The sequence below is a fragment of the Melopsittacus undulatus genome, chromosome 4 (genome assembly GCF_012275295.1).
Source record: "Melopsittacus undulatus isolate bMelUnd1 chromosome 4, bMelUnd1.mat.Z, whole genome shotgun sequence".
NCBI classification, from domain to species: domain Eukaryota; kingdom Metazoa; phylum Chordata; class Aves; order Psittaciformes; family Psittaculidae; genus Melopsittacus; species Melopsittacus undulatus.
The window spans coordinates 15,123,940-15,242,979 of record NC_047530.1 but is presented as its reverse complement, the minus strand read 5'-3'; the positions used below and the strand labels follow the sequence as shown (position 1 = coordinate 15,242,979).

The 119,040-nt window shown below is 43.1% G+C and overlaps 1 protein-coding gene across 3 annotated transcripts; it reads right to left on the bottom strand.

Moving 5' to 3' along the window:
* Positions 1-22,548: 22,548 nt before the first annotated feature.
* Positions 22,549-99,640, bottom strand: DDHD1 (DDHD domain containing 1). Of its 3 annotated transcripts, none has more exons than XM_034062546.1 (13): positions 98,947-99,640; positions 75,315-75,491; positions 71,494-71,592; positions 63,708-63,836; positions 61,805-61,952; positions 50,414-50,520; positions 50,171-50,277; positions 39,055-39,317; positions 35,552-35,627; positions 29,214-29,363; positions 27,791-28,043; positions 26,350-26,535; positions 22,549-23,574 (listed from the first exon to the last, which is right to left on the bottom strand). In XM_034062546.1, exons 1-13 carry the CDS (start codon positions 99,638-99,640, stop codon positions 23,393-23,395), a joined length of 2,571 nt encoding a protein of 856 aa, XP_033918437.1. In that variant the 3' UTR covers positions 22,549-23,392. The 3 variants fall into 3 exon arrangements, with proteins under 3 accessions (XP_033918437.1, XP_033918438.1, XP_033918439.1); XM_034062547.1 differs by having other exon boundaries at positions 27,800-28,043; XM_034062548.1 differs by lacking the exon at positions 71,494-71,592.
* Positions 99,641-119,040: the final 19,400 nt, after the last annotated feature.

The window sequence follows — 119,040 nt, the reverse complement described above, 5'->3', positions numbered from 1 at the left end:
ACTGCTCAGCGGTGGGTGTGCAGAGAGGTGGGCAGCGTGATCTCCAGTTGTCAGCTGAGAGGCAAAGCAAGGTCAAAAATGCACCGGCGAAGCTCTTGCGTCAGAGGCAGCCAAGCATCCCCAGGGCTCTTCCCACTGTTTGCAAAAAGTCCTCACTCTGTACAGGCAGCAATAGCCAAATAAGGAGCCGAAATGCATGGATGCTTCCACCAGGACAGGGATGATACCTACCAGACCTGCTCACAGCTCAGCTCTCGGCATACTGCTCCTTTCTTCTGCCTCTGCTCTGCAGAAACCAGGATGCTTTTCTGATGAAGGGATCAGTGGGCATGTTCAAGAAATCAGTGATGAAGCTGAGCGGTTCCTTTCCCATTGTGGGTTGATTTGGCTTGTTTTGCCCTTTTTTATTAGGTTTCTTTTTGTCCGTTTTTAAACTGTTATGTGCAATTGTTGGAACCAGTTGGCTTTCCTGCTTGGCTGCTCCGGTGCTGCGGACAAGCTGGTCAGACTGGCTCTTTCCAAGGTGACCATCCATGGAAATCTGCCCTGTGCATTTGGGTGACTGGAGCAGGAAAAGCAGCACGACTGAGCACCCAGCCTGTCTCCATATACAGAGGCAGAGAGATTCCCCAAGCCTCCATGTAAACAAAAGCTCCGTTTCCTCAAATGCTCCAGCGTGGTGAGCACAGTGTGCTCTGACCTGGTGGTGAGCATCCCCTGCTCGGCCCCCAGCACCCCTCCAGTTCTCTCTTTTCCCTGTCTGCAGCTTCTTCCTTAACAAGGGCGACGTTTCAAAAGAAAACCCAAAAAAGGAGAAATGCAGACTCCTGTTTTCCCCCAGCACTTTTTGTTTCTCTAACACCCCCCAGCCTGGGTGCTCCCTTACAGCCCACTGCCACCGGTACTGCTCCTCTTCACATGGGGTTTACAAACTCTTTACTTCTCCCTGAGTTTTACTCTGAGCTCATACACCCCTTTAGTGATCGGGGAGTTGGAGCATTACATGATCCCTTTGGAAAAATGCACCACTAGAAATAAACTTGGGCAGCAATGGAGCAACAGCACAAACCTCTTATTGCCTGCTCCCTCATCTCCAGCACCACGTAACAGCAGGTGAGAGAGGTTCAAACCACCTGGGTGGCTTTCCTCATGTGTTTCCATTCCCTTCCACCTCTAAGTGTCTTTTGGACATAGCCAAGTTTCGCTTTTCACAAATGACCATTTCCTCCTAGTAGAGAGAAGGCTGTGCCCCAGGCAAAGGAAATGTGCTGGGAAATTCTGCTTACTTGTTTATTCCTGGCCACATTCGTTTTTCCCTGATTTTGTCATTTTGGAAATGTTCACGTGACTTGCTTTTTTATTTTTCTGAATGTATATTCAGAGTAATGAAGCTACCACGGCTTGATTTGTGCTGTACGAATGGGCAATCACCTGGTATATGAATAGAATTATTCAGTATCATTGTAATGAAACAATGAATTATATTTGTGATTAAGATCTTGAAGAGGCACTTGAGATGTGGAGGTTTAGTCCTTGTAGACTGTAATAATTCCCTCTTGTGATCTTGCGGAGATGATTTAGTATCTCTGATACCTTGTTGCCCAGCAGTAAAATAATACTTGCTTACGTCCCTTAGGACGCAACTCCACTGATGCTATCCTGCTGCTTCACTCGTGTAGCCTTTACCAGGCCCATCATCTCGGCAGGGCACAATGTTTGCTCCTGATGAATGAGGTCAGAAGAATTCCCAAGGTTTTGTCTTATCCTTGGGCCCATCCATAATGGAGCCTCAGCACCTTTTCTGGGTGGGTTTGTAGCTGGTATGGTATCTTTGTATTTGTAGGTCTGTAGATTCAAGACCTCACGCCTTCAGGATGTGATGTGAGGTAACTTCCTAGTTACCCCAAGGGGAGTTCAGGCAATTTGATGTGGAAATGCAGCTGGGTGCTCTCAGCAAGGAATGCTGGCGTCAAGATAGCTATCCTGAACAAATGCAGGGGCCATCAACCTTAGGAGGCCCATGTGGGCCTCCAACTCTCTCCTCCAAGGACACATGTGATGAAGCCAGGAACCAAAATTTGAGACTGACAGTCATCCAGCTTGGTCCTTCATGCCCAAAGGTTACAAACTACATCCCTGCAGCTAGAATAAGCCCTAGTTTGCGAGAGAGACCTACACTCAGGTAAGAGACATGAAGCCAGAGCGAGCTATCTACTTCCTTGGTAAGTCAAGCCAAGGTTTCATTGCCCTACAGCTACAAAATTGCATCCTATTTCCATGCTGCATGTGGCCAACATCAGCTGTGGTGCGCTGGAGCCTGCTCAGCTTGTGCTGCAGTACAAACCCTGCTGCAGGGCTCTTCTCTGTCCCCTCTTCACCTTCTTTCCAGGAATTGGGGTCAATTAAGCTCTTGAAGCCTCAGGCTGAGGGTTTGTTTCCCAGCCTCTGCCTCCGCAATCCACTCTTCATAACAAATAACACTGCTGACTCTCCTGACTCGGCGTGTGTCAGGCATTAGTTTCCTGTTGACATTAATCCCTGTGTCATTGTTTATCCTTTATCCTTTTTCTATCATGCGGTTGTGTCCTTCTGATGTTTCCAGCTGCCAGGAATGACGTCCACCGAGCCTGACTCCTGGCTTGGCCCAGAAAGGAGGCAACGTGCCCCATATCACTCTCCAGCCATTCCCAGGGTCAGAAGGGTCCTTGAACTTTGTGGCTCCCTGAAAGGGCTGGTGGGTCCTAGAGCACTGTCTTGGCACCTGTTTTAGCCAGAGGCAGTTGTTAGCTGAATACTTGAATCCATCTAATGGACAATTTGGAAAAATCCCAGGTAAATTCTCCTGAAGGTTGATTCATTTCCAGGGCTGAAAATGTCTTTTCAGCTCCCTGCCTGGTGCTTTGGTGTCTCACAACAGCTATGCCCAGGAGCCTGGTCCTGTTGCTGATCTTCCTCTGCATCACGTGTGTGTGGCTTATGGGTTCGGTACCTTGTCATTCTCACTTTGGAGTCTTTATGTCACCTTGCAGCAACAAATCACACTGCTCTGTGTAGGTCATGTTTTAGTAAAGGACAGGGCAGATACGTTGCACAGAGATGCAGGAACATGTTCCCCTTAGCTGCTGTCACCCCCATCAGTCTTTCAAACAGCCCCAGGACCCCCAGGGATGTTGGAGCATTGCCTCCATCCTTTCCAAAATCTTTTGGCAAACTGGTCCCAGATGTAGCTTTCCCTGGCTGCTCACACTGGCTCTCAGAGGGTTCTCTTCTGTGGATGCTTTGCATGGCGCTGTCAGCAAGCAGTCAGTGTAACTCATTTTCTAGAATCCTATGATGGAAAATGCTGTGTTTTGGTGAGGTAGTCCCAAAACATGATCAGTCTGTAGCATTTTTTGGCCAAAAATGTCTTTTAAGGGTACTTTACTGCACTACTGAATTACACTTGCCCAAGCAAAAGGGGGTAACTCCAGCCCAAAGATTCAGATATCTCACACCCTCCTCTTCTCCTGTAACATGCAGCATATTAAACCACTTTCTATTGTCCATCAGATTTTTTGAGCCTCTGCCACTCCCATTATTCTGGCTTTCCTCCACCTCCAGAAGGCCTCCTATTCATTCGCCTTTACAACTACTAAGTATAGGCTGGAAGGCTGAATTTCTCCCATGGAGCTGGGGCTCAGAGAAAACCCAAATGTCACACAACGCTCAGTCACCATCCCTGGAGCTGGTGACTCTGGGGGCTTAGAAGAAACACCCAGCATCATTATCCACTGTAGTCAGCAAGAAGAAAAACCAGAACTCCCAAATAATTCATCTGATGGCTCCAACACCATCGTCTGCAGAGCTGGCTGGATAGTGGAAAGCATCTATTTGGAAGTGATTTACTGGGAAGCAGTGGGGAGAAAAAAAAATCTCCAAATCACATAATCAATTATTCACAGCTGCTATTCAGGCTCTTTCAGGGCAGCCACTTGGTGGGAAGTATTGCTGCAGAAAAGCACCCTGTGCTGGTACCCAGCACCCTGTAGATCTCCACAGGAGAAGGAAGGAAAACTGCCCCCAGCACCCCATGTAGCCCTGTCCTGTGTATTGCAAAGCAGCAGCCCCACAGCTGGCATCAGCAAGTGCTACAGCATCAAACCCCCACCCCGAGCCCTGACACTAACTCTTCCTGTTATCTCTCCAGTCCCAGCTCTCCCCTCCCCAACGGTCTGGGGAAACTGGCTCCCAGCCCGTGGGTTTTCCCTCTATCTGCACAGGGAGCAGAGGCGAAGCTCGTCCGTCACGCTTTGTTTGGGGGCCTGAGGGCTGTGGAGGCAGAAGGCATCCCTAGGACATGCTGGACCATTCCCATCCCTATGGATGCGCTCCATAGTGGGACCAAAATCAATTTAGTACATGCTGGGGTCAGAGAAGAAGCACAGCAAGAGCAGACCCATGTTGTATCCAAGCCTGGGGTTTCAGCACACCAGTTTTTCTTTGCAAGCATTGCTTGAATCCCCTCATCCTGTGTAAATTTTGCTCAGCATAAATGAGCTCTGCAGGGTGCTCTTTGACCCCATGGCATTGCAAAGCCACCAAATGGTGAAACAGAGCAGCAAATCCAGCCCTGGGGACTGTCTGTCCAGCAGTGCTCAAGGGACGTGAGGATGGGGAGGCACTGGGATGATTTTCCCACTCTGAAAGCCCCAGAAACCCCAGCCTGGGCCACCCATCCCCTCTGACTCGTACTGGTATGCTCCATGCTGGCTGCACCCGCTTAGTGCCGAAGTCATGGTCTCCAGTCTGCAGCACCAAAAAGATGCTCTGAAATAGGTTTATTCTTCATCTCCCATGAGCAGGGGTATGACAGCAGCAGCTGGGGGGGTGAATGGGGAAACATAGAGATTTTCCCACAATGTGGGGAGCAAATACCAATGGGCAGCTGGGACACTTGTGGACCAATTAGCCACCTCCGTTGATGTGGTATCCTGAGAAGGAGCCACATGGCCCCACAGGCTCCACAGGGAGGACCTGTCTGCTGCACCCAAGCCCATCCAGAAGGAAGAAGAGGCCAGCAGCAATGGCTCCCCAGAAAAAAGCACTGCTTTGTTCCCATTGTTTGATCCCAGAAGCATCCAAATCCTTGGGAATAAGAGACTTGAAGCAAGCCACACTGGTGCAGGGAGCAGGGAGTTCTCCAAGGCTGCAAAGCTCCAAAGGCCAAACAAGTGTAGCAGCAGCCTCATAAATCACACCCGTTCTATAAATCACACACTCCTGATAAATCCCACCCCTGCTGTGGGAAGCTGCAAAGACTGGAGCAGGAGGAGGGCACTGAGGATGGAGCCGCTGGGATTTGGCTGCCTTTGCTCATGTGCTGCCAGAGGACAGAAAGCTCTGAACCATTGCTTGGTCTTTCAGTGCAGCACTGAAGTTTTCTAAGCTGAATAAAAACATTTGGGGAACATCAAGCAGAAAACAAATGCATCTATTAAAGGGGAGGCGGTTGATATTGCCTGTCAAGACACCTGAGATGCCCCGTGAAGAAGTAGTGGCTGAGCACACTTGGGAGCCTGTTGCACTGAGGAAAGCTGGAGGCAGATGATGCCCAGACAGCTGGGTGGTTCTGTGTGCTGTTGGCTTCAGTCTTCACTGGAAAGGTCAGATGCAAGCAGGATGGTAATGCAATTAGTGCTGGAAAACTAGAGACAGAGCGGATTGGAGTGGTTTAATAAGGTAGATGTTATTGAGTCTGCTGGGCAGGATGAACTTCACCCCCAAGCAGAGCTGTCTGACATGAGTGTAACTCCTATAGGAAAGAGAGGCGGGTTCCCTCTTTTTCCTCAGGAATGGTCAATGTGGGGAGATGTTATGAATCCCCCAAGCCCCACTGGAGCATGAAAGTGTGGCATCTTGTGAGATCCTAGAAGACACACAGTGGTCTGCAGGTAGAGGTGCTGTCGTGCACCTACAGCTTCTGGCACAGCCCCACATCCCCTGTGAATGGAGGACAGGCAGCCTCAGTGAGGATCACACTGGGGATCACATCTCTGCCAGTTCATCACTGGTTGGTGGTGAAAGGGAGGGTGACCCATGAGGAAAGGTTAAAAGACTTTAGGTTGTTTACCCTACAGAAAGAAAGACATCTGATAACATCTTCAGGTAGATAAAAGAGGGTTTAATTGAAGAGGGAGGGATGGGAGAGGGAGGAAATGCTCTGTTCTCTGTTTCCACAATGGTCAGACTGAAAGTAATAAAAAAATCACTTGAGAAAGATTCAGGTTAGCTCTTCAGGGAGACTGTTTATGTGTAAAGGGGTGAAGGACTGCAGAGGAAGGGGAATCACTGTTGTCAGAGGGTTTTAAAGCTGAGCTGGAAAACAGGTATCCTGGATGGTCTATGTGCCTGCTCTGTGTCGGTGGGGCTTTCCCATCTTGTGTGGTCAGTCAAAGCTTCTGCTGGCTCATTGCTCAAACTGGAGGTTGCTGGAGCTGCTGCCTGATCTAAAGAACTGCATCTGCATTCTCTCCAAAGATGGGCTTGAAATTAGTGCCATGCACAGGTTTGGTCCAGTCCCTGCTTACAGGTAAATCTCTACACTCCACTGCGTGCTGAATCCAGCACTGAGGAAGCCCCAAACCCACCACATGCTGGAAGGATGGCTGTCTGCTCATGTCCTTGCAGCTCTATTTGGCTAAGACCTTGGGATGAAGAGCACATCTCTGCAAGGCCATCCCATGTCCAACAAAAATACCAGTGACACAGGACATACCACAGGTGGGAACAGAGAGGTGGCAATTGCTGCTGTCAGCTAGCAGCAGGTCTGGGGCACAGCAGGATGATATCAATGGTATCGGCAGCAACGGCAGAAGGTTGGTCACACCTTGGACCTGCTGCTCCATGAGGAATAGAGGACAAGATGAGGTTGTGTTTCATGTTTCGCAGCCCAGCTAAACCTGTAGCAGGCACAGTGTGGGTGCTCAGTGCAGAGTTAAACCCAGCCACTAGGCCAAGAAACTACAGAAACCATCTGGGGCTTGGAAAAGGGGAAAACCAACCCAGCCAGAAAAGAAAATAACGAGTCGCATTGCGAGCTGACTGTAAGTGATGGCTGTTTAAACACGGCAGAGTTTCAGAGCGCTCGAGGAGCTGGATACGTGTATGAGAGGAAGGTAGCGAGAGGTGGATGCCAGTATTTTCTGGCAGCATTGGGTTGGAAATATCCTTCAACTCCTTAGATAGCAAGCCAGAGATTACGATGCAAAGGAATGCACTGTGAGCCGCTGCTGCATACAGCCGTGGGAGGGTGGGAGAAGAAGCCAAGACCCATGGCAGTATGATAGGAAACAGCCTGGAGACATATGGGGAATGGGAGAAAATCAGGTCAATGCTCTGAAGTGGCTTAACTGGCCATTGGGCAACTCTCAGGAAGGAGACCAGCAGAGGAGGAGATGCATTGGGTGAGAAGAGGTCTGCATGGCACAGAGATCATAAAATTGTAGAATCATGGCATAGTTTGGGTTGGAAGGGACCTTTAAAGGTCATCTAGTCCAACCCCCCTGCACGGCAGGGACACCTTCAACTAGGTCAAGTTGCTCAGAGCCCTGTCCAACCTGACCTTGAATGTTTCCAGGGATGGTGCATTTACCACCTCTCTGTGCCAGTGTTTCACCACCCTCACCATAAAAAGTTTCTTCCCTACATCTAGTCTGAATCTGCCCTATTTTAGTTTAAAACCATTCTTCTCTGTCTGATCGAGATGGGGGGTTGATTATTCCCCGTGAAAGTGGTTATTCCCCAAGGCACCATGCTGCCTGGGCTGCTCCAAAGGCAGAAATACATGCAGCAAGTACAATGGGGAGCATGAACGGAAGCAATGAGCAGGAGGGAGGTTTAGTGTCACCTTCTAGGGGATGGATGGGGGCACTGGGCCCCTGCTGCCCTCCCATTTTGCCCTGTTGTGACGAACAGGGCCAGGACATGCAGACTCGGGGTTCACCATGAGCATCCCTATGCAGAGGTGCTGTGCTCACCTGCTGACCCAGTGCTGGAGAGCGCAGGAGAGCATTTATTGTTTTGTTTGGCTCCCCAAAGCTCTCTACACCACTCTCCATCTGCGTTTGGGAAATCCCATCTCCACCCTACAGCCCAAATCCTGACCCATCTGCCTGGCACTGGACAGACTCTTGGAGGTCCATGGCACCCTACATCAGCACTGTCCCCCATGCAGATGGGCAAGGGCAAGTCCCTAATGCTTCTACTTGTCAGGGGACCGGAGAGAGGGGAGGTGATACAGGAAAGTATCTCAACTGCATGTTTGAACACATAGCCAGCAAAAAGATATTCCCAAGACCTCACTCATTTTCCCAACTATGTGGAAACATGGTAATGGAGAAGACGAGAGACCTATTTTGGCTGTCCAATGTGCTTTAACTCCCCAGGGTGCTTTAACCAAGGTCCCGAGAAGCCACTGCCGCTTACACTGATCTTGCAGACTCCAGCTCTTTATTTTGCTCAGCTTTAAATAATGTGAATGTTGGGCTCCATCAGTTCCTTTGGGAATTGTTGTGGTTTTTTTTTTAAAGGCAAAGTCCATGAGACTGAGCTGCCAGAATATTATTTCCAAGTATTAAGTCTCCTGTCCTTCCCTGCAGGGCTGTGGTGTGGCCAGGCATCGCTGACGTCTTTCTGGTGTGTTTTGGGCATTAGAGATGCTGCCAGCTGAGTGAAGAGTGGTTATTCCAACATTTGTTCTGTGCAATGAAACACCTCTGCCTCCTTCTCCATCTCCCAAGTGATGACATTGGATACTGACAGTGCCAGGCCAGGAAAAACCAGCGACAGCAGCACTGGAAAGAACAAGAAAAAGAACTGGACAGCAAAAGAACCCAAAATGCTGTCAAATCACACGGAAATTTTGCACTGTCCTGCAGGAGTCACTCCTGGATCTCAAAGGAGAGGTTATCAAGGCCATGTGGATAACCAGTATATGGAGGATTGGTTGTAAATGAGGTGTACTTCCAAGGACCCCAGTACAAAGATTGGACCTGCTGTCCAATGGAACAAGCCCCTTCTTAAAAGAGCCTGAGTCCTGCGAGCAGGCCTGGCATCTCAGGTCATCTTAGCACATGTCACCTGCTGTATGTACCCAAACAGTTTGCGGTCACAGCAAGTCATCTCAGTGTGACATCCAAAGTGGCACAGGGAAAAACAGTGCTCAGGCTTTGTGGAGGGGCAGGAGGATCTGCCTCCCAATTTCTCCTCCCTGGGAGAGGTGCCAGGATCAGGCAGGGCCACCCTGTGGTGCTGACTCATGATGCTCATCTGTGTCTGCTGCCGTCAGCCCAACACCTGGGGATGTACTGCTGGGGAGTCACTCAGCTGGAATAACTTCCTCTGTTCATTGCGCCAGCGGAGCAGCCACTGGGAAAACTCCCAGTGTGGGTAAGCCCAGAGTCAACTTTCCAGGCAAAGTTGTAGGAAATCAGAAGTGCTACAAGGGAAAGCTGGTGCATTTCTGCTCTCGTGCATCCCAGAAGATCAAGCAGATGGGGATTGCCCTGTGAGGCAAAGCAGACTGGGGGATGAGGGAAAAGGAGATGCTTCTTTGCAGGGTTGCTGCTCCAGAGATCATGGGTGACGTTTCCAGCAGGGCAAGGCATGCTACACATTCATGTACCAGCTAATACAAGGAAGATACGGGCTTGTTTCCAAGCTCTATGGCTTTGGGCCAGTCGCTTAACTCTCAGCATCTCGGTTCCTTTAGCTGAAAAGCTGTTCTCCCAGGCTTCTCTGGCATCTCCTGGGCTGTTCAGACTTTGGGAGGTGAGGATGGGGTGTACCCCTACAGCCCTGCTGCAGCAAGCTGTCACTAGTGGGGTGTGATGGACACTGGTTTTCAGGAAGCTAGTCCCATGCTCGCAGGTGCAAGTACGTTTTCTGCAAGGTCAGGTTCAGGAAGCATCATTTGAATGATTTATAGACTGCTTTTCTGGAGAGCTGTTTCCTTCTGTTGGCCAGGTGCTGGAAGCTGCCCACTGGTAAGGACAGGATGCTGGGAGTACTGGGTTGCCTCTGACAAAAGCCTTTTGCTCCTAATTCACCCTCTCCAAGGAAACTTGGCATCAGCACTGGAGGTCACTGCACTGAGAGCTCTGGGGGGAAGCAAAAAGAGGTCCTAAAAAGAAGTCAGGAAGGGACATGTCTGTTTGTCCCTCTAAGCTATTTTGCAGCCAGCATTTCCCCTCCTTAACTTGCAGTGATTCTAAAAGCATCATGTTGCAAACAGGTAGAATGCCAAGTTCACCTAATCCAGAAGAAAGATCTCTTTGAGACTCCCGTGGGCATTTCCCAGGCTGCGGAGGCACAGCAAATCCTCATGCAGGATGCAAACAGCACCAGCAGCATCGGACCAGGACTGCCCGGCTTCCGGAAAACTATTTCTGGGGCAGAAATGCTACAAAACCACCACGCACCCAAGAACCAGGTAAGCTTGGTGCTCCCTCTGCTCTCGTGGACACCCATCCTCTCCTCCCGGGAGCTGAGATGTTTTAGAGCTCACAGAGGCAATTCACAAAGCTAACTGCAAACTAGAAAACCTTATGTCAGGAAGAAGTCAGAAGGCATCCTGACCAGAAGCATATTTGGGGAGTGAGTCAGTGGAGGGGGAAGCAAAAAGAAAGTTGCACCCTTTTACTTGATGAAAAAAGCATATGGCAACAGTCAATATTGTGAACAGTATTCCCCATTCCAGCAACCGAGCCAGAAAGAAAACTCATGACTCAACTGTTGCATTTCATCCAAATCTGAAGAAAAAATCTTGTTCAGGAGGGGTATCTTCAGGGAGAGTCAGCAAGAACTGAGTTAGCTCTTGAATTGAGTTGTTTGCAGAGGTTAACATTATTTTGCAGAAGCTTTTAGGTTCATTTTAAAGCCCTGATTTAAAACACAGCTTAGATTGTGGAGAAACAAGTGCACCCCACAACCATATATAACGCACAAAATATATTCATTTAAGCTCGTGTATGCACATGGTTTCTTCTGATATCACAAAATAAACTCAGGAGGACATTAACACTTAGACAGAAACAGCTTGCATCCAGAGCTCCTGCTTCCCCCAGAAAGCTGTGAATATGTCACCATAAATCATAAATCAAATGAGGCCAAGAATGCCATCATGATTATGGGATCTAACTAGAAGGTGGCAAAACATTTACTGCAAGATTTGTACAACTCTGATTTTCTTTGGGTAGCTACAATAAAAGAATCGGATGCATTGCAGAATGCAGGATCAACATGGTCTGCAGGCGTTTTCAGGCACTGTCATCTGCTAAGGCTGATCAGAATCAGAATTCACTGCAGAAAGAGGCAGTCTGGGGCAGTAAGTCCTCGACATTTTTTTCCTCAAGGCTTTGTGGTTGCAGATGTCAGAAGCTGCAGTGTTTGGTCAGCCCTGTGACTTGGGAAAGAAAGTCAATAATCCCTAGAAAGCAGTCTGGTGATGCTGGGTGGGAAGCTATTGCCTGCAGGAGGTCAGACAAGACGTATCAGTCCCTTCTGACTTCAACTATCTAACAGTGTCCAAGTTTAGGCAGCTCTGGATAGGGAAGTGGAGGCTTGTGTTGCCCTAGCATGGAACTGCAGCCCAGCTGCTCCTTAAAGGCTGCCTGCTGAAAATGGTCTGGGGACCATGCACTAGGGAACCCCATGATTGGGACAGGCTCCCCAGAGACATGTGTATGCTGTGGGCTCCCTTCTCCAGCTCTGGGAGTTCCCATCTAAGCAGACAGGACACAGTCTGCCTTGCAGGACCATCCCTGGGCTGAGTGTGGTCACTGGAGCAATTAAATATCACTGGGACAAGCCTCGCAATAGCAATGCTTTGGGTCAGCAGCAGTGCCTTAGTTCAGGTGTGCTCACAGTGTGTAGGAAGGGATCACCCAACCCCAAAGAACAAGAGGGTGCTGGGGGCAGGCACAGGACAGAGCCCCTCGTGGGAGGAAAGGTCCATAGCTCCCACCCTGCTTGCTGCCATCCGCCTTGCACCCACATCTCCTGGTGGGAGCATCAAGCTACAACATGTGGTGAACATGTGCTGGCTGATACGCATCAGTCTGTTCCACAATGCTGCCAAGCTTTGCCTTGATTTAATCAGCACTTCTGCCTGTTTTCTCTCCCCCAACTCCCCCAAATGCAGATGTGGCCTCTCCAGCACAGAGGAGATTGCAGGTTTCTTTCGTGACAGCAGAGCAGGCGTCGCTGGAAGGAACGCTTCTGTTCTCTTCCCTTTTCTGCAAGCAGCACAAAGCAGCTTCACCTCCCTCCCTTTTCCCTGCTGATTTTTACTACTCTAGCTTCATATGAAAAATTCAACCCCCCACACTCGATTGCATGCAAGGACCAGTCTGGTAGCCATAAAGGAGAAACTGAGTGTGCCAAGAGACAACTGTCCCATCCAAACACCATGCTTCGTAAACACCAAATATTTAGCTGCTGTTTTAGTCTAAGTCCTTCCTGCAAAGCCTAAACACAAGTGTCACATCCAATCTGTTTAAGGACCCCTTTTCCAACAGTATCACATCTCATACAAACCACAGGGATTAACTGAAGGACCCTTCATAATCCGGTAGTTTAAAACTAGCTGGGGAAATAGCAGTGAAGCGTCACAGTGGCACTGCTGGAACACGCTCCTTTAAGACACCAGCTGGGGGATAAATGGTTTTGGAAGTGGTCTGAACTTCTTTGCAAATAAGACTAACCCTTTCCGTACTGAAAGCACACCTAGCAATGCTGAAAGTATGCTAAGTTTAAAAATAACTCAAGTATTGGTTATTTAAAAGTAATTCTGAATGTGAAATTTTCTGACAAATCCTGCAGTATTAAACATTGTGGAAAATTATCTGAGCAGGATATTGGTGTTTTTAGAAACAGGCAGAGCAGCTGCAAGAAATGGTATTTTATTTCAGAAACAAAGAGAGAAGCTAATGTGGGGCAGATGCCCAGAGAATTGCCAAATGAAAACCATCTCTTCAGATAGATCATCAAGGATTTCAAAACCATGTTTCCCTTTCAGCTTGACAGAATGGGAGCAGGATGAAAAAGTGGGCAGATGAAACTTGTGTACGTTTAAGAGGGCTCTTCCCACCTTGCAGAAAGTTTTGCTGTTTACATTTCCATGTCGATTTACAACAGGAAGCAGCAACCCCGGGAGCTGGGGGGGAAGTCTGTTCCTGCCCTGTGACAAACTGCAGGGCTTGTGGCAGCACCACAGCAACCCATGGCAAGGGGAAGCCCCGTCCCTCCTCCTGGGATAGCTTTTGCAACACTGGCCTACTCAGCACCCAGGTTTCATGAGCACCACCGCCTTGAGACTATGCCCATGTATGCGAGCTCAGTCATTCCAGGAAGACCTTGGAGCCTTCCGGTACCTAAAAGGGGCTACAAGAAACCTGGTGAGGGGCTTTTTACAAGGGTGTGTAAGGACAGGACAAGGGGGAATGGCTTTAAAGTGACAGAGGAGAGATTCGGGGCTGTTCAGGCTGGAGAAGAGAAGGCTGCATGGAGACCCAATAGCAGCCTTCCAGTATCTGAAGGGGGCCTACAGGGATGCTGGGGAGGGACTATTCATTAGGGACTGTAGTGATAGGACAAGGGGTAACGAGTTGAAACTTAAACAGCAGAGGTTTAGATTGGATATAAGGAAGAAATTCTTTCCTGTTAGGGTGGTGAGGCACTGGAATGTGTTGCCCAGGGAGGTTGTGAATGCTCCATCCCTGGCAGTGTTCAAGGCCAGGTTAGATGAAGCCTTGGGTGCCATGGTTTAGTGTGAGATGTCCCTGCCCATGGCAGGGGGGTTGGAACAAGATGATCTTAAGGTCCTTTCCAACCCTAACTATTCTATGATTCTATGATTTAGACAGATACTAGGAAGAAGTTCTCCCCTGTGAGGGTGCTGAGGTGCTGGCACAGGGTGCCCAGAGAAGCTGTGGCTGCCCCATCCCTGGCAGTGTTCAAGGCCAGGTTGGACAGGGCTTGGAGCAACCTGGTCTAGTGGAAGGTGTCCCTGCCCCTGGCAGGGTTGGAACTGGATGAGCTTTAAGGTCCCTTCAACTCAAACCATTCTATGATTCACAACTGCCTTTTTCACTATTGATGATAATCAAAATTGTCTCCATCCCCCACCTGCTGGGTCCTTATTCTGCAAAACCCGAATATTTGGCAACCAAAGCACCCAGTGCATGTTAGTGACTCAGTTCTGAAAACACAAGCTGTGAAGAACTAGGTGTGTTGGGGGAGGGGAACATCATTCCATCCCAACACACCCAGTCAGTTGCCAGCACCTATAATAAGTGCTCGGAGCAATGTAGAGATATTCCAGCCACTCCAGTCAATGAGCCAGCTTCACTTAGAGCTCAGCTCAGATGCCTCTACACAAATGCCCATAGCATGGGGAGCAAACAAGAGGAATTAGAGATGTGGGCACATGTATGGGGCTATGATATAACAGGCATCACAGAAACATGGTGGGATGGCTCCTATGAGTGGAGTGTTGGAATGGAAGGTTACAGGCTCTTCAGAAAAGACAGGCCCTGCAGGATGGGAGGGGGAGTTGCTCTTTATGTTAGGGATAGGCTGGAAAGTATGGAACTCTGTCTGGGGACAGGTGAGCAGTCAACAGAGAGTTTGTGGGTCAGGGTTAAGGGGAAAACAGTGATGGGACACATTACTGTGGGGATCTGTTACAGACCGCCTGATCAAGAGGAGCCTGTGGATGAAGTACTCTACAGACAAATAGGAACAGCCTCACACTCACAGGCCCTTGTTCTCAAGAGGGGCTTCAACCACCCTCACATCTGTTGGGGTGATGGTACGGCCTGACACAAGCAATCCAGGAGGTTCCTCGATTGTGTGGAAGACAACTTCCTTCTGCAAGCAACAGAGGAGCCGACAAGGAGAGGTGCAATGCTTGATGTGCTCACCAATAGGGAAGGGCTCGTTGGAAATGTGATGCTCCAGGGAAGTTTTGGATGCAGCAATCAGGAGATGGTTGAGTTCGACATCCTGAGGACAGTGAGAAGAGCATGCAGCAAGCTCACTGCTCTGGACTGCAAGAGAGCAGACTTTGGACTCTTCAGGAACCTGCTTAGCAAGGTTCCACAGGATATAGCCCTAGAGGGCAGCGGGGCACAAGGTTGTTAGTTAATATTCAAGAATCAGCTGCTACAAGCTCAGGAGTGTTGCATCCTGACCAGGAGGAAGTGCAGCAGGAGGGCCAGGAGACCTCCTTGGATGGATAAGGAGCTGCTGAGAAAAATTCACAGGAAAAAAGAGGCTTATAAAAGGTGGAAGCAAGGATAGGAGGCATGGGAAGAATACAGGGATGTTGTCCGGGAAGCCAGGGATCAAGTTAGGAAAGCTAAGACCCAGTTAGAATTAAACTTGGCTAGGGATGTTAAGGATAACAGGAAGGGGTTCTATAGGTACGTACCAGATAAAAAACAGAGTAGAGACAATGTAGGCCCCCTCTGGAAGCTATTGGGAGAACTGGCTACCCTGGATTTGGAGAAGGCTGAAGTTCTGAATGACTTCTTTGCCTCAGTCTTCACTGGCAAAGGCTCTGACCGCAGCACCCAAATCTTGGAAGGTGGACACAGGGACTGTGAAAACCTAGACCTTGGGCCCACTGTAGGAGAGAATCTTGTTTTAGACCATCTTAAGAACCTGAATGTACACAAGTCCGTGGGACCTGATGAAATCCATCCGCAGGTCCTGAAGGAGCTGGTGAATGAAGTTGCAAAGCCAATGGCCATCTTATTTGAAAAATCATGGCAGTCAGGTGAAGTTCTCGATGACTGGAAAAAGGGAAATATAACCCCCATTTTCAAGAAGGGGAAAATGGATGACCCAGGGAACTACAGAGCAGTCAGTCTCACCTCTGTGCCTGGCAAAATCTGGGAGCAGATTCTCCTGGAAGGCATGCTAGGGCACACGAAAAACAACAAGGTGCTTGGTGACAGCCAGCATGGCTTCACTAAGGGGAAATCCTGCCTGACCAATTTGGAGGGCTTCTATGACGGGGCTATGGAACTGATGGACAGGGATAGAGCAGTTGATATCATCTACCTGGACTTGTGCAAAGTGTTCAACACTGTCCCACAGGACATCCTTGTATCTAAATTGGAGAGACATCAATTTGATAGGTGGACCACTCGGTGGATAAAGAACTGGCTGGATGGCAGCACACAAAGAGTTGTGGTCAAAGGTTCAATGTCTGGCTGGAGACCAGTAACGAGTGGTGTCCCTCAGGGACTGGTGTTCGGACCGGTCTTGTTCAACATCTTTGTCGGTGACATGAACAGTGGGATTGAGTGCACCCTCAGCAAGTTCACTGATGACACCAAGCTGTGTGGTTCTGTTAATACGCTAGAGGGAAGGAATGCTATTCAGAGGGACCTTGACACACTTGTGAGGTGGGCTGATGCCAACCTCATGAAGTTTAACCATGACAAGTGTAAGCTTCTACACCTGGGTCGGAGCAATCCCAGGCACAGCTACAGGTTGGGCAGAGAAGAGAGTCAGAGCAGCCCTGAGGAGAAGGACTTGGGGGTGTTGATCAATGAGAAAATGAACATGAGCCAGCTGCAGTGTGTGCTCACAGCCCAGAAAGCCAACTGTATTCTGGGCTGCATCAAGAGGAGCGTGACCAGCAGGTCAAAGAGGTGATCCTGTCCCTCTACTCTGCTCTCGGGAGACCTCACTTGGAGTATTGTGTGCAGTTCTGGTGTCCTCAACATAAAAAGGACATGGAACTGTTGGAACAAGTCCAGAGGAGGCCACGAGGATGATCAGGGGACTGGAGCACCTCCTGTATGAAGACAGACTGAGAAAGTTGGGGCTGTTCAGCCTGGGGAAGAGAAGGCTGCGTGGAGACCTCATAGCAGCCTTCCAGTATCTGAAGGGGGCCTACAGGGATGCTGGGGAGGGACTATTCATTAGGGACTGTAGTGACAGGACAAGGGGTAATGGGTTGAAATTTAAATAGGGGAGATTTAGATTGGATATAAGGAAGAAATTCTTTCCTGTTAGTGTGGTGAGGCACTGGAATGTGTTGCCCAGGGAAGCTGTGAATGCTCCATCCCTGGCAGTGTTCAAGGCCAGGTTGGATGAAGCCTTGGGTGATATGGTTTAGTGTGAGGTATCCCTGCCCACGGCAGGGGTTGGAACTGGATGATCTTAAGGTCCTTTCCAACCCTAACTATTCTATGATTCTAAGATACATGAGAGACTACATGGTTCATCAGTCTCTTTCTGGTGATAGCACACATCCATTATCAATTTTGGGTAGGTGTGACAGGCAACAGCAGATGGAAAGAGATCACAAATTTAAAATCAGCAGAGCTACTCTCCTTTCCCACCTCCTATGGCTTTGGTTTCCAGCCAGTCTGGGTTTTGCAGACAGAGGGATATGAACAGAAAACTAGAATTCAATCCTCAGATTGCTGAGAGGCTGTTGGGCACAGTCCGGAGCATGTGGCAGTACATGGAGGCCAACACAGATCACACAGAGCGATATCTGCTTGAAGGATTCCAGGGTTCAGTGCTGGCCAGCTGGCAACTCCACACCAAAGCCTTTAATTTCTCCCACCTAATCCATATTGTGCATTTTTCACCTAGGAAAAGGTGGGAAGAGCAACAAGTGCTACTTTGAACATGATCCAACACTCACCAATGTCAAGGGAAAGACCTTTGTTTCAGCCAGGTAGGGATCTGGCTGTTAAAGAAATAGCATAAGCAGCACTATGTTGGTAACTCGAGGTGGTTTGTTGCATTACCTGTGATATCCTATCAGAGAGGAAAAAAAATCTGTTGAAAATTCTTTTTTAAAATGGAAGTCAAGGATTTTCTTTATCAAGGGGTATTGTGAAATGGTAAGACCCTTTAAATAGCTTCAAGTACAAAGTATGGGGCCACTCTGAGATGAGATACTGATTTTCAAGCAGACACAGAAAGAGGTGTAAACCCAGCAACAAACTGGACTTGGGGTCCTTTGAGCTCGAGCATCTGATCAGAGCTGCAGTCTGCAAAGAAGTTCACACTTCACTTCTCCCATGCCCATGCGCCAGGGAATCGGCAGAATAGCTGCAAGAAATGGTATTTTATTTAAGAAACAATGAGAGAAGTTAATGTGTGGCAGATGCCCAAAGAATTCTCAGTTAAATCCTTCTCTTCAGATAAATCATTGAGCATTTCAAAACTGTAAGAGATTGCTCTTGGGTCATCTCATGTTTGCAGGGAACTCACTGACTTTTCACTCAAGGGAAAGGCTTGGCCAAGATCTGCTAGTCAAGAGCTGCTGCAACTACAGTGGGGGACATGGGACTTTTTTAGGGCAAAAGGCTGATGTTATAATTCGCTTTCCAATGGGACTAGAGAGCACCAACCCCCAATGAACTGAAACTTCAATAGCCAGGCTTTCCTCTCCATTGATTACAACTTCTGTTATTCCTTGGAAGAGGAGACTGTCTCAACACACTGTGAACTTTATGTGCAATTTTAGGTGCTCCTGCAATAGCACACAGAGAAGCACAAAACACTGTGTTTCTGTAGCAAACTGTGTGTCAAATGGACTTCCAGGGAACGCAATGAACCAGTCTTGGGAGAGGCCAGCCCAGATCCACTGCTCGCTAACAAAATTAATTGACAATGCCAGAAAATGCTTTGTCAGTCCCAGAGTTAAGCTGACTGATGGCAGCAACCAGAGAAGACAAATGCAGTGAGAGGGAACATGCAAACCCATCCTGAAAGCTAAACACATCCAGCTTGGCTTTGCTGATGCTGAGCTTTCAGTTCTCTGGGATCACAATGGTAATCCATGCCTCTTGGGTTTCAAGTGGGTTTCAGAAGTTTCCCTTAAACGCTTAAGGACGCACAGGCCATGCTCAAACAAGCACAGAGCAAGCTTCAACTCTAGTGGACAAAAATCAAAGCAGGAATGAAAACCAAATGCTTCAGAAGAGGCCCTCAATGCAATGGGTAAGAGAGAGTTGAACTAAAAAATACCTACGAAAGAGAGAAGGAAAAGCTAAACAGAAAGGTATTTTTTGTGGAAAATTATTAAATGCAGATCAAACATGGAATGCAAGCAAAAGGTCAGGCTGAAGCCCCATCTGAGAAACCAGAAAATGGGACTGTCACGTGGGTGCTGTTTAAGAAAAGATTTTAAAGCTTTTCACAAGATCAGCAAAGACAACAGGCACAGACTCTTGGGGGAGGCAATGAAAAGTGGTCACTGCGATTGCAGATGGAGGGCAACCAGTAAGATAATGTTTAGAAAACAGAAAATAACTCAGTACATGTGGCAGGTTATTACTGGGTGTTGTATGTAAAAACTTACTGATGGTCATTGAAGATGCATGGCAGAGACTGAGATGATCTTGTAAAACACCGTAGGTCAATCACCTGCAGTTCGAGTTCAAAAGAAAAATGATACAGAATCTAATCATAGAATCACATAGACCAGTTTGGGTTGGAAGGGACCTTCAAAGGTCATCTAGTCCAAACCCACTGCAATGAGCAGGGACATCTTCAACCAGAGCAGGCTGCGAAGAACCACATTCAGCCTGGCCCTGAATGTCTCTAGGCATGGCGCATCCACCACCTCCCTGGGCAACCTGTTCCCACCTCTTGGATTGCCTACAGCTTGCCATGATGTTTCCAGCAGATGTCAGGGTGAAGTCCACTGTCAGGACAAGAGCCTGCAAGCGTGATGCCTCTTGTAGCTGGAGTAAGAAGGCTTCATCGACAATCTGTAGTAGACACCAATCACAAGGTCTCCCTTGTTTCCTCAGTCCCCGATTCTTACCCACAAGCTTTTGACCTGCTCGTAGCTGTTCTTCAGAAACAACTCTTCACACTCTATATCTCTCTTGATGTAGAGGGCAATCCCTGCACCTTTCCTTCTTTGCCTATCTCTTCTCTTCTGAACAGCTTGTAGCCATTGACAGCCACACTCCCATCATGGGATCCGTCTCACAAAGTTTTCAGTATGTGGAGGCAGAAACCTGATCTCCAAACCAATAATGGAAAAATGGGAAAATACAGATTTCAAATAAACTTGCTAGGCAGAGAGCACACAAATAGACATTAACTATCTAACTGCAAACAGCTGAACTCAAGGCGAGAAATAAATCAATCCCCACTGATTCAGCTACAGGCAGAGTCAGCTCAACTGACAAGCAGCACAGGAAACAAGCACCAGGACAACAGAAAACTGTTCATGGCAGCAGGGGGGTTAGAACTAGATGATCTTAAGGTCCTTTCCAAACCTAACTATTCTGATTCTATGATTCTATGAAGAAGTGGCAACCAGGTGTAATAAAGATATGAAAATGTGAAACATATTTCAGGTAAGCCTAATACTACTAATTAGTAAAGGATATTAAGCAATTGAACCTGGCCAGCTAGACTATCATGGTGAAATAATGCAAATGGCCTCTAACTGCAAAAACACTGGTGAAATAAAGCAGAGAGACAGCATATATAAGAGGAAGGAAGGCTGTAGTAAAGCCATGACAGAATAATTATGAGCAAAGGGATGGATTTTTTTTTTTTTTAAAAAGGCAGATTATCTGCAAGAATTACCTTGTAGCAGAAAAACTGCATATGTCAAATTTGGACAAAGCACTCCTGGCCAAGTTTCACTGAACAGCCCAGTATCAGTCAGAAGAGACTGACAGCAACGCAGTACATTTCCCTTATCTTGGTTTCTCAAGAAAAACCACCAGTCAACACAGCTTGTAAAGCTAAACATCATTCTTGCAGAAGAAAACAAGTCAGTAATTGGAAGCCAGAACATTCCAGCTCTATATTATGCCACAGACCATCTGACCAGAAAGTTTTAAGCATGAAATGTAGACCGTATCGTGCAGAGACGTGACCCTACTTGAATCCATGTTATGCTGCAGAATAGAAATGGGACAACCCTTTTTCTAACTTCAAAATTTACTTTTCAAATAGTATTTAATCTTTGCAGAAGGATAAGAAAACTTTTCCAAGGATTAAAAGGATGAAGGTCTGCTCACAGCACTTGTAACATCTTTGCATACACTTTAGAAAATAATCTCCATTTATTCTTCCGAGGTATGCTTCATGTTCATAATTAACTTTGGAGCTTAGAAGACTCACCATGAAGCTACAAAATAGAACAGAATCATAAATACATGTGTGTCCATTAACTCAGAAAAAATGCAAAGCGATGAGCAGGCTTTGGTCCTTATTATGCCTTCTCCTACCAGCAATATGGTTTACTTCTCAGCTGTATCTTCTCCCTGATTTACCATGGGGCATGTACATAAAAGTAGGATCTCATCCCTTATATGGAGAGCAGTCAGCAAGTACCAGCATGTTCTGATGTGAGGAGAACAGCTATTTCATAAATCTGAAACTTGTTCTGGACAACAGCAGAGTTTACACAGACCACAAGAATTATAGGAATTAACTCTTCTTTTGTTTACAATATTTAAAAAGGGAGCTAGTGTAGAACCAGCAGTGTAAGGGGTAACACAGCAGTGACATGATACAACTCAAAGTACTGAAATACAGACTATGCACATTTGGAAATGTTTTGCACGTTCTAAATATAAAAGAAGAGTCTCCTTTTATGTTTAAGTTCTCCTAATTAGGAGGAGCTGATTAAACAACTTATCTGGACAGCCAGTAACGTAAACAAAAGCCTGCTTTCTGGAGCAGAGGTGTCAAGCTTCCTTCTATTAGAGGGTTATTTCAATCTTTTATGATTGTTCATCAACCAAGGTAAGCACATCAGGCAAGAGTTACAATTCACCAAGGATAAACGGATTTTTTCAAGATCCATACTGAACCTAGGTCCTTTACACCATCCGAGCCACCCTCTTCCCCCAGAATGTCAGAAAGGGACATTTGGTTGGTTTAGACATCTCCAAGCCCCTGGCTGAGTCCATCTGCTAGTGTGGGCTAAGGATGCCACATCTGTTACACCGAGAACACTGCTATTCACCAACACCACAGCCTGATCTATTTTTTAGTAAAAATTTAGATTCAGCAGCTTCTACACATGCCCTACAGATGATAAATACCTCAGCCAGCTGCAGCTCAGGGACCATGTATCTGACACTTCTACTCCAGGCTTCCACTTTGCTTTAAAATCTCAGCAATGACCTTTTAGTGTTTCATTTGGAGATTATTTCCTGTCATCACAACATTTCTCTCTTGACCTCTCTTGAATTAGTTTCAGGTACAAACCTAATATAAGCTCTGGTATTTTCAGGCCTCACCTAGTTTTTATTTTATGCTGCTCTCTTTCCTCTTGATAGGATCCTTGCACATGTATATAATATCTCTATACACACATTATTATACACATTTTATGCACACACATGCATACGTCTAATAATGGTACGCAAAAGACAACTGGATCCTCATCAAATCAAGCCTAATGTGAAGTAAAAACCTTCATGTGCCTAAGAAACATTTGGGACCGAAAAAGCAAAGGCAGTTACCTGTGAGAAGAATGTGACTGATGCCATTTGTGTGAAACCACAAACATTTATTTTTAATGAAAAAATACTTAAAGTGTGCCACAGTGCCATATTTTCATTTGAACAGTCGTACAAAGATATGTATTTCTGAGGAAAAGTCTTCACACTGTAGAAAATAAATGTGGTTCTTAAATTATGTCAAAAGAAACCTGTAAAAAAGTCATGTTTTATACACTGGAATAAAATGAAACAATTAGAGATAATAATAAATTATAAGTACAGTATTTCAAATATTTGCTTCATCCTTTTTCAGCATTTGTTTCTAGATGTGTCACATATAATATTCTCTCAGAAGCCAGCAGTCAGAATGGCCTTTCAATGGTACTGTGGATAATAGGATGTGGAGCTGAATAAAGTCCTAGAAATGATACCACCGTTTGTTATTAATTGATACATAAAACATAAGAACATGGCAGTTTTAGGTTTGTATCTAACATATGTTGTTGTTAATGGAAATTAATATTTTTTTTTATCAACTGAACTTTTATACTTTAATGAACTGAACAGCAATTATGGTCATTAAGTATGTCACCCAAGCACACTGCACAACTGTGCTTACAGGATGCTACACACTGTATTGGCTTTTTATACAGTCCAAGTTGACAAGAATTTGGAATCATGTCAGGTCTAATTAAGCACTGCAAAATGTTTAAAACTATAAAGTGCTTTTAAATACAAATAACTTTTGCTCCATAGAAATAGGAAAAAAATCCAAACATGCACTTAAACCTGAAACCTCCATGCCCTATGTACTACAGTTTAACAGTAAAACATCGGTTTTGTGCCACTGGTTTTAGAACTTCCTTTCCCATCCTGCCCCCTCCCCAGTCAAAAATTCAAACAGCGTCCATACTGGATTTGTCCGTATCTTCTTGGTCGTGTTTGTACATGAAGGTTAGAAGGAAAAAAGCAATATCTAGAGATGACCAATAGGCAGTGTGTGATGTGACTGCGGACCAGTATCTGCTCTCCACAAGACCTTCCCTGAGCTCAAAATCAATCCTGTGCTCCAGTTCCACTAGAAATTGAACAAGAAACAAAAATCATGTTAGAATTGTATGTCAGCAGAAGAAAAAACACCCCCGAGTTTCTCATAAGCTTTGGGTTCTGATTCTACTTGCATACAAAGTACTGTGGCAGATACACCTGCCCTGACAAAGGCCTAACCAAAGCCCATGAAAGCTCCCACAATAGACAAGAAACAGGGAGATGTCCTGTGTGCACTGCTCTTGTCCCACCCTCATTGTGGTGGTCAGTGGATACAAAGATGGGGAAGCTGGGTCCTGAGCCAAGGGAGGGCTACGTGACCATGTCTGACCACAGCTGATTTAACCAGGGTAGAAATGGAGCCCCTTGGGCAGCCATTTGGAGCTGGTCCCCCTTGGAGCAGTGGGCTGCAGTTGGGGATGCTCCCCTTGGGTCAGGACACTGTCCAAGGGAACAACTCGAGGTTGAGAGCTCTCCCTTCATTAGGTGAGTGATTGTGCATCTTGGATCACTGGCCTTAAAGTTTATGAATCAGCGGTGTAGTGACAAATCCATGTGGCATCCCAAATCTGTAGTAGGTACTTATAGGAAGAGCTTTAATTGAGTTTGAACATTAAGTTTTATTTAGCCTAAATTTATTTGTTCTGTGACAAATACACAGAATACCTCTGTTTACGTTTAACAGTATATTCATTATTAAAAATTACAGTTGATTTAGATGTGCATATACTCTTTGATGCACATGCATTTAGCAGAAACCTCACTTAGTTCAGAGTGAAAAAGGGAGTTAGTGCTTAGTTCAGTGCTTAGTTCAGAGTTCAGAGGGAAAAAAAAGGGGGGATAATTAAATCTAAAGCTTGGAAAACCCTGGAGTTTTTTAAAGCAGCTCTTTTCCTTATATAAACACACATATAAATACATTTATTTATACTATACAGTCTATGTCCACTATGCAGAAGTATCCAGCAAATGTCAGTGTCCCCCATTAGGGAACACTGACTTCCAGAAGGCAGATGCTCAAAACATTTTGAAATAAATGGACTTCTCGCATCTTTAGAGGCTCTACAAGGAGACTACACCCAATATTACAAGCCCTTTCTGAAAACCAGCCATCCCTACGCTGCACTAGCCCTTTTAATTTCCACATTATTCCACATATATTTCAGCAGTTACCCTTTCATTTAAATGGCTGCTTTGATTAATACCACATTTAAAGCAATTTTCACTGCATATGTAACTGGGCCATTGGCTAACCTATTGTTACAGCATTTTAGCAGCTAGAAAATCTCAACGAGGAGCAATATAATAAAAAGGACAAAACTAAAAGCCTGCTTAGCTACAAAAGCCAAAACCCCATATTGAGTAAAAAAATGCAGCCATTTACCAAGGCCAGTTTTCCAAGGAATTTTAATTCTTGGCTCAAAGAGCACATAAAGTGCACAAGTGCTGCCTGGCACTCATGGCACAGCAGCGCTCAGGGAATGACATCCCTTTGTGTTTTCACAGGAGTGTTGCAAACGCAGCAAGGAGAGGGAGTCAGATCCTTCCAATACCAGGAGATGACCACAGTCATTTCCACTAGGATGCACATATTCAAAAACCCAGTTGCTCTGCAGGAAGGACACCCTGAATGATTCTGTCTCCCTCTGATGAGAGGCTGTTACAGGAGCTTGGGAGGCAGCCAAACCCCACAAGCTGAGCGGCTGCCCTCTCAGAAGCAAACACTTTGGCTGTGGATTGCATCACTCAGTTTGCTGCCTCGCTGGCTTCTGCTCCATGTCTGCCTTCTATGGAGCAGGGACAGGCTTTCATCAAAGAGGGATGCCGGAAGTGTGCAGAAAGACCTGGACATACCAACCCCCTTCCCCAAAAAGGACCTCATCAGCAGCTGCACAATGTTCTCTCTTGTGCCACTGTTTTCCCCAAGTTTAAAACAAAGTCTCTGTCCTCCGATACTGACTTGGACAGGCTATCTGTTGAAATGAGCAGTGATGAATGGACAGCAGTGTATCATATGAACGTTATCACAAGATGCAACATACTTGTGACTCCTTAGATTGCAAAAAACCCCACCTTGCAAGAGTGTCAATGGGAAGCTTACAAGTTTAGAAATAAAATCAAGTATGAATTTCTGTAAAGGAAGTACCTATACTTTACTTTAAAAAGAAAAAAAAATCTCCCAGCTGCTAAGATTTTACTTTCTGTTCTGGGCAGTTCAGATCAGGACAAGGGCAGCTTCTGCTTTCAGTCATATGTGCCTTTAAATCCAGATTGCTTCAGAACTGCACATGTATGGGGAAATTTAAATCATTTTACAATAAATGGTGAGGGGTTTCTCTGCAGCAATCATATTGCTTTTCCTAGGAACTACTGATACACATATATCATTAGCCAAAACTCATACACTCATACATATATATATAGTGTACATGTATGTACAAATGTACATACAGATAAACCTCCTATAAGAGAAAAAAAGATTAAAAGGAGAACAAAAAGTCAGTCCTTGGACATTCTTAAGATACTCAAAAAGCAAGAACAGATTCAATACATATCATAGAATCATAGAAGAGTTAGGGTTGGAAAGGACCTTAAAATCATCAAGTTCCAACCCCTCTGGCATGGGCAGGGATACCGCACACAAAACCCTGTCACCCAAGGCTCTGTATTTAACACTTTAGAGAAAACCAACAAAAGTAAATAGTGGCACATGTTGTTATGGTATTTCCAGCTTCCCACAACACACAGACATAGCCCACTGAGGGTCTTGTTTCCACAGGGTTTGGATAGCGGACTCGTCACTAACCTGTGGGTTCGAGGAAGCTCGAGCTGTTGCTGTGCAGTAAAAGGGGCTCCCCAGCCGCTGTGACCTTCTTGTCATCCTCCTCGGCTCCATCTTTTCCTGCCTCGAGTGTCTGTGGGGTGGCTGTACTAGATCGACCAAATCTTGAAAAAAGCATCCCGCCGAGGCCCTTCCCAATGCTTGCAGCTCCTGCATTCAAGAGGAAAACAACATAAACAAGGGCAGCTAAATCAAACCACAAATTAAAGTCACTGCAGCACCCATCAATTAGAGTTGATTGACAGATGAAGGAAAACTCTATTCATGCTTTTCTAGGATGGGAACAGCTTATCTGACTTAAGTGCACATTGTTTATCATGAGACTAGTGTACAAGCAAAAACTATGATTTGGAAACTGCAGCTATGGGAAAAATACATAAGAACACTTCTGCAGCAAGAAATCTGGTACTTCTAAGGACATGTCATGATTCCCCCTTTCGCAAAAGTCTAAGACTAGGACAAAAATGCTTTGTAACAATGTTAGTATCTTTTGCATGCAACAATCCCATCAGGACATTTAAGACATTCCTCTCATTAAGGGTCCGTGTGTTGGCATCAGCCCTATAGACATTTAGAAATGCTGTATGATCCTTTAAAAGGACTCTTTTGGCTGCTCAGGAAGAGGGCTGTAAAAGTGAAGAACAGGTATGTGATGTTTTCTCCCGACTCTGCTGCCACCTTATGGACATTTAAAGTTACTCTGGTAACAGCAACAAGCAACCCTGATTTGAAATACCGGGTATTTCTACTTAAGGACTAAACTGCTTTTATATACTTAGTTGATTGTGAGGATTCTTGGCACTAGTCTTCTTCCAAATCCCACAGAGAGAGCTAAAGATAAGCCTTGAGACAACAAAAACTGCAAGTACATATTCAAATATAAACTCCAGTGAAAGTGAATTTAAGCTCACTTAAACCAGGGCTTATTTTGAATGAGAAAGCTAGGAGACAGACTTCATAATAAAACAGCCTGAATTTCCTAGTCTGAAAGCATAAGTTCAATGTAACTGTAATAGTTTACACAGAGTGATTTTTCTCCTATTTGCCAATACCAGATAATGTAATCACAAAACAAGTTTTAATTGATTTTATTTTTCCATGAAGTAGAGTGGGAACTATTAAATCACGAGGATGTTACTTCAATAAGGCAGACAACAATAAGACAGCAATAGCATAAACTCCCAGACCCACAACCTCTCCCTGCAAGCCTTGACTCTGGCATATGTAAACTATGTTTTCTTCAAAGTAAATGTCACTTGAGATTAAAACAAGCCATTCACCTATACAGAACAAACAGAAACAGCCAGCAATAGTTTGCTTATGGTTGTACACTCAAACACTGCAGAGTGGTGAAGCTCAACAAGAAAGTCCTATATATAAACCAAAAGAAATAAAGAACAATTACCTAATATACCTGCTTTGCCTATGTTTGTTATAGATTCCCCATAGGGGCGTCGAGCCATGACCGGTGAAGTAGTTGGGCTTGGTCCAGTTGACACACTTTCACTATCGGTAACCGAGGTAGGTTCTTTTGTTGGGTTGAGAAAACTTGGCTTCATGCACTCATAAGGCAGAGGGTTTACAGTGGTGTACCAGTGGATCTGAACAGGCGAAATGTTGCTGTAGTGTTTCAGAATTAAAGGTTCTAATCTATACGCCTGCAAGAATAATACAGAAAAGAAAATCCTGAGTATCAAAACTGAAAAAGCGTATTTCCTTCCATACAAAGTCCTCTCCAGCCCAAAATCCAAAATACCTGTAATGAGTGAAGCCTAGAAAGTGACAATATGGTGGTGTTATATTCTGGTTCCCTTTTATTTTCACAGCTTAGAAGACATTTTAGCTGCCCAGTTGCTTGTGCATTCACTTCTGCACATTTTTCTGCCACACTTCGACTACATGTTATGAACGCACACATTACTGTTAACAGATGTTTGTTATTATGCATCGACAGAGCAAATTTAATTTAATTACAGTTAAGCTGATTCTGCACAACACAGCAGAGAAGGAGGAACTGGCTATGTAAACATTTTGTTTGATGACTCTTCATTGATCTCTGTGCAAACCACGAATTGGTGTGCTTATTTAAAAACAGTAATTCTATCAATTATTTTTCTTTGTTTACATAGTTATAAAAAACCATTCTGCACTTCTATATCTTAAATCTAAGTAAAAATAGTATTTGCAGAGTGGGACCACAGACTGCAGCTTGACCGACTGTCCTAGATGTCGCAGAAAAATCCTGGTTTAGGAGTAGCTGCAGCTGAATGAGATTTTGAGTTGAGCAGAACAAGCATGTTTGGATTTGGAATATAACAAGATTCAGGTAGAGGTTATATACACAAAAGTATCCCCAAATTACTATTCTACAGTCAGAATGAAACTGCAAATCAAGCTTGTATCAAAGAAGTTACCAAGGTGATGCAGATCAAAGTTCCAGCATCCTGCCTTTTGATAAGGGCAAACAGTGTCTGCCTATGGAAGTGTGTAAGGACAGGGCAAAGCTGTACCAATACTACTCTCCCAAGTACTATCTGACCCTCTAACAATCTGTTACTCAGGATGCTTTGATTAAAAAAATGGTGGCTTTGTTTTTCTTACAGGATCTTATGAACTGCTTGGGAAACCTTTATTAACAAGCAGAGTATCTTAAAACAGATGATGCTTAATGGAAGTCAATAAGTTAAACACAAGTGGGAACTTGATGGAGGATTATTTCTCATGTCTCTGGGAAAAAAAAAAAAGCACATTTGAAAACCACACATTATCACACAGTGGATGCTTAAAAATAGTCAAGGTAAAAGATTGCAACTGAGATTAAAACTCACCACAGGATCCGTTGGGTGAAAAATGTTTAGTAAGCGGTTACAAATTGTCCTGGGCAGAATATGGTCTTGACTACCAGAGTTTCCCGGACGGACGCCACGCAATGCCAAAAACACTGCTAATGGAGATCCCATACAGAAGAAATTCTCCACCTAAGGAGAGATTTCATACAAATTAATAAGGCTGGAAATTATGCTTTCTAACATAACTGGTTTTGATTTGTGTCTTTCGACTGATTTCTCAGTTTCAGCTGAGGACTCCTATAGTATTTGTAAGTGAAAACGAGGAAGACCATTATAACATACCTACAACATACTCTAACACAAAGATTACACTTCTCATTTCCCTCTGATGTGAGAAGAGAGTTACATGCTGGGGTGCTAAACAGCTGGAAAACTGAAAAACAAGTTGGATATTTGAACTGAAAGAGGTCTACCAACACTGGAAAGGCTGGAGCATGAAGACTTTGGAAAACACTAAGGAAATGTGATGAGTTTCACAAGACTGAAGTCTGATTTCTCATGAAAATTCCTAAAGCTTACCTCACCTCCTTAATCTTACCCTGAGTACTCCATGATTTGCTTTGCTATATAAACCCACCAAGGGGATAGAAATGCATATTAAAGACAACCTAGAGAATACTTAGTCACACATGTACAGGCTGGTGCTATGTACAACCTCTTAGACCCTCCTCCCCCCACCTAATGTTAAGTGAACAGGACAGTACCTGTCAAAAGTGCCACATCATCACACATTAGGAGCCACTACCCAGGAATGGGTACAGCATACTGAGCAACTCTGCAGGCTACTCTCATGTCATCCAAAGCTACTATGACTTTGCTCTAAAAGGACTGCCTCTAACACTGAGAGGCAACTGAGTAAACCTGAACTGCAACTACTAACCTATCTGGCAGAGGCCACTGCAAATGCATCAGTGGTAATGACTTTTGGTCACTACAAAACTTGGGCCAGGATTCAAGAGTGATCTAGAGGTGAATAGCTTTGTATCCCATTACCAATCCTCAGACACTGACTCCTAGAAGCATTTAATGTAAAACTCTAGTAAAAACATTTTCATAAATCAAAATTACTTTTTAATCTTTTATTGTGGTTTAAACACCGGAATCAGGACACCTTTAGAGGACCTCCTTACATGAAAAATTAATTCTACCATTACCAGACCTTCAATGCAAGTTTTCCCATAGTAGTGCCCAGTTTACAGAGCACTGCAGCTGAGTGACTCCTAATGTACTGCTACTTAACCAGCAAGAAAAATTGATGTGTTCTTGCTAAGTGCACATGAAGGAAGCTTGGATTCCCATGTGCCTTCCCTATATGTCAGTACATGGAGTGAGGGTGTAGAATAATGGTCCATTTCATCTATCAGATTCCAGCACTGCACAAAACATTCCTCCTCCTCCGACTTGGCACCAATACCCCTCCTCTTCCTTCCAAAAGAATGCACAAGTCCCAGCCCAATGGAAAAGAAAAAAAATCTAGGTCTTCAGCAAAGCTATCCAATGTCATACGCACAAAGCACTTCTCTGTCATCTGCATTGTCAACCTAGCCCATTGCAGAGCTGCTTTCCCCTCTTATAATTGAGCTTTACACAGACCCTTACATTTTTGCAGTTTGGACAAAAAGCTTTCTCATCTTCAAATACAACAGAAACAGATATTCACAGTGCAGTCCTTTAAACTGAATAAGTAATCTTTAACCCTGTCCATCTGATATGCTAGTATTGAGGATCTGAAGTACACAATTAGGGGGTTTCTGCTTCAGAAAGAAATCAGAAAGTGACTGCCAGCTTTCACTTGCTAGCAGATGCACAAAATAAGTTTGCAGGAATTCACCTTAGGCAAGTACAAATTAGGCAAAAATCTCAAAAAGGAAGTGGTTTCAGTACTTACATAGCGCATGGCTTTTGTTCCATCATTTCTATCGATGAACAAAAGATTAATGGTGTCCACAGACAGATGCTTTCTCCTAGGAGGCCGCTGTTCTTCTACATAGGCTATTATGTACTTTCTTACATGCACAAGCCTTTCAACATGGTCTTCCAGCTCTGGAAATGCTTACAAAGTACCAGCTGATGGGTACCTTAACAGGTGGCACCAGACCAACACCAAAGCAGTTAACACTAAGAATCCAAAGTAAGTCTTCCAAAATTAAAGTCCTTTAAATTACAGAATCACAGAATGGTTTGGGTTGGAAAGAACCTTAAGATTATCTAGTTCCAACCCCCCTGGCCTTGGGCAGGGATACCTCCCACTAGATCATGTTGCCCAAGGCCCTGTCCAACCTGGCCCTGAAGACTGCTAGGGATGGAGCAATGGAAATTGCAGCCATTAGATGACTTTCAGCACTGTTGCAAAGTGGCTGAAGAGAAGACTGCCATGTGCTGGAAGCTACTGGGAATACAGGACTAAAATAACTCTAGAAGACATTAATTTTGGTGTTTCTCCTATAAGCAGAAGGGGGGCACTTCACTTCTATTCCTCTAAATGTTTAACAACAGAGAAGATGTGATGAAGAATATGACCTTTCAGGATAGCACTTTTCTGCTGGTTATGATTCATAAACAGCAGGCTTAATGAATTTATTTGTATTTTAAGCAGCAGCTGAGCCAAACAGTCATCCATTCAACTTAAGACTGCAGTATGTTCAGAATTAATAACACGAAAACAAACCTGAATGAGCCAACAGGAGTGAGTCGGCAAAGCTCTTTTGTGCATAGGTAAGCATGTGGGACAAATGAATGTGTTTAGCAGTGATGTTAAAACAGAAGACGTAGAAGTGCTGTGTTGCCTTTCACCACGAAGGATCCCAAACATCCTCCTAGAGTGAGGAAATACAGACCTCTGCAGTAGCCTCTACCTGTTCCTGCACTCAGGAACCTTCTGCAGCTTTAGCAGACAAAGGGAACAGAGACTTATATCAGTATTACATGGGGAATTTAACTGGGTGGTTGCGTGTTGAACTACAGTGGCACATTTCCGCATTCAATTTAAAGGCTTCCTCCTCCCAGATAAGGCTGAATGTCAGCATCCCATTAAGCTCTCATAATTCTTGTACATGTGGTAAATCATTAGGATCTTGTAAATAATATGTGATAGTTATCAACATTGACATCACTGTCAGATGATGCTCCATAGAAACCACAAAGTCATGTACAATCTGGAGTTTGTCCCAGAAATGTTTCTGTAACCCTGGGTGAATAAGAAGTGCTAAGGAATCTTCAAGCACTTTGGGTCAGCATATTGACAAGTCCAGATTTAACTGATTTTCTATCCCAGTACTAGGAAGCAACTGAGGTACCTCCTGCCCTTTTCTCTGCTGTGGTGGAAAAATCACCCTACGACCCATGGACCAACACGCAGCCTGACCTGAGCAGTGATCTGGGCCTTCTGAGTAACTCCACCCAGTTTCTATACTGGGCATGACATACTCTGCTATGGAGCACCCCTTTGGCTACTTTGGTCCAGGTGTCCTGTCTCTGCTTCTTCCCAGCTTTCCGTGTCCCTCCTCACTGGCAGAGCATGAAACTGAAAAGTCCCTGATCGGGGTAAACATTACCTAGCAACAACTAAAACATTGATGCTTTATCAGCACTGTTCTCAGACTACAGTCAAACCCACAGCACTGCACCAGCTACTAAGGAGAAAAATAACTGCTACAGCTGAACCCAGGACAGTCATCCAGGGAAACTTAATTTGTTTCAGTCCATAAAAGAGGCAACACAGTGACAGCAGCTAGCCTTTTTCATTGCAGATGTACATGCCTGTTTCATTGAGTAATACCACCTAAGGAGATCTGTGACCAAAGACTCCAGTCTCCTGCATTGCACAGACCAAAGCAAATTTGTGGATCAAGCATTTGTGGTGAATAGCAACTCATGATCAAACCAGAGGCTCTGTTCTGCCATGAAGAGCCAAGGTGCTGGTAGTGCACAAAGCAGTTAAGTTCTCTTTCAACAAGTTAGGCACACTCAGTAAGCTGGACTGGCTTGCTAATGAGCAGTCATCTTTCAGTCATCCTGTTGAAATCCTCCCTTGGCAGACGCACTTTGCTTCTTGGTTCTTGGAAAGCCTCTCTCTTTTTGGAGAGTGCTCTTATGGTGTGGCCTCAGGCATGATACACTCCCTAGTGTAAAGCTTCACAGAAACAGAACATCTTCCTTGAAGAAAAAGGATGTAAAAAGGAGTGTACAAATCCTTGAAGAAAAAGGATGTACAACAATGGAAATAACCTAGCAGTAATTTAGATAGATTTCTTCCCCCTTTCTTTTCCCCTCCTTTCACGTTCCTTCTAAAAAGCATCTGTTAAAAAAAAATCTCAGTTTAAACACAACTGAGTGAAAAATAATCATTCACAGCGCTGGAGGAGTATCAGCCTGACTCCAGCTTCCTTGATGGTAGAAATAATAGTGCAATTTTAGTATATAATAGTGCAAAATTTAAAGCAGTGATGAAAAGGAAAAGGCTATGACAAATTGAATTATGGTTAGTTTTCTTTTTTTTATGGCTCAAGATTGACCTTGTCTTCTAGAAGTCCTTCTGAACTCAGAAGGAAATAAAAGTGGCAAGTTCAGAAAGAATTGTTCTCATCTATCATGTCACATTTTAATGGCCTAATATTTCAGGATATAGTCGAGCAACTAGAAAGTGCTGCACATAGAAGCACAGAATCATAGAATAGTTAGGGTTGGAAAGGACCTTAAGATCATCTAGTTCCAAACCCCCTGCCATGGGCAGGGACACCTCACACTAAATCATGTCACCCAAGGTTCTGTCCAGCCTGGCCTCAAACACCACTATGGATGGAGCATTCACAACTTCCCTGGGCAACCCATTCCAGTACCTCACCATCCTTACAGTAAAAAACTTCCCCCTTATATCCAACGTAAACTTCCCCTGTTTAAGTTTTAACCCATTACCCCTTGTCCTGTCATTACAGTCCCTAATGAAGAGTCCCTCAGCAGCATCCTTATAGTCCCCCTTCAAATACTGGAAGGCTGCTGTGAGGTCTCCACGCAGCCTTCTCTTCTCCAGGCTGAACAGCCCCGACTTTCTCAGCCTGTCTTCATACGGGAGGTGCTCCAGTCCCCTGATCATCCTCGTAGCCTCCTCTGGATTTGTTCCAACAGTTCCATGTCCTTTTTATACTGAGGATGGCACAACTGCACACAATACTCCAAGTGAGGTGTCACAAGAGCAGAGTAGAGGGACAGTAGAGGGGCAGGATCACCTCCTTTGACCTGCTGGTCACGCTCCTCTTGATGCAGCCCAGAAAGCCAAGTGTATCCAGAGTGCACACTGCAGACGGCTCATGGTCATTTTCTCATTGACCAACACCCCCAAGTCCTTCTCCACAAGGCTGCTCTGAATTTCTTCTCTGCCCAACCTGTAGCTGTGCCTGGGATTGCTCCCACCCAGGTGTAGGACCTTGCACTTGGCATGGTTAAACTTCATGAGCTTGGCATTAGCCCACCTCACAAGCGTGTCAAGGTCCCTCTGGATGGCATTCCTTCCCTCCAGCATATCAACAGAACCACACAGCTTGGTGTCATCGGCAAACTTGCTGAGGGCGCACTCAATCCCACTGTCCATGTCACCAACAAAGATGTTGAAAAGACCGGTCCCAACACCGATCCCTGAAGAACACCACTTGTTACTGATCTCCAGCTGAACATTGAGCTGTTGACCACAACTCTTTATATGCGGCCATCCAGCTAGTTCTTTATCCACTGAGTGGTCCACCTATCAAACTGATGTCTCTCCAACTTAGAGACAAGCTAGAAAATGCCTTTTCCCAATGATGAGAAATTTTAGCAATTTATGCAGCTGATTAGCAAGCAATCTGTTTCATGAGGCTTAAAGTAACTTGTGCTAACTGTGAGATCAGAGTAACTTGGAAGGAAAATCCACTGCTGGAGGAAATTCAATTAGATTTGCTCAGAGATGTGACATGTTAGAAGGAGATCCCAAGGAAAATGGGTTAGTCAACAAAGTAGAAGTGAAATTGTTCAAGGGATGCGATTAATATAATTTGCCAAATGGCTTTTACCTTCCCACACAGTTGTATGTGCATGCACAATACATTGTCAATCTGTATTCAGGTTTATATATTTATATATAAACATGTATTTGTAATAAATAGTACTATATGAATACATATACATGTTTACACACACCTACACACACTTCAAACAACACATTAAAATTAATTCTACCAACATTATGTCTAGGGACACAGAAAAAAAGAGTAAGTAGAATAACACCACAGGTATATTTATACAGTGAGTAGAATGTTCAGGGAAAAACTCTCAAACATACATACCTTAAATTTTAAGACAGGTGGTTCTGATATGGTGGATGCCTTAAACCCACGTAACCTCTCTCTTGTCTCTTTCAACCTAGAAAATAGAGATCTTTCTGAGATCCAACAAAAATGTAGCTTTAACCTCTCTGATCCAAACAGAATCACAGAATCTCAAGGGCTGGAAGGGACCTCAAAAGATCATCTAGTAAACCCCCCTGCAAAAGCAGGGTAACCTAGAGTACAACAGGCATTCCTGTGGGGTCCAGCAGTTTTGTCTGCTGGGAAGAGAGAGTGATTGCATCAGTATTTCTTGGAGGCGGTCCAATTGACTGAAATCCAATGTATGTGAAATCTTGTTTCTCTGACCACAGAAGAAATCAATCAAGATCTGACCATTTCCTTGTTGACCACCCCAAGCATCTGCCCACCCTCCTTCCTAAGGAGTAGGTGACTCACCTCCTGTTTCCTTGGGAGTTTTGCAGCTAAATCACTTTTTTTCTAAAAACTTTTTTCCTTTTTCTATTTTTTTCTTTCCCCAAAACAAAGCCCCAGGAAACTCCATGGCCCAAGCATTATGGAGTTCTGTACTATGGTGGAGTATCTGGAGGGCAGGGTCCCACTCTTTCAGCTATCATTAAAAAAGGTTGTTCACCTTTCTTCTGCTCTGCCTGAACTTAAAAAGGCAGCTACAATATAAAACACTCACAATGGACTGACAAAACTGTCCCCAGTCCCAGCACTAGAACATTATGACCTCTTCAGAGCACGAGAACACCGTTTACTCAAGTCCCACAAAAGCATTATGTAAACAATTACGTTAAACTTAACCTCTGTGATCTGATTAGAAAGAAGCGAGCCTGGAGCTGAAACTTCACAAAGACATCCCAGTACTTCCAAAAACATCTGTATGCTTTAATGAACATGAATCGGTCTTAAAATAGAAGGCATGCAGAATTCGTGACTCTTGTGAACTGTTGGCAAAGGTTCACAATACGTCTCACATGCTGTATGTTATTCTACAGTGTGGAATATTTATACATGTTATGACATGCTCTACCTAGGCATAAGCATATCCAGAAATCCACTATGTGTTTGCCAACCACACAACACTAGAAATTCAGAAGTTACAGAAACTAAATGGTGTATCTTCTATCATTTCAGACTGAACTGCTCACAAAATGGAGAGTGACTATATATACAGAAGTGCCAGTATCAAATAATACTTGTATTACTGCAGCTGCAACCTGAAATACTCCCCTAAGTAGCTGGAGCATGCACATGAAAATAGTAATTTTCCCCTGATCATATGCTAGTGATATGCCTGAAGGGTCATCTTACCACTAGACAAGTTCATTAGTTTTCTTACTTCACTTCTCTCAGGAATATTGCACTTTATCCAGCCTTGCAGCTGATGCAGATGTCCTGTATCAATCCCTAATTATTACATAGTGATTTCCAGCACAGCAATAGATTTGATGCTATATTAATACTTCCAAAATACCACCAATACTAAGATAGTTTTCAAGAAGGAATCAAAAAGAACTGTGATCGTGATTTACGCTTACCTCCTGCTTAAAAGATTGAAGCTCAAGTCACTATTATTATTAGATTCTCTACCTAAAAATCCATCCACACCTACTGGTTTACTCAGAGATACAGATATGTTAGGGCTGGTATGTTTTTGATATGTGGTGACTGGGCCTGGCAAGGAGTGCCATCCCATATAAAAGGTGGCTCCTGTACCATGGGAACCCTAGGAATGTTTCTCCCTAATAACACCATGATACTGAACAAGAGAAAATCACGATCTCAAAGATCAACACATGCTTTCCAGCCAAACTGTAATGACAGAATAGATTTTTGGAACCCAGGTGAAATTATAGCTGCTTCGTTCTTAGCTCCTGGAGTAGGTAGCGCTCAAGCTTTAGCAACATTGAATAAGTTAGGATGTTGGCTTACTAAACAAACTAATGCTACAGCATCCGCTCTCTCTGCATTACTCACTGATGTTGATTCTATTAGACACGTGACTTTGCAAAATAGGGCAGCAATTGATTTTCTCCTCTTAGTACATGGGCATGGGTGTGAAATTTTGGAAGGAATGTGCTGTATGAACTTGTCAGATCATTCAGAATCTATACATGAAAGTATCTACAAGTTGAAAGATAGTGTGATGAAGTTAAGGAAAGATGATAAAGATTGGCTATCATCACATTTTTCTGGCTGTGGTATAACTGGATGGTTATTAGTCTTGGTCAATGGATGGTTATTAGTCTTGGTCAAAGGAGGACTGATCTTGTTGCTTGTCTTTTTTGCCAGTATCTGTATTGTACCTTGTTTGTTACAATGTATTCAATGTATGATAATGAATGCTATGAAGCGTGTTTGGCTTGTGCAACAAGAAAAAGGGGGAGATGTGGATGGATTTTTAGCAAAGAATGGCCACGTTCCCAAGTCAGCAAGTGCCTACATGGAGTTCGACATGAACCGAGAATGAAGAAGGACGTGGGTAAGGAAGCAAGAGGAATGGTACAAGCAAGATAAGAAGAAACTGGAATGTGCTAAGATACAAAATAGTGAATTGTTAGCAAGCTTTAAAGGTTAGGTTCGCATGCTCTTATTTGACCAATTGTATACTAGTTGCTGCATGCTACAAGAATATGTATCCACTCATAATACACAAAGTTATTGTAAGCAGATGCAGATAACAGTATAAAAAGGATAGATGCTTTGTAATAAATGGCTTTTGTCTGACCACATTGATCTCTGACTGAGTCCATTACTGTGACATATGGGTGTCTCACTAGCACCACGATATCCAGGTTAGGACAGGGAAGTCACCTGAACACTGTGGAGATACCATGATGAACTGCAAGGTCCCCTAACACTGAGAATCCCTACTAACGCTTGCAAGGCGCTGAAACAGATCCTGTTTGTCACAGTGGACAGTGCTCCTTCATGCTCCAAACAGTACAAACATTTCTATATGGCAGCAGGAAGCAGCTAGTAAATGAACTGCAGCGAAGTAGCAACCCTGCAAGCCAAATTCCAGCAATTACAATATCTGTATCTAGCTGGTGGAGCCCAATTTCCAAGCTGAGGCTAGGAGAAAATTTCTCATTTTCCTCTAGAAACTTGGGAATTCACTGCTCAGGTTCAGCTCAGTATTCCATCTCCCTGCTCACCTGCAAGCTACTTTGTTGTGTTTTACCTGAAGTATCTGGAAGGCTAATGGCTTGACTTGCTCTTCTGGGCTATGATCTGCTCCCAGTGCCTCTGGTCAGTGAGCAGTAGCTGGTTGCTTGGTTCTGATACAGCCCCACGTGACTTCAGATCTCCTATAGTAAGTACCAGCTCCCTGTGCCTGCTTGATCCTCTGTTTAGCATTTATCATTGCCATTCAGCACCAGCAGAACAACATCAGCCACAAAAGGTAACAAGCATGGTGGGTTCTTACAAACACTCAAAGGGCATCATCTGGGGATGTGGTTTTCTTTAACAATCAGAAGTGAATGCATTACCGGTTTTTAGTTATGTGAAGTTCTTCAAGTAAACGTTGCTCTTCATAGCTCATCCAGCTGTCTTGAAGTTCCTCCTCTTCCTTCTGCAGCAAGTGTTCATAAAACCTGACCGGGTTCCAGCCAGTCATGATGTCATAGGTAATGACACAGCCCAGCGAGTGGGATACAATTGAGACTTTCCCTCCTTTCTCTTCAAACTCTGGATTCCGGGCGCAGAAGAGTGTATATAGCCGGTTCAGCTCTTGCTGCAACCCTTTCACTAGCTGTTTCAAGAAGATAAAGAAAGAAAGTTTAATATCAGTATTTCATTACTCCTGTTCATATATGTTCAGGATATATATTGTACATATTCAGGTCACTGTAGTACAGCGACCAGCTTCTTGAGCATGCATGTAGGATAAGGATCACTAAGTCAGTTCACTTAGGCTGGGAAGATGAGGAAAATCCTATGGTGAGTAGCAACAGCTTGGATGGCTGTCACTGACTCCTTTGGTTCAACTCTCCCCTACAGACTCGGCAGCAACCACCACACAGGACAAGTAGTGACCTTAGAATTGCTATACTACACAATCCAAAGCATTACATTGAAATAAACCCTTAAACAAATTACCTCTGGTCTTAAAGTACTTAACAGTATCCTCTGAGGTGAACAATAGCAAGGTACTTGGTTTTCAGTAGCATTCAATTAGCATAACAGTGATTATTAACACAGGTGTATTACCCTTCTTGCTTGTTTCTCCCTCAGTTTCCCTACCTTTTCAGAGCACTGAATATTTCTCCTGTTTCAGAGATTCATCTCCTTTTTTAACCTAAGGAGGCTGGAAGAAGCCTGACTCACACATGATCTGAAATCAGCTCACATCTCTGCCACAGGCTTGGGACATAACCCTAGACAAGTCATACTAGCTCTTCTCCATTGATCAATGTGAGAATTCCTACATCAGTGTAAGGGACTGGGAAGATAAATCCACTAAAATGAGTATGTTCAGATACTACACTGACAGCCTAAATGGGCTCTGGGAAAATATCCTCAAATTGCTTTTAGATCTCTGTGAAGCATACTCAAGCTCATCAAGTCTCATTACTCTTCCCACTGTTTGGCTACAAGGAGATGCAGCTGTCTGTCCTACTTTCCCTCCTACCATATTGCACCTACTGTAATTTCTTCCAAAAGAATGACAATGAAAATTATGTTGCTGAAGATTAAAAAGCCTCATTTCAGGCAAAGGAAAACAGAGGAGGAGAAAAGACACAAATGAGACATGTAGAGCCATAATTTAAATATTTTATAAAAACAATGCTAAAAAACCAATTTTCTGGCTATAGATTTCTAAGGAGAGGTTTCGGGTGAAAAACAGGAAAGCAACATGGTTCTCAAACTTCATAGAGTAATCCTATAATACTACTGCAACAAAAATATACTGGTCCTATGTTGATTGAGTCTCTGAGAAGCTTATCCGCTTCAAATCCTGCATCTAGGATACATATGCATGAAAATATTCAGATTCATAGAAAGTATATTTTAGAGAGAAATGTTGGAAGCCATGAGATTTAGGAAATACACAACATAAAAAAGGCTGCTTTGCTTGTGAAACTCTGCATAGTAACTGAGCAATGCTTCCAGGCTATGGCACAGAGGAGGCCAAACAAGAAATTGCAAATCATTCCCTTGTTAGCAACAGGAAATTAAAGCTCTAGAACATGTAATTTGAACATGATTTTTCAAGACCCTGAATCATTACTGAATATAAATATGAATGGCACTAGGGCTGTCAGTGTTTGATACACATTTTACTGAGTGAGAATCCACACATCAAACTCTGTGCCTAAAGCACTGTGAAATGATTAACAAAGCTTTGCAACAGCTTAGTGAGACAAGTATCAGAATACCCATTTCCAAGTATTTCTGACTGTGATGCTGCCTATTCTTGCATTTGGCTCTGTAGAGACTTTGGGCACTACTTTCACACATGAACAAACACACAGAGGTTATAGCAAGATTTGGAACTGAAAAGAGAAATCGGAACTAGCTTTGGCTGGCTAGCATTTTCTCCATTTAAAAAGGTCTTGATTAAAACCTTGTACAAAATAGCAGGGATCTGCTGAAATCAAAGGGTTTTGGGACTCCTGACAGGAGCTCAGTGAAATGAGGGAATGCTGATATCCAGCATGGAGCACGGGACCGCAGCCATACAGTGGGCACTCTGAATGGAGTGGCTTCAGAATTGGCAGTGGAAAAAAAGCCAAGCAAACTACTGCTGGACTCATCACGGCCTCCAGTATCCGCCAGTATATCAGGGAGATGAGTAATACCATCTGGTTTGAAAAAAACCTCTAGTAATATATTTCAGTGCCCCAAATGTTTTTTCTGGTGGGAAAAGACACAGAACTAATCATCTATTTTCCTCTGCTTCTTGTTGCATAAAAAATATCACTTCCAATGTCCTTCACAACTTGCTCAACAAGCCTATTTCCCTGCAAAAGCAGATATCTTCCAGGAAGAATGATATTATATCGGTCTCCCCCCCAGCCCATAGGCACAGTGCAGGTTATGTAATCTTCTAGCATCCTGGCATTTCATTACAAAGGTCTTGTTCTCTTGCAATCAGGAGGCATAGGACAGAATATTCTGGATAGCCCAACCCTATTTTTCAACTGTCCTGCTCCTCAGGAACATGCTGTTACTGAGACAGCAACTAAGAAACTGTGCATCAGTTTTCAAATAGCCACATATTTGGAAGTCTGCAAACCAGAGTCCAAGCATTTAATTCAACTAAATCATCTGATCTAGATTGTTTTTAAACTCTGAATCACTTGTTACCTAACTTAATTGTACAGTAGAAGGTCTGCAGTAGTAAAGCCTCCAGATTTTCAAGCACCATGAATGGTCTGGTTTACTGCTATGAGAGAAAGAGGAGCCCTCCATCTGCAGTGAGCACTTATGGATGTTTCTGTCTCGCCAACAGTTCTGTATCAGCACTAAGATTAGAAACTGAACAGTAGTAATGGGGGAAAAAAAGGAAAAGAAAAGCATATTCATTTTAAGTCCCAGCTAAAAAAATTATTTGGTTAAGCAGCATACAACCACCTGCAAGTCCATGGGGCCTATTACAATCCTTAGGAAGCATCCTCTTTTTCTGCCAGAAAACAGGAAAGCAGGAATTATCCAGGAAAACAGAAAAGTGGAACAGTGGAATGCAGCATGACCAGATGCCTCTCACTCTTGCCATCTCCCTCCAGGCTGTCACCTTATTTTGGGGACCAGGAGTGCTGAATACCCAGAGCCATGTCTCCAGCCTTCACAGCTGAAGGTCTCTGGCAGCCCCCCAAGCAGGGCTTTCCACACAAAAGGGCTAGAGTTTCCTTGAGTTTCTTCCCAACCCATATTACCATCTCCTAAGGCTTCTCCAAAAGACTTAACAAGCTCAAATATCTCATGAAGGAATAAATGTGGCAGCAGGAGACGCAGGACATTGTTTTTCACCTGCACAGCTGCTCCCACAAACCCTGCTTGCTGCTTCAGCTGCTAACCTGCTGGCTGCTCCGCTCTGCTTCACTACCCTCAGCTCTTCCTGAAGGACTGTGAAACGCAGCAAGCTTATCTATCTGTTACTGAACAGACCAAACTACTGCAGCAAAGGGAACACTTCCTATTTCTTCAAAAACCAGCTATATCAAATCCCTTTCTCCCAGCTGACCTTTCTACCACAGCATTAGTTTACCATCAGCCTAAGGAAACGGCAGTATTTCAAAGAAAGGCAAAACCTTTGCCTTAAAATAATCTTCCAGGGTTCTCCTGCTCTTTCCTAGAAAAGTCCCTTTCCCCTGTTCTGACTTTTAGGGAAAAATTCCCTAAGCACCTTTTGCAGACCAACTGTTTCAGTACAGAAGTCTTGTGAAGGATTAAAATGCTACAAGCCTTGTAGATGTACGACTGCAAATACTCATAGACACCCAAAGAAAATGAAATACAAATAAAGCAGGACTTTACTGGAGCCTTTAATACCACCACATTTCTGAGACTGATTTTGTGGCAAGTCATAAGCAGCCACATGAAGCACCTCACAGTGCTCGAGCTAAGGAGAGAGCCCTTATGAACCATTAAATTTTGAGACCTCCTCAAGCCACAGACACTCCAGACAGGCTGTGATACAGACTGACAGAGCAGCATCCAACAACTGAACATGCTCCTTGCATGTTCTACACTGGTCCCAAAGGGTAAGGTACTTGATTTCCAGCAGTCAATGACCTCCGCAAAATGGGGGGAATGGATTAAAAATGCCACCAGACAACTCAGCAGATGTGTATGAAGCTGTTCTCCTGTGAAGCTCTTCTGGATTGTGTTTCATTTCTGCTTAATGAAAAGGAGATTGATTACTACATTACTAGTTTCCTGAAGCTCCCTGTATCAGCTGAAGTTTTGCCAATAGATCTTCAATGCAGGAAACTCAAGACCACAGGATCAAGTTGCTCAGAAGTCGTCAGTTCATACTCTGACAAACTGAGGTTAAATGCTCAATGCCCTTCACAAACCAAATTAAAGGCAAAGTAAGGAACAGTCTTTCTGCACATCCATGGAGAACCATCGTGACAGCTGTGCAATTTGAGGGGAAGCCAAAAGCCAGACTGCTGACCAAGAAACAGGCTGTTGGACTTGATCCCACTAAAAATCCTCTATACTTTCCAGCTGAATGCCTGCTTGGCATATGGCTTCCAAGAAGGCAGAGAATAACAGCCCACCTATTCCACCCATTCAGGAATCCTGGTGGCAAGGGCATGTGTTTTATAAAGACAAGATGGGAGTCTGGATCTGATGAGACATGCCAATGCCATCTGAGGCAGAAGGAGCTGCAGCAAGGCTGATAATGAGAGCAGAAAGATCATGTCTCTAACTATCTCTTTGGTGGTGGATAAGCCTGAACTGCTGGATCGTTATGGGGAGCAAGTAACTGTGTAAGCAGTGAAACATGAAGAGCTGCTGAAACCCTTTCACGCAGAACATTTAACAGCATTCTGCGCTGAGCTGGGAAAGCAAACCTTTAAATCCCTGGCACCAGCATACAAAACAGATGTTCATTCCTTCTCTGATGCAAAAGCAGCCTTGAAAGACACAATCATAAACAAGCATGCCTGTTTCTTGCAAAGCAGAAGGGAAATTGGCTTTGTGCATGGTGGACAGACAGACACTTCCCGGACTTACACCAAGGAGTTCCAGGCTGTTCTGGCTTCAGCTGTAACAGTTATTTTTGTTCCTAGTAGCTGGTGCAGTGCAGTGTTTTGGCTTCAGTCTGAGAAGAATGCTGACAACACACTCGTGTTTCAATTGTTGCCAAAGACTTCTCAGTCTCATGCTCTGCCACTGAGGAGGGGCGCAAGAAGGCAGGAGGAAGCAGAGACAGGACACCTGACCCAAACTAGCCAAAGGGGTATTCCATACCACAACACGTCATGTCCAATATATGAACTGGGGGGGAGTTACCCAGAAGGGAGAGATCACTGCTTGGGTTGGGGTGGGCACTGGTCAGTGGGTGGTGAGCAACTGTATTGTGCATCACTTGTGATTTCTTCTTTTGCTGTTTCCTACTATCACTATTGTTGGTATTCTTTCTATTATCACTATATTTTACTTTATTTTAGTTATTAAACTGTTTGTATCTCAACCCATGAGGTTTAAATTCTTTTGAGTCTCCTCCCCATCCTGCCTGGAAGTGGGGAAGAGGGAGTGAGCATGAGTGAGGTTGCATGGTGCTGAGTTACCAGCTGGGTCTAAACCACAACACAAGCAGGAGGAAGAACTTCACCCCCCACTCGTTCTAGCAGGCAGATCATTCGGCTCAAAGGGGCTTTTCAGTGCATGCCAAAAATACCTGGGTAGGAGATGACATTTTCCCCTCAATATCCAGGAAATTATTTTTTTCAAGAAAAGAAGGAAAAAAAGCCTCTGCTAGCACCTTAAGCACAGAAGTAATGCAGAGCTTGCACTGCTTTTGCTCAAATCCTCAATGACCTGCTTGCTGACAAAACTTGGATAGAGCACTGCCATCCCAACTTCTTTGATCTGCCAAAGCCAACAAAAACACTCTCCCCTTGGGCTATGCTGATTGTCCTCTTCTGAGCTCTGACTGCTCCCATCTCTGATCATGCCCTTCCTGTAACTTCCATAGGTCCTTTCTGCAGTCTCCACAGAACTCTCATCGACTGGACAGCTTGAAGCCCAAGAGGGAATAAAACAACAGGCAGCTACATATGAAAACGGAGTTGAGGGAACTTGACCTCTGCGATCCCTCCAGCTTCAATAGTGGGGCTGTTTTGGTAGGCTTCACGGGAAAGGAATTTTAAGGAGATCTGAGGAACTCTCAGTTTTGCAAGCAGCTCCCTCCAAATGTCAAGAGAACTTCAGAAGAAAGCACTTTTCAGAAGAAACTCACTTGAAATTCAGCAAGCAGGCAATAAGAAGGTGTGTGAGCCAACTTGAGGTAGTAGAAGGTCCTTGAAACCAATGAAAGCGCTGCAGCTCAAGGATGGATTTGTAAAGGACCGTGAAAGCAAAGATAACGAGCGTTTCCTTACATGAGCCAGGAGAACATGCCAGCACACAATGCAGATGATAAGACTGTTGACCCTCCAGAATACAACAGTCATTGTGTTCCCTGGTGGCATCACTGATGGATAAGTGTCACAACAGCAGACTGAGAGGCTAGAACTCAGCTATATGAACAGGCAGGAATGGTTGCATGTCTCAGTGACATTACAGAAAAGGAACTGCCAGCATGTCCCAAACTGAGAGTCTCTCTCAGTACTCCTTTTGCTGTTGAAAAGCTGAATCTAACCCATTTTCAACCAAGTCACTGCATTCAAGACTAAGTTCAGGTTCAGAGAGAACAGTAATCCATTACTTTCTAACTGAGAACACATTCAAGGACAATCAAATAAATTAAACCAGCCATGAAAGTGCTGCCAAGCAGCTCCTTGACTATGAAGCTCAATAGAACAAGCAAAAGCAGTGTTGAAATAGTCTTCAGGTAAAAATTTCCTGCCTTACATCCCTCTCATTTTCAAACACACATAAAACAATTGCCTTTTATTGCTGAAAGGAGTGCGTAAGAGCAGGACATTTCCACTGCAAAACCTCCTATCAAAGACAGATGATGAAAGCTCTAGGAAGTTAACATTTGTCTGAATTCCAAGAGTATAGTCATTAATTCTCCTTTTTTAATATGAGTGTAGTAGCAAACCATCAAGCCATTTCAAGTGAAGTCTGTCCAAGGGAGCAATACTATGTTGGTTGTATCACACTGCATTCCCATGTCCTCCTACAGCCTGTAATGTCACTCCAACACCAAGCCCACAGCCACCACATCCCAGACCCTGGCTTCTTCATTTCTTTTCCTCAACTGGTGAGAAACATTCAATACCCACCACATTACCCTGCTCTTTAGAAGTGGGGCTAAATCTGTAGTGATCTTGGGATGATAGATGTAAATAATATTTATCCTGTACTAAAGGCATTTCCTTCCAAAACATATCAATAATTTACACAATTACAATCAGCCTGCAAGTAAATACAGTGAAGATCAGTAAAATAAGCACTTGGATATAGCACTGGATATAATGACAGTGACAACAATAAATTTACTATGCATGGATTAGTCTTTCAAATCTGTTACAGCTATTTATTATTAAAGAAATAGGAAGCTTCAGTGACAGAGATGTGAAACGAAGTCACCCACTGAAGACACTAACAGCCAAGATTAAGTTACCATAGACAGCACTGGCAAGGTCAGAATTAAAATGTGAAATGATTATGTAGAAACAGGCATGTGTGCATTAAAATACTAATTAATTGCTCTTCCTTATTATCTGTATAATGTTTAAAGAGGGATTCAGGACAGTCTGTGGACCACTGTACAGATGAGGACCTGCACAATTCACCTGCAGCCACACACAAATGCCACAGCTGAATCTCTTAGCTGCAAACATTCTTGAGACCGAATTTTGAGACCAGACTTATATGTTCATGGGGCTGCACTTAATTATTAATACCTGCCTGCTATCACATTACATGTCAGAAGTCAGAGGCACCTTTTGGACATTCTAACATGCTGCCGAAGAAACAATGCTTGAAATCAGAGAGGAGATCATCCCCCATGCTGCTGTAACATTTAGCAGAGCAATTCAGCTGCACCTGAAACAGCTCTTTGTCCTTTCATGTGAAAGCCAGTATGACAAAGTTTCTTCCCCCTTGAAAGAAGATAGTTGTTTAAGAGTGGTCAAATGCTTTCAAGCAGCAGTTATGTTACTTCCACATGTGGGGAAAATCCTTGGAAGTAGAAAGAAAATTCATATCAAACTACCATTGAGTGTTGTCAGATGAATAGCGGCTTTTCTCTAGGTTGAACTCAGCACATTGCTCAATCTATTTCACAAGGGCACAGCAAAGTTTAATTAGCTCTTTTTGAGATACTTTCAGAATTTCTGGATGTTAGGAGTGCCCACAGCATACAAAGAATCATGTTGGCACGATGAAGTGGCAAGCAGGAATACTAATTCCAAGGACATGTGATTATGCGAATGCTTGAAGACAAAGTTACAAGGTTCATTTCCACGCTGGAATGAGCACTCAGAACAAAGTGCCACAATGAACATGTGAAAAACTGCCAACCTTTTCCAGAAGAATGCTCAGTTTGATACAGCTGCATTTAAACTCTGCAAAGTTAGGTCACAGAAAATAAAATGGGATAAGGAAGAGTAACAAAAACCCCCAAAACACAAACTCCAAACCAAAACAAGTCTCCTTTCTGCAAGTAAAGGCAAAATGAAAGGTGAAAAAAACATACAAAACCTATTTAATGACTATGAGCTTCACAGAACTTCTAACCAACTGAGAAGAATCAAACAAGAAGTCACATCCCTGACAACTCACTGGCAGAACACAAACTCAAGGAAACCTTCATCCCAAACATTTTGGCTGCAGTAACAAAAATGCATTTCAGAAACCTGTTCTTCAGGGTTTTAACATCTTACCTGAAATAGCACTTCTGTTTTTTTGACAAATACTTGAAATTCAAATGGTAACTTTGCTTTGACAAAGTTACGTTTATCAGTGCAGTCTAAAAGTATGATTAACTTGTGTGTTGACTGCTGCAAGCATTTAAAGAAAATTCACTTAATTTGGTGAAAAAAAAACAACTTAGTCTTTTGCAATCAGATCTAAGCACAGCTACAGCACCCATGCTATTTGCCAATTCTTGTACCTGAGGGATGGTGATAAACCTGCAAAACTACTGTTCTATTGAGCAATGAATTAAATTTTTCATGCATTGCTGGACAGCACACTTGAACTTTATTCACTAGGCTGCTTCCCATAAGAGGTCCACACCATGCCAAGCCTCTAACGCAGCTTTAAAAAAAATTACATAAAATAAATAAAATCAATTTTGAAGCTGCCAGGAGTGTTCACCACTTGCCATGATGGTTCTTGCTCAGTTCCACATCAGCCAGAGAAACCCTATACACAGTGGCGAACCGAGTCCTGAACTTCGCATTACTGAGTTACAGAAGAAGCACAGCTTTTGCATACCTATTGGCAGTGTTAACAGCCTTGTAGTGATTTCACCACCATTGCTGTTATCAGGAAAAAGAAATGTTCTTAGATAGTTTAGGTTTAAGAATTATGTTGCCAGTCTAAAGCACTTAAATATACCTAATTTTAATGAACAGTAGCGTCAAATCCCCAGACTTTGAAAGTCTCTCTCTCCCCACCCCAGTCTAATAATTCACAGAGCACCAAGTCTGCAAAATGATTACCATTACTCTATATATAATGTAATCAATACAGAAAAAACTGTGATTCCTATAGAAACTAATCATAAAACATTCCCACAGGGGTTTTGCAGTAAGTGTGATACACAAAGGATGTTACTGAGGTGAAGCACTGTACATGCAAGGTCACGTTGGATGGGGCTCTGAATAACCTGGTCTAGTTGGAGATGTCCCTGCTCATTGCAGCGGACTTCGACTAGATATATTTTGCACCTCCCATATGAAGACAGGCTGAGAAAGTTGGGGCTGTTCAGCCTGGAGAAGAGAAGGCTGTGTGGAGACCTCATAGCAGCCTTCCAGTATCTGAAGGGAGCCTGTAGCGATGCTGGTGAGGGACTATTCATTAGGGACTGTAGTGATAGGACAAGGGGTAACGAGTTGAAACTTAAACAGCAGAGGTTTAGATTGGATATAAGGAAGAAATACTTTCCTGTTAGTGTGGTGAGGTACTGGAATGTGTTGCCCAGGGAGGTAGTGAATGCTCCATCTCTGGCAGTGTTCAAGGCCAGGTTGGATGAAGCCTTGGGTGATATGGTTTAGTGTGAGGTGTCCCTGCCCATGGCAGGAGGGTTGGAACCAGATGATCTTAAGGTCCTTTTCAACCCTAACTATTCTATGATTCTATGATTTTAAAGGTCCCTTCCAACCCAAACCATTCTATGATTTACAGGCTACTTTACCATTTATTCAAGGCTTTTCCCCTCTGATTAACGGGGTCACTGTACAGCTACACAAAAGCACACATGTGCCTACACAGATGTAGCAAGGTAAGATGGGAGCATCCAGTATACAAACAGTCCCCTAACAAACAGGTAACTGAGGGTCATCTCATTTTTTCCTACAAGGCAAATACACAAGTGAATTCAAACTGGTTCAGGAATGTTTGCACATGCTGCCATCACATCTGAGCTCAGAACTGACAAAAACTAAGTGACAAATGTCTACAGATTTTGCAAGAGGTAAGAATAATCTCAACTCTATGGCCTCCCATTGCTCTGAATATGCAGTTGCAAGAAAATCCTGTAAAACACCCTTCGCCTTTCCAAGCTCTGATTTTAGATAGTTATTTCTGCTCTAAATAAATTACACTGATTGTACTTTTTGCTGTTTCTCTACTCCTCTCACTCTTAAAATTCTGTATTTTGATTACTATGGATTACCACTACATACTTGCAAAATGTTTGTATTCTTCATACAGGGTCTCTCAGAAGGAAACATTCCTTACACTCCTAAGTCCAATTTGTTTCAGCCTCTATGCCCTGCTGTAGTAAAAACAACATAAAACCACACTTACTTCATCTCTGTAAAGAGGACTGGTGTAATACATGATATCCATTGCGCTGCTGTTCAGCATATCCCTTAAACCTCGTACTTTATCTGGAGTAATGGAGTCCACTGTGTCTGAGGGAAAACAAAAATAGAGACTTGAGTTAAACGCAAGAGAATGATAAAATCCAAACAAGACATGGGCGTAGAACACTGCATGAACTTCTGGGGACAATTTTGCAGACTGCAGCAGAAGAACCAAGCAATGTACCTTCATCAAGGGTAAGTTTTGATCTCCATTCAACTGGAAGAAATTCAGCAACTGTTGGGATATCAGAAAAATACTTTTCTTCTATTTTTCTTGCAGCATCTCGCATCCTACAAAAAAAATAAAAAATAACATGTTCCTGTAAAGGTGTTGGTGCTCTTTATCAAATACAGCAAATGCATTCAGCAACACCACATTTCTTGCATTACTACTTTTCAATGCTAATAGCTAACTACCTCAACCTCGTGCTTCTGTTATGAAGCACTTAAACTCTCAATATAATGAAAAATTCTGTGCATTACACACTGAAAAGAGTTTAAAAACTTTAACTATATTACACTATCAGCTTAACATAAACCATATAGATTGATCTGAAAGATTTCTGTTCACTCTGGTGGGTTTGAGGTAAAATGTGACTGAAAATTAAGAATTTGACCACCAACTTGAAAATCTTGAATCACTGAAATCAGTCATTAGGTACTTTTCAACATACAGAAAAATATTAAAAATATTGCTTGAAAAGTCAGAATTTTATTTTAATTTTACATTCCAAATTGGAAAGCTTGAGAGCTCTCAGAGTGAGAAATAGTATCATTTATTAGTGTTTCAACGTGCAGCAGCAGATGAAAAGGCTAACTGTCCTTTTAAAAGACAATTTTAACTTTTAAAGTGTATCTGAACATGAACATTGAGGCACCTCCCTCAAGGGATGTGAGAAACTTAAAATACCTAATCCCCAAAGAATATCTGGCCCTCTCTGTTTGGAGTAAAACAGGAATAATGGCATATTAAAAAAAACAAACTACTTTACTCGCTGTGTGCACGACCCATCAGTAAAGAATTAAACCCAGCATGAAATTATACAAGATAGTACAATATCTGTGCATTCTATCAAAATCATTAAGCAACCAAACTGTGAAAGTGTTATATTTCCCTTTTCTTCCTTTACATGAATCTTGTTTCCCCATGGTATTAACATTTTTCAAGATGAGCACAACAAACTAAATCTGACCAAGAGGCCACAGTGCTGGGTTTTGAGGAGCTGGTTCCCAATTCCAGGCAGCAGAGGGAATTTCATTTCAGGCAAAGCCTAGAGTTTCAATACTTCTTTTCCCATTTTCAAAGCAAACCCCTTTTAATGATTGCTACAACTAAAGGCATGATGACATTAATCTCCCATCTGTACTTCCATCAGTCCAAATACAGTTTAGTAAGTTTAACCCTGTAGCTGAGATACCTTCCTTGAATATATTAATACTCCTCTGCTCTCCTTCAGTAGAAATGAGAAAGTTTAACCTGCATCACTAGCAGTACCTGAGGCAGTAATCACTTAAGCTGCTTCATTTGATGTGCATTTTCTGCATCAACAACTCTGCCAAGCTCCTGTCCTGAGTTTCAGGCCCCTTTAAAACTAAGTCAGGAGTACAGAGCAGATAGCTGCAAGATGAAGTCAGGACCTGCCCAAATCTTCCCCATAAGGTTCCACTGGAGGTGAAAATACAGATAGAAAGTTAGAAGTATTGACCAAACTTGTTCTTAGTCTCCCAGGGTAGCTGTTGCTCTGCTTGGACACAGGTTGCTAGCAGGATTTAGACGGCACAGAAGAGCTGAAGGCAGATATGTCTGATGGAACAAGCATAGAGATGAGCTGCAGCCATCACAAGCAGCTCCCAAGTTCTGCAGAAAGATGGTGGCTTTGGGCAAAATGCCTGCAACGTTTTTACTTCAGCCTTATCAGCTGCACAGCAAGAGGAACACACTTCACTGAGGAAAGAGTATGAAAGCCAATGCCTTGCAAAAATATTTTCTACAAAGATAATGAATACTCCTAGTCCTACATGTTTTTTTTTTCCCAAGAAAGGCCCACTATGATACTACAAAAGCAGCTCAACAGTGTACCAAATTTTTGAAGCTGGTAGTCAAAACACACTTTTCCATAACTGAAACCTACTTTCTAAGAAGGGGAAAAAAAAGAGGGGGAATAAAGAGGGGGAAGAAGGAACATCCTTTCTTCCAAAGCCATTATCGATGGCCTGACCAAACAGCCAAGAAATGCAAATGATCAGCATCTCTATTTTTAAAGCCTGGTTTGATTGCACTTCTAATCTCCTAGTCTCTAGTTTAAAGAGATAGCAGAATGTCCTTCCCATGATAGTGGGGAGGTAGGCGGAATATTTCAGCAAGAGGATCTGCTTAAAGCAGAGTTGATTTAAGGCCAGAACTGACCTAGCCTTGCAAAGCACAAAGCAACCCTCTGCACTATCGCCCCACACAACATGCCTCTCAGGACGCTTGTGTGAGAGCTGAACTTCAGCCACAGAGAATTTCTACATCATCAAGAAGATAAAAATTCAGCAAATACATTAACATTCCTAGAGTCTCTGAGTAACCAAAACAAAAGAGAAATATGCCTGTCTGAACAAAATCATATGGTTACTAGCACCATGTAGGGAAATGTAGGGACCTAAAATCTAAATGAATATTCTTTGGAACAGTTCTTTGGTATTGCCAAGACACCTTAACTTTCTCTGCATGAAGGATTATAGTGGCTAGCTAGATGAATTCAGAAACAGTTAAGTTTAGAAGAAAACCAGGCAAGCAGCAATCCAAAATTCAATTCTGAAGCTTCTAGGCTTAAAAGCACTAAAAGCATACAAAGGTTTTATGAGTAAAGCATAGATTTCCACACAGCAACAATTACTTTAAGTGAAGGGACAAGTAAACATCCTGGTCCTAACAGAGTGTGAAAGAATATCCAAACTACACATCATTAGCAGCTGTAAATTTTACAAACACCTACTAGAGCTACTGACATCCCCATCTTCAAATAGCTACAGGTTTTCTTCCTGTTCTAAAGGATCCAGGTATTACCAAACCTATTAACAGGCAATCTGACACAGGATTTTTTTAACTAAAAGTTTCCTTTCTAATGTGGGATATAAGAGTTTGGAAAAAAACAGTGCAGCCCAGCAATTCTGTCAGAGCTTTCAGAAAAAGCTTCAAGTCTCCCCTCCTAAAAGCAGTGCCAAGCTCTCTTTCCTTATCCAACATTTTGTGAAATGCACTTAGGTCTGGAGGGTTCCTGTTCCTGTCAGCTGAGATTATCCAGACATGGTCCAGCCTCCAGCAGGACCCAAACTTAGAATCACAGAACAGTTTGGGTTGGAAGGGACTTTCAAGATCATCCAAATTCCAACCCTTCTGCCATTGGCAGGGACACCTTCTACTAGACCAGGTTGTTTAAACCATCTGACCTGGCCTAGAATACTGTCAGGGAACTTCTGCAGGAAAAATTTATGGGCTGTTTTCCCAAGTAACAAGTGACAGGACAAGAGGAAACAGCCTCAAGCTGTGCCAGGGGATGTTTATATTGGATATTGTGAGAAATTTCTTCATCAAAAGGGTGACCGGGTATTGGAACAGGCTGCCCAGGGAAGCAGTAGAATCACCAGCCCTGGATGTGTTCCAAAAATGTGTAGGCAAGGCTCTTAGTGACATGGCTCAGCGGTGGACTTGGCAGTCCTGGAGTAAAGACTGGACTTGATGAGGCACTGGAATGGGCTACCCAGGGAAGTTGTGAATGCTCCATCCCTGGCGGTGTTCAAGGCCAGGCTGGACAGAGCCTTGGGTGACATGGTTTAGTGTGAGGTGTCCCTGCCCATGACAGGGGGGTTGCAACTTGCTGATCTTAAGGTCCTTTCCAAACCTAACTATTCTATGATTCTATGAACTATTATGGACAAACATTCAAAAGCACATAAAACCAAACCCCACCTCTGCATGTTCCCTTATGCCTTGCAAAAGGCATTCTGTTAGAAGTGCACAAAGTTCCGCTTTGTCAAATTTTTATTAATTGCCGTCTCACTGATGTCACATCAAATATGCAACAATTGCATTTCTCAATGTTTTGAGCATGCTCCTCCACTATGATACACTGTATTGCATGCTGACCTTAAGAAGACAAATTACTTACTGGAGGTTTTGCTAATTATGAACTATATAGTTACTAAAACTTTTAATTGTTACACTTTTCATTAAACTTCCTGAGGCAATCCAGTTCAGTGCTACTAGCCAAATACTGTCAGAGGTACGATTATCCTCTCTTTTGTTATTTTACAGCAGCAATGTCCTGATCGCAAGAATCGTGGAGGCACTGAAATACACCAGAACAATTCCCAGTGCAACACATCTCATTTACAGTGAATGGCACTATACAACAGCTCCCACTGATTCTGATCAACAGTTTGATATTATAAATCCTAACGAAACCTAGTGTAATTGCCAAGCAATGTGGCTATGCTAACATCAAAACCCCAGCATCCATATGTGCTATATATAAGCTATAAATATGCTTATCTGCTCTGCTATAAAGGTGTTGTAGTTGTGGGTTTTTTCAGGTTTTTTTGTTGGTTTGCTTTGGGTTTTTTTGGCTGGGGGTGAGTGTTTGGGTTTTTTTTTTGTTTTGTTTTTGTTTTCCTTCTTCTGGCTTTTAAATATTTTGAGTTATTTTATGAGATGGCAAGTCTCTCTACTTAACTACCAACTGAAGCAATAAATCCTCATCCGAACAGGCAGAGAAACCTTCTCCTTTCCAATACAAATGGACATTGAAATACTGACCCCAAAGCAACAATTACTTAAATCTATACACATGGCAACAACTACAATTTATGGTTTTTCTAAGGAAAAAACCCACCACTGAGGCACAGATGCAATACATACCTTAGAAAGTATTTTGACATATTGCTGTTTTCCATGAAAGAAGCAATGGCCTGAAAATAGATGCTTTGAGACTCACCATAAAGAAAATGTGCTTGTCTGTCTTTCTCCAATTAGAATAATAAATAATAAACCCTATTTTCATATATACACATCCTTGCTTAAGGAAATATATTCTGGAGATAAGTTAACATATTTAGGATTATTGCTTTGGAGTTTTTTAATCTTATGCTACTAATTTTACTCTTGTCTATCATTCACAAATATTACACTAAAAACTGGGGAGCTACAAACCAAGCTAGCTTCAGCCAGTTCGCAAATGTTATAAAATGACCTTGATAGCTGGTAACAAAGCAAAATGCCTGAAGGCTCAAAAACGTCACTCATTCCAAGTTACCTTTACAGACTCTTTTCAGTCAGACGATCCACAGCTAAGCAAAAGGGAATGGTCTTTAATTTTAAAAGCGTTAGACCTGTCAACTTCTTGCTCTGAACTCTCAAGTTAAGAGATAGGGCAACGGGATGTCCCCACAGGAAAAACAACCCTCAGCTCTCACTACTACCTGCAAAACTGTGTAGATCCATTCCTGGATTTGCTCACAAAACTGGTAAATTATGCACTAAAGCATTCCTCAGCTGCTTTCACTACTCTGGGGTTCCCTCATATGGAGGGCAGCACTCGCTGCCTCTTTGAGGAAATAATACCAGGAGTTATTGAGGAAACTCAGGCCTGACGAGCTAAATTTAGTAAGTCAAAGTGAGAGTAGCAGACATGAGTAACAAAAATTGAGATCTGTTCAAGCCAGAGGAAATGGAAGGGGGGCTGTTTCCAAAAGCTTAGCTGCATTGAAGAAATGCCAACTCAAGTCTTACTCAAGGTGGATTTCAAAGACCAACTGCAAGACACAAGTCATCTTCTGCCACTGTTCTTCAAGGATTCATCTGCTCTCAGACCAGATACATTAAGATTGCTGCTCTATGATATATGCAGGCTCATTTTATTTTGGAAGAAAGATGGAAGTTCTAGGGTGCAAACAAAGTAGCATGATGGTGATTCACACTTTGTTTTCAAGAATAATCGGACTCAGCAGGATCAAAAGAACGCAAGCTGCTTGCTTAGTTGATTACAAGATCCCTGTGGAAATCCAGGTGCTCCAAGTGTGAGGGCCTCCCTCCTCAGCACTGCTTTCCAAACAACAGGCAGGCTTGCCCTTCATGGAGATGTTGGCTTTGCCATAAAGCAGATCAGGCATTCCCTGTCACTTCTGTCATCCCCTGCCTCCTCACCACTCACTTGCATCTTCCAGATGGGGTTCCAGTTTTTCAGACAAACGGCAGTGATTCAGTTTACAATGGGGCCACACAGACAATTGTGCTGGTGTGGGCAGTAAAAGGGCAGCACTGGGCAGAAATGAGGGCTGGAGGAAGAATGGGAACAAGAACAGATCTATAGATACATCTAAGTTCTAAACAGGCTGTTACAGCTTCCCTTCAATGTGCAGGCATGTTAGATAATTAATAAATCTACACAAAACAAGCTCTTATGAAAGCAATTAATGACCTAACTATCACCTTTTACCTCTTGAGCTGAACTTTTCATTTAGCTTGCACAGCAAGCTCAAGTTGAAACCTGTAAGACAATTTTTACCATTTGCATACTTAATTTCAGAAATATCACCAGCACTTAAGGATGGAAAGCAAGCATGTAATATGTATTTAATGCAACGCAAGCATTTAAATGGAAAATAGGCAAAGCTACAAAGTATCTGAAAAGCTAAAAATTATAGGAAAAATTTTACAGAGAATCTTGATTCCAGCAGCACGTATTTAATGCACTGAAAGGCCTCTGAGAGGCTCTGCACTCTGTAAGGGCTTCTACACCACTGGAAATTTACCAAAATAGCTATTCTGAGGTAATTATTATAATGATAATCCATAATTAAAATGCTTTCTAATGGGACTTGCAATAAAAATGTAACTGGTGATTACGGAATGCCAAAGTGACATTGCTTTTGCACACAGCAAGTGCTGTGCTACGAGCAGCAGCACAGGCAAATACAATTTTTGAATCAAAATAGAAAATTTGGACAGAGGCAGACAGATGCCGATTTTAGGGTAAGAGCAGCCAAGAAGTGTCACAACATTAAAGCTTCTATAGAAATACACAGAGCAGCTACTCCATTCAATTTTCGTAGCACAGGAGCTAATGAAATTTAGAGGGTCTGATCTTTACATAAGCCAGGTAAAACAACAGGATTTTTTAAAGGAGATTTGAGACATGGATAGTAACATTCCTAAATTCTATTTTAAATGTATTAGGACAACCCCTACCCTCTCAATCCAGAAGCACAAGTTCAACAAAATCAGACATCGTATTTCAGTGAAAAAATATTCCAAATAACAATATTAAAGTGAGTACAATAAAAGGATATCCCAAAATTATTTTTTTTTAAGTTAACATTGTACCTTATCTGAAACCTACTATTGCCAGAATATTGCACCTGACAGCAAACAACCCCCCTCCAATTAAGCATTTTATGCCATAATATCTTATACAGAAATACAGAATATGCTATTTTCATCCTTAAATAATCACTCTTATACTACCAAAGCAGCTCACAGTGCATTATTCTGTTCACGTTAGGTTGGCTGAATCACTGTTCCAGCCTGGAGCAGGTACTGTCTCTTCCCAGACAAGTTCTGCAGTTAATATCAGCACTGACAGGAACAGCTTGCTGTACCAGCTGCTGGTCTACATTTAGATAATAAATGTGTTTAAGTACACTGTGGAAAAACAGAATTATGTCACATCTACCAAGGACCTGTTCATTCAAGCATCGATAAAATGCTTCTTTTCCATTTATGTACTTAAAGGACATCCTGCAACCACAGCATCTAGCCACATTAATTAGATTGAACTCCATTACTTAATGAAATTAGCACATATAATTTCAAATCACCCTAGAAAGAGAGTTCTGTTTTCACCTCTATAATCACCAGGATCTGCCTAATGATACAGAAACATCACATGAGCTGCACCAATTTCTTCTCCAGCTGGTAACATGAGGACAGAGCCTATCAAATGAGCTCTGTTTGGGTCTCTTACTGGTCTGGCTAACAGGCAGAGTATTCAACATCTGCATCATAAACTGTGGTTTTGCACTTCTTTTTCCTTTTATTTCTTTTGGGACCACTTGTTCAAGTGAGGCTATGTTTTTGTGCTATGAACTGAAGTGTTGCACTCACACAGGTTTAGCTAAATACAAAAGTTTTATTCCAAGCTAGGATGAACCCATGAAGAAGCATCAATAAATATATGTGACAAAGACAAAATGCACAAGAGATTTTTTTTTTTTTGTGAATTGTAGAAGTGGAAGGCACCTGAACCATTCTCTTCTGCGGACCCCGGAGTCCCTCCAAGCACCATACCAAAAAGTGCAACGTGTCACGGAGCTTGCCTTGCCTGACCAGCCCTATCTCTGTTCTCTCCCCAGAGAATCACACACTTTCTTTTTTTATTTCTTCCTTTTTTTCTCTGGGGCCATCCTTTCCTTTTTCCACCATTCTCCATCAGGTCTTGTATTTCACCCAGACTGCATCTCTCTCTACCATATAAAACTCAAGCAAATTGTACTCAAAACAGGATCATAGCATCATTTAGGTTGGAAAAGAACTTTAAGATTGAGTCCAACCATTAACCCAGCACCATGTCTATATGTCTTTTGAATACCTCCAGGACGGTGATTCCACCACTTCCCATGACAGCCTGTTCCATGCTTGGCAACTCTTTTGGTGAAGACATTTTTTCTAGTATCTAGCCTCAACCATTCCTGGCACAACTTAAGGCCATATCCTCTTGTCCGGTCGCTTATTACTTAAGTGAAGAGACCGACCCCCACCTCTCTAATACCTGCTTTCAGGACATGTTTCTTAGGTAAAAGTTTGCTTGCTTTCCACCAAATTATAACACATTGCAGTTTAAAAACCTTGGATGAAAAGTGTCATATAAATCCATGTCTCAGCATCCACTGAGAGGACTGGTGGCTCTCTGCAGGGAATGTCTCCTGTCAGATGTCCTGGGGCCTAAACCAAAAGCAACTTCTAAGGAGCACACCTACCATAAGGAGCACACCTACCACAAGATTCCCACACCAGGACACATTATAACTGTGCATCACAAGTGACAGCCACGTCCTTCACAGCTGCATGCAACCCAAGGCAAGGATGAGCTCTGAGGGATAATAATGCCTGCTACATCTGTTACTCGGTGGTACCCATATATTGGTGAGGGAAGGAGTGGTGACACTGATGGGCAGATGTATGGCTTAAGTTATCAGATTTGGCATGGCTGCAACTACATGTTTCAAATTAAAGAATGTGCATTTAAAAGGAAAAAAAAACGCACTGAAATCTTTAGCTGCTGCTTTAACATGGGAGCAGTCCAAAAATATTTGTCCTTATCGAGCTTACGATTTTTCAAAAGGCAACGTCTGACTTCCTGTCTCCCTAATGCAAAAAAAAAAAAAGAAAAAGAAAAAATAAAAAAAATACACACATACATCACGGATGAAGGTACTAAGAGAAAGTTCTAGTACGGCTTGTGAGAGCTGCCATTGTGCTGGCTTGGCAGGCATTTCTTCTGAAATCTCTTCCTACAACATATGGGATGTTCCTTACTGGTAAGTTTAAAGCTACTAAAAGGAAATAAAAATCCAACCCAAACACCAACTTTTTTTAATTTGCAGATTTTGTACAAGAATACACAATTTATACCAACAATTAGCACATAAAAAGGCTATGCAATACTGACTGGTATTTCCTGAGAATATGAGCAAGATCTACTGAAGCATAAAAAGTCTTGCTTCCTTTGTAGATAAAAAAAATTCACATAATGGGCTGCCAATTAAAGCAGGACTTCTTATGGCATGAACACCTATGCACTGTGTCCTGAGCTGAAGTTAGACCACCCGTACAACCCCTGTATGTATGTTCAACAGAAAATGAGGCAGGGAAAAAGAAAAAATAGAAAACCTTAATGGTTCCAAGATGGGAGTTTTATTTTTTTTTTGCTGTTAAACCAGCAACTTAGGGTCTCTGCCCTTCCAAAGTAATTGCATCCTAAAAAAATAAATTAAATTTTTATATTTATTTTGGTGACTAACCAGCTTTTTATCAAGAGCTGTGGATCCTCTTCTCTTTGGTTTGATTGCTTGCTCTTAAACAACACAAATAAAAGAGCAGGTAAGTGCTAGAACAAGGGGAGTGTGGAGTAGCAGGCAGCTGCTTTGAGATGACAAATGACACAGCAGTGAAATCAAGAGTTATGCTCTACCACACCAGAGGACACTAGAGCAGAAGAACGAGCTGAAAGAAGACAAGAGCCTGCTGACATGATGGTACACACAACAGCAATGACACATTAGCACTGACATACATTGCCATTCTGGATTTAAAGGGAGGTTTACAAAACTCTTAAGAAGAAATCAGTAATCCCAGTTCTACATACATGTTCACAGGAGTCACTGGTATGTCACTATTCCTGTCAATTTTCACGGAACATAGAACTACGTGGGAAACACATACTAAAATATTTGCACAATACAGATCTGTAATTAACATTGTCATCATCACTTTACTCATCATGACTTTACAACTGCATCTAATACTCAAAAATCTTTCCAGGTGCAGCAGTCTCAGTAGCTCAGGAGTTCTCTCCGCATTCATAGAATACTTAGGTTTGGAAAGGAACTTAAGATTATCTAGTTCCTAACTGGCCTTTGGAATTACCTCAAATGTCAAATTACAAGCCATTTGCAAACTAGTCTTCAAAATACACATTCAGTAAGCTTTCAGTCACACTTTAGTTTTCAACTGGTATCTATGCACAGAACTCCATGAACAGTCTCAGCAATAGCTTCCAACAGCATGAAGGAACTGTCCAGTTGACAGCCAACATTCCCGCTAGCTCCCTGTTTCCCTTCTCCTGCCAGTATACGCTTCTCTTGCCTGCTATTCTGACAACTAGCCAGAACAATGGAGATTCCCCTTGATTTTGATCAAATGAAAAATTGCTCCCTGCTCTGTCTGCAAAGTCAATGGTGTTAGAAATTCACAGGCTAGTCCCCTATAAGGCACAGAATCTTGAAACATAGAATGGTTTGGGTTGGAAGGAACCCTCAAGATCATCCACTTCCAACCCCGTGCCATGAGCAAGGACACCTTCCACTAGACCAGGTTGCTCCAAACCACTTCCAACCTGACCTTGAATGCTGCCAGGCATGTGGCAACCACAGCTTCTCTGGGCACCCTGCGCCAGTGCCTCAGGACCCTCACAAGGTGAGGAAGAACTTCTTCCTAGTACCTAATGTAAATCTTCCCTCTGTCACTTTAAAGACATTCCCCCTTGCCCTGTCATTACATGCCCTTGTAAAGCTGCAAGTGTTGGTCATAAAAACAGAATAGATCTTTGCTCTTCTTGCTTGCAGCTACTCTCACTAAGTCCATTCATCCAAATTCACATAGAAAGTAGCGTACCCACAATATAAAGACTCAGGGGAAGAGGAGCACAAGGAAACACGAAAAGATACAGCTTAAACCAAAGGGTCTGCTGTCATTTGTTAATGTCAGCCTTATAACCAGGCTAGATGGGTATTGCAAATACTACAAAGCACTCACATAGCTGTATTTTTGATGATCCTTCCTTGGTCCATTTTCTGCCCAATACCATGCACAACAAACACAATGTGACTAATCTGTGGTGGCTTGTCTTCTAATGTAGCTTCTTCTACATAGCCTCTATGTAGCCTTGTCCCACTACTTAAAGCTGTAGAAAAAACATTATCCTAGATCAGTTACATTCTATGAAGTTGACAAAAGCTTGACTTTTCTCAGACCAACACATTAAAGTATTTTGAAAACAAATTTATACATAAAGGAATAGCATGTATTTATAAATATCTGCAACTAGATGATATTAATTGTATCAGTCAGTGTATTACTAGGACATTCCTGCTGTAAAAGTAACTAATTCCAGAAGTATTCTTAAAAAACACTTTTTAGAAAATAGCTGTCCATCCACTTTTACAACACCATACCCTTCTTCTTTGTGTCCCAGTCATTAAACTTCCTTGTATTTCTACCTTACTCCTACAGCATGGAAGGAATCATGGAAATTATCTGCCCCAGAACCTGATAAACACTGTCATTCTCTCTGACCCACTTAAGAGAGCTGGTTGAAAAGCTTTATATTTTTTTTTTCATTTTTATGGGGAAAAGCTGTATCTTATTTCAAGCTGATCCAACCTCAAATTTCCCCACTCATTCTCCAGTCCAGTGGCCAATCCAAAAATCAGTTACCCAGGGCAAACATGGGTTTTCTCTCACTATTACACCAATGGCTTGAGAAACCCACTGGCACAGCGTGTCTTCATCCCCGTCTAGTGACAAACCCATACAGAGGATCGCAGCCCTGCATAACCTGCACAAGAGGCCAGCAACCCCTTCAGATGGTCACAGAGAAGAAGGCAGCATCATTTCCCTCCACAAAAATTGAAACCAACTTCTTTTGGTTTTAAAAAGGAAGAAAACACTATAGAAATGCTAAAGGCAATTTTTACACAGGACAGGTTTTGTTCATCAAGTGGGCTTTTATTTGATATTTTTCCCTTCAAATGATTTAGGTCAGATCTTACTTATTATTTATTACACAGTATCTAAATTGTGTTTTGGACACAGACTACTTTTGGAACTGAAGCACTGAATTATATTAAGCTTTGGCAAACATTTAATTAATTATCCACCCAAGAGCCCTGTGGTGTAAGAAGGCATTAATCACAGGCCAGAGACATGGAGATTAAAGGCAAACCTATTACCTGATCTTGTTTCTTCAGAGACCAAGGAAAAAGATAAATGTGTATGTTCTTGTTTTCGTAGTTTTCCAGCAGTGCACAGAAGCACCACAACTGAGAGAATGAGTTCCAATTTTCAAGGTTGGCAATAATCTAACTTTTGCTTGAGAGAGACCATCCTCTCTTCCAACCATTTCAGCCTTGCTGGATTTATGACTGCTGGTTTTGAGCTTAAATGAGCTTGGATCCCTACTTGAAACAATTTCTGTCTAAATGCTTCACCCCTCCTCTAAGTTCATATGTCTGTTTAATGAATGGATAAAACTACAAGAGATGGTGAGGGGACAGTATGAACATGTATTTAAGGAATGCATCATATTATGCAAGTACACAGGCTGCAAAGTTAAGGTTGCAAAGGAGTCTGTAATTCTTACATTGTAGCTGCTAGACTCTGCCACTGTAATATTTTCATATATTTATTACGTAGTGTTAACTGCTGCATCCAAAATAATAATAAAATATGTAACAAAAGTAAGTCATAGCCGATTCACATCTAGTTGCAATTATGTACACCAACCTAAGGACCTTAATTTACTCTAAAAAATGCAATGGTCAAAGTGGGCTAAGTGACATATTAAAACTTCAAACCTGCAATCTCCCCTTAGTGTTCCACTAACAAATTTAAAATGCTGGTATTTACAGTATTCTTTACGAACACTGAAAAACATTACCTTTGGAAATCCCCAGCTTTTGTGTAACACTTCTTGCAATTTTAGATGTTGTCGCATCACTGTAAAGATACACTTCATCCACACTGTGCCAGTCCACATGGTTGCGACTCAACTTCAGACTATGAATAGCTGCAGCAAAAAGGAACAACAGTTAATTTAGATGAGTAAGAGGGAAAAAATGCCTCTTCAAACAGAGAAAGAGAGAGAGAGAACTGTGTAATTTACATACAGGCTAAAATCTGGCACTCCATTATACCTAAATCTGTACTACTTCTTACCTTTAAAAGTTTTTACATTTAGGATTAATCTGACCAGGACAAGCAGCAGTTTGGAGACCACCTCTGAGGACATTTCAGATCAATTCTCCTCCTACCCTCATCTTGGGATGGTAGGTTTCCAAAATATTCCCTTAGCTGAAAATAAAAACCAAGGGGGGCAGGACAACACATCCTGAAATACTGCAGCCAGCTGAGATGACCAGGTGGCTGCCACATTGTCGTGGTTTAAACCCTGTCATCAAGTTAGCCATGCAGTCCCTCTCTCCCCCCTCCCCCTTTTGCCCCCCCCACTCCCAGAGAGACAGAGAGGAGAATCAAAAAGAATGCAACTCCCATGGACTGAGATAAGAACAGTCCAGTAACTAAGGTATAACACAAACCACTACTGCTGCTACCAATAATAATAATGATAAGGGAAATAACAAGGGAAGAGAATACAACCACTCACCACCCGCTGACCAATAACTCACCCCACCCAACCGAGCACCAACCAATACCTAGTCCAACCCTGCAGTGCACTAGCCCTTCTGGGTAACTCTCAGTTACATCCTGGGCATGACGTGCTGTGGTATGGAATACCTCTTTGGCTAGCTTGGGTCAGGTGTCCTGTCTCTGCTTCCTCCTGGCTTCCCCTCCTCCCTGGCAGAGCATGAGACTCACAAAATCCTTGGTCAGTCTAAACACTGGAGCAGTAACTAAAAACATCACTGTTATCAGCAGTGTTCGCAGGCTGAAAGTCAAAAACACAGCAGCGCACCAGCTACTAAGAAGGAGAAAAAATTACTGCTGCTGCTGAACCCAGGACACAAATGTACTCTCATCACTAGAAAAAGAGCAATTTCACTCCTGTCTTGTCTCTCCTCCATCTGTACAGTAAGATCCCTGGTTGTGAATGTATTCTGCTGTAACACAGAGGCTTTCAAGGCTCCATTACTAGAAGGCTTCATTGCATCTCTTTCCTTTCAGAAATATCCAGAAGCTGGAAATGCAGTTCAATGAGAAAGCTTCTGAATGAATAATTTCTAGCACAGAACAGAATCTAGCTCTTTCAAAAAGCACTAAGAGCTCTGCTGGTTTTTTGTGCAGTTACTCTGTTTTCCAGGTTTGGAACTGATTGAATTCTGGGACCAACCTCATGACACACTGCCTGTTTGTCAGAACTAAGCACAATGGCCATGTTATAATGCAAATCAGAATCTCTCATCTAAGGCTTGGAGCCTGAATGAGCAGAGCAAAGTAATTTGGATTTCATCTACATTTGAAAATCTGTTGCTTAGGTCTCATCTAATGTGGGATACACAACGTTTGGAGAGCTGACAACAGCAACAGCCCCATAACCAAAAAAAAGTATTAGTTAACTGTCAAAAGTCCAAAGTCACAGAAAACACCTACAGGGCTTGTTTTGGTTTGCAAGGATTTTTTTTTTGTTGGTGTTTGTCTCCACCCCCAGTAACAGCTCCAACCTGTCCCCTACCTGAAGCCACTCAAATGAATCTGAAAACTCATCTGAAAACATTCTGAGAAAGCCTAAGCCATGATTAGATCATATTTTAACTCTGACATAGCACAAACCAGACACATTAAGGTAAAAGTTGTAACCTTTCTCCTGTATTTTTTGTTTCTCTGCCAAGGCAGACAGCCCTCGCATAGTCTGATGAAAAACTAAATGAAGTCTGTAAGAAACCAGAGCATTAGAAAGGGATTACCGCTTCTGCTCTAGTAAGGAACTGATTCACAGAAAATAACCAGGACTACATTGCTGGTTTACACTGACCGTGCAAGAAGAGAGAACAAAGTAAGTTACTCTTTGAAGAGCAGATGTGTCAGCTTAGGGTAACAACAGGCTAGAGCAAGAAGCTGAGAACTCGTAAACATCCCTGCGGGTGCAGACCTGAGTCCATGGCCAGAAATCTCAATTTGGAACTGGAGAAGGAAAGCAAACTACCAGCAAAACTTCCTCTTTTAGACTAGGGAGACAATGCAACAGAGACTGTGATGTCCTGAGAGAGGCACACAGTCAAGTGGCAAAGGCAAGGGGACCTCCTTGCACATGCTCTTGAAATCTCCTCCATCCTCAACTCCATGATCAATGTAGACTTTTTATGCAGGTCATTAAGAGCTGTTCCACCTGCATTCTGTAAAATCCCTCTTGCAGTATGTTCTTGGGGAAGCTGACAGAGGAGGGCTGGAAGGTTGGCGAGTGTTGTGCTCAATGTCCAAAGCACACAGAGGAAGAGACGGAGAGGCCTATGACTGAGTTGCTTATCACCACTGGAAGAACAGCAGCTTGGGGAGAAGCCATCCTCAAACTCTTCTGGAATCAAGTCCAGCTTCTCTACTGGAAAGAATATATAGAAAGAAGTAGGTTTTCCCTAACCTGCATGAGTTATTATCACTTGGGAAGAACAAATTTCTAATTTTTATGGTGTTCATCAAACATGTTGAAGGGCACATCAAAATCAACTACAAGACATGCAAGCACTAAGAAACTGCAAAAGAAATATCCAACACTACTTCTCTGCATATTTAGTAATGCTATCAAAAGGGAACTTGAAAAATTTAGTTTGCCGTTAACGCAAGCACTACATGATATGGCCAGTAATCTTCAATAGACTCTTGTCTCTTGAAACTTACTTGAGATATGTTGTTAACAAACATGTTGCAGTCAAGCTCTGATATGTACTTTTACAGCACTTGGGACTACACACACTTCTTTCTACTCAGCATTCAGAATTAAAAACATGTTCTAACTTTTTAACCTACCGATTTGCCAGTAAGACTATAAACTTTGCAATTTTTACACAGTTTTTATTTTGCAATTCTTTGTAAATTTTGTTTACCAACACACTCACTGCTTTGCTGTAGAGTTCCTATCCATGTGTACACCCTAGAGCAAAGTCCAAACCAGCAGTAGAGACACTTAAGCCCTGAAAAACAGTGCCTGCAAAGGCACCATGCACTCGAGTGCAGTATTTTGCAGAAGTCTGGATAATGCTTCCAGGGTGTCTATCTCACCAACCAGGAGGAGACATATTCCTTTAAAAGTTAACAAGAGTCACCTCGGTCAAAACAAAGCTAGGTGCTCCATCTTGGCATTCTGCTTTGAAATCCCAGGGGATGCACCTTTTAAAAAGTCTGCCTGGGGATCAATGCACCCATTCCACAAGCTGACCGCCCTCTTACTAAAGTGGAGTGAGATTTTGTCTCCCCTTTATATATATGTAAATAAACTATATCTGAGATGTCTGTTCATCCTCAGACCCCTGGATGTAATGTCCACCAGTGGAACAGAAACCCCCTAATAAAGAAAAAGCTATCATCCTAAGTTCCATGCCTTCCTGGTGAGCAAAAATATCCCTTCAAAATATGAGTGACATCCCACTTGATGAATATCATTGTGCTTACTCCATCCTTATGTAAGATCTGCCTGGGAGAGAAAAATGGTACGCTCTTGCAGATCTGCATGGCAGAAACCCAACGGAGAGAAGAACTGCATAGCTGTTATCAGTCACAAGGATAAATGATCCGCAAGCCATGTGTGCATGAACAGCTAGACAGACAATGGTTCCCTGTCACTATGCACTGGAGATACTCTTTTGGTAAAAACAAAACAATCCTGTAATAAGGTACATCTTCATGAGGAACAACACTGCACCAAGGACTGTAAAGAGATTCTCAAGACTCTCAAGAGCCCAACCAAAGGGAGTTCATGCTGCTGACAGTCCCAGAATGGGAAGAAATGTCTTTGGAGAGGACTTGACAGCAATGTGAAAATAAGCATCCTAAAAAAATCAATATATGCAAATTGTGCTTTCCAGGTATAGAATAACAAGGGCTGCCACTGCTGTTTTGAAACCGAACACAGGAAGAAAATATTTGTTTTCCTAGAAATAATAAGATAATGTGATTTACATTCTCTTTGCAGAACAAATGGTGACTGTCCTATAAACTTCATTGATGCTGCGGACATGGTAAAAATGACAACACAGGAGCTTTTCATATCAAGAGATGTCACAAAATGTCAGGAAGTCACCAAGTGATGTTGTTGAGTGGCTGACGAAGCCAAGTTGTAGAATTCAGATTAGGCAGTAGATATGCCACAGAGGAATACTCGTGTTCATTCCTCTGCCTTCTGGGTCCTTCAGAAGCACACTTTCTATGTTTGTGGATTCTCTCCAGGGCACCAGGCTAGGATGTCACTGAGCTTCACTGAGATCTGACTGTGCCTATGTCATCTCTGAACATCAGGCATAGAAGATAAAGGGTCTCCAATGAAACGACTGAAAAGGAATCTCCCTCTGGACCCAACTTCCTGCAGCTTTGTTTTGACATGAACTACTTCTCTGACACCATGCATAGCTTTCTTAGAAGGCATCTTTGTAAGGGCATCTTCCCTACCTGCAGAAAACCATAAGTATTTTGTATACTGCTTAGGTTTTCTAGTTTGGGATTGAAGGCTAAGCCCATGCAAATGAAATCAAATTTTGGTTTCCTTTTGATCCAGAAACTAGAAATTAAATGTTTGTCAGGAATACCAACAGAGACAGACACCTACAGTATGAGTATGTGGAAAGCATAACCCCACTGTAGATGGAAAACAGCCTGACACTAGACAGTAGCAAGCAAGCCATGCAAAACCAAGGAGAGAAGCACAGGGGAAGTGAGAGGGATCAAGAAATAACTTCTTTCAGCTGAAGAAATCAATGGTTACTATCACACAAACCTCCAGTTCCACCAAGAAAGATTAACACGTGGGAAAAAGCCATCTAAAAAGTTTAAATATGAAAACTGGAAAGGTAAACATATAGAATACATATTCCTATAGCCTTGAAGAACCCGATCTCAGTTAGACTGTAGAAATTCATCTGAAGACAAAATAACTGGAGAATAGCCAAGGAGTAGAAAACCTATGCTATGTTTTATACTTCTAGCACAGAATCCATGGAGAAGCTGGGATGTGCACACTGCATGTGCACTGCTAGTGCAAACATCCTCCCAGCTGAAGTGCTTGAGGAGCCGAATGCCTCCAGCACCAAGTGCAGACAGACAGACACCTGAACATTGCATTTCATGGGGCCAGTAGTTTAAAATTAAATACTTTTTAAGGTAAGCACCTGGGTTTTTACCTGATACTTTCTCATGGTTTAAACCTAGCCTGTGACTCAGCACCATGAAGCCGCTCTCTCACACCTCCTTCCTCCCTCCCTGGGCAGGACGGGGAAGAGAGATGAAAAGAGTATAAACCCCCCGGATTATGATAAGAACAGTTTCATAACTAAAGTAGAGTATAATACTACTAGTAATAATAGTAAGAATAAGGGAAATATCAAGGGGAGAGAATATAAGACCAAAAAGGCAAAAAACTCCCCCAAAAAAACAAAACCCCCAAAACAATAAATACAAGTGATACACAATACAACCGCTCACCACCAGCTGACCAATACCTAGGCTGACCTGAGCAGTGATATGGGCTTTCTGGGTAACTCCCCCCGTTTATATACTGGGCATGACATGTTGTGGTATGGAATACCCCTCTGGCTAGTTTGAGTCAGGTGTCCTGTCTCTGCTCCCTCCTGGATTCTTGTGACCCTTCTGATTGTCAGAGCATGAGACTGAAAAGTCCTTTATCAGGGTAAGAGTTGCTGAGCAACAACTTTATTGTCAGCCTAACGCATCAGTGGGTTATCAGCATTGTTCTCAGACTAAAGCCAAAACACAGCATTGTACCAGCTACTGGAAGAAAATGAACTCTATCCCAGCTAAAAGCAGGTCATTCTTCCATCTACTTGTCATTCTTTCATCTACTTGCCTAGACCAAAGTATGGGGTGATTCTTTTCTACCTAAGTTTGACTATGCTCAAGTTAAAATAAACTTAGAGGTAAGCATCTTTGAACTGCTAATTGCTGATATTACCTCCATCTCTGTCATTCCAGTCAGACTAAAGACCAGAGAAGGGTACATGCCATACTAAAACTTTTTCTGCCTTCTTTTTTTCAGGTACTTTTAAATTAATCTTCTCTGCAACCAGTAAGCAGTAGGTTCTGCCCTAAAGCCAAGCCATATAATGCAGGTAGCTGAGAGCGTAATTTGGCTGCTATTGTTCTTTCTTAAATAACTCTGAAGTTTTGGAATGTAAACCTGGTACGTAAATCTACAGGTGGTATGTACAGCTGTGGATTTGAAAACCTTTTCTAATTTATTTAAAAAACAAATGCAAAGCCACTATAAAGGCTATTGCTCTTAATTAAAAAGGGCTGTTTAACATTACTGTCATTTTGTATTGCACTTCACTACCTCTCAATTCATCAGTGTCACTATTTATTACATAAGCATCTACTTTTAGTATTTTAATTCAAGCATATTCATTACCACAACTGAACAAGATTTGGAGAAAAGAAACCCCAAAACTATGCAAAATAAATTCAAAATCACCATCACAAAACAAAAGGCAGAAGTTTTTTCTTACTGATCAAAAGAGTAGTTACCCTTATTCACCTTTAACAGATTTGAGTTCAGCGTCTGAGAAGAGGCAGGAAAAAGTTTACTATTTACTATTACAACATCTTGATTTCAGGCATTTTCATTTAGAGCCAATTATAGAAATATGTAGCTAAAAGAAGTCAAAAGGCAAACATATATGCATGTCAAAATAAATTCTCATACTTTACAATATCCCTAGGAGCTAAAAGAATGTATGGTATGGCAAGAATAACTCTAAACCTACCATGTGCATTTACATTTTTAATTAAGGGTGCAGTTTTCAGCAGTTTAGTTCCATGACATCAGTAAAAATTTAATCTCTACTGGCTTTAATGGTGGCAGAGAAAGGCCAGTGACAAGTACTTCTGAGCCTTCTGCAATCATTAATGGCTCCTGTAAGATCTACTCCCACTTTCTGGAACAAATTTATACAACATCAACTGCTGCAAAGTTCAAAATAGTTTTTTGCAACACAGCAGCCTTATCATGCATTCTGTACAGCTTCCCCTGTTTATATTGTATGTCCAAGGTCTCGTTTCATCCCAGTACTCACACAAAAACTGCAATAAAATACAACATACAACATATAATTACAGATGCATGCATTATTAAAAAAAAAAGTGGCAAACAAAACATTACCTAGTATAAACCCTCCATTCCTTCTTTGGCACAATTTATCTTATATCAGGCCTGCTGCTATTCTAAAAATCTGCTTTTAGATAATTGACATAGCCAAAGCACATATAAAGAATATAAGAAACAAATGTTTACAGTTTTCATCACAAACAACTATCAGAAGGTTTACTACATCTGTTGGCATCTACTTTCCCCTAAGATTCACAACACTTCTACTTTTCTTTTAAGTATGTATGATGCTTTTTCCTTCCCTTTTGAAGAAGTGGCAATTCATACAGCTCAAGAAATTGAAGCTTGTATATCTAATGAGCTTAACTGATATAAGCAAACTAGAATGTAAAGCTTTGTAAGCCAGGAGTACTACAAAGAAAGAAATCTACAATTACTGTACCTTCGGAACGCTTTCGCTTAAGACATGCAGCATCTGAATTCTTATATCCTCTCCATTTGAACAAAGAAGGGAGGGAGGAAGAAGGTAGGTAGTAGAGAACTAAAAGTAAAAACACTGAGTTTCAAAGTAAAATTTTTAAAAGGGTTGTCATTTTTTCATTATTATTAAAAAAAAGCACTCTTTCTGAAAAAGCATAGACACTTAAAACACTGGTTTTGTAGCAAAAGTGTCAGGTCACATTAGTCAAATTCAACTTATTCACTCTTCATAAACAGTTACGACATCACAACAAAGCTGAAGGTGTCAGTAAAAGACACCTGAGATACAGCACTATCAGATTCACCAAGTGTCTCCGCATTTACACATACAAAAGCATAATCACTCTACTTGGTGTAGGCAGAACAGAGTAACCTTCTTAAGTATACACTAAATATTTGGGAAACAAAAGCAAACAACTCAGTTTTAAGCATAGCTCTATTATTTTCCCCAAGGAGTATAAGAGAATCACTGAAAGTTAGATTTGACAAAATATCTTACTATTACCCTGTTCTGCAAGTCCGCAAGAAGCTGCCTACCATAGTGAAGTACCACGGCATGCACACTCTGCCCACAGAGTGCAAGAGAAAAATCAAAATTGAAGTAGTGACTTTGACCCTCCATCAAGCAGCTCTTGGTCTGAACATTACTGGTTAAATGCTGTTAGCAAAATATCTAGTCTGAGAACCTTTAAGCATCTGCTATGATCTGAGTTCATGGTTTTGTTTGATCTTACAATGGCCTTGATATTACTGAAATATCTTGAGAATGCTGCTCCTTTGATAGACTACTTTAGATGGGTCCACTGTCTGACTAAGTAGGCATAAAAAGCAGTTACTAAATTTTATGTTATTCTGTAAATTTTAAGCTTATTGACTGCTAAAAATGTCTTCTGATACTCTTTTTATATATCCTTAAAAATGGTTTCAGCTGAAATATTTCTTCCGGTAATATGAAGCTGAAATATGCTTCAAAAGTGTTATAACCTAGGTTTTCTCAGAAATATTTATGGAATTATTTTACGATAGCAAAATATTTAAGTGCAATCACTGGGTATATGCAATACAAGAAAAGTCATAAAGACACAGAGATAAAACGCATTCTCAGTGTGATAACACCACAAATATTTCCACATTTTGACTGAACTTTGTACCAAATAGTTAAAATTTGGAACCTAAGAATTTAGATCAGAATGTCACTTTACATCTTGTGCTGATATTAATTTCATGCATTAAGTCTGAAGAAAGAACTGTTCTCAAGAAGGACAAGCAAAGCCAACATGCAAAAAGGCATAGTGCTACCTGGATGAAGGCTGTTCAAAAGCTAACAGTGCTAAACACCTAGCAAAGTCGCTAGTCGAAGGAAACAATTCTGTTTCCTTCACAAAAAGATTTCAGAGAACAATATAATAAATAAATAAACAAAATTAAATTGCAAATAAATTCTGAGCTGAGTCTTAGAGACTAAACTTCAGGCTATCATCTGTTGCCCAGAGTTAGCAGGCTGAGTAAGAGAAAATAATCCAGAACAGGAGCAGCAAAGCTGAACATGCTCCTAACTTCTCAGTCTACTGCCCCTCTTTAGAGCATGGCTGCAGTCAAATCAAAAGCTGTCAGGCTTGTCTACTGCATCGACATGATGCTTGTTGACAAACTAATTTTTTGTTATTCGTGATGCAAACTGGCATGTTCATATAAAATTATGCCTGAGTATTACAGCAGATTGTATTAATTTTGCTGAGATGAGGTGTAAAGCATTTACAATGCTTTATCATAGCACTGAATAGTCACTTCTTTTCCCAATAATATTTGTAAATATCTATTCTAACTTTCAGTAGTCTTAAGTAACAGCTAACTGTAGACCTTGATGGGACCAAAATCTGCTTCATAAAGCATGCAATTACAACCAATTGTAGCAACAGATTGCAGCATTTAGGGAATTTATAAACGGAATTCAGCACTTCTCCAACTAATTATGTTTACTTCACCAGCAATAACGCAAGTTGTAAAGCTTATCCCAGTGCCACGTGCAGATGGCAATCACGGATGCCAGCTGATCAGAGATGCATTGAGAGGCATATTACAATGCCAAAACCACTTTTCATATTTACTGTTAGCTAGAATTTTCCTGCAACTCCTATTGCTACCAAAAAAACCTACTGAAAGTTATTAGTGACTTGACACATATTCCATTTTGAAGTGACTGCAGGCATAGCTTGGGTTTATTAGTTTTGCATTTTTAAAAATAAACCTTTAGTTTTAGTTTAGTTTTCAGACTGGTGTCTGAATTTGGAGTATCTTTCTCTCATCTTTTATGTTTTCATAAATACCAGGATTACCTTTTTTTCACCTCTTGCTCCACTCTCTCCACCCTCAAATCTGAAAATTTCTGCTCCACAGACCAGACGTTTTTTAGAACAAACCCTAAATTCTCTTCCTTACTTGGTAAGGAGAATCCAAGTACAACTGAAGCCATCCTTCCTTCCTTCAGAAAGTAAGCTATCAGAGGCTGGAAGCACCCAGCAGCCCTAAAGATGTGCTTGCCATATACACTACCACAAACAGCACTGCTCTCACAGTGAGTGTGTAGCTGTATTACCAAAGCTGAGCTTTGCACCAGTACACTGAAACAAGAAATCAGTACAAGCACACAGAAACACAGGTAAAAGTGCCTTTCAAAAGGGCAGTTGTACTGTCATACCATTTTATGCACCTACCTGACAGAGCTGCTAAAGCAGAAGACTGCACTACAGGCTTGGCCAGGAGAAAAGTTCTTTTAAAGTAGCAGAAATAGAAAATAAATATTCACAGATTTTTTTTCTAGCTTTGAGGAGAGTTAGAAACTTAACCACTGTCTCTACTGTTGAAAAATCTAAGTCAGCAAATTATATTCTGGTTTTCCTTACAGTAATTACAGAAGTACCTGCTGCCTTGCCTCCAATGTACTTGTGGCCAAATCCAGCCACTCCTACATTCTGTAACTGCTTTGTACAAAGCTGCAGTTTCAAAAGTTTAAAAATAAAGTTGCTTTATAAAGAATAACACAACCAGAACAACTGTGAGGCTCTGTACTTGCAGCTCTTGATTTGTAGATTGTTCACCAATTGAAAACCAGCAAACAAAACGAAGTGTGAAAGTCAAAAACACTGGACTTCTGCTGTGCTATGCTTACCCTGAGCAACCAATACAACTGTGTATATTAAACAATACATCAGTAATTTCAGAAGGCTGTTCTTAAAAACCTTAAATGTATTTGACTGAGATTTCCAGGAACACTAATTGAATGTCCTCAGCCTAGTCATTAAAATATAAGGACTCCCATAACAGAATTAAAACACCCCAAGATTTGCCATAGTTGAAAACTACTTTAATAAATTCACAGACTGAACAAGAACAGAAAATGAAATGTGATCTGTAAAACTGATACTCCCTTTAGGGCAGCATTAGGAATGCTGGCCAGACAGCTAACACCCAGTTGCATTTGGACATTGACTCCTCTTATACCATCAAGAGATTTCAGTTTGAAATGAGATTTCAAACACAGACAAAAGGTAGGAAGCAAAATGGAAACACGAAATTCTTCAGCCATTAATATAATTTTTACAGTGTTCATCAAATGTGCTGCAGCAGGAAAACCTACATCAAGATATGCTTATAATGGGAGAGCAAACTGATGCCTATAACAATTTCTCCACCATGTAGGATGGAAAACAGATCACATTAAGAAAACCAGACCACAACTGATCAGGGAGCATACTATGAAAGTAGTAATCCAAACAATCTTACCCTCCTTCCTGTCAACAGGTTTTGCCTGTTCTTCTATATCAAAGCTCTCTCGCTGTCGCTGGCCTTTGAAGCAGTTGAGATGCTCCTGTTCTATTAAGTTACCTTCTTCCTCCTCCAGAGGTTGCCACGTGCCATCGATAAACCACTGTCCACGCATCACAGGGATCTTTTCTGATTCTGAAAATCAAAAGAGATATTTTTAATTTTATTTTTTTTAATGTAACCAATCACAAATGGACAGCAGATAAAAGGGAAAGGGAATTAAGAGGAAAAGGGAATTCTGTTTGGTGTTTTGATGAGAAAGTTACACTCCTGCTGCTGGGACCTCTAACAGAGTAAACACAAATGCCTTGACAAGGCACCACCATCTTTTCCATTGGGCTGAAATGAGTAATGAAATAAGTGTTAATTTGTTAACACCTGAGCTAATGGGGACAAATCTTCAGAGTGTGCGTGAGGATGTGAGCGATGGGCAGAAATATGCAAATTCTGTAAAATTTATTAAGGATTAAGTTCAAACAACAGTCCAGCTTTAACAGGAAATAATCTCTTCCTTTTTGCCTTGAGTTTTCAAAAAATTAGGAACTTTGTGAGACTCATGCTGCTCTATAAAATTTGACTGATAACTTGAAGCCAACAGTTGTTATCAAGAGAATGCAGAATGAAGAGAGATACAAAACTTCTCAAGCTCACCCTGACTGCACACGGCTTTGTTTCCTTTGTGAACTACACTTACAATAACTCAAATTATACATCAATTAGCACAAAGGGCGAATTTAAAGATGAAAGGGTTTATTTCTACTAAAATTAGCCTTTCACCGAAAGCTTTTCAGTCACTGTCATTCTAATTTCAGTTTTGGCACTCCAAATGAGGAACCTTGTGCCCAGTGCTTGCTGTCCACATGACAAAAGACAAGCCTATGAAAAATGTATCTTGGCGCTTATTCTTCATCAAACTGTGCTTGATGCCCACACTAACTACTGGGGCTGTAGGGAGCAAGACTTCTTCTCTTATACCCATCCTTGCAAGCAAACTGAGACAATAACATCCATTGTAGCTCAGCTCAGAATCTCTCCTACATCTGGAAAAGAAAGAAGGAGAAATACCATGTGTGCCTGTATTCCACAAGCCTGTAACTCCAAGACCCCAACCTCCAGCCTCATGGGAACAGCACAGATACAGGTCTGCTGAGACCCAGACCAGTTAGACCATGCAGCTCCAAGTACCCACTAATATGTGCTGCTGTACACTGCAGATGTGTAGAGACTCATCCAAATGCAAATGCTGCATGTGTGCAGATTCCTGCAGAAGTTTAGCTCTCTGACGCAGCTAAGAATTTAACCATAAAAGAAGAGGCTCAAAAAGGAGATGGGGGGGGAGGTTGGGAATTACTACTCAAATATCTGTATTTTCCCTCCCTGGAAAAGAGAAAAAAGCTGATAAGAGAGCTTGGGAAAGAAACAATAGATGCAAAGAAACAGTAAACTAAAATTAGGTAAAAAAAGCAGACCAGAAACAATAGAGAGCATGGAGATTTTAGAGTTACTGATCTATCCCCAGATCAGTACTAAGTTCAGCTGGGCAAGGTTATCCAGCCAGTCAGTGGTTTTTAGCCCAGGCATACCACTGTTAGCAACAGCCACTAGCTCAGGTTGTGGAATCATCTGCTTCACAGAGCACTGAGTATCACACCAGGACTGGGCATGTCCCACTAAGCTTGACAGCAGATCAGAAATCTTTGCACTGCTCTCCACTACAGGCATGACACTACTGCTCATTGCTCCTGTGGACACTAGCATACACCAGAAGTGTTTTTCATACTGTTTGCAAACAAGAATGTAACAGAGAATTGCAAGCACCTCTGTAATTTACTTGGACCTTCTGAACCGCTCTGAATTCTTCATCCCTCAGGTCATTTCACCTACAAACTGTGAAAGTAAAAGGAAAATCTCCTTGCAATAATCTCCCTACAGGGCAAGTAACACTCAAAGTGATCCAAAGCCTATTTTAAAACATTTCCCATAACAGGTTTACAGAAAAACACTGTGTACTAGAAATGATTATAAGCTTTTAGCACTCCACATTTGTAACAGAAGGAGGGTACACTTGCAGGTGATGGCATCCTCAAGCTGTGCCTGAAACAGCCTGAAGCTATCAGTGAGGAAAGGTCAACAGCAGTGAAGGAGGGACAGTGGGGAGGGACGCAGATGCCAGAAGCAGATGACCTGGAGCAAAGAGCCCAGATTACCACTGAACTTCCCTCACTTGGTGCTGGCACACATGTTTGCCTGGTTACCCAAGCATTCTCGTGACAGGGAATCCTGCAGGCAACATTCTAAAACAGTGCCTCTGTGCACAGGTGGCACAAGGCAGAGAGTGAATTTCACAAAACAGTGGCTACAAGAACCACCAGCCTCTCCCATCCCAACTTCTCGCAGATCCCGGATTTCTTTGGCAGGCATCTGGCATGCTGACTCATCCCTTCCAAGTCACCCAAAGATCCATTCAAACTTTTTGATCCTCCTGGATCCTCAGCTCTGCCTGTATAGAACACAATTTGGGTCTTGTTGCTCTGTCCAAAATGCAGACAGAAGTGCAAGATCCAGTTCTGTCATTCAATTTTTGTTTGGGCTAGTAAAATAGCCATTCCAGATAAGAGCCAATTGCTAAGCACTAAATTTCTAATGTTTTGTCTGTTGATGTTCCATCAGACAAATAAAGAGGTTGGAGTATTCAATGGGCACGGTTACTTAATAAAAATTAATCTCAAACATATCGGAAGAACAAAAGGTCTGAATGGCTTTAAACTGCAGAAATGAATAGTCACTATAACATAGATTTAACTGTCTATGAATATTTAAGCTAACTTTGAAGCCTACAACCCACCAATGAAGCGTGAAACACATGTATTTAGTTTTTATGAAATGAAAGTTAACCACAGCAATGCTAGTTGTCACCATATACAGTAGCCTCTCAACACACACTTCTCTTAAGCTTTGTTGTACACCCCTATGTTATAAATTGAGACCACAACGGATCATAATCCAATTAAAATTTTATTAATTATAGCAAGTAGAATATGAGCAAAGACAGCGCTGGACGGCAGGGGAGTCTGTGCTCCGCCTACTGCCGTACTGAGCAGTTCAAAAAGCCCTCCCTTATACATTTTTTACTTCCGTGTTCATGACGTAGTTGAGGTACTCTGTGCATGCTTCAGCTGTTGCTAGGGGGTCGACCTCTGCCTCCCGGTGGTCGGTGAGGCCGAAGTAAGAAGTCTTCCTCCTTTGTCCCATAGTTGACCCTTCATTCATGTCCTTATATGGAGTGGTTTGTCTTATTTCTGCCAGTTCCTGGAACATCTTGCAAGCCAGTTTCTGTAACATCTTGTGGTCATCTTATGTTTGTATAAACGGTTTCTGGTTTAATTGGTGTAAGTGATTGCGGTTATCTTATCTTGCATAAGCTGTGTCCGTTAACTGTGTGCATAAGCAATTTCATATCTTCTGTTGTCTAACCTTTATATTGGGCTTAACATATATATACCTAACATATATCTTAATAAACAATACCTTATTCTTCAGTTTTTCACAATCCCCCCTTTTTCTTTTTATCCTATTATTGTTTATTAGATGCTGCTTTCATTCTCAGCACTGCAAATAAACCTTTTTCCACAATCCCAACATTTATCAGAACACTCACAGGGTAATACCTCACAATTACAATCAGTGTAGCCCCTACGTGGCATAATATATTCACAACAATCTTCATCCTCATCAATAGATACACTTTTATAATTTGCCCCAGACCTCGTAGTTAAAATAAGCAGTTTAGCTATGTCAAATCGTTCCCTAATAAAGTGTAAAATATAGCATAATATACAAGGCCCAAATATAAGTCCCAAAATCAACATGTCCTGCTAAAGTGGACAACAAAGTGGTTAGCCAAGGTGAAACATTAAATCAGTTTTCATACCATGACCTGCCCATCTCACGATCTTTCTTACGTTGATCTAACCTTTTCCGGAGTTCAGACATGGTGTTCTGGACTACTCCAGTATGGTCAGCAAAAGAACAACATTCTTCATTGAGAGCTACACATAACCGTCCTTCTTTTAAGAATAATAGATCTAATCCTAAACAGCAATCACTAAGATTAAATTTTCCATAGACCACTCCGTCTTGAGCCAACAGGTAATCTAAAACCACACAATTCTGATATATTGCAGTTTTCATTTTAGTATTTTGCTTTGCAATTAATCCTAATGCATTTTTTGTTTTATTTACTACTATTTCTACCACAGCTTGTGACCTTATAATTTTATTCAACATACATGTAGGAGTCCTGTATCCCTCAGGATGCATCTTCGGTCCAAGTTGTCAAATCATAATAGATTATTCATTCAGATGGCCACTCATTGTCTTTCCATTTTTGTAGCTCTCTTTTATATTGTTTTCTCTTTAATAAGAAGAAACTAGGTCTGATCATTCCTAATATACATGAACCTGTCCAATTTTGGGGTAAAAATGCAAAGGTTATTTTACCACAGATTCAATAATATCCATTTGGAGTAGGCCAACTGTTTGGTATGTTAGTTCCACTAGTCCAGTTACTGAATTGGTGATTTATTTCTATGGGATTTCCCCATCTTCCCCAGTCTTTCTTTGCTCTCTTCCACATATAACCCCCTTCACAAAGTAAATTTCCTATTGGTTTTATACCATTTTCTAAATTTTGCCAACAACTTTTTCAGATTATACCCGTTTGCAAGATCCATTGTTGTCTCCTTTTGTTTCCTTTTCGATTTTTTCAGATTGTAGGGTCGCTTATATCACTCTCCATTGCCTCCTAGGCCCATCTCTTTCCCTGGTTAGTTCCCCTACAAACATAGCAGTTAGTTACATTCAATGCTTTAGATATATTTTCAGCAAGATTTATAAAGAGATTTTTAGCAACTGTGAGAATTTCATATTGGACTCCAGTTTCCATTTCATTATAAAAAGAATTGAATAATAAATAAAGTTGTATTGACTCTCTATATTTTCTTTGATCTTAATACTAATAATTACATTTGGGTCTTTTTCCAGTTCCATATATTTTAAGTCCAATTTTAGTTATTTTTTTTTTTTCAATTTTTCAGTTAAATTTCAGTTAAATGTACTGGCTTGCAGGCACAGGTTGTACAGCTATTCCTGCTATTAAACCTCATAGAGTCTTACATTGACAGTCATATCCCCAGCCTGCAGTATTCCAGCATACACAAGACCATCCTTTTCTTCCACAGAGGTGTGATGACTGATACCTAGTTGTTTGATTAGGTACATAATCAGGATTTATATGACATTGGTATCCACCTGGATAAATATATTTTGGTTGGCTACTGTAGTACTGCCTCCATTCTAAACTTCCACAATTAGTATCTAAATCCTCATCTATAATATCACATGCATCAAAAATCATTGGCAGTGAGGTACTCAAATTGGTTATAACTTCACTTATTCCAATTAATTTCCCTTCTTCTGAATTTGTTCTCATTTCTACCCAATACAAGGTTGGAAGTTCCTTTGGATCATAACACACAGTTTTGCTTGTTTTTCCTGACACAATTCATACCGGGTTTGATGATATATGCAACTGCCTATCTTTGTTCCTTTGCATTCATAAACAGTGTGATATACCAAGGTTTTAGAGATTATTCTCCCTCATCTAGTTGTGGTAATACATTCAACTACAGTTGTTGTGAATGTTTTTAAAAGCCACGGCACTTTCCCATATGGTTCCTATCAGAACCGACACCAAAAGAGGTCCGGTCAGGATCATAGTGCTCAGCGGTCACAGCCCCAGGGGTTGCAGCCCTCGGCAGACCTTTTCAGCTGCAGCACCGACTCCCTCCGGTCTTGCCCTCTCTGGTAGGTTAAAGGTATATTCCCCGTCGGCTACTATGGCAGTAGTATTTGACCCACAACAACTGTTCCAACGAGGTGGTAATTTCACACTGAATGCAAAAAGAACTGTAATTGATTTCTCAAAAATTGTTCATGGTCTCTCCTATGAGTAATAATATGCTTCAAACAATTGGGACATTTGGCTCTAATATACAAATTGCAGTGTTTGCATATAGGAGGACATGGACTAATACTGGCCCTTATCCTATGGTTTCTTAAAATAATTTCAACTATATCTTCATTTCTCATATCAGATTTACAGGAGTCTGAATTCTCTCAGTTACTTATCCACGTCCTCTAGAGGGTCAGCTTGGCGTCTCTGGGTTTAGTCACAACTTTCCATTTTTTTATGGGTCCTTTTACTCGAGACGCATGTGCCCACCTTTTTTCAGCAGCTCTTATCGCCGTTTCTGTAGTTAAAAGAACAAGAAATTGTCCCAACGAGGGGATAAACTCTCTTCTTTTCAGCTTTTATGTCATTCTAGTTCTAATTCATTCACTGCAGCCGCCCCATTGTACTCCCCTCCAGGGCAGTCTCACTTCCAGGGTCCAGACTCCCCATAGCACACACACCAATCTGGTTCCACAGAAGAGCCTACTCCCCCACCTCTGCTCAACATTCCTTCTCCACCAGTTTTAAAGCAACCGCTTTCTTTTTATCCACTTTCCATGTTTCCTCCTTTACTCCCAGTCCACATTTATCCAACAACCCTTCAGTCCCATCTATCAACATGTCTGTTTCCATTTGTTTGCCTATCCCGGCACCCATCCCATGCTCAAACACAGGAGCTGCTCGAGCTCCCTCCTTTTAACATCTTAACATCTTTCCCTAGTATCACAATCTGAACAACATCTCTTTAGCTTTTAGTTTTTCCTGTCCTTTTCCAAAGCTAAAATTAAGGGATCAGGAAGAGGTATATTAATTTTGCACTCTGTCATATCTGCATACATTACTTCATTCCATTTTCCTTGTCACCTCAAAAACAACACAAAGTTCCATTTTAGGTCATTTTTCCTGATCTTCTAAAGTGTATGAAGGTCAGCATTGGTTACAGTATTTTACCAACGTTTTCTTGTTTACAGAGGCCCCAGAAGACCCTCTCAGTTCTTTCCAATGTGCCAAAATGTAACCCAATGGGCTTTTCTTCAGAATTTCCTTGCCTTGACCGGCTCCCATTTCAGCCAATCTTTTATAGATCTCTATAGCTTCTCTTTCCCAGTGCTCTGCAAATGCACTTATGAAAATGAGAGTACCTACACACAAGTTGTATGATATTCTTAAGGGGGTCAGTACAATAATATCTCTGGGTTCTGAAGATCAGCTCCCCTGTTGTTAGATCATAGTTTTGGTTACAGCAAAATTTCCTTTACAATTATGCCTCTTCAAATTTTCTTTGATACTTTTTTTTTTACAAATCCTTTCCCAGTTTTTCTTTTTAACCTCCCAGAGGATCCTCCAGAACTTTTGTGGCTTTTTCCACAAAATAATCATTTTATTTCTGTTCTCAGAGAATTACCGATTGGGTATCTATAATTTAATGGCTGTACACACACAAGAGGATACACAGGTTAAAAAAAAGCAGCGAGAGGGGCAGCCGGACACTCCCCCTCCGCCCTTTTCTAAGCTGCTCACAGACAGGACACACACAGGGTTACACAGACAGGACAGCGGGAGGGCAGCCAGGCCCCCGCTCACAGACAGGACACACAGGTCCAAAAGAATATAGACGCTTCGTCCGTCTCCGGCCGCTCTCCTCGCGGAGACACGGAACCGCGGATTGGGACTCCACACTCGCTTCGTAGCTAGGCTACGTCTCAGTCACACAGAAACACAAAGTTACACATGGGATCCCTCACACTATGGTTCCGCTTACCCTCCTCACGGTTCTCAGAATTTGAGATACAGCAGAAACCTGGTGGGTTCGCTTACCCTTCACCTGCCCCCCTAGCAGGTCCGTCCTGGCTCCCAAAACTTGGGATACAGCGAAAACCCGGGCTCACCCAATCCGCCTATACATATGTATTATCTATCCCCGCTTCGTATTATAATGAGCCAGAGGGTCCTTTGCACTTGCGCAGTGCCCCTTCTGATCATGGGCAGGGGTCTCAGGATGAAGTAAATGAGTCTTCCTCTTCTTAACCTTTACACCTTTTAATCTTCAGACCTGGCCTTAGGGTTTAGTCGGCGCCCAGTCTGCTTCTCCTGCCGCTTATTAATAGGACCAAACATCTGTGCTTTTGTCATGGTCTTAAGGCTTGATCGCCCAGTCTGCTTCTCCCCGGCTTATCAGTAGGACCTTTCATCTGCTTTTGTCAGTAGAATTAGCATCTGCTTCTTCCCCTCCAGCAGTAATCAATGCCTTGGCAAGATGGCAATGGCAGGTACTTAGGACAGACAATACTTTTAAGCAAAGGAATTCCTTTAACTCCCTTGTACAATTCCCCCTGTACATTGGTTACCCGTGTATCAGTTCCCCCTTTTTTTATAAAGTGAGTAAATTCTTTTACTCTAGTATTTATGACAGACCTATCCATGTTACCTGGAGAAGGCCTTGGTTAAGTATATCTCTGAACCATCCAGTAACTCCTCATCCAATCCACTTCCAACAATTTTAAGCTTTTGCATATTCTCCTGCAGTTTTCCCAGCTTAGCATGGATTGATTCAGAATGGTCAGATTACGTTCATGCAGCACATACCTTTGAAATCCTCAAAACCTTTTCTACAAGACACCCACTATATCTTGCAGGATTCAGACCATCAGATGTCTGCTGCCTAAAAAACAAAACTTTTTCTACAAGACACCCACTGTGTCTTGCAGGACCCTAACCACAAGATGCCCACTGCCTCCTGTGATTGTAAACCATAGGACGCCCGCTGCCTCTTGTGCATAAAACCTTTTTGTACAAGACACCCACTGTGTCTTGCGGACCCAAATATCGGGTCGAATTTTTTTTTCCCCATACTTCCATACAGTAATGGACCATTTTTTCCTTACTTTTTTTTTTTCCTGGGACGACTGAATGTCCCAGTACTTTATCATTAACCCCAGGGGACCGTCCGGTGGTGCATCCGGTGGGCTGCTCCCTGCTTTATTCTTAGGATCTCTCCTTGGATCCTTTCCTGGGTTTTAATTACGACTCTTACTCTGACCCATTGTCTTACTCCGGGGACCTCTGCCTGGGCCCCGGGACTGGGACCTCTACTGGGACCCGTCTTCCCTCCCCATATCTTAGTACAATATTCTATCATTTTTTTGCTTATCTTTCCCTAGGGTTCCAAGGAAATCTCTCCAATTATCTAAGATATATGCCAGAGGGGTATTCATGTGAGTCGAAGGCTTGCTGCCCTTCGCCCCCCATCTTCTGGAATATCCACAAATATACACTCACTCGCTCCCCCTTGTTCCTGGCCCAGTCCCTCGCCGGAGATGGAAAACGCAGTACTTAAGGGTCCACACTCGCTTGGTTCAGTATATCGAGCCTCTCATTCGTTATATTCCAGGAAACCCAATCCCGCACGAACGGCAAACCTGCGAACAACTTCGCAATATACTTACGCGTCCTGCGTCTTCGTCCGGACTCCCATGCACAGAATTTTTATGGGATTTTACCGGTTTTTCCTTTGCTCATTATTCTAGAATTTAGGTTCGTCGGTAAGGTTGAGGCAAGCTGTTGGTCGCGGGGCCGCGAAATATCGCGGGGCGCCTCCCCGGAGGACCAAAGCTCACCGTTCCTTATCTGAGTCACGGCACCAGAAATTGTTATAAATTGAGACCACAACGGATCATAATCCAATTAGAATTTTATTAATTATAGCAAGTAGAATATGAGCAAAGACAGCGCTGGACGGCAGGGGAGTCTGTGCTCCGCCAACTGCCGTACTGAGCAGTTCAAAAAGCCCTCCCTTATACATTTTTTACTTCCGCGTTCATGACGTAGTTGAGGTACTCTGCGCATGCTTCAGCTGTTGCTAGGGGGTCGACCTCTGCCTCCCGGTGGTCGGTGAGGCCGAAGTAAGAAGTCTTCCTCCTTTGTCCCATAGTTGACCCTTCATTCATGTCCTTATATGGAGTGGTTTGTCTTATTTCTGCCAGTTCCTGGAACATCTTGCAAGCCAGTTTCTGTAACATCTTGTGGTCATCTTATGTTTGCATAAACGGTTTCTGGTTTAATTGGTGTAAGTGATTGTGGTTATCTTATCTTGCATAAGCTGTGTCCGTTAACTGTGTGCATAAGCAATTTCATATCTTCTGTTGTCTAACCTTTATATTGGGCTTAACATATATATACCTAACATATATCTTAATAAACAATACCTTATTCTTTAGTTTTTCACACCTACATTTCACACCTGCCAGATATCTCCATTTTTCAGCAGATCTAATACACACAGATCCAGTTAGGCTGCTCTTACAAACAAAGCACTGTCTGCAGGAAAAAATGAAATGGACAAATATGTGAGCATAGATAAAGGATCCCATTGTGGTTGAAGCAATGACACAACTACGTCAGATGTTAATCCTCACTGGGAAAATCTGTAGGCAATTCCTTAATTCTTGACTAGGCGTTCTGATGAGACTCCATTCATTGAATCCATAAAAGATATTTTTTTCAAATAATATGAATACTATTTTGTACTCTAAACTAAATGAACACAAGACACCTCTTTTTCAATTCTGAAGGGCTTTAAGACTTTCACATCGGAATTTCCACCTACAGGTTTCTAAAATTCTAAATATAAAGCATTAAAATAAGTATTTTCAGGCTCTTTTTGCCTGAGAGAAACTTTCCCATAGTGGTTCTTTACAAGGGTAGACTGTAGCACTCAAACATTAAAAGGACACTGCCTTTCCCACAAAGGTTCAGCCAGGAAAAATTGGCATGTTTGAAATAAAATTATTGTAAAGTCTTTACAGGATAATTTAGTTCATTAATAAACTCGTATATCTGTCTCTGGAAAGGGCATTTATATGGAAATATATCACTTCCAGATCAAAAGACAGATTATTATGGAACTTTGTTTCCAAACCAGGGATTTAAAACTTGAGTGAGGAAATTCTGTTTTCCAAAGCTCAGTGGGATTTTAGGGGGACCCAAAAGCTGGATTTTTTGTCCCCTCCTTTGAACTGCTGTACACTATGTGTGCAGTCACAGCACACTGGTCTACAAGTCTGTCTTATTTCACGTTGCCAGCTGGATGGCAGGTTTGATCACTGTGCTGCTGGGAAACCTCAAGCGAAAACCACCTGATAAAGGAAACAAGTAAATGATATTTCCTTCCATCAGAAGCACAGTTTGATTTTAAGAAACCTGAACAGTGCCGTTCAGAACTGAAACAGATTTCTGATCACAGCTCACAAAAAACCATTTTCTCTTTCTCATGAGAGAAGAGGGTTGGTAAAGTGGGAAAGAATACTTTCCAATTAACATCTGTATTTTCAGAACTGAGCAATGTTAGCTCTGAATGGACTCTTCATTAGGGACAATAGCGATAGACAAGGAGTAACAGGTTCAAACTTGAACAGGGGAAGTTTAGGTTAGACATAAGGAAGAAGTTCTTTAAGGGTGGTGAGGCACTGGAATGGGTTGCCCAAGGAAACTGTGAATGCTCCATCCCTGGCAGTGCTCAAGGCAAGGTTGGACAAAGCCTTGGGTGACATACTTTAGTGTGTGGTGTCCCTGCCCATGGCAAGGGGGTTGGAACTTGATGATCTTAAGGTCCTTTCCAACCCAAACCATTCTGATTCTATTTTATCAGAAACATGTAATGGTGGATTTCAGTCCAAGTCAAAGTTGAACTACAATCACAACAATGATGACAACCTACTGACGTTAAAAGTCACCAGTTCCAAAAGCAAGTGCCATTTCAGTTATGAAGAAAGAGAAGGATATTACACTGAATACCCTGGACTGGTGGGGAAATGAGGCACTGCAACATCAGCAAAGATTTTTCAATATCATCTCTTGATTATGGAATAGATTAATGCATTACTCTTACTTACACCTTCCTAAATACAATTTTTCTGCTTAATCTTGGACACATGCTGATATTCATCAAAAATATGTGATTCATCAAGAGAATTTGATGCAAATTACAATACTAATCACCATTAAAAAGTGATGAACCTAAATTGCCATTTTAGGACCCAATTTCTCTCACTCCCATCCATCTTCAATAAATTCATATATATCATAGAATCATAAAATAGTTAGGATTGGAAAGGACCTTAAGATCATCTAGTTCCAACCCCCCTGCCATGGGATATTCAGATGATTTTAGAAAGCTTAAACTACATTCTTCCAGTTATTTTTGTTTTACAGAAGAGATAAATACACTGATACCTAGATCATGCTGTAATTTAACTTTTTTTCTTCCAAATCTATAAACACAAAGTATTATTTATCTTTGTCCCTATGTGTAGAATTTGCCTTAATATTTCTTGTGCTACTACAGCAAAGCTGTCATTTGCTTCCTTCCACCACGTTGTTCAAATGGTGTATACCTAAATGCAAATATTTTATAGCTCAAAGTGTGGCTCACCTAACCCTCTTTCACCTTACTTAAATCAAAATCAGGAAACTGCTGCAAAACTAAAATGGAACAGATAACAACTAAAGATTAGCAAACAGAGCTTAACAAGCAACCAAAAGGAGGTCTGCTTCAGAAATACCAACACCAGCTACCATGCAACTTGAAGATAGAATAAAATCGTAAGGGAGCAAGATTCAATAAACTTCTGCCTCATTGCTTCAAAGCTGAGGTCCTGTTCAAAAGGCTTGATGGCAAATTTAAGGCATTTCTGGCACTATTTGCTCATAAGTCTCAAGATAGCTATAACGCTTCACCCACAAATGAGATATAAAAGTTTAATATAATATTGACCAGCTTAGAAATATAAATTAAAGCTGGTGTTTTGTTGAGATTGATAACCCCAATTTCCTAGCTCTCCAAGACTAAAGCCAAGAGGTTGGACAAGAAACACAAGCTCCTAAAATGCCATTGGCTCAAGATGCTTTTCAGGGTAGTAATTTCAGATTCCTGCTTTTCAGTGCGGTAACTTCTGCTCCTTAAGTTTCACTTCCTTATTACTACAGTTGCAAACAATTTTCAGCGTGTGAAGATAACATCTGCACAAGCTGAAGGTAACCATGAAGCTTACCATATGTGATATCTGAAGCTGAAACTTACTCAAATAATTAAGTGCCCACACATTTACCAAGTGAAAAAAATCCAGGGCAAAACCAGTCTTCCTCCAGCACATGCCAAAGGCATACTAAAAAATGAGTATCATATGTCTTGGAGCACAGCATTCCTACCAACTGCAATACATACAAGAACTTGTGTGTTGACAAAAGCCACTGAAATAAATGTATTCCACACCAACAACAAGGGTACTGCTAGAGGCTTTTAAAAATTTGCTATCCATTCCTGTTGTACCAGGCCTAAAATTATATTTTAGGTATATTAACTACTGCACAGCCTTTAAGACTCTGCACTAGTGCAAACACCACTAACTGTAAGGATGGGTATTACTCAACCTCTGCATCAGTGTTCCTCCTACCCACCTGGCAGCCATGGCTACAAAGGGCTCTACAGCAATAATGATTTGCAGATTCTATTTTTGCCAATGCAAATGCACAGCATGCAGTTTGCAGGACAAGATCTGTTCCTCTTGCTTAGTTCCCTCATGGCTGGGTTTGTAAAGGAAAAAAAGGAAAGAAAAACTCATGAGGTCAGGAAGCTTTATTATGAAACTAGGTGGTTACAGAAACCAATCATGAGATTAAATATTCCTATGTTTTAACTATCAGTGATCATGTATACTGAGTGAACAGATGTAATAATAAAATAACCCCAAACTAACACTGGCACAGGTTGCCCAGAGAAGCTGTGGTTGTCCCATCCCTGGCAGTGCTCAAGGCCAGGTTGGAGGGGGCTTGGAGCAACCTGATCTAGTAGAAGGTGTCCCTGCCTGTGGCAGGGAGTCGGAACTGGATGAGCTTTGAAGTCCCTTCCAACCCAAACCATTCTACCATATGATTATTTCATGTTTGCTCAGTAACATAACAGACTTCTTTATATTTTCTTTAATAGTTTAATGTTACACAGCTGTTGCCTTCGAAAGGCGTGGTGACCTGGTTCAGGAACAGCGTGATGGCCCATCCTTGGCCGCTCAGTCCAAATGCTAACAGACACCAATGTGGTGGACGACAAACAGCGTTTATTGAGAGAGAACACGACGTTATATAGCCTAGGTTTACGATGTCATTTCCGTCTGCTTGCATCGTAAAACCGGTATCATCACCTAAACGCTACTGGCTACCTGGAGAGGGGTCTTATCTTTCCATACAGCACGATATCTTCCGGCTGCCAGACCCTATCTGCCTACATTTCCCCCCTCCCTATGCTTAATTAAATTGGCTAAAATGTAACAGTCTTAAAGAATATATATATATTGTAAAAATATACTAAATGCATTCTACTCCTATTCTCTGCTCTATAACAGACTTAGGATATATATCAGAAACTTGGATAGAAAACATAAGGCACACTAAGCAAGAGGTAACAGAAGAATAACTGGGAATAACGGGGTGTAACTGGGGATAAGTAAAGGAAATTTTTAACAAGAACATTCTTAAAGCAGTTGTTGGCTGTGTTTTTAAAGCAGTTGCCGGTGTTCTACTAACATGATGTTAACTCTCTCTAGCTGGCTCTTTACAAACGACATGAGCTTATTCACTATACAAAGGCACTGCGTTGGCTGTCGTTTGGATCCAGTCGGTGCAGAACTCTCAGGTGCAGGCTGGATGCTTGTTGGCTTATCGTCTTCTCTTGTCACTGGGGTATATGGGCTACGGGGACGCCCGATAATCCAGTACCGTGGATAGAAACTCATGGCAGAGTTAAGCCCTTTATCTGCAATTGCCTTAACAATCACTTGTATGTCCTTGGGGCTTATTGGTGAATAGTACCTCTGTCCCCCAGCTGCCACCCGGACCGGGAATGCTAATGTGGCTGCTGAGGTCCGGTCGGCGCACACACTTTGTATTTTCTTCCAATCTGTGAGAGGGATTTCTTCCCCTCGTGGTCCCCGTTTAGTTTGGGTGGGAATACTTTGGCTCCTGATTTTGTTTATCTCTGTTTCCTCCTCCTCTAAACTTGAACCGGTTGCGGACCGCTCGTCCCACCCGTGTCTGGTTCAGAGCCGGAACTCGACTGGCTGCTACTTCCGGTTTTCGGTGCCTGTTTGTTGGGCTCCAGCCCCGCCCGCTTTAGCGGGTTGGCCGTTCCCTTTCTCTGGGTTCGCCCCTCCCTCTGCTCGGGTTCCAACCCCGCCCGCTTCTCCGGTGGGCGGGGCCGTTCCTCCCCTTTGGGCTCGCCCCTCCCTCTGCTCGGGGGTGTGTGTCCATCATGGGCACTGTTCCCGATGCCCGCTCGGATCCGTGTCCGCCCTGCGCCCGCACCCTCTTCCCCTTCTTGTGCTCCCTCTCTCTTCCCGCCAGGAGCATCCTCGCCCCGCCCTTCGCCTTTGTGCTCGGCGCCATCTTGGGACGCATAGGGCAGCGGTCTGGCCCTGACCTCCACCGGCTCTGCTCTCTCCGCGACCCCCCTGGCTTCCTCGACCAGCGCTCCCCAGAGGGATCCAGCCTGTTTCTGTCCCTCCGCGAGCGTGTCAGCGCCCGAGGATGGAGGGGTCGTGTCGCCCTCTTGCCGATCATCCGGGCTAATGGAGTCGGCATAGTCTGGGGGGGCAAAGTCTGTGTGGCTGCCCCGACTCCTAACTTCGGGGTAGCCATCAAACACTCCCTTGCCGCCTTCCAGGTGAAATCCTGACCTCAGAAAACTTAACAGAGCTACATGAAATTACAGAGCCAGACTTCCTTAAAATTCTGAGATGAAAAGAGATTTAATTCACTGAGCAGGAAAGGATACTACGGTTCATCAAGTAACTCTAAATTGCATCACTGAAGCAATTTAAAAAACTACAGGTGGATGCTACTTCTTGGTTTCACGGAGACTAAGCACATTCTTTCCAGACTCTGATCTCAAAGAGCAGCTATACAGCCAAGCCTGTACGTTTGCTTCAATGTTAGACACACCAATGGAGGAACACATGCTTTGCTCCAGTGCAAATGTGAAATTGCCTGTTTCCCAAGACTGCCTGAAGTATTCAGTCAACAGCTTGAACGTTTTTCCCTGAACCACTTAATCAGTTTACATTATGAACTCAGCAATCCAAAAGGATAATGAAATGCTGATCTTTGGGGCTGGTTCAGATGTCAAACAGAATCCCCCAAACAGAAGGAACCTCTCAAAAAGAGATGAACACCCTCAAAGTCATCTCTCATCTCAATTGCTACATATTACCCCAGAAGATAGCGTATACTGTTTTTCAAGTAGAATTTTGCTGGTTTAAAATAGTAGTTCGATTAACACCTCTACAATTGCTCTTTACACAGACCTTAACTTAATGGTCCAAGTCAAAATCCTAAAGCTTACCTTATTAGCCATGCCAATGATGAGCAGGAAATGCTCTACAAAAAACCTAGGACTGTGGAAACGTGAAACGGGGCTGCAGTTTTACGTTTAGAGCTTCATTTTATGGAATTCTTAAAATTGCTTATCAAATTTCAATACTACTACACTGAAGTGAAGCACTTCCACCACTGGCTGGGGTCAGTAAGCTGTAGGAGCCAGCCCCTTACCAGCTATTTTCTCATGGGGAGAAACTTTTTGAAACTGCATTATGTGAAAACTAAACCAACCCACAAAAGAGCAACCATGCCACATGACAAACATGTGAGTACCTCCTAAAAGGTAAGCATGTGCTCAAATCCCATTGAAAGTCACAGGACATTTGCACAATCACACCCTCTGCTCAGTGTGTGTGCTCTCCTGGTAGGTGCTCATCAATGGGTCTTTGTTAGCAAGCTCTCACCAGCACTGAGCAGCAATGGTCATGTACATATTGCTTAAGCAAGTAGGTTCCTACACAGGAGTATCTCTTCTATCATAAGCAGCAAGAGTTTTCCTGTGCATGCCTCAGACCTATCACTGACGACCAAGATGAAGATATCAAAGGACACAACAACCTCTTCTACCTTCTCCTCTGCAGGGACTTTTTTCTGCACTCTCCTAACCTCACTTCCTTTTTCCACCTACTTCACCCCAACTCCTGATTCCCTTACACTTTCACCCCCAGATTTCACTTTTTCCTCCAAGTTTTTTACCCGATACGGCTTTCCTGCATTCTGAGATGAAAAGAGATTTAATTCATGTTTAGTTTCTTTCATCTTAAATATCACTGCCTCGGATCCCAGTTGCACCTCATATTCCCTTCATCCCACCACTTACTAAACATGCTGTCTACAACACTTACAGTCTCTGGAGCTTCTCCTCTTCAGCTCCACACAAGGCACACTCTAGAATGGCTTCAGCTACTGGCAACCCACCCAAACAGTTCATACCACACCAGTGACCTTTTCTCTGTCCAACATTCAAATCTACTATTTCATTTTCACTTTTTTTTTAACCTTGGAGATACCACTGAAAGAATTTATCATGCTTATTTTAATTTCTTTTTTAGTCTGTTTAGTCCTTCTGCTTACTAACTCACAATGTCAGCTCTTACAGACCTTGTTGAACTCCTTAGAGCAAAAAAGAGTTTTGCACAGGTCTCTTTGCCGTCATACCATCAGCATCTCCCCCTCACATACATACATGCAGAAATTCACCTGTCATCTACCTTCAGTCTAGCTGTCACCTCCAAATTACATCCTGTTCTATTTCTTCGACATTGCCAGACAAATCAGTATTCAAACATGAATTAAGTCAGAACAGAAATCCTGATCCTTCTCATCCTACAAACATTTTCTGCTTTCTCAGTTACAGTGGATAACATCCTGTCACCCACAACTTATAAACCAAGTATTCCCTGCATCTCTGCCTTTGTGCTGACCACATCCAGCAGGAAATGTGTTGGACCACACTGAAGGGCAAGCACAACTGGATTTCTAAGCTAAGTCCATCCTTAGCTACTGTGCTGTAGCTGATCCCATCCACTGGAGAGTGATCCTGTGATTCTGGTATCATTTACAGGAGTAAGACAACAAATTCATTTTGGTTAAGAAATGCTTGTGAACCAAGCATAAAAGCTGAGGACACAGAAGAAACTCTCCTTTATAGATACATCAGAGTGCTGACACCTCTCCTCCATGGTTTAGTAAAAGCATCCTAAATGTCACAAGTTCTTTCTACTGAAAGAAGAAAATGTACAAGAGACCATAAACATAACCAGAACATACATATGAACAAATGTAATTTGTGACTTAACTGCAAATCTAAAAATTGTTCTATCTACATGTATTAGGCCTCTGGTGAGGAAGGAGTTGACCAAAACTAAGCCACAAGATACTTGTGGAAGGGTCATATGGTAAGAACAGAAGCAAAAAAGTAAACCCCAGGAAATATTTTGAATAGCAAAAGCAACACTTTATCTTGCCAAGTAAATTAGCAGTATTTTGTCTGCAAAATAACAACATACCTGGAGAGAACAGCAAGATAACAGGATGCAGGAATTCAGCCTTCCATCAAAGGTCCTTTACATAAACAAAATTGTGCCAACCAACTTCAAAGACTGTCCAACAATACTAAAAGCAATGTTCTAAGCACATGTAAAGTCACTAAAAATGTGTTCTGCTGCTAAGAACAAACAAATGCAGGCTACAAGCATGCTTTATCAGTTTCCTCATGTATTTGTTTTAATACTATTTCTGTTCCAGAATACAAACCAAACCCCATAAACTAAACACAGACTCAGAAGCAATATCAGACATTGATTAAAAGAGCCAGGCAAGAGTTTTAGTGGGGCCTCAAGATGGGTTTGGGATTGCCAGCCCTGTAGAGTGTCAACATACAAATTTAAGCTGTCACCTCCAGGGAAGGCACAAGCACCCGACTCTCCTGCACAAGGTAGACAACTGAGAAGCACCTTACAGCTCCAAAATGTTTATTTTCAGCCTTGACAGTGCAGCCCGAAGAACCAAACACAGTGGCTTAGGAACAAAAGGCTCAGTATTTTACTGCTAATGTCTACATCCTACATCAAAACAAGCCCACAATAAAATCCACTAAGAAAATAGCCTTTTGTAATCATCTGGTGCCATGTATCAGCTGCTATACTCCAAGACCTCTCAGTAATCTTGACCAACTCCAAGTGCAGAGGACAGATAACAGTGCCCTGGCATTCGCATCTCCTGCACAAGCTCAACCTGCAGAAGCTTTTCACAAGGTGCCAACAACCGCCTCTTCTTCCAGTTTACAAAGCAGCTCACAGAGAGCTTACAAAAGAAAATACAAGGTCTTATTCCAGCCTGAGTATACAAATTTTAAAATCAAGACCTAGTGGTCCACTTTGTGTTCACAGGTATTTCCATGCTAAGATCAGTATCTGTGATATCAGATCTTACATCTTTATTCAGGGATAGTCCTACTGATTTATTCTTTTTTTTTAATGCAACAAGAGGTATTTTACTTAACAGACTTCTGTAACTTGACAGTGTAACCACGCAAGAGCAAGGGGAAAAAAGCAAATACCAGACAGGGCAACAGCTGCACGGAACAAAGTCACAAGCCAAGGATCAGGACAGAGTCACCCAGAAGTCCACAGGCTATGGGTTTAACAGAATTACTCACGACTTTGACAACTAGGCTGAGTAACTCTATAGGAAAATGGTTGTAACGCAGCCCTCTTCAACTGGGAGGGCAGAAAACAGCTGGGTAATCTAAAAAGATGCCAACAGAAGACCCTTGTATAAATTATCACCTGTTGTTACATCCACAGAAGATGAGAAGGATCCCAACTCCAAGTTACTCAGTTCTCTGGAAGCCTACGCTAATAATTTTAGTCCTCTTGCGCCGCCTTTGCTAAATGCTATTAGCTCTAAAATACTAATTAAACAAATCCCAAAGGTCACAAGGTAAGGACAAAATTCTCAGTAGTTAATCTGCTCAAATTGTAACTCAGTCTGAGATTCCTGATGTTACAAACAAATCCTGTGATGTGCTTAAAATGTCTGAAGATGTGGAGTGAAAAAGTATTTCAGTACATGCCAAGCTATAATCAACATTTGCCTGTCATTAAGATGCCACAATAGCTGAAGAACTGTCAGCATGTTCAGTATTGTAGCAGTGAGATAGCAGCCTTCCCTAAAGTATGGCACGTATGTGAAAAAGAACAAAACAGGCAAGAACAACACAGACAAAAGCTTTTGACCTTTGCTCTAAACTGAAAATGTGAATCAGCAAAACTGGAGAGCAGTTTCTGTACTCTTTAATGTGCACTTCAGCATATTTAAAGTCAGGTACACTCATTACACAGAATCACCGAATCCCAAGGGTTGGAAGGGAACTCGAAAGATTATCCAGTCCAGCCCCCCTCCAAGAGCAGGGTAACCAAGAGTACATCACAAAGGAACTTGTCCAGGTGGGCCTTGAATATCTCCAACGTAGGAGACTCCACAACCCCCCTGGGCAGCCTGTTCCAATGCTCTGTCACTCTCACAGTAAAGAAGTTCTTCCTGATGTTAACATGGAACCTCCTATGCTCCAGTTTACACCCATTGCCCCTTGTCCTATCAATGGATATCACTGAAAAAAGCCTAGCTCCATCATCCTGACACCCACCCTTGACATATTTGTAAACACTGATGAGGTCACCCCTCAGTCTCCTCCAAGCTAAAGAGACCCAGCTCCCTCAGCCTCTCCTCATAAGGGAGGTGTTCCACTCCCTTAATCATCTTTGTGGCTCTGCGCTGGACTCTTTCAAGCAATTCCCTGTCCTTCTTGAACTGAGGGGCCCAGAACTGGACGCAATATTCCAGATGCGGCCTCACCAAGGCAGAGTAGAGGGGGAGGAGAACCTCTCTTGCCCTACTAACCACACCGTTTCTAATGCACCCTAGGATGCCATTTGCCTTCTTGGCCACAGGGGCCCATTGCTGGCTCATGGTCATCCTCCTATCCACCAGGACCCCCAGGTCCCTTTCCCCTTCACTACTTTCCAGCAGGTCAACCTCCAACCTGTACTGGTACATGGGGTTGTTCTTCCCCACATGCAAGACTCTACACTTGCCCTTGTTGAATTTAATCAAGTTTCTCCCTGCCCAACTCTCCAGCCTGTCCAGGTCTCGCTGAATGTCAACACAGCCTTCTGGTGTGTCAGCCACGCCTCCCATGCTCATGCGATGGAGGGCAAGATTCTTCTCCGTTGCCATGGGCTTTGCTAAGGTGAGATCTGGTTTGCCACCACCAGCTCCCTTCCATGCTACAGCAGACCAATGTAGCAGCTACCCTTTGGATCCAAAATAATACATACACTATCAAGCGGAAATAATTTTGGAATATAATAAATGCTACACCAAGGCCTTCAAAAGCACAGATCAGAGTGAATCTTTGGGATCTGACCTTGCTGTTTTCGCAGGTCTGAACAAAGCAGTTGGGACAGAATGGGAGAAAGACAAAAATACACAGGAAGAGAAGCAAGGGAATGTGCAAATGAAGGAAGAGTTAAAACAGAAGACACTGACAGACCTTTGAAACACCAAAAGTTTATCTTAATCTTGCGAGGGACCAGACTTGCTAATAAGAAAAGACTTGAGTACTCCCCTTAAGCAGCTTTTGAGGACTAGAAAACATCCCTGTCATTAGTCTTCTCAGGACCATGAGTTTATTTCTCCCCTGCCTAGCACTGCTTCTGGTGCCAGCCTCTGGGAATCTCTCCTTACAAGCATCGGAAATCATCTCTGCCCAGTGTAGGTTGTCATTTGAAACATCTGTTCCTCAGGCTTAGTAAGACTGAATCAGCTTTCAAAATGTACAAGGCACAGGGTCAAGAAATTAAACCTTTAAGCTGCTGACAACTACAGCGTCTTGCTCCCATTACTGGCAGCAATCCTGCCTCACCTGACAGCTCTGCTGACTTGTCCCACTCTCCCTATAGCACAGTTACAGGAAGGATGGCAGCAGTTGCCTCATCCCCTGGAAAACCTGCACCATCGCTTTCCAGTAACCATGTGGCAGATGCATCAAGTACCAACAACCACGGGGGCTCCAGGGTGGTGAAAGGGAGAACCACTTCCACTTTCTGCTCAAGAAGCTGTGCCCAAGCTCCTCTAGTTCAAAACACATGTGGACCAAGACCTGTGCTTGCTCCTTGAGCTCAGCATCTGCCTGCTGGGGCAATGATTTGAAAGACAAATTGTTGCACCACAAGTGAATTGTTCCATGTGGCACTGTAATTTATGGATAGTTCTCCTATAAAGACACTAATAAATAAGAAGGGAAACAACCAAAACCCTTAATTTTAATATCTAAAGTAGTTTTGGTATTCCTTCATGACTCCCACCTGAACCTCAAAAAAAATGCAGAGGAGACAAGAGAAAGCTGCCTGTCCATCTCTAAAGTTCATGCCAGAACAGTGTCTGTTGCTTGGCTGCTCTGCATCTCTCACTCTACCCCATTACATTTTCCTTGTCCTTGAAAGAATGCAGTTGGAAAGCAAGTCCTCAAGGACAGAGGGTAAGCAAGAGGAGCAGGGCTTGTCTGCTCAAAGAGAGTAGATATCACTTATCCAGCAAGACCCTGGAAGATATTCTCCCCAAAGGAAGAACTGAGGTGCCTGCTTTTCCTTCATCTCTATTCCCCAAGGTCCCCTCTCCTCCACACATGAATGCAAGGAGGAGGATGGCAGAGGGGGTACATCACTGCCTTTGAAGTTGAGGGAGTGAAGGAAACTCCCTTTATTGGAAGGGTAAGAAGTAAGGACTGTGTGTGTACCCAAGATACCTGTTGCATTCCCTCCAAAGGAGAGAAGTTCCACTTCATGCCCCCCCCCGCCCCCCATAGGGCAGGGAAGGGAAGATGAAGCACAGTATCATCACTTTCCTAGCAGAGAGGAAAAAGGAAGCAGAGGGGAAATGAGGTATCAGCCATCTCTTCTATCATTCCTCACTAAAGAGGAGTCAGAAGTGTGTGTGTGGCAGGGAGGCAGCAGACACACTGCTGTTTCTACCCTGCTGCTTCTGAAGGAAGGGTGTATTTGCCTTCAACATTCCCCCTTGAGGGAAGCAGGGGGAATGTTGAAAGCAAATACCCACCTTCATTCATCCTTTGTTTAGGAAAAGGGACGCATAAGAAGTTTCTCAGTCATGTGCCTTCCCACTTGCTTCTGCACACATCAAGAAATATGATGCCCTTTCCCATGTCGCTGTATGCCAGGTGTGAGAACACAGATCCCTGTCTCCTTCAGGTGCATGTGCCCAAGAGGTCAAGAGAGGGAAAGGTGCCCAGCTCCTTTTGCAGCTAGAAGTGGCTGAAAAGGTGCCCAGTACATCCTTCCCCCATGACCCTGCATGGGGGGGGTGAGGGGTACCCAGTGCCTCGCCCTCCCTGTGTGTGATGGGGTACCCAGTGCCCCCTCCCTCAAGCACATGCTTAGGGATGCCCACGCAGCTTGGGTGTGCTGGAGGGGCATGAAGGGTTGACCCCAGTGCAGGGTCTCTGTGAGGATGGGGGATGCCCGGTGTCCCTTGTCGGGGAGGCAAGAGGCTCCCCGGCCGTCCCCCCGCCAGTCTCGGTGCGAGGACACCGGTATCCCCAGGTCCCCGAGGGGGCACGGCTGCACTCACGGTTCCAGTAGACAGGGTAGCATTCCGCGTTGGCTACGTCCACCTCATAGAGCCCGCTCCTCACGCACACCGGCTCCACTGCCGCCGCCTCGCCCTCCCGCGGCTCGGGTCCGAGGGCGCGGTAGGCCAGCTCGATCCGCAGAGAGTCGTAACCGATGAAGGGCTTCCAGGGCTTCCGGTCCTCCCGGTAGAACCAGCGCACCTCCTCGGCTCTCAGCTCCCTCACCATCTCATAGCGGGGCCGGCCGCCGCCCGGCCGCCTCCTCTCAGGCAGCGCTGCCGCCGCCAGGTAGAAGCCGCTGCCGCCGCTCTCGCTGCTCGCGAGCCCCGCTCCCTCGCCCTCGCTGTACTCGCCGCCTGTACCCGTGGAGTAGCGCAGCGAGGCGCCGGACTCGGCCGAGTCGAAATCGCCGCCGGCGGCGGCCTCGTCGCTCAGGCTCGGCTCCCGCTGCAGAGCGGCTGCCGCATCCAGCTCCCCCTCGGAGGAGGAAGCCGAGAACGTAGCAAGCGGCGGTGCCGAGAGCTGCTGGGGGCGGCGGGACGGCAGGGTGAGGGGACGCTGCAAGCCGCAGCTCAGCGCCGCCGCCTCCTCCTCGCCGCCGACCGGCTGCTCGCAGGAAGCGGCGCCCTGGGCGCTGGGCTCGCCAGGCAGGTCCCAAGCGCCGTGCTGCGAGGCGGGATCGGGGTAATCCATGCCTCAAAACCGCCACCAGCGCCCGCAACCGCCGCCGGCTCCGTCCGCCCAGGGGCGGCGCCGCACCGTCACTCGCGCAGAGCCGCTACCGGGGGCGGGGCGTCGGCACGGGGCGTGCGGACCGGAGGGACGGAGGAGAGGTGCGGGGCTTGAAGGGCGCCCTCGGACTCTGAGAACGTCGTGTCCGTCGGTGGTGCACTCGGACACGGCCCTGGTGCCTGTGAGAGACACCCTGGGTCATAGCCCATAACCCTGTCCGGCTGTGAGACACCCTCGGACACAACTTGCAGCCATATCTGCATGTGTGAGGTGTGCCAGACACAGCCTACAGTCTGAGCTGAGTGTGAGATACCTCCAGGCACAGCCCAAGTTCTGTGTGTGTATGTGTGTGTGCACGGTAGCCTCACACACAGCCCCTGACTCAGTGTATGACCAGCACCTGAGAGCTCTAAACCCCAGTGTGCTGCCCCGTGGCCATGAGTGTTGCCCACCAACACAGCCTGCAGCCCTCTGGGTAGGTGAGACACACAGACCCATGCACTGAAGTGCAACTTGAGGCTCAGTGGCTTCACAGGTAAACGAGACACACTGAAACATAGCCTGCAGCCCAGCGTGTGCGTGATGGGCACCCCCGAAACACAAACCACAGCTTGGTGTGTTTATGGCAGGCACTCCTGAAACAACCCTCTTTGGCTATGGCCAGCACTCATAAGACACAAACTGTGGCCCCATATGGGTGACAGAAGATCTTAAAGCACACCTTGCACCCTGACGTATACATGTGTGAGAGAACACACATCCTTCAGCCCTGTGGGGGATTGGTATCTGTGTGTGACACCTCTAGCACTCATTCATCTTGCTTTGTGTGAGCCATCTGACTCCTCCATCACTTTTCCTGCTACCCCATGCGATGTTGGTGCTGGTCTGTGGGTATGAGTGTGCTGCTCCCTACAGACTGCTGGGAGGTAACTGAGTTTTGACCTGTAAGTGTGGGTGCCAGGCCCCACATACTCCTGGTAACTTAGCAGGACAAGCAGGGTACATATGTATGCAAGAGAGACATCCCCAGCCAACACAGCAGTGCGCAGGGAAGTACTGGGGGTCAGGTGCGGGGCGGAATGCAGACCCTCACACCCAACAGGGGTGTAACTTGTTCATCTCCGTGTGCACTGGGGGTGTCACACCCTGCAACTATCGGAGTGCAACAAGGGTATCTCCTGTGTACATGCAACCCTAGCCCCCACTCCAAGGAAACCCTGCAGGCTGACAGTCCTAAACTAAACCCCACAGACAGACAGTCATGCACAGTGTGACTGTGTGTGAGATATCCTGCCTCAGCTCAGCACCCCAATAGCTGAGCAGGAAGAGATGGTCAGGTTTGAACTCTCTTTGTTGGTGTCACTGATGCGCGGATAGACTCCACAACTAGTTAAATTTGTAAAGTAGGTATGCTTTTATTCAGCGCTGAGGTGCATGGGGATAGCTCCTGCAAAGCATGCACGCCTCAGGGTTGTTGTCCCTTTACACTTATTCTCTTAAGGTATACATAGACATGAGGTTGCTCAATCCGCCTATACATATTTATTATCTATCCCCGCTTCGTATTATAATGAGCCGGAAGGTCCTTTGCACTTGCGCAGTGCCCCTTCTGATCATGGGCAGGGGTCTCAGGATGAAGTAAATGAGTCTTCCTCCTGTGGGCAGGGGTCTTCAAGATGAAGTAAATGAGTCTTCCTCTTCTTAACCTTTACACCTTTTAATCTTCAGACATGAACTTAGGGTTAGTTGGCGCCCAGTCTGCTTCTCCTGCCGCTTATCAGTAGGAACAAACATCTGTGTTTTTGTCATGGTCATAAGGCTTGGTCACCCAGTCTGCCTCTCCTGCCGCCTATCAGCAGGACCTTTCATCTGCTTTTGTCAGTAGAATTAGCATCTGTTTCTTCCCCTCCAGCAGTAATCAATGCCTTGGCAAGATGGCAATGGCAGGTACTTAGGACAGACAACACTTTTGTTTAAGCAAAGGAATTCCTTTAACTCCCTTGTACAATTTCTCTGTATTACCCCCGTACATTGGTTACCCGTGTATCATCACACCCCTTTTTTCCTTCGGCTAAGAATTTCTCAGTTGTGTAGGGGTGAGACAGGCATATCCCAAATACACACTCTGCAGACCAACCAATCAGCAACCTGGCATCAGCTTTGTGTGAGAGCCTCACTCCTCCAAATGGCCCCCAAAATTGGAGGGATTAGGGTTCACCTGTGCTTGTTCGTGTGTGTGAGTGAGAAACAGCCCCTTCCATTGCCAATACACATCTTGTAATCAACAGGAGGGGGTGTTGAGTTGTTTATTTGTGTGATTAACACCTGGCAGCCTGAAGCAGGAAAAAGGGTGAGGGAGGATGCTTGGGTTTTACACCTGTGTGAGACAACTCCTCATCCCTACACACACCCTACAGCTGGGTGAGCAGCGGTGATGGATCACTTCTGTGATGCCAGTTCACACCCCCGTTCCTTTCTCATGGGTAGTGGGTTGTTGTGTCTGTGGGAAAGAGAGAGACTCCCAGAAACACACCCTGACTTACTGGGGTGGGGTTACCTGTTCATGAGACACCCCCCCACCCCATTTCACAACATTCCCAGGAGGAAGGAGGCAGTGAGAGGGTATGAGAGTGATACTGCTATCTCAGTTACACCTCAAAGGGCAAGGGAGCTGATACCCACACCTTTACATATTCGTGTGTACAACATGCCTGCTGCCTTACTCATAGCCATGTTACAGCAGATCAGGGCGCTGGTCTGAAGCCTTCACCCATGCACCCTGCAGCCTGATGGGGGAATGTGGCTGTGTGTAGCCTGTATCACCAGCCCCAGCCTTCATGCACACACACACACACACACACACACACACACTCTTTCCTAAGGCAAGAATAGGGGAAGGAGGCCTGTGGTGGATGGCTGGGTTTTACTCCACCTAAAAGAGGCAGCTACTGGGTGTGTGTAGAGTCAGAAGGCAGGAAGAAAAGTAACTGTTTTAATGACTAGTGGAGTCCCTCAGGGGTCAGTGCTGGGACCAGTGCTGTTTAATATTTTCATCAAGGACCTGGATGAGGGAACCGAGTGTACCCTCAGCAAGTTCGCTGATGACACTAACCTGGGAGGAGTGGCTGACACACCAGAAGGCTGTGTTGACATTCAGCGAGACCTGGACAGGCTGGAGAGTTGGGCAGGGAGAAACTTGATTAAATTCAACAAGAGCAAGTGTAGAGTCTTGCATGTGGGGAAAAACAACCCCATGTACCAGTGCAGGTTGGGGGTTGACCCGCTGGAAAGTAGTGAAGGGGAAAGGGACCTGGGGGTCCTGGTGGATGACCATGAGCCAGCAATGTGCCCTTGTGGCCAAGAAGGCAAATGGCATCCTAGGGTGCATTAGAAACGGTGTGGTTAGTAGGGTGTCGTGGTTTAAAACCAAGTCCGCACAGCTCATTCCCTCACTCCCCCCCCTTGCTCCCCCAACTCCCAGAGAGTTAGGAAGGAGAATCCAAAGAATGTAGCCCCCACGGGTTGCAATAGGAACAGTTTAATGGCTAAGGTATAACACAAATCATTACTGCCACTACTACTACAAATAATAATGATAAAGCAAGTAACAAGTGAAGAGAATACAACATCTCATCAGCCACTGACCCATAACTCACCCCACCCTGACCGACCGAGCACTGACCGATACCTCCTCCATCCCCCCAGAGGTCCAGCCCTTCTGGGTCTCTCCCTGTTACATCCTGGGTATGACGTGCTATGGTGTGGAATACTTCTTTGGCTAGCCTGGGTCAGGTGTCCTGTCTCTCCTTCCTCCCAGCCTCCCCTCCTCCCTGGCAGAGAATGAGGCTCAGAAAAGGCCTTGGACAAACCAAACATTTGAGCAGTAACTCAAAACATGCTCGCTATCGGCAACCGTTCCCAGCCCAGAAGTCAAAACACAGCACTGCACCAGCTACAAGAAGGAGAAAAATGACTGCTACTGCTCAAACCAGGACATAGGGCAAGAGAGGTTCTCCTCCCCCTCTACTCTGCCTTGGTGAGGCCACATCTGGAATATTGCGTCCAGTTCTGGGCCCCTCAGTTCAAGAAGGACAGGGAATTGCTTGAAAGAGTCCAGCGCAGAGCCATAAAGATGATTAAGGGAGTGGAACACCTCCCTTATGAGGAGAGGCTGAGGGAGCTGGGTCTCTTTAGCTTGGAGGAGACTGAGGGGTGACCTCATCAGTGTTTACAAATATGTCAAGGGTGGGTGTCAGGATGATGGAGCTAGGCTTTTTTCAGTGATATCCATTGATAGGACAAAGGGGCAATGGGTGTAAATTGGAGCATAAGAGGTTCCATGTTAACATCAGGAAGAACTTCTTTACTGTGAGAGTGACAGAGCATTGGAACAGGCTGCCCAGGGGGGTTGTGGAGTCTCCTACGTTGGAGATATTCAAGGCCCGCCTGGACAAGTTCCTGTGTGATGTACTCTTGGTTACCCTGCTCTTGGAGGGGGGTTGGACTGGATGATCTTTCGAGGTCCCTTCCAACCCTTGGGATTCTGTGATTCTGTGAATGTCATACAGTTTTTTGTGCCTCCACCCCGAAATGTCTGTCATTCTCTTTGATTTACATCAAAGTCTCTCTCACAGCCCCACTGTCAGTTGTGGAGAAAAAAAAGTGCTCCTTGATTTTCCTGTCTCCTACACATTCTACTTATCTCCATCCTACAATTTCCAGCAACAGGGGGACTTCTGTGTATTGCACAGCATTGTGTGTCCAAAAATAGGTTTTGCGCCCTACCTCTTGCATCCTCTTTCAGCTGGGGAATCCTGTTAATGGAGTGTGTTAAAAATGCAGAGAGAGGCCAGATTAAGTTCAGGCTGGAAGGGTAGGTGAGGCTTTTAAAAACGTTTGCTGCTGGTGTGTGATTTCCCTGAGTCATTAAATTCATGCTGAAGGTCTGCACATGGGTCCTTGAATGCATCAGCAACACTTTTTAGTGCTAGAAGCTCCAAGACTTTGCTAGCATTCATGAGTCCGCACCACAGGAGCTGGGTGCATGCTTGTTCTACCTTTTCAGGTGGAGAAAGAGGGCATTTTTGTCTCAGATTTTTAGCCACAGTGAGGAATCGAAAAGGAATATTACTTACGTTATAGACAAGAAGACAAAGAATCTTTAAAGGGAAAGATTGTAAGAATCGGACTTTTTATCCTACTTCCATCGACACCAGGGGTATTTCACCTTCTTTTATCATTCAACAAGTGTTTCACCCTTCTTTATGTCATCCTCCTCAAATTCTCCCTCCTTTAGTTCCTTGTCTGAGATAAAGGAAAGACTGTCCACATGAACAAGGAACACTTTAAATGTTCTTTACCTTTTTTATATATTCTTTCAGATTATCTGATTTGTTATTATGTATATTTCTGGGGGTATATGTCTGCTCTCCAAATGCAGATGATACATTCTGGTGCCCAGTGTCTCTGTAGACAATAGACAGAAAGCCTTGGTGATTCAGCATCATCAAGCTGAGCCACTGAGAGTTGCAATATGAATGTTCTTCATTACAGCTGTCTTGGAGACCTACATGGCCTGAAAACTGGTTTATTAAAGGCAAAGCAATTCCAGAGCCTGTATCCCCTCCTGGAAAATTCCCAGTAGCTTTTACTTTAGTTTTGTGAAGAAGGTCTTTCTTGGGGTAGGCTGGCATAAATGAAGTTGAGAGTCCAGAACTCTCCCATCTGAGCTCAAAAAAGGAGTATATTCCCTTTTTTACTGTTAGCAGCTCTGGGCTCATAAATGTGGAGTAGATTGGAAGTTTCTGCCATGACATGGTGTGGAGACAGTGTTCTCACAGGAGAATGGATATTTGGTACATGAGCTCTGAATAATTCCAAGGGATACAGCAAGGCCGTGGGAGGCCCAAGGAAGCTTAAGCAAGCAAGATAAGAAGAAGCTGTAATTCACTGACTTATGAGAACTGTGGACTGTTGCAAGCATTCGAGGTCAAGTTCTCACACCTGTACTTAACCAATTATATGTTAGTCACTAAGGGTCTTCAAGACAAGTATCCAATCATGACATGCCAAATTGCTGTAGGTGTGTGTAAGCAACAGTATATAAGGAGTTAATGCTTTGCAATAAATGGTTTTTTGTCTGATCATATTGGTCTCTGAGTCCTTTCCGCGGCAACACGGGACTCAAGTTCCATCATACTTACATGAAATGAAAAGGAAGGCCAATTTTGTAAACCTCATTTACCATCACAGGAGGAAAGTTTCCTTAGAGTGGAATAAATGTGGAAGAATATAAGCGTCTGTATGGAAGTTTTACAGCAAAATTATCATTATTTTGAAATGCCATTTATATAGCACTGTGAATTTCTGTGCAAACAGATCAGTGGATGCTGTGATTCCACTCTACTTAGCTCTTGTCAGGCCACACCTGAAATACTGTGTTCAGTTTTTGTCCCCACTATGCAAAAAAAAAAAGATGTGGACAGACTGGGGAGGGTCCAGAGGAAGACCACAAAGATGATCCAAGGACCAGGAAGATGTGTGAGGAAAGGCTGAGAGAGCTGGACTTGTTCAGCCCAGAGAAAGAAGGCCCAGAGGAGACCTGATCACCATGTTGCAATGTTTAAAGGGTTACTACAAAGAAAACAGAGACTCTCTTTTGACAAAGGAGTCCCATGGAAAAGATGAGGATAATGGGCACGAGTTACTTTTGTGGAGATTCCGACTGGACACAAGGAAAATTTTTCACAGTGAGAACAATCAGACACTGGGATAATCTCCCCAGGGAAGTGGTGGCACTGGACTCTTCTAAGATTAACCGTAACCCTATGATAATGCACTGCAAATAATGTCTGAATATCCTCCAGTTTTTAAAATTACTTAAAAAAAAAGTAAAAATGTGCACACAAGAAATGGACTCTGAATTTCTGCAGCAATTTCACCATAAATGAATGCCAGCAATGCCTCCTATTTATCCCACTCATCTGGATAACCCAGGGTTGTTAGCTCCAGTGGCCACAGCATTGCACTGGAGTTAGCTCACTACAAATGTCCTCAAGTGCAGTTTTCTATAGGACAGTCCGCTGCTTTCCAGGGTATGGGCTAAGAGGCGCTTCTGCCTTTGGAGATACAGTCTGTGTGATCCTGCACAGTGCTGAATACTTGTTCCTAAGTGTACTTTGCACTTGCCTGTCCTGAGATTTCCTTTAAGTAAACTCATTTTACCAAGTTCTCCTAATTATCCTCATCCCAGCAGTCTTTGTTTGCAAGACAAGCTACTCCTATTAGTGCAATTTTAAATAGTATAGCCAAGTTTTGAAACTACCAGAATTCACAAATGATGCAATCATCTTGTGTTTTCTTGTAGAACCTAAATAAAATACAATGAATAGCACAAGTGCAAGTGCTTGCAAGAGTCTATTAAAAACAGTCTTTATTAATTGATGAATCATTTATAAAAAAGACATTTGAAGATATTTGCATTAGCTATTTTTAAATCATTTATTATGCATTCATTGATTTTGTATATATTTTTATTTTCTCAGATCTGGATACTGTGCAGCACTGAGTCAACACAGTTACTGCTATCAGCTGTACCCATGATTTTATTAAAGAATAAGACAGAATTTGTTCTTTGACAGGAACCATTTCCCATGAAAACTGCTGATTGCTCTTTCATTACGTTCCCACTGTCCACCTCCTTATTAACTGGTACAAACTACTTCATTATACCTAGATCAGGAGTGATGTTGGACTATCCAGACTGAAATTACATAGGCTTACCTCAGTCACACTCTTCAAATATTGACACAACACTTTCTTCTTAGAAATGGTCTCCTGGATGGTTTCTAAACTCTTGCATTCCTACCTTATGTGAGAACAGTTCTCTGAAGAACCAGCTTTTAAAATGCCAACATGCAAGTCCTCTAGACTCACTGCTTTTAAAAAGTTAGTTGTGCTCTTTGATGCTCTTTTCAAAGTTGCTTGAATAGGACTCATTTCATCTTCATTATATAACGTGGAAATAGCATTCAACTTTGTCCCAAATACAGGCAGGAAATATTTATCAAACACTTCTGCTTTTTCAGTTTAACAGCTATCCAAATATATTTGGATACACTAAGTGTAACTGGACTCCACTAAAATGTTGTTAATCAAATTAAGCATGGTTCCAATCTTCGCTTACAACACACTGTTTTCTGCACAGAGAACACTAACTCTCTGGCTCTTTCAGAAGGGATGGTGGACAATTAGGTTAAAAATTCCCCTTGACAGTGTTCTCTCCTAGTGTCAGACATGGGAGGCTTCTCTGTGTTTTTCTTCTCCTTGAACAAGATCTTGATACGGCTCTTATGCCAAGATCAAAAGTATATTTCACTAGATCTGAAATGTTCTTCCAAAGCCACAGCTCCATGTTCCTTTACCCCTGCTTCAAGCAGCACAAGAATATCCCTTTAAAAGACAAGAATTACAGGGCAAGGAGAGGGGAATTTCTGTGATACCAGATACTGTCTCATTCAATGCATCATTGTCAAATTATACTGTATTTTTCTTTCCACAACCACTATTGTTCCAGAGCAAAGAAAGAAAGCAAGCAAAGTAATGATACCTGATGGAAATATTTACTTTCCAGACTTCGATCTGATGAAGTTGTAGTGTTAACTGTTCACCTGTCATTGTGGTTTAACCTCAGTACCACACAGCCACTTGCTCCCTCACCCCATCTCTCCCCAGTGGGATGGGGAGGTGAATCAGAAAGAAGTGAAACCCATGGGTTAAGATAAGAATAGTTTAATAATTAAAATAAGGTGTAACATACTACTACTAGTAGTAATAATATTATTAATGGAAAGGGAAATAACAAAAAAGAGAGAGAGAAAACAAATCCCCCCCCCCAGTAAACAAGTGATGCACAATACAATTACTCACCACCCACTGACTGATACCCAGCCTGACCCGAGCAGTGATCAGTCCCTTCTGGGTGACTCCCCCCAGTTTCTGTACTGGACATGATGTGCTGTAGTATGGAATACCCCTTTGGCTAATCTGGGTCAGGTGTCCTGCCTCTGCTCCCTTCCAGCTTCCCGTGCCCCTCCTCACTGGCAGAGCATGAGAGACTGAAAAGTCCTTGGTTAGGATAAACACTGCGTAGCAACAACTAAAACACTGGTGTGTTATCAGTGTAATTCTCAGACTAAAGACAAACCACAGCACTGTACTAGCTTTCGGGAAGAAAATTAACACTAGCCAAGGTGAAACCAGGACAACTAGGTGTTGGTGAGACTTGCAGAAAACCATGCACAGGCATATTGCTGTCAGCACTTGAAAAGAACAGGCTGAACTAGAGCTGTGCTATTGGTGTGGGCTCAGCCACCACATCTTATGGCTCCCCTTTATTTCTTCTCAGTCTCCAGGGGTATGGATTTTTTCCTTCTTGCAGGAGTGAATGAGGATGGGGCAGCTTGTTCAACAAGATATAGTGGGGTTAGTGGGACTAAGGGAATAGTTTCTGGTGGTGAGGCTGTCTTATTACACAAACTAGCATTGGCATAGAGATGTTGGACATGAATTATTGCTCGCTTTTTCTCCAGAAATAGTCCCAGCCTTGTACTTGGCCTGCTGGTAAAGAAGGGGGCAAAGATGTGAAAGATAGAAAAGCATCAGACAGACGGGCTGCACTCAGTTGCCTAGCCAAAACCCTTTCAATGTTCTTCTGAGTGTTAAAGGAAGTTATTTGCAAGGTCACTAAAATAGCATTCTCTGCCTCTGTACATGTGTGCGCATGTGCATGCACTCATAGAGGTGGATAAAAGGCCTCTCTCACAAACATGACTGCAGTCCAAATGCATGTCCTACACCAGAGACAGTCCTTCCAACCCAGGTACATTTCCTCACAGAGCACTGATCTAGTCCATCTCCAAGGATGCCAACAGCTGCTCTGTGTACACACTGTTGTATAAATTAAGCCATCTCATTTCTGAAGTATGTCCCTTCCTTCCAGAATACTCTTCCAAGAGAAATTTGTCATGTGGTGTCTCTTGGCTCTGCGTATTGGGGTATTAGCTCTGAGTGTTAGAGGTATTGCTATCATTGTTTCTGTTTTTTTATTTCTTTGCTAGACATGCTCACCAGATGCATGAAAATAATGTAGAAAAGCTAGTTTTTCTGGTGTTTTCAACCAGTTGCAATGATACAGAAAGAGTATGAAGTTCTATTTTCTATTTTAGTCAAAAAGTTAGGTTTTTCATTTAGTTCAAGCTTTAAAATATGAGAGTAAACATAGTTATTCCCATGTTGCTTGCTGGGGTTTGGGTTTTTTTGTTTGGGTTTGTTTGCTTTGTTGTTGGGGTTTTATTTTCTTCCTGATGAGATACTGAGAGCTTGGGCACACAGCAGGCAAATGAGTTTTGTGATCCAAGAACAGCAAAGTTGACAGGGATCATTTTTTTTTGGGGGGGAGAGGAAAGGGGGTGTTGTGTAATCTTCTGGTAAGTGCTGACTGTGGCCTTGACCAGATCAAGGATGAAAACACTGGCTCTGTATTCTTACTGTGCCAGCCACTAAGCCAAAAAGCAAAGCACAAAGACTTTGCAGAGAAAACCTTCACAGACCTTTGGGAAAATGGAATGCTGATTTCTTTCTCTAGATGCTGAAGTAAAGAGGAAGAGGCCACTATCTCTCCTGCACAGTTTGCAGTTGGCCATCTGAAAGGATGCAACACACACCACTCAGCTGGAAGCATTGCAAGGAAAAGGAAAGAAAACCCGTTATCCTGCATGAAAACCTCTGTCTGGTGAGTGGCTGAAAAGCCAAATAGGTGGTTACAAGTTGTTAAAAACTCTTGCACACAGGGATTATAAGAGAACAAACAAAAAGTACTCCCTCATTCATTTGGGAGAGGGCTGTTGTGCACAGGGTCAGGGTAAGGAGGGTTTTGTGGGGGTGTGGGACTGTGCTAGAGTTCATAGCTAAGCATCTCGAGAGCAGGGTAAAATGGGGAATGAAGAAATCTTAAATCCCTCTGTGCCAGAGTCACAAGACCCAGACAATTACACACGAATGTTTTGTCACATGATAACACCCAAAAGCTTTGCTGGACTTGCAGGATCTTGGAGCACTTGGCACTAAAAGTGGCTTTGAGGTCGCTGTCAGTGTGATCATGTGTGAAATACTGGCTTGACTGAGATCAGTGTGAGTATCGCCATTGATTTCAGCAGGGTTAAAATTTCTCTCACTCTCTGTGGTTCATCCTTTTTCCCTCCCCCTTTTATTATCATTGATTACAATTCACTGAATGTATTTCTAGCTCAAACTTGAGGTAACTGTTATGCATGATGAATCTTAAGAGATGCCCTTGTAGTACATGCTGTTCTAGGAAAGCATAGTAGCAATACTTGTCATGGCACTCTTGATGGAAGTACTAAGGGGCATACTTCAAGTATGAGAGGAGTAATGAAATACTCATGTAAAGTCAGGTTCTGTCTTAAGTATCGTACTGAAATAGGGTCTGATTGAAGAGACCTATAAGCCTGCACACATCTGCAGAGATGCAAACACCACCTCTGGGTAAAATGACACCTGAGTGACCTTGAATCATCCAATGCTGTCCTACTGCCCCAAGGAAATGTCCTTATGACTTGTGTTTTAGTAGGCAAAGTGGGATTGTTGCTGCCTGTGGTGGTAGCTTGCATGAAAATGTGCAGGACAGGTATGGAATGCTGCTATGGTAGCATGCAGTCAAAGACATTTGCGCTGTCATGTGGCTGGAGCTGTCTGCCGGTCAGGTGACAGCTAGGACCAGATTACAGCTATAAATATACTACATTTTATTCATTACGTGGAAGCATTTTCATCAAAAGCCTCCAATTCCTATGGGCCCTGGGACACTTCAGTTTTGCTCTTTGCTGAATATTCCAGCTACTTTGTTCTGCCTCCACTCCAGATTAATTTCTCTGCTAATGTACCGTTAAAAGGTCTCCTCTTTTATGTCATGTCTGGCAGATGGATTGAAATGTAGTTCTGCAAGTCTGAGAGAGACTGAAGGCCAACTGTTCCTACAGCCTGGGCCAATGATGCAAGCAGGTGATTGCCTTTCTATTTATGGTGGAAGTACTGTTTTAGCAAGTAGTAAAGGGCCTGGCAAGGAAAGTCAGGAGAAGTGCCTCAAAGTGTGAGCTCTTTCCAAATAAACTTGTTTAGCCACATTATCCAAGATTGCTGCTGTTTTATGGGCTGAAATGAGACAGTCTGTACTTCTATGGAACAGGCAGATCAGAAAAATAGAAAGAGCAAGCACTGATGTGGAAAATCTTCCAATGGTAGAAGATCTGACTCTGCTAGGAAATCTGACTGTGGTGGAAAACTTCCAAGGACTCAGATTATTGAAAAGGCCACATAAATAATTGTTTTTTTTTCAGAGGTAAATGACTAACTAACTGTGAAACATACCTTTGCTTCCCAACAATTTGCTTTCTTTACATAAACATACTGTCCCCAAATTTCCCATTTATACAATGCATAGTGACATACATAAGATATTTATATCAATCACCTCCTGCCTGAGCGGTGATGGGGACACTGTGAGGTTGCTTGGGGGACTGGATTCCTCCTGCTTCTGACCTGTGGATCAGTCCCAGGGCTGGCATAAATGCAGTAACTGAAACCTTTCAGAATCTTTTCCTTTCTTCGGTAGGTTGAATCATAGACTTTTCCAGAGTACTCTGGCTGTCCAAAGCCTTCCCAGGGAAAGGCTTATTGGTTATTTAAGCCCCAGGTCACTGTAGCCCTCTCACCCCAGCTGAACTGTGTGAGTGAGAAGCTTACAGTCATGTACAGCATGTTGGTAAAGCAAGCTCCCATGGGTGGATTGGCAAAACTAAAAGATCTTCAATGATAGTTTCCCTAATCCCCAGCAGGTACTTGCACTGGAAAACAGGCACCTGCCCTCTCAAATTGGCTCAGCACATGTATGGCATTTTAGGTGAGTGACAGATGAACAGAGACTTTGTGTCACTCTCACTCTCTCTGATTTCACGCCCTGATCTGAGTTTGTTTTCCTTGTCCCTGACCATGGCAGGGGGATTGGAACTAGATGATCTTAAAGTCTTTTCAACCCTAACTATTCTATGATTCTATGATTCTATATTCCATGGGATTTGTACTTTATAAGGGGGATTCTGATAATAGAGTCCAAAGTGGGTGTCAGCACTGCAATTGGTTTGCTGAGCAGTGCAAGTAATGACAGATTTAATGATGTGAACATCTGTATTCAGAGAGCTAATGTCCCATGCCTCATTCACTTTTTACAGTGGTTTTTAGTCAGCAGTTCCTGAGGAAGGGGGGGAGGGGTGGTAAAATCAGAACCATATTGGGTATTCTCACCTCTCTTCCCTGAGTGGGTGGTCAGCATTGCAGATCAAGACTTGGGAAGGCAAAGCACAATCAGAAGTGGGTATGCTTCAATTAGGCCTCTCCATGCACGTAAAACTCTGAGCAGATGGTCTATTGGTCCATCACTTTCTTTTCAGGTCCTTAAGAAATTGGAGAGAAGAATATTTCGGGGGGGGGGGGGGGGAGGTATCTTAGTGGCTTTATCTTCATGGCTTCCACATCCTGGCAGTGTTCAAGGCCAGACAGGGCTTTGAGCATCCTGGTCTAGTGGAAGATCTCCCTTCCCATGGCAGTGTGCTTGGAACTGAATGATCTTTAAGGTCCTTTCCAGCCCAAACCATTCTGTGAGTCTATGATGCTATGATCAATGAAGTCTTGGGGTCCTAGCAAGTATAAATATGCCAGTATTGGTTCTTTCGTTGCTTTATATGAGACAGCAAGCGTAGCCCAGAAAAAATGACTCTCCTTTCTGCTGCCCTTTGAGCACTGCTCAAAATGGGAGGTACAATTTCCCTGATTAAGGGAGTGGAACACCTCCCTTATGAGGAAAGGCTGAGGGAGCTGGGTCTCTTTAGCTTGGAGGAAACTGAGGGGTGACCTCATCAGTGTTTACAAATATGTCAAGGGTGGGTGTCAGGATGATGGAGCTAGGCTTTTTTCAGTGATATCCAGTGGTAGGACAAGGGGCAAACGGTGTAAACTGGAGCACAGGAGGTTCCACGTTAACATCAGGAAGAACTTCTTTACTGTAAGAGTGACAGAGCACTGGAACAGGTTGCCCAGGGGGGTTATAGAGTCTCCTACATTGGAGATATTCAAGGCCCACCTGGACAAGTTCCTTTGTGATGTATTCTAGGTTACCCTGCTCTTGGAGGGGGGCTGGACTGGATGATCTTTTGAGGTCCCTTCCAACCCTTGGGATTTTGTGATTCTTGCTGTTACTCTTGTGAGGTTTATTTCTTTTCTCCGTAAATTGCATATGCTTTCCTTCTTTCCGTTCCTAAGGCCTAGCAAGGCCAGCCAAGAGTCCACATTTTGCAGCTATTGTAAATGTTGCAACTTCTGATGCTGCAAAAGCAATATCCAATGAAAGAGGCCAAAGCTAGCAAAGATGTGTCAAGTTTCAGGGCTGCTGGTAAAATGGTGCTTCTGCTTCCTAGCAGCCAAATCACAAATGGCAGTTGAAATCCAGCACTGATTTCTATTTTTATTCATCTTTTTGCTGCACTTTACCTTGCATGCATCATTGTAGAAAGAAGGAAAGAGTCTATTGCTTGTACTGCCTGGGTAAAGCCAGGGATCTGGGCTTCCTTTGCAGAGCCTGTGTCTGTGAGACCAAGAACAGAAGCAAGGACATCAGCCTCCTCTGCAGACTACATGGCACATTAAATATGTACAACATGGGCTAACTCTGACCATCTCGTTTTTGTAGGATTTGGCTAAGTCTCATACAATCACTTCACCTGGATCAAAATATTATATTGTTTTTTTCCCTCATGGCTTTGATCGTTAAACATCCATGCTTTAGTAAAAGTCTAAGCACCTTTACCATGTGCTTTTAGGTCAAGGAAAATGAAAACCTCTGAGAACTGTTGCCTCAGCAGTGGGCTCATGGCCATAGTGTTGGGTACAGCTAAACAAGCAAATACAGGTAGGACAAACATGCGCTACCCCTCCACTTTTATTGGGTACTTCATGGCCATCAGTGGTGCTAAAGGCATTTACCAGGTACTTTTTCTTCATTTTGTGGTTTGCTCAAGCTCATTTATTCCTCTTAAGCTAGCAGCAGCACTGTGCTTAGTAAAAACAACCCTCTGCCTTGTGACTTCTAGGGCCGCACTGCCTCCTTTTCTCAAGGCCAGCTTTTTCTCTCTATGTGGCTTGAAGATGCTTTAGTTTATAGATGTGTGAGTGAACAATACCTTTCTCTGTGTCTGTGCTCAACATGAGCAAAGTACTCCCTATAAAGAGCTCAGCTCCCACTGGCATAGGCTGCTGCACACAGTTTTAGCAGTGCTCTCTTCCCCTGACAATGTTGTGAATGAAGTTTAGTTAAGTGAATCCTTCAGCCGAGTTCTTTTGACTGGGTGGTCTTGCTTAGCCTGAGTAGTTGCTTAGCATGGGTACCTAAAGTTACTGCAGACTTAGGCTGCGCAACCTGTGCTTAGTTATGTAAATAAAAGTCTTGAGCTCAGTGCAAATTGGAAGATAAAGGACATGCAACCTTACCAGAGAGATAAGAATTAATTTATGGCCTGCCTCAAGACCACGAAAGAACCCAGTGGTAGACCACTACACCCCAGACCAACATTCACCATTGGAACAAGAGAAGAGTGCAGGGCTCATGCACAGAGTTTGATGGTTGTGTGCATAGAACATAAGGGTATAAAACCACAGGAATTCCTGTGTTCTGGGTGTCTCCCTGGAGGCACCCGGCTCAAGCTGCTCTCATTCCTGTACCACTCAACTATTGAATTATTTTTTTAAGAATCTGACATCTGAGACTTTGTTGTGGGAATCCTAGGACAAGGAATTTTCTTTAATGATAAGCAGCTCACCACCTTCATGGGCTCACTTCAGCAGGCCAGCTTGAAAATGCTTTGCTCAGAGCAGCCAGGGAAAGCTTCTTGTTTTCACCTCCAGATGCTGGTACCTGTTATAAATCAGACAACAGTGCTTGAGTGGAAGGATTCTTGTACTTGATGTAAATTCATTAATTATCTTCTCTAAGGGTTTGATTCAGTCAAGGCAGCAGGAGCCTTTCCAGGAGTTTTTATGTGGTGCAGGACCAGCACTTTTTTGTCTATTTTATTCAACTCTTGGTACCTGAGGCATCTCTAGGAGCTGCTCTCTCCACCCTGAAGACTACAGGGGTCTTTTCTCCCTCTCTTGCCTGACTTTGATGGGGCTTTTCCTCCAGCTGCACTGCAAAAGGCAGAGCAGGTCATTTGCAGCCGTCCCCATCCAGTGCCCTGGAGGCATGAAACTGAGGGTGGAAGGGTTGCTCCACACAGAGAACCCAGCCCTCTCACTGCCTCTGCTCCTGCGAGATGATATGAAGGAGCCCAGGAGGAGGGAGGGCTCCCCTGGGAGCTGGCAGGCACCAAGCTGGTCCTCAGAGACAGTGTACAGCAGGACAGGGCAAGGCAAAGAGCAAGTGCAGCCACCATGAAAACAAACTTCTTTATGCTGCAGAGCAGCACAGATCATGAAAAGCATGTCCATACAGCCTTCTTCCTTAATCCCACAGCAACCCATCAGAGACTACCTTACTGTATGTAGAAAGATTACTCTAGGCAACAAAATCTAGGAGTTCGAGCTTCCTTCTGGGTTTATTTCAGCCTGGCAGGTGGAGTGCTCCATGGTTAATTGTTCTTTGAGATCTGAAATGGCTTTCATATCACAATTTGATTTGCACATGATGATGCTCATTGTTTTCAGATCATGCTTTCTTCCCTTCTGGCAGTGGCAGAGCTGGTGATCCAGGAATGCCTGGTCAAGTTGGAACACATCTAACGTGTCCAGGAGTCCTTAAGAGCTTGTAATAAATATGATTATAAATATTTTAAAGGCTTTCACCAAGACAGAGCACCACAGTGCTGGTTGTGATTCCAAACAGAGGTGCAACCATGTTTGCTCCCCAGAATGTGCGAGCTCTAAGGAGAAACTGAAAAACGAAGTGAAAGGAAGTGTTTTAACATGTTGGTGAGAGTAAAGTGAGGCTTTGAATGACTGGATGATCTGTGAGAGGGCACATGAGGCTCTTGCAGAGGCTGGATGTCAATCCAGGCCAGATGATACCTAGCTGCTCTCCAAACTTTCTGGCAGTGCAAACATTGCACAAATAACAGCTGTCTCCTCTCTCGCATCTGTCTTTAGGGCCCCTCTTAAAGAAGGAGTGTGGAAAAATCACTATGATGAAAACAGCACTACAAGAAAGTGCTGAGGGAAAAGGTTCATGTCTCCTGCAGCTCTGCTTCTGACCCATCCTTCTCCTTTCTCGGAAGGAGGAGAACATTAATGCTGGGGAGAGAGGAAATTAGTGCACAGAGCTTTCGACTAGTTCAGAAAAGGCACAAATGTGTCCATGCTGTAAAAAAAGGCAAGTTCAGGCATGTGTAAGAACAGCTAAGCTTGCTGCATTTCTGTGTTAGATAAATAGTGATTGATAAAAAGCTGCCAAGTGTTTAAATAACTTGATTAGGAGTGTTGTTTATGGGTTTTTCTTTCCTTAGGTTTACTAGTTTTTCTGCAGCAAGAACATCCTAAGCATTTGGAATACATCTGCAGTGACCATGCATCCAGTGTTGTCCAAAAGGAAGTGATGGAGTGAGCAGAGATTTAAACTTCTTGTGCACTGTGGAACCTTACAAGCATCATTAAAAGCAATCTTTTTGAACTTACCATGTGGTGATGAGGCACTGCTTTTTTCCCATCCCATCTCCACACTTGGATTTCCAGGTTTGCCCACCAACAGAGAGAACCACTCATGGAAAGACAGTCCTCCATCACTGCTGGCAAAATGCTGATTCTTTCATGTCTTGTAGCTTCTGTGAAACACCACCAAGAAATAACACAGCAGTGCCTTTAGAAATCCATATAGAAGCTTTAGTAATATGTCTAATTACAATCAATTGGCACTTAAATGACTCTGGCACACAAAACTTACTCTACTGTAAAGCAGAGGCTTTACAGATGTGCCTCTCATCTCTGCAATGGTTATTTAAAGGAAATGAGGCACTGGCACAGCTTGCCCAGAGAAGCTGTAGCTGCCCCATCCCTGGCAGTGTTGAAGGCCAAGTTGGACGGGGCTTGGAGCAACCTGGTTTAGTGGAAGGTGTCCCTGCCCATGGTAGGGGGGTTGGAACTGAGTGAGCTTTAAAGTCTTTTCCAACTCAAAACATTCTATGATTTTATGACAAATATATATATATAAAATATATATATATATATATATACGCAAGTACACAAGCAATTAGAATCCTTCTTTTTGTGGGGTGCTTTCTTCCTGCAATAATCAATGTCCTAAAGACATCAACTGCAGCATACAATAATGAGAAATGTATAGTAGCCTTGAGGAACTGGAACATTGCTCAAATTCTTGCTCTGCAAAGAGCATGTAGCTTACTTGCAGTGCAAAAATTGTATCATACAGAATTTACTGGAGGTCAGTGAACATAGATAGAAACTTTTTTATTAGGCAATGCCAATCAGATTGAGGCTGATCTAATCAAAGATGTGAGGATCAGCTTCTGCTCTCCTTGGCAGCATGAAGCCAGCTAATCCAAGTGCCACAGATGCTGAGACATTCCTTCATGTGTTATGAGCCAAGCCCTGCACACTGCCAAGAGCTTCCTCTGAAATTCATGGGAACTGGGAGTGTGTGGCACCTGGCAAGACCAAGCTTGCTGTAAAAACCCTTTGGAAAGAACAGGGTTTGCATACCAAAACCTGGTGTAGTAAACTGACTGTGTCCCCAGTCTTGCTGTTTGCCAGCACAAGCCAACATCAGGATCATGGTGTAGAAAAGCTTGTAAACCAGGGTGGGGAATCTACAGCCCGAGTATTTACAGATTGGAATTTCATTCATACAGCGCTGATCACATGGCTCATTCTTCCATGATTTTACAATAAAATCTTGGCTAATGTGTAAGTAAAGCCTATTTTACTCTGAGAAAGGAGGAGGTTCCTCACCGTTGTTGCTGAAAAACATCAGATCCATTGCACACCTCTGCTGCAAAACACGCAGAAGAGTAACTGCTTAGCCAGCCTGTGCCTAGACTTGGCATTGACTTTGAAAATACCACAAGAGGACTGAACTTGAGTAAACCTTCACACCAAATCCGGACAGAGAATGGAAAAAAGGCAGATTTTCCCTCTTCCCCGTATGAGTGCCAACTTTTTTAAGCTCGGAAGTCAAGATGCCCAAAGCCAAACATGTGCTGATGAGATGTGTACCCACATGTTAGGGG

Coding starts and splice junctions, on each gene's coding strand:
- DDHD1 (XM_034062546.1), bottom strand. CDS start 99,640: ATGGATTACCCCGATCCCGCCTCGCAGCACGGCGCTTGGGACCTGCCT. Junction 71,593..75,314: donor ACCTGTTGACAGGAAGGAGG/GTAAGATTGTTT, acceptor TTTTACTTTTAG/TTCTCTACTACCTACCTTCT. Junction 61,953..63,707: donor AAAGCTGGGGATTTCCAAAG/GTAATGTTTTTC, acceptor TTTTTTCTACAG/CTTTAAGTAGTGGGACAAGG.